At 38.7% G+C, this 144,179-nt stretch overlaps 3 protein-coding genes, 2 non-coding genes and 1 pseudogene across 6 annotated transcripts; all 6 read right to left on the bottom strand.

The window, feature by feature from the left end:
- Positions 1-4,943: 4,943 nt before the first annotated feature.
- TAAR2 (trace amine associated receptor 2) lies at positions 4,944-5,924 on the bottom strand. Its single transcript, XM_004740216.1, has one exon. The coding sequence runs from the start codon at positions 5,862-5,864 to the stop codon at positions 4,944-4,946; it is 921 nt and encodes a 306-aa protein (XP_004740273.1). The 5' UTR covers positions 5,865-5,924.
- Positions 5,925-26,495: 20,571 nt separating this feature from the next.
- On the bottom strand, positions 26,496-29,171 carry TAAR1 (trace amine associated receptor 1). Its single transcript, XM_013061465.2, has one exon. The coding sequence runs from the start codon at positions 29,060-29,062 to the stop codon at positions 28,046-28,048; it is 1,017 nt and encodes a 338-aa protein (XP_012916919.1). The 5' UTR covers positions 29,063-29,171; the 3' UTR covers positions 26,496-28,045.
- A 27,157-nt stretch (positions 29,172-56,328) lies between these two features.
- Positions 56,329-107,772, bottom strand: LOC101672747 (pantetheinase). Of its 2 annotated transcripts, XM_013063814.2 has the most exons (10): positions 107,241-107,772; positions 100,423-100,598; positions 87,094-87,237; positions 76,035-76,284; positions 74,610-74,740; positions 67,482-67,674; positions 66,365-66,656; positions 65,581-65,939; positions 57,597-57,767; positions 56,329-56,619 (listed from the first exon to the last, which is right to left on the bottom strand). In XM_013063814.2, exons 4-10 carry the CDS (start codon positions 76,245-76,247, stop codon positions 56,437-56,439), a joined length of 1,542 nt encoding a protein of 513 aa, XP_012919268.1. In that variant the 5' UTR covers positions 76,248-76,284; positions 87,094-87,237; positions 100,423-100,598; positions 107,241-107,772; the 3' UTR covers positions 56,329-56,436. The 2 variants fall into 2 exon arrangements, with proteins under 2 accessions (XP_012919268.1, XP_004740274.1); XM_004740217.3 differs by lacking the exon at positions 100,423-100,598.
- Positions 66,819-66,958, bottom strand: LOC123387866. Its single transcript, XR_006602365.1, has one exon. It is a non-coding gene; the product is annotated as a U4 spliceosomal RNA (small nuclear RNA).
- LOC123387875 lies at positions 72,023-72,127 on the bottom strand. The gene has a single exon (XR_006602373.1). It is a non-coding gene; the product is annotated as a U6 spliceosomal RNA (small nuclear RNA).
- A 6,125-nt stretch (positions 107,773-113,897) lies between the features above and the next one.
- Positions 113,898-120,198, bottom strand: LOC101689652 (annotated as a pseudogene).
- Positions 120,199-144,179: the final 23,981 nt, after the last annotated feature.

Raw genomic sequence — 144,179 nt, 5'->3', positions numbered from 1 at the left:
GGTCTCATTTCTGTCCTTAGAGAATCTATGTTGTGATTAATGGTTTTCTCCATCCTAGCTATTTTCTGCATAACTGTTACCCTGAGGTCTATTTTCAACATCTTGTTTATATCTTTATCTATTAGTTCTGTAGTGGAGATCATAGTCTGTGAATTTTTCCTGTATTTGGGGTTCCTCCTCTTAGTCATTCTGTTGAGGGGTGGTTGAGGGAATATATAGAGTCCAGATTATTGACCACAACTGAAACAAGATTCACTTGTTTTATAGGAAACTTTGAGTTGTTGGCCTCTTGATCTTCCAGTCTGTCTTCTGGGGGAGGGGTCTGTCCTGCTGTTACTCAGGCAACCCAGTTTGAGCAGAGTTGCCCAGCCTCCTATGGTGGGGATGGGCTTTGTAAAAACAGTTTTGGGGGGGGGGGGTTATTCTCTGGGTGCTTTCTCTGATGACTTCTGCTTCTCTTCTAAGAGGCAGAGCAGAAGTGACCATATGCAAACCTGTCTCAGAACAGAGAGATTGCAGTCTGATTTCCAGAGAGTCCTCCACGGCACACTGACTCCATTTTTGTCTGTGCTGCCAGAAACCGCAGCATCCTGGGTTGTGTGCCCCACAGCTGCACTCCCAGTTCTTGCTGGCTCCACAGCTCCACAGTCCTACAGCTCCAGCTTTCAGTCTGGAGAGGTTCCCTAAAGTCCTTTCCCTGCCACTACCAGTCTGCAAGTGGGTGCCCAGTTCAGCACAGGAGACTTTTACACTCCAGTGGCCAAGGATCCCAGAGACTCCCTCCTCCTTCCATTATCTTGCAATATCTGCCTGCAGAATCATGGCTCTCTGCTTCATACCTCAAAACTAACCACTGAGGATATTCTGTTTGTAGAGATCCAGACATATCTTCTTTCATCTCAGGCTAATTTCATGGGTGTGCAGACTGGCCTGGTAGATATCCAGCTCAATTCAGGGGACTGGATGAAATAGGGTTCCTTACTCCCCACCATCTTTGTCCCCTATTCTGTGTGTTTTTAATGTCCCAAGTAGTTTTCAGTTTTTCTTTTTCTTTTTCTTTTTTTTTTCCAAATTAAAGACAATTTTATATCCATTGTATGGGGATTCTTGCTTCATTCTGGGAAGATAAGTTACCAAAGATAAGGAAGGTATCTTTCTGTATATTAAGAATATACAGGGGCACCTGGGTGGCTCAGTGGGTTAAATCCTCTGCCTTCGGCTCAGGTCATGATCCCAGGGTTCTGGGATCCAGCCCCGCATCGGACTCTCTGCTCAGCAGGGAGCCTGCTTCCTCCTTTCTCTCTCTGCCTGCTTCTCTACCTACTTGTGATCTTTGTCTGTCAAATAAATAAATAAATCTTTAAAAAAGAAAAAGAATATACAGATATGTGTAGGCTAAATTAAACATTGGCTGATATCCAAAGGAGGGACAATTGTCTGATCCAGAAAAGATGACTGTGTACACTTTGACTCCTGAATGTAATAAGATATTAGAGTAAGAGGGAAGTATTTATTTTTGCCTTAGAGATTTATACTAGTTTGACTAAAATACTTAGTAAGAGCAGTCAATTAAAGTGTCACAAACCAGGGTGCCTGGGTAGCTCAGTCACTTAAGTGGTTGCCTTTGGCTCAAGTCATGATCCCAGGGTCCTGGGATCGAATTCCCCATCTGGCTCCTTGCTCAGCAGGGAGTCTGCTTCTCCCTCTTCCTCTGCCTGCTGCTTTGCATGCTTGTGCTCTCTATTTCTTTCTCTGTCTCTCTGTCAAAAAAATACATAAAGTGGGGTGCCTGTGTGTCTCAGTTGGTTAAGTGACTGCCTTCTGCTCAGGTCATGATCCCAGGGTCGTGGGATCAAGTCTTGCATTGGACTCCCTGCTCATCAGGGGCTCTGTTTCTCCCTCTCCCTCTGCCTGCTGCGCTGCCTGCTTGTGCTCTCTATCAAATAAATAAGTATAATTTTACATAAATAAATAAATAAAATGTCAAAAATCTTGAAAAAATCTGTTCAGTAAACAACACTGAATAAGAAGTCTAGAGAACCAGGTTCTATTTCTGCTTTTATAATTAGCTATATATTCTAGGGCAAATCATTTAATATCTCTGGGTTCTGTTTTCTCATTTGCAACTTCCTACAAAACTGTGGGTGCAGAGGGGAAACTATTAACTGTGGGACACTGATGAAAGGCAGACACTGCATAGGAGGCTGGATCACTTTCTTCACCAGTAAATAAGTCGGGATGACTACATTCTGAAACCAAAAAGTGTCATGAAAACCTACAGAAAAAATTATCTGTTTCAGTGAAAGTGGACTTAATGAGCAGAACTTTACAAAGGGGCTATTTAATGTTTTTAAATATGAATAGGATCTAGGAGAAAAAGAAAGAAGCATTATAAGAAACTTTACAGTGCACACAGGGCTGTCAAATTTTTCTTGCATCTCTAAGCATCAGCATAAATAGTAACAACCATCACAAACAGTATCTTTCTGTTAAAAGAAGAAAAAGAAAAAAAGAAAGAAAGAAAGGAATGTCTCAAGCTTTCCAACAAATGTCAATAGACAAACTTACACCAAGATATTTACTTTGATTTTTTAAAACCATATTTTAAAGAATTGGGAGAAAATTTAATAAATATTAATTCAAAATTTTTCTACTTTACAGTTAAACTAAAATCTACTTTACTCATTTTTTAAAATAAAGGAAAAAATAAAATAAAATAAATAAAGACAGGAACATCTGTGTGCATATGTATGTGCTCAAATGCCAAAACACACAAACATCAGTATTTCATTAAAAAGAATTACCAAATAGACTCAATAGCATCCAACACACCATATTAGCTCTCCTAATTGCACCTGGATTTAATTACTCTCTTTTTGGAAAATTATTGTTTCTATTTATTCTGTACTTGCAATCTCTTTCACCATCTCAAAGCATCTCCACCATCTCTCCTCTACTCTAAGGCTATAAGGAGGGACCAAACTATCAGCAGTCTGGCAAGGAAAAAAGGTCTAGACCACATGTGGCTGGGCCATCTTTGGGCAGGTATGCAAAATTAATATTTCAGCTGACCACTGAATGGTCACTGTTTAATTGTGATTTGTGCAATTAGCTAAGATCAAAACAAATTTATGGGCAGTTACGCAAACTTTTCCACAAAGAGAAAAAATTGCTAATTTTTTCATTACTATAATGTAAATAATGAAATTAACAAAAAAATTTTAGCAAAATGCAGTTCATACACACACACACAACTAAAATTAAAACATTATAAGGCAATATTTATCCTTAATACAATTGATATATTCTGAGATGATCTATCTTCTCCTGTTATATTTTGTTTTTCATGAAAAATGTTTGCAGTCAGTGGTTTGGTGGCACCACTCAAATCCACTGACAAGAAGAGATTAATTTTTCAGGAATTCTGAGAGCCAGATGACATCACATTCATGGCGTATAAATCAGCAAAGGAAGATATGTATATATATGTGTGTGTGTGTGTGTGTGTGTGTGTGTGTAGAATCATTTTCATGGAATACCATAAAAGGCAATCTATATCTATATATATCTATTTATCTCAAGGAAATAGTCAAATTCCACAAATAGTGGCTCTTTCCTTCTTTCTTTTCTTTCCTCCCTCCTTCCTTCCTTCCATTCTTTTCAGAGCCAGTTGTTAAATACTTAACAGCACACCACAGTCTGCAGATGACTAGCTTCTTTTCAGGAGTTATTTATGGGTCTCAGCTTACAGTTAAAAGGACACTGAATATCAAAAATATGGTTTCCAGTACTAGCTGAGACCCATAAGTGAGAGGAGGAAGCTGAGAAAACCAGTACCCGTAAATACTGGTTTTCTTAGCTTCCTCCTCTCACCACTCTATGATTCAAACATGTATGTATAAATATATTAAACAAACCAAAAATCACAAGTTTTTGGTATATATTTACATTTATTAAAAATCAGAACATAGGGATGCCTGGGTGGTTCAGTCCATTTAGTGGCTGACTCTTGGTTTCAGCTCAAGTCATAATCTCAGGGCAGTGAAGTCCCGCTACCAGTAAAGTTCTGCACTGGGCATGGGGTCTGCCTAAGATTCTCTCGCTCTCCCTCTGCTCCTACCCCTACTTGTGCACACACTGTCTCTCTCAAAATAAAAAGAAATAAGAACACCAACTAGCAATACAAAATGTGAATGAGTCTCAGGAAGGAAGGAAACACTGAGCAGAGTTCTGCAAATAAACAGAAACTTGTCAGTGGCTGTGATTAAGGTGATACATGAGTGAAAATATGAATGAAATCTGTTGCCTCTGATGTGCAGTTGCCCTTTTCTTTTAAGAAATGTTTAGCCTCACCACAGTAAAATCTAGTAAAGTGTAACTTCCTGCAAACCAAGGACTGGTTCCTGACAGAATATGTATTTTTGAAATTATTGCTATATTTATTTATCTATAATTATTAGTTGTTGATGTTTCAAAATACATTTGTTTGGATGCTGAGGAACAAAAAGTGAATGGAAATACCACACAAAATATTGGTGGTGGTAAGAGGGAGCAGCACCCTCAAGGTCTATTTGTGCCCTGATCCCTTCCAAATGGGGTAAAAGTCCTATGTGTTCTCCTCACACCATTCCTGACTTTTCCTCTTCCCCTCTGTTTGTTTGTTTCTTTGTTTGTTTGTTTGTTTGTTTCTCTTTCCCTTCTTCTTCTTCTTCTTCTTCTTCTTCTTCCTACCTACCTACCTAGAAGTAGTGGATATATCAAGTATTCTGAAAAAGATTCCTTTTTTTTCCCCCTCAAGTCTTGGAAATGAAAAGCTTGCCATGATAGTCAAAAGTGTGCACACATTTGTGCACATGGCCATGCCCCCCCACACACACATTTTAAGTGACTTTATTCTTCTAAGTTCCAGTCCTTTTGCTTCAATTCACTCCTACAGGAGAAATCTATTCAGTTTCTTTTTGAGTAAACAAATTAGTATTATGGAAATGTGAGCTGCAAATCTTCCCTAGTAAAATATACTTCAGTGCTCTGCGAAACCAGGGATAGAAGAAACCATATATTAAGGGATTACACGTGGAGTTAAAATAGCCAAACCATGTCAAAGCATCAAACAAAACCACAGGAGTAGAGAAATCCAAAAAGGGATCCAATAAAATTGTGAAGAAGCAGGGAAACCAACATAATAAGAAAACACCCATCACTATTCCTAAAGTTTTGGCAGCTTTTTTGTCTTTCCTCATTTGGTTATTTTGGTTTTCTGGCAAATTATTGATTGCACGAGCATGTTTTCTTGACACTGCAAAAATCTTGCCATAAATCCCCACCATCACAGACCCTGGAGTGAAGAAACCCGCCATAAACAAGGTGGTCCCCCATAGCTTATTGAACATCACTGGACAGGAACTGGAACAAGCCACCAAGATGTCATAGCCTTCTATCCCATCAGCATAGGCCTCAGAGAAGACCACCCCAAAAGCAAATGCTCCAGGGACAGACCAACAGAGAAGTAGCAACCGCTTAATGAGGGGAATCGTTATTTTTGTGGAATAACGTAAAGGGTAACAGATAGCATAAAATCTATCAATGGCCACTGAGCAAAGATGGAAAATGGACGTTATGCTAAGCATTAGGTCAAAACTATAATGAATCTTGCAAAATGTAAGCCCAAAATACCAGCAAGTCTCCACTGATCTGACCATACTGTAAGGCATGATGGTGAGCCCCAGGAGGAAATCAGTGACTGCCATGGAGAGGATGAGGAAGTTGGTTGGTGTGTGAAGCTGCTTGAAGTAGGAAATGGAAATGATCATGGCAAGGTTGCCAAACACCGTGATGAATATGGCTCCTGCCATAAATGAATACATAGCTGCTCGGACACCCAGTGATCTTTGATTTTCTGGGCAAGATCCATTTCCATATCCAGAGCAATCCAATATTTCCTTCAGAAAAATCAAGAACACATGAAATTTTGTCAGCAATACATAAAACATCCTATAATTTAGTTAAGTTTTCATAGAACAACTCAAGAAAAATATTGAAGACTCAAGGAAGATACTTAATTTATGCTGAAGTATTAGTTATGATCTTTCTCATTTATTTATCCTAACCTTTATTTGGAAATTCATAGAGTTTTTAACCTGAGCTTAAATGATCATTATTTACTTTATACATTCCCAACATTTAGTAAGCTCTTACTTTATGCCAGGGCCAGAAATTTTAAAAAAAGAAAAAGAAGAGGAAGAGAAAGAGAAGACTGGAAGGAGATGAAGGGGAAGAGAAGAAGCAACAAGTTCATTATCTAATTCATTACAACCGATGTTCTTCTTGTTCATAGAAAGATTAGATATGTATCAGACAATACATTCACTTCTTCCTCAAATAAGTCTTGAACAAATAATTAGATTTTATTTGATTCAGGTCTACTGTCTTGTGTGACCAGGAGTTTATTATTATTTGAAAATTGTTTTATTCATGTGTTGTTATTTTCATGGTGTTTTTTTTTAAAGATTTTATTTTATTTATTTGTCATAGAGAGAGAAGCAAGAGCATGCACAGGCAGACAGAGTGGCAGGCAGAGGCAGAGGGAGAAGCAGGCTCCCTGCCAAGCAAGGAGCCCGATGTGGGACTCGATCCCAGAACGCTGGGATCATGACCTGAGCCCAAGGCAGCCGCTCAGCCAACTGAGCCACCCAGGCGTCCCTTCATGGTGTTTTGATTTTGTTCATGCCAAGGTTGCTTGGAAGGGAAAGAGTCTTTTAAAGATATCTAATGATCTAGTAGAACATCTTCAGCCAGGCATGGAGACTTGGCAAGCATCTCACCAGCCAGAGGAGCTCAATCATATATGGAAAGAGACCAAAGTTGGACAACCTTCAGTTCTTTATGAAGAGAAAGCACTTCTCCATGGTGCTTCCCCTCAGAGCCTTGGTCAATGCATAGCAGGCAAAAATAAAAGCCCAGTGTTTCAGTGTGTGGGTCATGTACAGAGCTAGGAGCAGATGATAAGTGAACATTAGGACCACAAACCATCTCCACTCCCTTCTTGTGATGGTCTAGTATCTTCATTCTGCATATAAAAATCTGCATGATGCAATTTTACATGTATATTTGAAAGGAAACGTGTCCAACAATTAGGATCGCTTTACTTTCTTAAAGTACATTGAGGGAAAAAACACTACCTAATACAAAGGATTAGCTATTAATACTGTAGAATCTTTGGCTATCAAGGACTTCATAAATATCAAACATGACTACTTATTAACAGACGCACCAGTAGATTCTCAGCCCCTGTGAGCACCATCACACACTGATCAATACCTGTTTATTGAGTGCCCACAACACACAAGACACAATGAAAGAATAGGAAAGCATTAGATCACTATCCCTGGCTTCAGAGAGTCTACATAACAGGTGATGAGCAAAACACATCAACACTTAAATGATTCTGCACTATAGATTTAAAAAAAAAAAAAAACCAACAACTATTGAGATTAACTGACCTAAGAGGGGTTGAGGCAAAATGTGCAAAGATAAAAAGTGGACAAGAGATGATCCAGTGATGGTGAGACTTTCCATCTGGTTCTCAACAGGTGAGTGGGATTTAAAACAGAAGAGAGAAAGCCTGTTCCAAGCAGAAGGAAACGTGAAAAAGAGACATGAGGTTGTTCAGAGACCTTCATTCTAAGAGTCTCTGAAACAACACAGAGAACATAGGGGGTTGAGGAGAGGATAGAGTGGGAGGAGGGTGGGTTTCTAGTTTCACTGTTGCCCCTCAAGCCAGTGATCTTAGCCATCATGTACCCAAGGAACTTTCCCATTTTGTTGTCAAATTTAAGTAGTGATTTAAAAGAGAGAAAAACAAATAAAGCTTTTAAGATAGCTGCAGGAGAATGAGTGCAGACTTGAAATTAAAAGCTTTCTCCAACTGATTCTTCTTTTTGTTCAATAATTGGTATTCAAGATTGTATTCATTTCAGGTGTTCAACATAGTGATTTGATATTTATATGCATTACAAAATGGTCACTACAATAAATCTAGTTATCTGTCACTAAGCAAAGTTGTTGACTTTATATAATAGTCAATATTGTTGACGATATTTCCTATGCTTTCCATTATTATATACCCACGTCTTATTTTTTGACAGGAAGATGGTACTTCTTAATTCTATTCACCTATTTTGTCCATCCCCACCCTTCTGCCTTCTGGTAATCATAGGGTTATTCTCTGCATCTATGAGTCTATTTCTGTTTTGTTCATATGTTCTGTTTTGTTTTGGGTTTTTTATTCATTTGTTTTGTTTTTTACATTCCACATATAAATTAAACCATATGGTACTTGTCTTGCTCTGTCTGACTCATTTCACTTAGCATAATACCTTCAGGGTCTAGCCATTTGTTGCAAATGGCAAGATTCACTTTTTTTATGGATGAATAATATTTCAATTTAGATATATATATATATATATATATATATATATATACACCACATCTTCTTTATCCATTCATCTATCGATGGACATTTAGGTTGCTTTCACCTCTTAGCAATTGTAAATAATGTTGCAATGAACATAGGAACTCATAGGTCTTTACAAATTAGAAAATGCAGTACAGTTGACCCTTTAAATTATATGTGGACTTAACTGCAAACTTCTTTGTGATCCTGGCTTAGTGACTTTGATATAATAATCATCCTACAGTCCATGTTTGGAAAGTCATACTCAATCTTCCAAGTTTCAAATCATAGAGCACAGAACTGACCTCCCTTCCGTGTAGCAAACTTAATTAGCCAATCAACTCTAAGAACTATAATAAAATTCTTTGAAACACATAGCATGATGCATACATTAGAATATGTCTGCCTCGAACCCCTGCCATAGAGCAGGAAGGGACACAGAAGATGACTATTTGGTGACTTCACCAAACAAGACTTTTAAGTAAGCTCCCTGTAAGCATCATTGTCCTCTCTTGGGTAACGTGACATCCATCATCAATTTAAACCTCTAGATGGCCATATCTTTCACATCTTCCACAGTGGTTATCTGTGAATGCTAAGACATAAAACAATACTTTCAAAGCCATATTTTTCTAGTGACACTAAAAATTGTTTTTTAAACTACTAATATAAGCACATATAGATACATGGATGGCAAGAGAATTAAAGTCTGGTCTTTTCTCCATTATTGCTGTATCTATAAGAAGCACAAAATTTAACAATCCAGAACATAAAGAATTGCTTGCCCATTCATGAATAATAAATAAATACCATATCTAAACTTTATTCTACTAAATTGTTAAAAATAAAAATATTTTCTACATTCCCTGGGAAAGTGATTAAATTGCAGGGCCATGACCACAATAATAAGGAATTTTCTGATTTTTCTAATGCAATTTCATTTCTCTCTTTTTCTTTTTAAAGATTTTGTTTATTTATTCATGAGAGACCCAGAGAGAGAGGCAGAGGGAAAGTGGACTCCCTGAGGAGCAGGGAACCCTATGCAGGATTCAATCTCAGGACCCTGTGATCATGACCTGAGCCAAAGGCAGATGCTTAACTGACTGATCCACCCAAGCACCCTCAATCTCATTTGTCTGTACCTTATTAAATTTGGTAAATACAGTAAATAGTAAAAATCCCTTTGCTTTAGCAACCATTTTTTAAACTTTCAACAGAATACAAAGTTCTTTTTCCTGCTAATCATTCTTTATACCTTTCTGGAATTATTCTGTCCTTACCCAAGCTTTTAGTTTCCTTCAGTTTTTCAATTTCTCTCAAATATTCCATGTTAATGAATCATAACATATTAAATAACACATATGAACAGCCTTAGCACAATGCCTGATATGCAAAGAATACTATCAATGTGATTTTCTTCTCATCTTTCTTCCTTGTTGGGATGAACACCACTCAAGAATACATTTGACTAGAAAATACTGTTCCTAAGAAAGTAAAGGAATGGGATTATGTGTAAAATCCTAGCTCTGTCTTAACTCTCTCTACACTTAGGTGAACACCAGTGATAATTTACTCAGCCACTTGTGAAGAGGTAACCCTTTCTAGGATTCCAATTTTCTTTCCAAGAAACTTGTTGCCCTTCCAAAAGGCAACACATTACCCTATTCACATAATAGACTGACTCAGCCTTTTATTACAAATTCGTATTAAATCCTGCACCCACCATCTTTAACATTCCTATACATACTCTTTGCACATGACAAAAATGCAAAACAGAAGAATCAAGTCATGCGTAATGCTATAACATAATTAGAGTGACAATTACTTCTTAACAAAACCTCAAGAAAGAGAAAACCCAGGTCCATCCTTAATCCCTTTTCCACATACCTGTTGTACAGCAGAAGATGCCATTGTTAATGAAATTCCTTCCAGAAGGAATTTTATTGCCTTGTTTCTTTTATATGGAACTAGAAGACCTGAACTATGTGACTTGTGCTCTTATAGAACTTTCAATTAGTCTTGAGGGAACTGGGGCTGAACATTTTAAGGTGGGGAGGGGAAGCAAAAAACAAACCCTTGCTGCTCTAAAGTTGAATGGTTTAATAAGCTTAAAGCACTCTCCCATCCTCTCAGGAGTGTCTGCTTACCTACGTTGTCATCACCTGACCTTAGGTCTCGAAGTCTGCTATCCCATAATGACTGTAAAAGCAAATCTGAACTGTTGTGTCCATTACAAGTGGCGTCAAGGAATCTGATCCCAACTGCACAGGGATGGGACCAGTGTCTCCAGTAGAAAAAGGACATGTGTCTTGCATTTCTTTAGGAAAATCCGAGATTATCAGAGTCCACATTTGTCTCACATTCCAGTCACTGAGAAAGGGCTATACCATCCATTGTCTTCTTTTTCTTTCTTTTTTTTTTTTCCACATAAAAGTAACTAAAAGTGACCAAATCTCATCAACCCTCAGATCTGGAAGAATGGGGCAACTTGCTGAATTCTCTTATTTGAATAATTTCCTTGTAGATTCTTTTGGATTTTCTATGTGGTTAATCATACTATATATAAATAATTATAGTTTTATTTCCTCCTTTTTGATACTTTAGGCTTTTAATTTCTTATTCTTAATGTATTGTGCTAAGACCTCTAGAACAATGTTGATTAAGCTACCATTAGAAAATGATGAAGCTGGTTTTAAAACAAAATTCACATGTCTTATGACACTGAAAAAGTCTTATGGAGATGATATGACTCAAAACACTTTAGGAACTCCTTTCTTCTAGTATTTAATTCAGACACAAAACACTAGACATTTTAGGACAGTACCTGTTCCCTTCTAGAAAATAAATACCACAGTTTATTACCCAATCAAATCACTGAGACTATGCTTAAAGTGTTTTTTACTGTTCTAAAAATGTAATTCACATTAAAGATTTTTTAAAAAAATATATCTTAGCTCTTTTAATCTGCAAAAAAATAGAATTATGTTTACTTTAGTCTGATAATGACATCTCTGGATTTCTAAAGCACTCACTTATCGTGGCAACTTTCCTTGTCACTCAAATACTTTGTATTGAGATTTTCAGTTCATCCTATGCTACTATATTCTGTTTCCACTTTATCTTTACCTTTATCCTTTCCCACCACAAATACATACTAACAGAGAAGATTTTAAGCAAAGAAATTTTGTACTACAAAAAAAGAGAAGGAAGGAAGGAAACCAGCAAAGAAAGAAGGAATGGAGGAAGGGAAGTGGGGGAAAGAAATGAGAAAGGCATGAAAGGAGAAATGTGTGATATGATCATGCTCACTTCTCTCCAGTGGCTTCCCTTCTTGAAATAACATTCAAAGCTCTAATGTTAGCCATTCCAGCTACCTAATTGATCTTGTCTTCTATAACTCTCCTTCTTAAAAGGGAGTGCCAGATTTGATAGAAAAAAGCTCAACTATAAGCTGTTTTAAAGAGAAGAATCAAAAACCAGGATGCAGACATTTGAAAATAAAAAAATTCCAAACAAATATAATCAAAAGAAAACTTGTATAGTCATGTTAATATCAGATAATATATATGTTAAGGCAAAAAGCATTACTAGTGAAAAGGATACAAAATTAAAAAGGTTCAATTTGCCAAGATGATGTAATGTGTCTAGACTTAATAATAGTCTACTATATAAAATCTATAAAGAGAAAAACTGACCAAACTACATGGAAAATTAGACAAAGTCCACAACACTTGTGGCAGATTTTAACACATATCTATCAATAATTGAAAGAATAAGTACCAAATATCAGTAAGAATTTTAGATAAGCTAGACCTAATGAAAATAGGTAAGGCACAACAAAACAACTGTAGAACATACAGTCTTCTAGGGTATACACAAAACATTTACAAAAACAGATAAAATATTGGGATATAAAGTAAAGTCAACTAATTTCAAGCGACTGACATGATGTACATCAGGGTTGTCTAAGCACAGAGCAGTTAAGCTAGAAGTAAATAAAAAGGTAACTAGAAAAAAATTCCTTACCTTGGGATATTAAAAACACACTTTGAAATCACTCATTGACTAAAAAAAAAGGAATTACACATTAAAATTGGAACTTACTTTGAACTAGGCAATTAAAAAATGTATTAACGCTTGAAAGAGTCATCTAAAAATAAAACTGAAAAGGATAATCTTTTCCTTAAATGCTTATATTAGAAAAGAAGAAAGACTGAAAATTAGCTAAATAATCATCCAAACTAAGAAGTTAGAAAAAGAGCAATGGAATACCCAAAGAAAAAGAAGGAAAAAATAATAAAATAAGAGCAATAATTGACCCGGGAAACCAACATAAAATAGAAAGGTTAAATAAAGCCTAGATATTTTAGAGAAAAAGAGAGAGGAAAAAATAAACAATATTAGAAATTTAAAAGCATATGAATATGTGTAACTACATACTCAGCAAATATTAAAAACGTAATAAGACACTATGAACAACTTTATACCAAAACAATGGAAAACCCTAGAAATTCCTAGAAAAATATAGTTCATAGAAACTGACTCAATTGGGGCGCCTGGGTGGCTCAGTGGGTTAAGCCGCTGCCTTCGACTCAGGTCATGATCTCAGTTGGGATCAAGTCCCACATCGGGCTCTCTGCTCGGCAGGGAGCCTGCTTCCTTCTCTCTCTCTCTGCCTGCCTCTCAGTGTGCTTGTAATTTCTCTCTGTCAAATAAATAAATAAAATCTTTAAAAAAAAAAAAAAAAGAAAGAAACTGACTCAAGGAGAAATGGGAGACAGTCTGTTGGACAGTGTGTGCTTCCATACTATAAATCAGCTCATCTCCAATTGATCCATAGTAGGATGATGTCAGTATAATTCAGAATTATATGCTGATTCTCCTATGATCTTTCCCAACACATTAATGTTTTGAAGTAATTATGACAGGCTTCCTTACAATTGAAAAAAGAACCCTAGCAGTAGATATATATATATATAGAGAGAGAGAGAGAGAGAATATACATATATCCTCTCTCTCTTAGGTCTTAGGTCTTAAGGACCTTGCTGAAGCAGAAGTAGTAGCTTCTTTGGTGGTTTTGAAAATGGTGGCATCAGGAATCTCTGGGGAAGTCAAGAGTACATATGAAAAGACGGTAGACGTGTTTCCTCCAATGCTATTTTTTTGTTTGTTTTTTGTTTTTGTGGGTTTTTAAATTAATGATCAATGGCATGCATTTTCAGAGGTTAGATTTTTAATATTTATTTTGTCATTAAACTATTCTCTGTTGGAAGCAAATGCATTCACACATCCAGAATTCACAGGCACAAGTAGAAGCCCATCAAAGAAATTCACTGAGAAGCTGAGTGCAAATTCCAGTGGAAATTTACTCTCCTCATGTTTTTGTTAGGATTATTATTGCTTTTTAGGTCCCAGGTACAATGCTACATGGGGCTTGGGTGGTCTGCCAGTAATCCCATTTCCTCCATTAGCTCTATTATTCATTCATAGAGCACTGTTTTAATAACCTGCGTTTCTCTGGTACCCACACATTACATTAAAGCAGAAACATCTGTGCTTAGTCTGGGGACATTAAAATGAATAATTTGAAACGTACTCATAAAGAAAACTTCATGTCCAGATGGTTTTAATAGCAAGCCCTACTGAGCATTCCAGAACCAAATAATTCCTGTCTTACACAAACCTCTAGAATACAGAAAATGGCCAGTCTGCCAGTAGATTTTTGTGAGGTTAGCATAAACTTCATATGAGCTTATGAAATCCTCACAAGGATATATAGTATAGGAAAATTAAAGTTTGTTCTTACTCATAAACATAAAGGTAACAGTCTATAGACTACTGATTTATTTTTTTAAAAGAAAAGATAAATTCTGCCTACATTTTTACCCAGGTATATAAGCACAGTTTGACATTTTGACATTAGGACATGACTTGTAGTTATTCACAGTGTTGGAATAAGAGCAGGTAATCATTCAATTATCTCAACTGACACATGATAAAATTCAAATCCATTTATGATTTTAAAAAATAACTTGTGGCAAACTAGGGGGGGAATTATTTCTATAACCCAATTAAGAGTATCTCTGCAAAAACGGAAAAGTTTTCAATGGACAGCTTATCTTAATGATGAAACATTCCCTTGAGGATGATGAAAACCCTCTGAAACCCTCTAAAACCACTTCATTTCCTTCTTTTGATGAAGGCTTTGGCCAGTAAAGAAAAACTTATAAGGATTAGAAATGGGAAAAATTATTATTGACAAATGATACAAACATCTATATAAAATATTCAAAATATATGTTACATTTTTAGAATTAATAAGAGAGATTAACAAGGTTGTTATAAAAAATCAGTGTACAGAAATATATCACTTATAACAATAAAAGATTAGAAATCATAACTTTTTAAAAGTCTATCTTTACAACATAATCAAAAAATATATAAAATACCTTTAAAAATAGATGTGAACATTCTTTATGGAAAAGGTTTAGAATTTTATTTAAAGATGTAAGTGAAGCCCTAAATAAATGAAGAAATATACCATATTCTGGGATTGGAAGAATCATTTTGGTAAAGGTGCTAATTTTCCTCAAAATGATCTATATCTTTAATATAGCCTCTATCAAAATTTCAGAGGGTATGAGTGTGCATATGTATGTGCATGTATGTGTGTATTATTTGACAAGTCATCTCAATAATTTATAAGGAATTACAAAGGGCGATAAACCTAAATTCTCCAAATGAAGAAAAAGATAAAGGAAGAAGAGGAGGAGGATGAAAATGGGATGAAGGGAATTTTCTTTTACCTCATTTAAAGACAATATAAATTTATAGTAGTTAAGACATTGTGGTGTTGATACAAGTAAGGGAAGCTTCAAAGAGCCTAAAATTACATATTTTCCTTTATACATATGGAAATATGATTTATGATATTGCTCACAACAGATTAATGGAGAATGGTTAAGGGGGTTAGGACAATTATATACAAAAGATAAATGAATCAGGCCCTATCTCACACCACATGCACCAATCAATTCCAGAATTAAGGTGAATTAAAAACCTAGGTATGAAAAGCCAAGCTATAAAACTCAAAGAAGACATTTGGGAAAATTTCTTTATGATCTCATCATAGTAAAGGATTACTGCTGTCACAAAAGGAACAAAAAATAAAGCTTGATAAATTTGACTACATGAGAATAAAGAATTTATGTTTAACAGTAGTTACCATAAGAAACTTAAAAATTAAACTACTAATTGGGGGAAAGTATTTGTCACACATGTAACTGACAAAAGGTTAGCATAAGGAATATGTAATGAACTACAAATTAGTAAAAAAATTTTTAAATAATGTTATTTTTTCTAATCTGAGTATAGGCTGCATGGGTGTTCGTAGTAGTAGTTTTTTGCCTAACATTTGTACCTTACATATAGTATGTTAAATATTCTATTCAATATTTGTTAAAAAGTTCATCACGCTGCACTGAATTATGTGCAGTAATAGAACTATGCCTGAGTTGCCTCTGGAGATCAGAGAAGCAAGTACCATCAGGGGCAAAGTGGTTCTCTAGCAGGCAAGCTTTGGGAAAGAGGCCATGGCAAGGCTTTGAGAATGAAGATGTAAACAATTTGATAAAAGAAATTAGTTTTTCTTTTAAAGATTCATTTATTTGTTTGAGAGAAAGAGAGAGAGAATGGGTAGGGGCAGAGGGACAAGGAGTGAGAGAATCAAGCACTGATATGCAAAGAATACTATCAATGGTGAGATTTAGTAAGCTGAGCATAGATCCTGAGGCAGAGAGGAGTTTAATCCCAGGACCCTGCAATCATGACCTAAGCCAAAACCAAGAGTTGACCACTCAGCTGACTGAATCACCCACTCACCATGATGAAGGACATTCTGAACAGCAGAAATAGAGTGCTGAAAGTCCATATTTTGAAAAACCTGGTTCTGAAAAGATAGAATTCTCAGGAAATTTAGGTAACTTGATGTGGCTGAAATATAATATGCTTGTAGGAAATGGGTTGAACATACAGATAGAAAAGTAGGCAGGACAGACCACAGTCCTTTACATTAGCCAGGGATTTGGGACATTGTGATGTAAGTAATACAAAAAGTACTACAAAAGACATAAAGATGTTCAACAGCAAAAAGATACTTGGACAAGGGGCCAAATACGGGTTTTACATGAATCAATGGTTACTGTCTGGAGACTGGACTAGAATGGTTAAGAGTTGAGGAATGAAACCTGTATTAGGATTTACCCAGAGTTCATGGAGGAAAGTTTGGGTCCTGAATTAGGATACATACCCCATATTTGACAGGATGTGAGGAGTAAGGAAGAGGAGGAACCAAGAACTCCTCCCAGACTCAGCTTAAGCAATTGCAAGAATAGTGGTGTCTTTGAACATTGAATATGGGTGGAGAAGGTGGGATAATGGGATAAATCAGTTTAATTAGTACATACAGAATTTTGATTCCTGCTGAAATGGAGCTGTCTAATAGGCAGACAAAGACACCCATGTGTTTTATGTAAGTTGGCCAAAAATAATAGAAACAGAGTAGGAGACAGTGACTGTACCATCATAGCAATGACCTTGAGGATTTGACATATCAGCTAAGCAGAAAGAGATCTGAGCTCAAGATGGATATCAGGGATATATCTTTAAATTCTCTCTGCTCCTGGAATAGCTCAATTGGTTAAGCATCTGCCTTTAGCTCAGGTCATTAGGCTCTGCTTCTGGCTCCCTGGTCAGTGGGGAGTCTGCCTCTCCCTCTTCCTCTGCCAGGTGCTCCGTCCTGCTTGTGTGTTTGTACATTCTCTGTCTCTCTGTCAAATAAATCAAATCTTTAAAAAAAAATTCTCTGTGGTATGGACTAAGTCGGCAATACCTAAATGAATTGTAAATCATAATCATAACCATAGCTAATTTGTTGACCATGTGCTATGAACTTTGTACTGTACATCATGCAAACATATGATAAACTATAATCTCATTTCATTTCCAAAAGCTTAGTTTTCTTTCCATGAAAATTTCAGAGGGACCAGGAACATGTTGGTCTCATTCCTGTCTGTACCTTTAGCATGTAGCTCACACAATGGGCTATAACAGGTGCTCAATAAATACTTGCTATATGAATGAATAAGTGATTTAATGAAAGAATAAATCTTCAAAACACACTAGAAGTTATGTATTATCCACTTTACAAGTGAGAAAACTGAAATTTAAAGAGGTTTAAAAGATTACTTTCTGCTACTGAACATGGCTAAAGAGCTAATAATCACCAGTGTTTGAATGTAAACTCAGGGAAGTATGCTTCTAGTGTACATCACAAGCAATGATTCTGGTCTCTTTTGGTTGTGGTTTTATTTGGTGGCAACAGGAGTTGTGAGGAAGAGTTTAGATGATGCACCCAGGAAATGACCATGTTTTTCACTTCCTTTTTTTATACAGAACTAACCTGTCACCTAGTTGTACATAATCAAATTTAGCTTGGTAGTAATTCCACATCTAGTCTACTGCATGATAGAAAACAGGTGCTATTGCAGTGTTTGTTCTCTTGAGTTTTATTTTATTGTTCCTTGTAATTTGAACCATGGAAGGAAAACCAATGGTTGGATCTATATGGTTTTCCTTATTCTTCAAACTTTTAAAATTTTCCATGCTTAGGACAATATACAGATAAGATGAAAATCCTAAGCCATTTAAAAATAAAGCTAAAATATTTCAAGCATATGATATCACTGTTTTCAAACTCTTGTTTGTTCAAAGTCTTGTGAGAATTGCTAATAACAGTAATTAAATGTGTTGATTGGATATTTGCCAATGCCCACCGCAATTCATTTACAGTTTGACACTCTGAAGAGGCAATTTGAGTCCACATCCAAAGAGACAAGTATAAGCAGCATCTCTTTTGCTTTGCTCTCATTTGCCAAACTTCCAAGTAAATAGAGACCAGAGGGCATTATTAACACATCGGCTGTTTGTCTTGGTCATGATGGGAAATAATTTCACACTCTAAGTCATTAGGGAAGCAATTGTGCTTAGTAGAGATAGGAAAACATTTATCACAGAACTTTATTTGAGGAATCAAATGTTTGGGGGATTCTCAGACTACTAAGCAAAGACAAAGTGGAAATCTGAGGACAAAAACTTCAGCTGATGCAAGAGAAGCAAAATAGTGACTTCTACCTTAGTTTACTTTTCCCATCTGATGTAAATATGTTTACAGAGTTGGCATCATGAGCAACAAAACAAAGAACCAGCTATCTGGAAAATTTCAGAAGTCTCAGCAAAACCATTCAAATAGTATCACACCTTAGCCCTGGTTGCTGAAACAAAAGAACTCTTAACTAGATACTTATTTTCTTTGTCCCTTAATGGGTAATTTTAGATTTTAAATTTATCAGTGAGCTAGACAGGTGAAATAAATTAAGATCCTGTGGTGAAAGGAGGAACAAAAAAAAGAAAGGCTAATTTTGTTTTTGTAGCAAGAATTATTCTGCGTTTGGTTGTTGCCTTTGTCATCTGGTACTACTGACTGTGATCGTGGATTGTTAGCAGTCCTTATGACATTAATTTCTTCAGTGATTGGAGCTGACCAGTTGCCCTCCTAATATGTTTCAGGCCTACCATAAGATCTTGTTGCCCAAAACACGTTTCTTGCCATTGGGATTAGTTAGTAATAGGGTGGAACAGTGGATATTTCACAAATAAAAATTTTAAAAACATGGGTGGTAAATGTAGGTTTGTCAAATAGTCATTTAAAAAACCTTCCAGGGGTGTCTGGGTGGCTCAGTGGGTGAAAGCCTCTGCCTTCAGCTCAGGTCATGATCCCAGGCTCCTGGGATGGAGCCCCGCATTGGGCTCTCTGCTCAGCAGGGAGCCTGCTTCCCTTCCTCTCTCTCTCTGCCTGCCTCTCTGCCTACTTGTGTTCTCTGTCAGATAAATAAAATCTTTAAAAAAAATTAAAAATTAAAAAAATTAAAAACCTTCCATCTATTATCACCATATTTTCATAAAAGAAAAGAACATCTTAATCCTGAACATTTAGCAAGGTCATGACCTTAAATAAAAGAAAATTTATTAGGGGCACCTGAGTGTCTCACTTGATTGATTGAGTGTCCAACTCTTGATCTCAGCTCAGGTCTTGATCTCAGGACACTGAGTTCAAGCTCCGTGTTGGGTTCCATGCTGGACATGGAGCCTACTTAGTGAAAGAAAGAAAGAAAGAAAGAAAGGGAGGGAGGAAGAATGAGAGAGAAAGGAAGGAAAGAAAGAAAGAAAGAAAGAAAGAAAGAAAGAAAGAAAGAAAGAAAGAAAAAAGAAAGAAAGAAAGAAAGAAAGAAAGGAAGAAAGAAAGAAACAGTGAGGGAGGGAGGGAGGAAGAATGAGAGAGAAAGGAAAGAAAGAGAGAGAGAGAAAGAAAGAAAGGTAATCAATTAAGTTAGGTAAGTATTCCAAAATGAAAAACTCACTACCTTGTTTTTTTTTTAAGTATAATTTTTTATTTTTTATAAACATATATTTTTATCCCCAGGGGTACAGGTCTGTGAATCACCAGGTTTACACACTTCACAGCACTCACCAAAGCACATACCCTCCCCAATGTCCATAATCCCATCCTCTTCTCCCAAACCCCTTTTATTTTCGTATTTCACAATGATCTGTAAAATGTTTGTCACATCCAGCTCTAATCCACAGGCTGAGAGGGTTTGAGAAACCCTGAGTTGGACTGTCAAGGCACCCTTAATTTGAGAAAATGACATTAAAATGCCTAAATTTCAGGAGATAACTTGAGAAATAATCTTTTTCTTGCTGCTTTAAAAACATCACATTCTAATCACTTATCTTTCCTCTCTGCCTTCCTTGGACACACATTCCTGGAGCAACTACCCTGTGCTAGAGCCTGTGGCAGGTGCTGGAGATTCATGTGTCAGGACTTCTGAACTCCTTTCTACATGTGCTTACGTATTTAGTATCTTCCTACGTTTTCACCGTACTATACAAACTGAAAAATTTTAAATTCTGTTTTCTTAAGAGGCTAAGTCAGTGGTTGTCAGAAGAGATGTAACCCAAAGAACCTACATTATGGGTTGAAATTGAAGACTTCTGAGTCTCAGTCCAAATATCCCCTCAAAATTCCAAGGCAGGGCTTCAAACATCAGCTTAGGCAGTACACTGTAAGCTAAATCTAGATGTGTTTTAATAACTTAACTCTTGGGGCATCTGGGTGGCTCAGTTGTTTAAATGTCTGCTTTGGGCTCAGGTCATGATCTTAGGGTCCTGGGATAGAACGCCATGTGGGGGCTCCCTGCTGAGTGGGGAGTCTGCTTCTCCCCCTCCTTTTGCCCCTCCCCCCACTCATGCTTGCTCTCTCTCTCTCTCTCCCAAATACATACAATTCTAAAAAATAACTCTTAAAATAATTTCTATTCATATCAAGTACACATTTACTGCCAAAATTAAACCCATCTAGGCACATCTGCTCTTATACTTGGCTGGGGATCAAAGTATGAAATCCTAGAGTTTCTCCATTGTTGGCCCCACTTCTTCTTTTTTTTTTTTTTCAGCATAACAGTATTCATTATTTTTGCACCACCCAGTGCTCCATGCAATCTGTGCCCTCTATAATACCCACCACCTGGTACCCCGACCTCTCACCCACCCCCTGCCGCTTCAAAACACTCAGATTGTTTTTCAAAGTCCATAGTCTCTCATGGTTCACCTCCCCTTCCAATTTCCCCCAACTCCCTTCTCCTAACTCCCCATATCCTCCATGCCATTTGTTGTGCTCCACAAATAAGTGAAACCATATGATAATTGACTCTCTCTGCTTGACTTATTTCACTCAGCATAATCTCTCCCAGTCCTGTCCATGTTGCTACAAAAGTTGGGTATTTGTCCTTTCTGATAGAGGCATAATACTCCATAGTGTATACGGACCGCATCTCCCTTATCCATTCGTCCGTTGAAGGGCATCTTGGTTCTTTCCACAGTTAGGCGACCATGGCCATTGCTGCTATAAACATTGGGGTACAGATGGCCCTTCTTTTCACTATATCTGTATCTTTGGGGTAAATACCCAGGAGTGCAATTGCAGGGTCATAGGGAAGTTTTATTTTTAATTTATTGAGGAATCTCCACACTGTTCTCCAAAGAGGCTGCACCAGCTTGCATTCCCACCAACAGTGGAAGAGGGTTCCCCTTTCTCCACATCCCCTCCAACACATGTTGTTTCCTGTCTTGCTAATTTTGGCCATTCTAACTGGTGTAAGGTGATATCTCAATGTGGTTTTAATTTGAATCTCCCTGAGGCCTAGTGATGATGAACATTTTTTCATGTGTCTGATAGCCATTTGTATGTCTTCATTGGAGAAGTGTCTGTTCATATCTTCTGCCCATTTTTTGATATGATTGTTTTGTGTGTGTTGAGTTTGAGGAGTTCTTTATAGATCCTGGATATCAACCTTTTGTCTGTACTGTCATTTGCAAATATCTTCTCCCATTCCGTGGGTTGCGTCTTTGTTTTGTTGACTGTTTCCTTTGCTGTGCAGAAGCTTTTGATTTTGATGAAGTCCCAAAAGTTCATTTTCGCTTTTGTTTCCTTTGCCTTTGGAGACATAACTTGAAAGAAGTTGCTGTGGCTGATATCAAAGAGATTACTGCCTATGTTCTCCTCTAGGATTCTGATGGATTCCTGTCACACGTTGAGGTCTTTTATCCATTTTGAGTTTATCTTTGTGTACGATGTAAGAGAATGGTTGAGTTTCATTCCTCTACATATAGCTGTCCAGTTTTCCCAGCACCATTTATTGAAGAGACTGTCTTTTTTCCACTGTATATTTTTTCCTGTTTTGTCGAAGATTATTTGCCCATAGAGTTGAGGGTCCATATCTGGGCTCTCTACTCTATTCCACTGGTCTATGTGTCTGTTTTTATGCCAGTACCATGCTGTCTTGGTGATCACAGCTTTGTAGTAAAGCTTGAAATCAGGTAGCATAATGCTCCCAGTTTTATTTTTGCTTTTCAACATTTCCTTAGTGATTTGGGGTCTCTTCTGATTCCATACAAAAATAGATTTGCTGGAGGGTGGAGATTGTAGTCAAAGAGACTGGGACTCACATCTGTCTCTAACATTTATTTATTTATTTATTTATCTCTAACTTTTATTAGCGTGATCCCCTTGGATACCTTATTATAATCCCTTATTCATTTATTCCCTCTTAAAAACAAGCATAAAGTGTCTTGTCTGTGTCTGGCATTGTGCTAAGCACAAGTTATACAACAATGAATAAAACACACACCCTAACTTCAGCAATTCACAGTTCAGTGGGGGCAGAGGACATCTTAGCACAATGAGTAAGGGCACCAACAAGGAAGTACATTGGATATTCTGGGAGTTCAGAGAAAAATGTCTACCTGATCCATGGAAATTATAGACAGCTCCTGGAGGACTCAAGATGAGTCCTTTAAAATGAGTAAATGTCAGCCGGTTAAGGGAGGTGGAGTTAGGGAGGAGGCATTTCAGCATTTCAGGCTTAGGGGGCTACAAGAGCAAAGGCACAAAGGAGAGAAAGCATAGGAACTAGGAACAGAACTGGAATTTGAACTCAGGATTTCCTGCTTCCAAAGCCTGAGGATGTCCTTGAGGGCGTGCCGCAGGCTTCTGCTCTATTCTGCTGTACTTCCGGGCTTACATAAAGTATCTATTCAAACTCATCAGATAGGTAGGTAATAGTTACTTTGCAAATGGATGTCAGTATTATACGTGTGTTTTTAAGTATATATTATATATATATAATATACACATTTATATACATTATTTTTTAAAGAAATAAAAATTCCCATAGCCTCTCAAACATACTACATGCAGAACACTGACACATCACAGAACAGTGATGTGAAAATGTGGCCCCAGGTTCAATATCCTTCTGTGTAGACCTTGCCTTAAATCTTCTGCTATTCTTTTGCATAATTGTAACTTTGAAATTCATTAGGAAAGAGGATGATATAATTCTGCACCACCTTAAAAGTAAAAACAATCCAGTAGGTAATGTTTGCCTATGTCAACTTCTCTGCCTGAGCATATTCTGAGTGAGTACCACCATAGCATATGCCAATAAAATGACAAGGAGTAATACTAATATTGTATATTTGCTAAGTGTTTTTTTTCTTTTATGTGCAAGTTTCCATGCTAGATGGTTTCTCTCATCTAATAAATAACAGTCCAGTGAGATGGGTAATATTGTTCTCATTTGTAAGTGAGTGAGCTAAGGCTTAGAGTTTTTAAGTAACTTTGTCCAAACATTATTAGATAAATATGGTGCCAGAATTCAAACCCATGGTGTCTGGCAGCTAAGCTTTCCCTCTTCACACAGATCATTTTCTTGGCATAGGACCTGAGTATCCACATAATTTATATTTATATTATTGCTCCCCAGCAGCAGCCAGGGTTGAGAGACACTACTTTCTAACATAACACATTGTGAAAACACTGACCAATAAACAGATCTTAGAGTTTATCCTCTATCTCAGTTATTATTTATCTGACTTGTATATTTATGGGGAGGAAGGTTTGCCATTGATAAACCATTGTGAGTGGCTTCACTTTAAGTTTCTAAGTCACTTAAGTTGATAAATATGCTAAAAACTTTCAATTTGTATGAGCCAAAGATTTCTCTCTTCCAGGAAAAGTCAAAGAGAGAAACAAATTAGATGCTGATGATGATATGACTTCACAGGAGAACCAGCCTCAACCAAGTTAAAATGTTGGAGTAGTGTAAATTTACTGGGAGCTTAAAGACTTGGGAAAGGGGTTTTAGGAAGAGGAGGAATGTGGAAAAGAAGGTCAGGACTTGTCAAAGATAAATTTATTTTCTTTGAATACTTTTTACTGCTGGCCATATACTCAATAACTTGTATTGAAACACTTTGGAAGATGCATATATACCTTATCTGAAAAAATACTTCAATCTGATTCTTACATCATCTAGATTATTTCAATGCAGCATTCAAAATATCTCTCTGGAGAGTTGTTTTGTTAGTACATTTCATAGTCTGTTAGACTTAAAAACAAATCATTCTTCATATATCTACACATTGAAGTTAAAGTACAAGCTCTTGTTGACAATGTACAACTAAACAGAAACTGTGACTCACCAGAATCTACAATGGATTAGAGTTCATTTGGTTTGCCTTATGCTTTTGACTAGAATCTATGACTCTTTAAAGACTGGATTATTGAGTTCAAGAGTGCAGTTAAAAATGGGGATGGACCTTCCAGTTTACTGATGTCTTAAGATGGCTTTATAATTATTATTAACAAGTCAGTTCCAACAAACTTCTTTGCTAATGCATCTATTTTTATCACTTCCTGAGTGGTATTTTATACAAATCTGTCCTTTGAGAGAGAGTAAGTGGAACATGAGACTGTTTTGATTGGAAGTTGTCTGGATTTGGTAAAGAATGTCATGTCACTGCAATCACTTTCTTGGCATTTACCATAATACAGTGTATCAAGTTAAGGTCCTTTCCATGGGTTCAACTAAAAATTATTCTCAAAGAGAATTTATTAGAATACTATCTAGGATTCATGGAATACCTGAGAGACTGGAGAACTTAGCTTGGAAACGGAAAGACCATGAAGCAGCCCTGGAGTCTGGTAAGCATGAACCCCAATAACACCAAGAGCAGTCTGGTTATGACCTTACCACATGGATGGAATGGAACTCCACATGTCTTCATTGTTTCTTGCTAATGATTCTGCTAAAGATCACTGTCTTTCCCCTCTGCTAAAGATTCAAATTCTAAAGAAAGACTTTCTGGAAATGTTAGCATGGCTTACCCACTTGTCTATTTAGTTAAGGGGAAAAGCAGGGGTCTATCTTCTCGCTACAGTTCCAATAGGCAGAGTGGAAAATTTCTCAAAGGCTAATTGGATGCCAGTTGGAAAGTGAACTCTGGACAACCAAAAGGGAAAAATACTTTCTGCATGAGGGGATGGAAGTTAGAGCGAAGCTGGGAATATAGAAAGACAAAGTGAGCCTGTCTTTTTATTGTGCTAAGAAAGTGGGTTATGGGTTATCTCTTATTGTGAGTATTAAAAACAGAAGTTACCAAAAGAAATAGGCTATAGGGCTACAGTATTGAGTAAAAAAAGGTAAAATTATCTGAGTCATGAACTTGTCCCAAGAAAAATGTGGAATCAATAGTAAAACCTGAATAGTAATTTAAAATAGATGTAAGACAAGGATGACTCTTATCACCACTATCAATATTGTTCTAGAAATTCTGACTAATACAGTACAGCAGAAAATATAAATAAGAATCAATTATTGGGGGGCGCCTGGGTGGCGCAGTGGGTTAAGCTGCTGCCTTCGGCTCAGGTCATGATCTCAGGGTCCTGGGATCGAGTCCCGCATTGGGCTCTCTGCTCAGCAGGGAGCCTGCTTCCTTCTCTCTCTCTCTGCCTGCCTCTCAGTGTACTTGTAATTTCTCTCTGTCAAATAAATAAATAAAATCTTTAAAAAAAAAAAAGAATCAATTATTGGAAAGAAGATAAAACTTAGCATTGTTTGAGGAAAATATAACTACATGGAATAAAAGTCCAAACAAATCAACTGGAGAGTTAAAATAAATTTTATTGTATGTATGCCAGCAATAATGGTTACATAGAAAATATATTGTTTTTTAAAAGATTTACTCACAATACGTAAAACACACGTACACAAAAAACAGAATGTCTGCGAATAATTTTGAGAGGAACATGTGGAAGCAAATGAAGAACACCACAGAAACTTGCTGTAAGGTACAGAAAGCTGTCTAAATACTTATGCTCCTTTTTTAAAAAAAAAAATTTATTGATTTATTTGAGAGAGTGAGCAAACAAGAGAGCATGAACAGGAGGAGGAGCAGAGGGAGAGGGAGAAGCAGCCTCCCAGCTGAGCAGGGAGCCCAACATGGGGGTCTCAATCCCAGGACTCTGGGATCATGACTAGAGCTTAAGTCAAATGCTTAACCGACTGGGCCACGCAGGCACCCCTTTTGTTCATTTTTAAAAATCTGACGAAGTGATCTCATGCGTGAAAAAAAAGTCAAGGTAGTTTTTGACACTAAGAGTAAAAAAAAGTAAATGTCCCAGAACAAAAATCTAGTCCGATAGTTAAAACATTATACACAGTCCTGAAACAGACCGTGAGCAATGGAAGGATTTAACATATCCTCAGAGAGCATCCAGCCTGTGAACAGAAACTTGGATGCAGGAAGTTGCTCTGTAATTTCATTTAAAATTAGCTACCTTAACTTAATCTACTCATGAACCTAAGTCATTGTTATTAAATAAATAAATCCAAATCACTGGGGCTACTCAACATGCAACAGACTGCATGAAGTCTGTATGAGAAGCAGTACAACTGGAAATCAATGCTTATAATCGGGAATCTTACTTGAAAGCACCATTTGTTCCTCTTTGTCTTTTTGTATATGCCATCTTCATAGGTATGGCATGTCTATTCTGATTATACCTCGTGTTCATCCCTGATGGCTGCTTCTCTTTTGGTGCAGCCTGGAGTCCAACAAGTGATTCTGTTTTACTTCATAGAGCTTGTATTTTGAGTCCTATCATACCAGGCACAACCTTGAACTATGGTAAAATCCTTCCAGACACTTTTAAAACCTTCAATAGCAAGTAACAGACAGAAATTTGGTTTAATTTCTATCATTAAAAAAAAAGAAATTGAAATCTAAGTGGTCAACAATAGGGAAATGGTTTTAAAAAAAAATCTTTGGGGGTACCTGGTTGGCTCAGTCAGTTAAATATCTAACTCTTGATTTTAGGTCCAGACTTGATCTCAGGGCCATGAGTTCAAGCCCCACATTTTGGGGGGAAAAAAAATCTTTGTAGATTCATACAATGTAACATTATACAGTCACCAAAATATTATGTTTTTAAGAATTTTAAATGATATAGTTCTTTCAGGAGATAAGCTATGAGTGATATCTTTATTTTCATTTCATTTCTGTATGATTTTTTATTTTATTTTTTCTTTATTTTCTGATTTTTTGCAACTTTTCTGAAATCAAGAAAACCTATTATAAAAAGAGGAGAATTAAGATATTTAAAAATTGGAATACATATTAATAAGGATTCATGAAAAATGGCAAATCATGTATAAACAATTATTCAATAACATTTAATGTGTACTTTCTTTGATTTTACAAAAAGGCATTTATAGTCAAGAAAATGAATGACAAAGCCATACTAATTTGCATTCCCAAATGCATTCCCTGAACAGATGAGTAAGGTATTTCTGGCAATTTCATGGCAGTTCATGCAAGGCCTGGAAAATTCTTTCATGTAGAGCCTCTAATTCTGGACTCACAAAGCTTCAGTGTGGATAGTAAGAATGGCAAAGATTACATCTATTGCATCTCAAACAGGAAGCGAAATGTAAGAATTCTATCTTATTATATGTTCTTTGGTTCAAATAATTCATAAAAACCCTGCAATTGGTCCATGTGGTTGATTATGTTGTGGTCATAAATATGATCGCCACTTGTTTTGCAAAACAGTAAGCAGTAAATATAATAATTCTATGGATGTGATTCTAAAAATAGTTTATACCTACACGAATCTTTTTGAAAAATTTTACCAAATAGAATCAACTTCAGTGCTTTTCTGAACCAAGGATAGAAAAAAGCATAAACCATTGGATTGAACATAGAGTTCAAGTATCCAAACCAAATCAATGCATCATTCAATGTGGATGGAATGCTATAGTCCAGGAAAGGATCCGTGACCATGCAGACAAAGAAAGGACACCAGCATATTAGGAAAACTCCCATCACAATCCCTAAAGTCTTTGCAGCTTTCCTTTCTTTGCTTTGTAACATTCCATTTTTTTCTTCCAATCCAATTTGAAACTTCTGATTTGCATCATGAATTGATTTTGCCTGTCTCTGAGCTATGAAATATATTCTGGAATAGACACACAACATAATAGATCCAGGTATATAGAAAGAAGTCATAAAGGCCAGTACCCCAGATGTTTTGCTAAAGAAGACCGAGCAACCCCCTATGCAGTGAATGTATTTATAATACATCTCTTCAGCTCCTTTGAAGTTTAGCTCCAGAAAAATCATTCCAAATGCAAAAAGAGCAGGAACACTCCAACTGATGAAGATCATTGCAAAGATAACCAAGATATTGATTTTGGCTTTGTATCTCAATGGATCACACACAGCATAGTAGCGGTCAATGGAAATGAAGGACAAGTGGAAAATGGAGGCTGAGCTCAGCATAATGTCAGTGCTGGTGTGAATTTTACAGAAGACTTCTCCAAAGTACCAGCCATGCTCAACAGATCTGACCATGCTATAGGGCATGACCAGGCACCCCAGCAGAAAGTCCACGGTGGCCATGGAATGAATGAGCCAATTAGTTGGGGTATGAAGTTGCTTGAAGTGTGATATGGAAATAATGACTATCAGATTGCCAATGAGTGTGGTAAGAATTATGAGCACCATTAAACTATACAGGGAAGCACGGACATCATTCGACCTGCTGCTTTTCACACAGGAAATATTAATTATATTGTGGCAAAAAGACATTGTTCCTGAGGGTTTTCTACCAGTTTATTTCTTCCTTTGTGTATTGAGGAATCTTTTTTTTAAATCCATAATCAGGTTTGGGTTCCTTCTTTTACTTCCATATACCTATTCCAGAAATCCGGGAGGAAAAAAAAGAGAAGAGAGAATCATTGAAAATTTGATTCTTTTCACTTCTAGCATACTCCCTATTACTTCTGGCTGAAAATCGTTAATTTAGAAAGAGCTTTTATTCCTAAGTTTAGTTCCATAGGTCAGTTCAATAACTTTTTTAACATCTCCTCGTTGGATAATGGTGCTAGAAATGAAAAGTTGAATTATTAGATTGAAATACATGAAACTGACACTTTTTTGGTTAGAGAAGGCCAAATGATGGATTTTTCATATGCTTCAATCTATGGAAATTTCAAGCAAATCAAATATTTGTTTGAACAAATAGTATTTGTTCAAAAGAATGTCTTGTGGGGAAAGTTTATATTCCAAAGGGTACATATAAATTGCCAGAGATTTTAGAATTCAAATATGTTCAAGAGGAAAAGTGAAATATTTTAAATGTATCTCTTGTACACAATAATATCTGCTAGTGCATGCTTTTGTACTTGATAACATATAAGATATTTCTTATTTTCTAATTAACTGTAATGGAAAGAAGCTTACATACATTTACTTCTAGTTTGCAAAGCACTTATACATATATTCCAAGCATTACTTCATTTAACATTTTTGCATCTACAATGTAAACATTATTGCTTATAAGAAAGATACGTCATGTTTTGTTAGTGTAATTATACTGGCAAGAATTTGAGCTTTCATTCATGAAACCACTGAAAGTAGAATATGACCTGAGGTCTCAATTACTAGTATAGTTTCTTTTTTGTTAATGCACATTTTCTTTCCGCGGCAGAGAGGATCAATTCTTCTTTCCATTCTTTTTTTATTAATCCACATTTTTTTCCCACAGCAGAAAGGATCAATTCAGATAAATTATTTTCATTAAACTTTGAACTTTCATATAAGAACAAAAGATCTCTTGAAAAGTGATATCTATTAATAAAGTGTGATATTGTGGTCTCAGTTATTAAGGCTTTTAAATACACAGACCAAAGTCTGTGGTAAAGACATGATGTGGCACAGGGAAAAGATGGCTGAGTATGGGCTGTGGGCATGGCACTGAAGCTCTTTTTTTTTTTTTTTAAAGCTCTGAAGCCCATTAATTTTTCTTTTTTTCATTCATTCCCAATTTTAAAACCAAAGTAAAATCTGGTTAAAACAGAGATGGCACCTTGTTCCTCCTCATGCCCATTAAAGAACCCAAGGCTCCATGAGAGCTCATTTAAAAATATCCCCTTTGGGGGTGCCTGTCAGCACCTGTCAACCTACATAGTCAGTTAAGCATGACCTTCTTGATTTAGGCTCAGGTCAGGATCTCAGGATCATGAGTTTGAGACCCTTCCCCCTAACCCAAGTCTGTTTCTCTCCTCCCTCTTCCTCTGTCCCTCCCTCCCCTGGAGTGTACACTCTCTTTCTTTGTCTCTTTAAAAATAAATAAATAAGTCTTTTTAAAAAATCCCCTCTGATTCTATATGATTCTGTAATTCTCAACTAAATTCTGGAATTTTCAATATATTTTGAAATATGTATATGTGTATATATATGGTATGTATAAATATATATGTATGTGTAAGTGTATATGAAGAGGAGAGAGAATGTGGAAGAAGAATGGGAATTTCTGGCACTCAGTAAACAACCTGCACTGTGTTGAGATGCTAGAAAAGAGCAACAAGTCTTAGAATATTCTCAGTCTGCCTTCCTTTTCATTTCCTCCCACTGCCTCTGAGCTAACAGTTTAGATCAAGACTACATAAAAATTTAAATGTACCCATAACTGGAACTGGAGGAATAAAAATAAATTAAATATCTAGCTATGAAAATGTATATTTTAATAAATTTAAAACACTTCTTCTCCAATTCCTTCAAATATGTAGTACTCTTCCATAAAAACAATAAATTCCTCAAAAAGAATTACTTTTAATTTCCCATCTTCAGAAGATCCCCTTTTACTTCCACTTTATGAGAAAGGAAAACAAAACAAAACCTCTTCGAAAGAGTCATTTACACTCTGTCTTTCATTCATTTACTAGCCTTTTGAATAAGCTCTAGCTGTAACGGACTTTTGTCAACACTCTACCAAAACAGTTTTGGGTTTTTTTTTTTTTCAGCTAAGACAGTAAAAGAGATAGTTTATTGTACATGTGTTGCATTCAGGCACAAATGAAAAGAGAATTAGTCCAGAAAGTCACAGGTCCAGGGCAAAGGACCAAAAGGGACTGTTCTGGTATGAATGTATGAATGACATGCGTCTCTCAAAGGTGGTCATTGTGATCAGAAGGCAATAGATGTTCTGAATCCACTGACTCAAGTTCTAGACAATAGGCGTGCAGTCCACAAATTGGTACCAGTGTCGCTGGCTTCTGGCTTTCTTTATTTCTGCTCCTGTGGCTTCCATGGGTGTACAAGCCAGAGCTTTACTTGGTCCTCTGCTCCATCTTCTTTTACCCTTAACCTGTGCTTGTGCTGCTTCCTCTGCTTGGCTTTCATGGTGCAGAGGTTTCCAAGAAGATGGCACTAAGGCCAAGAGCCCCAAACCGTTTTTTAATCTTGTTGTCCTAGGTTACTAACTCCAGGGCTTCTTCTCGCTTGACCCCCAAGATGCTTCTTGAAACAATCCCTTCCTTTGCAGCTCTGAATTCAATGGCTACTCTTTTCAGTTTCCATTGCCAGTTCTTCAACTCACTTGCCCTGAGGCTAGTCCTTGGTTCTCTTCTCTACTGAGGTCTGCTCCCTAGGTGATTTCTTACAGTTTTCTGGCCTTAAACTAATCTATACGCTGAGGAGTTTCATATGAATAACTCCAGCCATGACCTTCCCCAATCCCACACTCTGGACAAACATTTCCTGCTGTCTAGAGAATATCACCCTTTACTATATATAAAGCCTCCAGTCTTCTCCACAACATTTGTCCAGCTCCTTTTCCTTTCCACACATCTCAGAAAGTGGCAACTCCGTTCTTACAAATCCTCAGTCCTAAACCTTGAAGTAATTATTGACTACTCTCTCTCACACTCAATAATATAGCTAATCCATCAGTAAGTATCTTGACACTTCATTGAAAATATATCCATAATCGGACCAGTTCTCATGGTCCCAGCCACTAACCACTTTCAAATTAGTAGCCTCCCGACTGGTTTCCCTGATTCTTTTCTTTTTTCCCTGCCTTCCTAGTTTAATTCTAGAGTCTTGACTTGAGCACCTAGCTTCAAAGCCAAGGAGAGGATTGGTTCCCTCCTCACCATTCTTTCAGAAAAGGTAAAGAATATGAATCCATTCTGTGGATGGTGTGGAAAGTGTTTCACAGACGATGTTAAGCAGAGGAGAAACTCATTTCGTTTGCTATCAGCTGTAATAATCAGTTATAAAGTCAAGGAAGGGGACCCATAGGGCTCCTTGAAAAAGTAATCATGGAGCACAGAGGAGAAAGTCATAGGATTTGGTTTTGTTTTGTTTTTTTTAAATTGTTTTCTATTGATACATCATTTTGAGATTACTGATACAAACTGGTCAGAGAATAATTATGTATTTTGCCCAACATCAAACTGCAAAAAGTTTCCAAACACAGATGCATTTCATGTTCAAGTTCCAAAAATAAATAAAGGCTTTCTATCTGAAAACATTTCTAGCTCTCTAAGGTAAACATTAAGAAACAAGTACAAAAAATGACCTCCCGGCTTCTGAAGAGTCCACTTAGTTACATGAAGTATTCTCTTTCACAGCACTTTTTTCAGATTCAAAAGATATTTACTTCCTAAGAACTTGAGGATCTTCATTTCAAACCCTTCAGTCCGTTTCCATGGCAACAGTGCAGGGTTCCTTGGTTCCCAGAAGTCGCATTAGTAGACTGTGGAATTTCTCAATCTTTTGTAGGACTTGGGCTTGGCCTGTTCTTTGCACCAAACAAACTAAATCACCTGTTAACTTTAACACACGAACTCCCCCATCAGAATGCCAGTTTTTGAGAACCACACACACCTTCGTAGGGCCGGTGAGGTAGTTTCTTAGCGCTGCTGAACGCCTCCCAGGCCTGGTATTTTGGCATCCAGCACCTACAGTGGAGCTCCAGAGAAGGCGAGGTTGGGGACTTGGGGTGCCACCGGGCCCACCTCCAAAGTCATAACTTTTAAAACAGCAATCATGGCTGTCCACGTGAACAGAACCAGGGAGAGGCAGAAGCCACACAAGCCTAGATGAGGAATTTCTCAGCATGTCACAACCCTACAGGAGAAAGTCATCTGAGCTTCAAAGTACATTTAGGGAGACATCAAGAACTTCCACCCCTTAACCCAAGGAAACTGGCAGTTATTCAAGGTAAACATCAGTAGAATGTCCTGGAGCTGCAATAGTTTAGAACCTTCTGGTGTGTCCTTACCCAAACACACAAAGCCAAATAGAAATGCAAAAGCAGTTTCCTAGCAGGAAACAGAGCAGTTAAATTCCTGGGGAATTCAAGCCCAAGACCACTTTGTACCTTAAAGGAAACTAAGAATAAACAACTGTCCTTGATCCAGATAGAAGCCAGAATGTCAATGCCTTGTTGGCTTGTTCAGATTTTTTCACTAACTTTGTGTTTCCTCTAGGTGGTGACTTTGTAATTAGCACATAATATAAAATGAGGGATAGAGAAATGAAACATTATAACTCAGGATTTCATTTTTTGTTCTAGAAATTTCCATGTATATTCTGTACTTGCTTTTTATAAGAAAATCTCTGAAGTGTATAATACCCTGACTGATTTGAGGGAGGGAATTTAAAAGTAATATGGACCTAAAATTGCAACTAAACTTTGTTTTAACCCAAATAGATTGTTGTCTTATGATTATTCTACTGCTCTTAGATAATGTTATAAAAAATTGTATGGTTGTACATAAACTATTGTACTCAAACTTTTGGTAAACTTAAGTTTCAGATGATTCTTGCTTGACCAGTATGTGACCTTTGAGTGTCATAAAAATACACTGTCACCCAATGCGACCACTTGAGCTAATGAGTCTATGATGCTCAAAAGAGATAATGGATTTAAAGTATGCTAGGAAAAAGCCATACAATCTGTGTGAATCCAGTAAATAGTCCTCAAGTCTGTTTAGAGACCATAATTGCCCTCTCCAAATAGATGGGACCGAAAACTTGCTGATCCTGCATTTGGTTCCAGAACCAAGAAAGCAGGATGTTATTAACCAGCCCTAAAATGGAAAAACAATGCTTAGAATGAAATCTTCCGAAAGTGTTTTCAAGGCCCCATTAAAAGAGTTTAGGTGTAGCACGCCTAAACTTTCTAATCTAGCAAGACCCCACTCTGCATGAGATTGTGGCCAGAGGCTGTGTGTCCCTATCAGAGTTTCTGGAGAAAATAAGATGGCTGATATTTGCCGGGTTAGCTCATTTTCTTCTCTATTTAAAGTTACCTGGTAAGTAATACTTTTATTCACCATCAATACAGTTGAAAATTTAGCTTGAGAATACAGTAAATATAATTTGTTTTCTTCCTACAAATCCAAAACCCCAAAATAATGTACCTTCACAGGAACAAAAAATAAGGCTGACCTCAAGTATACAGAGAGCTATGAGGAGAAAAATTTGAAACAAGAGAATTTTATACACAGGAAATGTACTTATGGACTGTGAAAGATGGTTTACTATATTCCAGTGTTCATAAAACATTCTACCCATGTATTCTTTTTGAAAAAAAAAATATATATATATATATATTTGCTGGGAAACATCAGTTGCTTTTGGAAGTCATGAGAATTAGGATCTCAAGAATTTGGAAATGAAGCCGTAAAAAGACTAAAAATTAGCTTTTGCAAATCAGAGGACCGAGTTTAAAATAATTCTGGCAGGGGCACCTGGGTGGCTCAGTCAGTTAAGCATCTGACTCTGGGATTAAACCCCATGACCATGTTGGGGAGAGGAGTCCTTTCTCAGAGGGAGTCTGCTTCTCTCTCTCCCTCTACAGCTCCCCCTGCTTGTGCTCTCTCTGACTCTCTTTCAAATAAATATATAAAATCTTTTCAAATATATAATACAATAAAATAGTTCTTCCTTTAAAATTGAAATGCAATTGATGAAGAGGCACATTTTTTAAAAGCGAGTTTGAGGAAAAATACCTCTAAAATACCATTTACAAACTGGAAGCAAGTATTTTAAACAGCCTTGCCAGTGAAAGAAAAGCTTCCACCCAAGAGACTTTGACAGCCTGGCCTGGCAACTATGTGTACACCCCTGATAAGACCTCTCAGAGTTCACAATTCATTTAAGAAAATAGCAGTAGCAGCACCGAGAGGAGTCAAGTCAATTAGAAAAGGTGGGCGGCAGAAAAGTGAGAACTTTAAAAAAAAAATGTACTAAAAACACACAAGAACATCAAATTAGCAGACAGAAAAGGTTTTACAACCAAAAGAAATGATATCTGGTATCCATAAAGAATTTATAAAAGAGAATAATCACAGCTAAAGACTAAATCACTGACCCTGGGATTCAAATGGAAGAGTATCACACATGCTAAGCTACAATACAAAAAAAGAGAAATTCACTCATTCTTTTTCACAAATATGGAGTGAATGACTTCACTCCATCAGACACAAGGTCCTGGGGTGAACAGACATAACTAAACTTCTTGCCCCTTGAGGAACCTATATTCCAGTGTGCATGGGGGACACAGATAATAAACATGAACAATAAATAAGAAGTTAAATTGTAGTGTTTGCTAAGGGAAAAAAATAAATCAGAGAAGAGACAGTTGCAATGTTTGGGGAGAGGACCAAACCTCAGGATTAGGGAGCCATGGAAAACTTAAATAAGAAGCTGACTGAATGAAATACCTGAAGGAACTGAGGAACTAACCACATGGATATGTAGGGGAAGAGCAGTCTGGAGAGAGGAGACAGCCAGCTCAAAGGCCCTGAGATGTGTCTGCAAAATTACAACATGTCAATGTGGTTGGAGCAGAGCCAGCAAAGCAGAGATACCAGAAGACAGTGGAATGAGTTTAGAAACTCTTCAGGAAATAGCAACTCAGCAGTCCTATATTCAGCCAAAATGGTAGTCATAGGAAGGCAAAAGAAAGATAACAAATATGCATTTATAACTACCTTCTGAGAAACTCTAGGAAATACTCTAACAGTATAAAAACTAAACCAAACCAAAAATTTCTAATTAACAAGAGATGAAGAATAAAAGCAACAACTGTGAGTAATATTATCTAAATTAAGATTTATTTTAAATCAAAAAGAATTATGATTATAGGACACAAATAATGCTGGTTATATAAGGATTTTTGAAATGAAAAATATGTATTTCAAAAAAACACTTAATGTTAATCTGTAACTTAAATTCTCAACTATCTCAATGTCTTCCAGTTTTTATCAGGTTGGTTAGGGGCTAGCAAGTTAAACATCTTGACAAGATGACAAAATGTACAGCTAATCTTTTATTTTGGCAAGTTTCTCTAGCAGTATTTTGTAAAGTTTAAAATGCCTATGTTGTTCAACCCAGCAGTAGTTTTTGTAACAGCAACAGAAGTAAAAACTAAAATAGTCTGAACTTCCATCAGATACACACATCAGTAGACATGATGTATGTTCAATAAAATGTTAAATTAGGGCACCTGGGTGGCTCAGTTGGTTAAGCATCAGCCTTTGGCTAAGGTCATGATCCCAGGGTCCAGGGATCAAGCCCCACAGTGGGGTCCCTGCTCGACAGGGAGTCTGCTTGTTCCTCTGCCCCTTCCCCCACTCATTCTCTCTCTCTCTCTCTCCCTCTCAAATAAATAAATAAATAAATAATGAATCTTAAGAAAATAAGATGTTAATTAAATGAGTTGGGTTGTTTAATGTACAGGTATAGAAAGATGTCAATGATATCTTGTCAAGTAAGAAAAAAAAGAATTTGCAAAATGTTTTAAAATACCATGTACAGAGACACACATACTGACACACACACATATTTGTATAAGCATGGAAAATACATATGAAATGGTACACTCCAAATGCTTAGTATCCTTAATTCAGAGATGGTAAGATTAAAATTAAAAAAAATTAAAATTAAACAACAACATAAAAGAGAAATAATATCAAATTGTAGCAAAACTTTTCCTGGGTGGCAAAATAACAGGTGAGTTTTGCTTTCTTCTCACTAATACATATTAACTTGCTAGCCCCTAACCAACCTGATAAAAACTGGAAGACATTGAGATAGTTGAGAATTTAAGTTACAGATTAACATTAAGTGTTTTTTTGAAATACATATCCCAAATTTTCTACTATGAGAATGCTTCACTTTCATAACTAGAAAAAAAATTTATTAAAATTAAATGGATTGTCTATAAATTGCTCTAAACGAAAGTTTAATAAAACAAAAAAACTATTGGTGAATAACAAGTAACAAATTATATAATTTGTGCTTTTTGTGCTTGTATAATTTTCTATATGAGTTACTGATCCATTTTAACTTTATATTAAAATTAAATTTCTGCTGAATTTCTGAGCTGAACCCATATCCTGTTTTTGTTCTATATAAATTTAGAAATTTAATTAGAAATAAAGTTGATAACAATTTTATTCTAAAAGTATGTTTGCAGCTCCGTAATTTACCCAATATTTCTTAATAAAATACTAAAATATTTTTGAAAAATACTTATTTTATTTTTTTGAGATTTTATTTATTTATTTGCGATAGAGCAAGAGCCAACAAAAGAGCACAAGCAGGGGAGCAGCAGAGGAAGAGAGAGAAGCAGGCTCTCCACTGAGTAGGGAGTCCAGTGCCACTGAGCCATCCAGACACCCTGGAAAATACTTATTTTATCTTATTTTTAAAAGATTTTATTTATTTATTTATTAATAAAACAAGAGAGAGACAGACAGCGAGAGAGGGAATACAAGCAGGGGAAGTGGGGGAGGGAGAAACAGGCTTCAGACTGGGCAGGGAGCCCAATGAGGGGCTCGATCCCAGGATCCTGGGATCTTGATCTGAGCTGAAGGCAGTTGCTTAACAACTAAGCCAGCTAACAACTAAGGCAGTTGCTTAGTTGTTAAGCCACACAGGCACCCCCAAAATACTTATTTTAAAGGCGAGAAAGAGTCAAGGGGCAAAAGAAATAATGTTAATGTTATTTAATGTTAATGTTATTTAAGGCATGAGTCTTGATGGGGAACATCATTGGAAGCAATCTGTTTCCATCTTGAAGAAACAGGAAGCATGCAAATTCCATGTTTGCTTACCCATCAACATGGCCCGACAGATAAGAGAAAAAACCATTTCCAGCAAATTATGAATAGGTAAATAGAATATACCTGGAAGTTTTTCTGCTATGTAGACCTGCATAAGATAATATGTATCAGATTTAAGTCATCATACTAAAAGATTCTTAAACTAGTCAATCTAATATATGGCATGTAGACACAAAAAGACACACACACATAATACACTAAAGAGTGAAGTCATTCAACAATGGGCCAGGATTTTTCCCACCAAATAATATTTGTGCAAATAAGATTTTAGTTCTGTAGTTTAGTATACAATAACAATAACAAATAATTTAATTTTAAAACCTGCACAAATCTCTGTGAAGTTCCTTTCATAATGTTAAAACTAGCCAACATACACAGAAGGAATGCCATTCTTTATTTACAAGAAGAGGAGATAAAAAATCATGTTTCAACTTTAAGTCTCCTAGGCTTCCATAGGTGAAATTTTTATAAACGTGAAACATTTTAAAAGCACATATAAAGCAAGCTATTTAAAGATATATAATTAGTTTTTTAGCTTCTCTTACTAACACAGGTTTTTAAGTAACTACGTTACAGAAACCTTGTTAACTTTTCTATTAAATAATCATGAATTTTAATGTATGAGTCAGTACCAAACCACGGATAACTTTTATGGTCTTCAGCATTCTCTCAATAAAAGATCCCCTAGACCCCCAGGCTAGTCCCTGCTTTTTGCTGTGGCTTTTGAGTGCATTGAGACCTACCTTCTCCGGCAAGAGTCAACAAGCGTGGATGAACTGGGAGAAGAAACAGCCTTTGGGAGGAGACCCACTGCATCTGTCCCCAGCACGGCTGCTGCTGGCTAGAGCCACTGCTGTGCTCCAATAGGCCACATTTCACATGGGCAAGTGACGCAAATATTAAAATCTGGAAAAGATAAGCTGATAATAAATCTTTCTGAAACAAGGTAACAATATAATATTAATACATGGAACTGGGAGGTGCTTTTATTCTAAACCAGCATCAGGAAGCTAGCAGTGAACAAGCTAAACAGAGAAAGTAAATATTACCGTTACTTTAAAAAAAATCTCAAACATGGGCCACCAGTAACCACAGTCATGGGTGTTAACAGCATATATATAAAAATACATGTCCATTAAAACTGCCTTAATTGTGGATGGATTTGAAAGAAAAGTACTCTTGCATTAGACATCTTTACAAAGGAAATAACTAGCACTAAAAAAGCAGTTTAGTTTCAAAACAGGTAACTTAACCTGCCAAAGGACTAGTTTGGAAAATTAATATGTATTTAAGCTCAATAACATCCTGTTGATAGAAAATAAATTAAAACAACGGTTCTCCCAAACTTTGTTTTAATCACAATAGGAAGAAAAATATTTTACATCATGACTCAATATACATGTAGGTAAGCATCCATAACAGAAGCAAATGTTTTCATTAAAACGTGTGTTTATTTGTGCTTATTAAATGTTTTCATTAAAAATATGCTTCATTCGGGGCCTCTGGGTGGCTCAGTGGGTTAAGCCACTGCCTTCGGCTCAGGTCATGATCTCAGGGTCCTGGGATCGAGTCCCACATCGGGCTCTCTGCTCAGCAGGGAGCCTGCTTTTCCCTCTCTGTCTGCCTCTCTGCCTGCTTGTGATCTCTCTGTCAAATAAATAAAATCTTTAAAATATATATATATATGCTTCATTCAACCCGTTCTGATATTTTTCACTTTCTTTTTTTAATAATTGGGATTTATATCCCAATAATTTTACTAATCACAAATATAGAAACACTGTTTTAGAGGTGAGATGTCATCAATTTTTTAATTCCTCTAAACAAAACTTCTAAAATGACCCTCTCACACATGGAGCCAGATCCTTCAAAATAGCCAAATAACTAGCTTCACAAGTGCAGTTTCTCATCTATGTCTATTTGTTATTCTGCCACAGGAAATCATAGGATTATTATGATAGACTATTACTGTTTCCGATTCTTCACTCTCCTAGCGTCTACACATAGGTCTTTTCTTCATTGAGAATGGATGTTTCTTCCCTGTCCTTCAAACTTCAGCTTTGCCGCTTTACTTTTTTGGCTAAAAGAATATAGACAGAAATAGAAGTGTGCCAGTTCTAAGCCTTGTCTTGAGGAGGACTCCCATATTTACGAATGTCTTCGGTGCCCCTCCCATGATGAGACCAGGCCCCAGGGAAGCCGGCTGGTCCAAAAGGATGAGAGTCATGTGGAACAGATTGGGTCATAGGGATAGGAAACATATGGCAGAGCCACCCTAGCTGACCCCACAGATTCATGAACATAAGTTGCTATTATTTTAAGCTACTGAGTTTTGGGGTGGTTGGTTATACAGCATGTTCATGGCAACAGATTATTGGGTTAATTGGTTTCTGAAAGAAGCCACCGAGATCCATCTTGCAGAAACACTGACACGACACGATGGGTCACCTATGGTCTAAATAGCCATTAACAAAAGCTGCCACAGCAAAAACAAAGAAACATAAAATGAAAATTACCCTTTACTAAGTTGAAGCTGACATTTTACCAGGTGAATATAACTCCTGTTTCAGAAACTTCCAGATACTAAACTTGGTTCAAGAAATAACATACAAGTTCACTTCCTATAACAAAAAATAGAAAATATCACTCATCTTTCCAAGCATGAGTTCCAGGTTTGCCTGAATCAAACATACACATGTCATTTTGTGAGTTTTCTTTGCAAGCAAGCACAATGCCTCATGTAGCGGAGTTTAGTATGCTCTAGAAAACCAGAGGTCTCGTCTGCTTTGTTCATTCTGTCTCATCACCTAAAATGGTGCCTGCGAATCATTTACTCCATAGATATTCGATGGCTGAATGATGATAAATTACTAATTAAGTTAATTATTCAGTTTTAAAGGTTTTTTTAATCCAAGTATTACATGAATATGGGATTCTCATCATTTCACTTGTGTTAATTACAAAACTGCTCCACAAGACTTCTTTTTTCTTTATGTCACATTCTTTCTTTTAACTTGAACATTTATTTAGCTGACAATCCCTGAATGGCAAGCCTGTGAGATAAAATATAATTATGATTCTTCCTTCTAGGGATATGTAGCTAATGGTGAGTTAGATGTGCAAACAGGTACAGTATCATAGAGAAAGTGCTGACTTGAACTAGAAAGGTTGAATTTGGGGAGCACCTAAGAGATCTAGAAACCTCATGCGGTAACCTGGAAAGATTACCAAAAAGGTGGTCACATATAGCTGAATCAGGAAAGATCTCAGAGAACTTCACAAACAGACTACATTTTAAAATAGGTAAATATACATGAGAACTTCATATTTAATTTTAATAAAACATTTTAATAGTGGACAATTAAATCATTTAATTAGAACAATTGTGTCTTACATGATTACATACAGATGACGACAGAGACCATATAGGCTTTGTTATTGCTGTGTTCCCAGGACCTGGCACATAATGTGTGCTCAATAATGACTGGTCAGTTGGCTGCCTGGGATTTCTAGCAGTTTAGCTGAATATTTATATGTATAGCACAAGATGAGTCAGAACCCACAGTATAATTCAGAAGGCATCATTTTTTTTTAAGATTTTATTTATTTATTTGAGAGAGAGAAAGCAAGAGCAAGAGAGCGAGCACAAGCAGGAGGAGGAGCAAAGGGAGTGGGAGAAGCAGGCTCCCTGCCGAGCAGACAGCCTGTGTGGAAAATACTTCTAGATATTGAGAAGAAAAATAAAACAATATAGCCAAGGGGAAGAAAAAGAATGTTTAAGATGGAGTTACAGTATAAAATACTACGTGACAACATAAGCACATGGACTGAGGATAAGACCACAGGGTAAAGAAAGTGTCATTAGTGATTTTGGAGCAATGTCAATGCGGTATTATGGGCCATGGGGAGGGGTCAGGGGGTCAGAGAAAAGCTAGATTCATGAGATTAGGAAGATAGTATGTAGTGAGAAAAGGGAGGAGGCCAGATTAAATTAACTTTTTGAGACATGTGACAGTGAAAGAAAGATGAAAAATAGAATATTAGTTTGAAGGAATGGGAGGTTCAGAGAAGGACAAATATAAATTTTAAATCAGATGCTTAATTTTCCTTGTTGAATATAAGAGACTCTGCCTCCCCCGATGCTTGCTCCCTTTACTTAAAGCATTTACTTTAGAAGATATACAAGTTTCCCTCTCCTTGAAATGTATATAAATATTTTTAAAATCTTCATAATCCTCTTGCCAACTTTGTGACCCAGGGCTGTCTTGCTCAAGGACCTGAGAACCGACTCTTTGAAATGTAAACATTAAGGAAGATAATATCCTTATCTCCCAGTTTCTGTGGGATGAGCCTAACCTCAGTGGACACCTTACTCCCAATGTGCAAGACCACCTCTTGTCGTAAAGAGTTTAATTTTCCTTTGGTTGAAGTCACTTAGCTCACATGATGGTCACCCCAAAGACCAAGTGAATTTAGGATGAACTATGTGGGCCAAACAATGATGTCCGTGCTTTTCCTTGAGGACTAGTGATTGTTTATCTTGAGAGCATCTATGTATTAGTCATCATTCTCCAGAGAAGCAAAACCAATAGGTTACACACACACACACACACACAGACACACACATATATATACAAAGAGACTTATTATAGGAAGTTGGGTCATGCAGTTATGAAGGCTGACCAGGCTCAGGATCTGCAGGGGGTGGGGATTCAGCCTGTTGGAGACCCAGGGTTTCAATCAAAAGGATAGCAGGCTCAAGAACCAGAAAGAACCAACATTTCCATCTGAATCCAAGGCAGAAAAAAGCCAACGTCCTGATTCAAAGGCATCAGGCAGAAAGAATCTTCTCTTCCTCAGGGAGGGTCAGCCTTTTTGTTTTGTTCAGTCCCTCAGCAGATTGGTTGGGGCCCATCCACATTAGGCAAGACAATCTGCTTTACTCAGTCTGTCAATTTCAGTGTTAATCGCATCCAAAAATGTATCCACAGAAACACTCAGAATAATGTTTTACCAAATATCTGGGCACCTCATGGCCCAGTCAAGTTGACACATAAAATTGGCCATCACAGTGGGCTGCGGTATCTGCTGGGCTACACAGAAGAGTGAGAGTTTGTTCTGTCTTCGCGGTTTATTAGCAGATTGCCCGTGGTGTGTGTCACATTCTGGTTCAATGCTTATTCAGTAACAAAATTGTTTTCTTTCTCTTCTAGCTTTGTGGGGTGATTTTCTGGATTGAGAGATGGTTTTGGTTTTATTTCCCCCAGCAGAAGCATTGATACATCAGTTGGATTAGAATAAGCATGAAAGGATTTGTCAGCCACCAGGACAGACCAAAGGGGAGGAATTGGATGGGACACAGGCTGAGGTCAGAAATACAAGCAGCGATGAGCATTAAAAACAAGAGGAATTCTCCCATCTTGCTCTTCCTCTTCTTCCCAGTGAATTAGTTTGCTACAACTGCCATAACAAATGTCACAGGCCGAGCTCCGTGAACAGACTCTAAGAACAGACATTTGTGCTTTCATCATTTTGGAAGTGGAAGTCCAAGATTACAGTGAAGCCGATGGGGTGAGCCCCAGCGCGATCTAACTAGTGTCTTTATAAGAAGAGGAATTTGGACACACAGAGACACCAGCGATGTGCAAGGCCTTGTGAGGACACAGAAAGAAGGCCGTCTACTGCAAGCCAGGGAGACAGGCCATAGGAGACAACCATACCTGCTACATGACAGACACAGATCTCAGGGTGTGTAATACAATGAGTAAGACTGAGTTCCTATCCTCAAGGTAAAAGAATTACATTCTAATTCTGAGCTGCCATGAAACCCATTGGTTTGCCTGGCTACTCTTGTTTCTCAGCTTCTACATCTATGGCTTACTTCGCAAAAATCATGTTTCAAGGAGTCTTTCCTAACTATCTTTCTCCTATTGTAAATGTGGTCAGTACTTTTTAGTTTTCAAGCTAGCTAGTCTACAGTCCTCTGGCCTCTATACATCCCATGAATACACATCACATGAATACTAAGCAATTAGATAGAATGATGAGATATAATTAGAATGCCCCAGAAACCAAATACACCTGCCTTGAGCCATCCTTCCCAGCAACGAGCAAGGGAATCTGAAATCACCTCTTTACAATAGCTTCTTTGGATTAAGTTGTTCTCTCTGGAAATCTTCTTTTGAAATGCAAATATCATATCTTCTGTTGTATTTTCTTATAATAATTGATTGGAACCGTATCTTTTATCTCACATTTCCTACGGTGACGTTAATGTAAACAATGAATGAAGTAAAGTTCTCAGAAAATTATACCCACTAACATGAATAGACCTTTAACACAAGTGAGCTTATGAGAACAGAGTTTCTGGGTAATAGAGGTGGGAAGAAGATTTCGGGTTAGATTTGAAGATAGTTCTCATAGAGAGAATCAAGGCATCAAAGCAGATAACTTTAAATGCTCCGAACTATTAAAAATGTACCGAAAGCCCAAACCATAAGTGACTCTTAATCTCACAAAACAAACTGAGGGTTGCTGGGGGGAGGGGGTTTGGGAGAAGGGGGTGGGATTATGGACATTGGGGAGGGTATGTGCTTTGGTGAGTGCTGTGAAGTGTGTAAACCTGGTGATTCACAGACCTGTACCCCTGGGGATAAAAATATATGTTTATAAAAATAAAAAATTAAATACGTGAAAAAAAAAATGTACCGAAAGCAGATGTATCGAGGTAGAATGTAGTTGGCACAAGATCTCCTTTCCAATATAATGGGAAAAGATGAGTACTTTAACCAGCTAGCACCACAAATGAATCAAATTCATAGAAAAGGTCATAAGTCATGAAATGCATAAGCAGGGAGTAAAATACCCACTTTTAGATTCATAGAGGTTTTCCTTACCATATAAGTGAGGAGTCAAAAAATTGTTTCGGTGAAGAGCTAGATACTAAATACCTTAAGCTTTGAGGGCCATAGGGTTGTGGCAACTATTCAGTTCTGTCACTGTAACATTAAAGTACTCAGACGATACATAAATGAGTGGGTGTGGCTCTGTCTGATAAAACTTTATCTGCAAGAAAGAGCTTACTGATCCCTGATAGAAATTATAGAAGAGAAGGGACACCTGGGTGGCTCAGTGGATTAAAGCCTCTGACTTCAGCTCTCGTCATGATCCCGGGGTCTTGGGATCGAGCCCCGCTTTGGGCTCTCTGCTTAGCAGGGAGCCTGCTTCCTCCTCTCTCTCTCTCTGCCTGCATCTTTGCCTTCTTGTGACCTCTGTCTGTCAAATAAATAAAATCTTTTAAAGAAAAGATTATAGAAGAGATACTATAGGGTTTCATATCATCAATCAAAGCAAAATGATGGGGACTCAAAACCATTTTACTGGTAAGATCCTTCTTTCCATTCTGCTACACCTACATGTTTCTACTATGGTAGAAATAGCACTTGCAGTGGGGGAAAAATCAGTTGATTAAGGCAAAAATAAGGAAAAGGAAATCTTTACAATTCCATTTGAATTTTATATTTGGGGCTATTGCCTACTGACATAAAGAGGAAACAATGTCATCATAGCAAGAAATCATTTATATAAACATCTTTGTAGGCATAACTTGTCATTACTTGGAAACTATCCCAGAAACGTCTTAGACTTATGGAATATTCTCGGATGTGGGGGGCCTTCTCACTTCCTAAGCATCCCTCAGTTTTTTAAAGTAAATGTAGCAAACATACTTATCTGAAGCCTTTCCACCTTTTGTTATTTTCAGATGCCCTCCCATTTCCTTCCATTCATCTTTTCATCTTTTCAGTGAATTCATCTTTTCAGTGAATGATGGTCAATGATGGCAAGTTTTCAACAGCAAAGCAAATACAACCATGCCCAAAGATACTTGCCATTGAAAGGACTTAAGCAAACCAGGTCTTCAATGCATAAAAGAATGTCTCAACTTAAGGAATTTGGGGCAGTTGGGACAAAGATCTTGGTTTAAGCAATGTGACTTCAAGCCCCTGAAATCATAGCAGAGCCCTGGCATTGTCTAGGACATAGCCATGACCTAGACATGTCCTGACATGGGCCATGCCTATGGTCAGTTGGGCAGCACCATTTCTATTGCACAGAAAACCAATTCAGCAAACTATCACGGCCTCCTGAAAAGTATTCCACAATATTTTTCCATTCCACTTCAGAAAGTATTCCAATGATTTACTATCATTTTTTAAAGATTTATTTTATTCATTTCAGAGAGAGAGAGAGCATGTGTGTAGGCATGTGGGAGACAGGCAGAAGGCTAGAATCCCCAAGCAGGCTCCCCACTGAACGTGGACCCCAAAGCAAGACTCCATCCCACAGCACACGAGATCTGACCTTAGTAGAAAACCAGGAGTCGGTCGCTCAACCAACTGAGCTACTCAGGCACCTGTACTACCATTTTAAAATGATTTTAAGCAAGCATATCTATATGTATTATAAGAATCTACTGTCATGTCATCTGTATGTAACTTTTGACTCTCCAGAAAAACTTAACTTCTAATAGCCTACTGTATGACTGGAAGTCTTACCGAGAACATAGTCGATTAACCCCCACTTTGCACGTTACATGTGTTATCTATTGTGTTCTTACAATAAAAGAAGCTGGAAAGAAGAAAATGTTATTATGAAAACCATAATGAAATACAATTATAAATGAAAATACAATTATAGTTCTGTAGTGTATTTATCCAAAAGAAAAAAAAAGACTATAAGCAGACCTACACATTTCAACCCCATGTCATTCAGAGGTCAAGTGTATTCAGGTTTCCCAATCAGGTTTTGATTCGTGAAAGATGCTGTATTCTGATATGAGTATCCAACTGGCTTAGTAATAAGCACTCAATCCCTTACGGAATGCCTCCTGTATGCCAGACACTATGCTATCATGTCACCTTTAAAAAAGACTGATTCTCAAGGTGGCTAAGAATTTTGGTCTCAGAACAGCAAGGGGCAAAGCCAGGAATCAAAGGCAGGTCCCAATCTGAAGTTCCATTTTTCTCCTCTACTCTTTTACTTCTCTCATTATGCAGATACCTAGAAACAGTCTGATTTATAAATTGTCTTAAGTGAGTTCCGTTAAAGTGATTCAGTTTCCCACACCCTGTTCACTTCCAGTGGCCTTGCCGTTTAGAGATCCAGACAGGAAATAGAACACTTCCCCCTTCAAAAAAATTCATCGGTTTCTTAACTGTATTAGCAGACAGTGTTTAGTTACAGGATATGACAACAATGACTTTTACTAGCCTAGAAAAAGACATGCAGCCATCCTTGGGCATGGAATCTAGTTGGGAGTCATGTGACTATAGAACTAATCTTCATGCAGATCTCTACATTACTGCTGAATATTGTATCTGGGGCCACTTATATCTAAGTGTCTCAGCATATCTGAAACATTTATATCCTAAGGCCCTAGCATATCCCCTGGAATTTCTAAACTGGTAAATATTAGTTATGGAAACTAATAATAGTATAGAAGCTAAAAAGCAAAGTGATACTTCAAAAATTGTGTTTAAGGGACGCCTGAGTGGCTCAGTTGGTTAAGCTGCTGCCTTTGGCTCAGGTCATTATCCCAGGGTCCTGAGATCAAGTCCAACATTGGACTCCTTGCTCGGCAGGGAGCCTACTTCTCTCTCCATCTCTGCCACTCTGCCTGCTTGTGTGCTCTCGCTCTCTCTCTTTCTCTCTCTGACAAATAGATAAATAAATAATATCTTTTTTTTTTAAATTGTGCTCAGTTCAAAGCCCTGAGAACAGACCAAGTGCTAGCTGGTCTTGTAAAATCTCTGAAAACTTCTTTCAGAAAAGAGGTTGACTATCAACTATAAGCATATTGATGTCAACAACCCTGAATATTTATATGACTATTACAGGAAGAAGACTTAGAGGATTGTCTGTATATCTATTCTCTTGGCACCACAAATAGAAGAATGGAATACAGGGGGAATTTAGCTTATACATTTCAGGAAGGATATTCTCTCTTTTTGAACCTCTCCTAAGACACTCACTTTGAATGTTAATTTCTTATTGAACTTGAAGCTCTGACCCAGATATTATAGCCACTTGTACCTATAGAAGGCAACATTTGGATTTTTATACTGGATCTCTACTCCCCAGGGCCCCAGAACGAAGTACGACCCAGTATGAAGTAACTTCAACTCTCTTGTCCTTTTTGTTTTCCCCGTGGGGCAGAGAAGAGGGATTAAACTAGGACAACAGTTTACAATAGTGAATTTCCCACCGTGTGCTGCTGGGAAACTGCTTTCACATTTTGGGAACTCTTGAAGGTAGAACCTGAACATCTCAAGTGGGCAGCCTAAGCTTGGTTAATGTCAGTAGTAATAAAAAGAAATAAGGAGGAAATGGAGGGGAAAGAGCAGTGGTAAAGGAGGAAAAGAAAGAAAAGGAGGAGAAAAAAAAGAGGAGCGAAGAAAGAAAGGGGAGGCAGAATAACTTCCTGAACCTGGGCCCATCACTGTGCTAAAGGCGTTACACGAAGTCTCTAGTTTATTCCCAATACCCTCCAAATAGCTGGAGAGGGAAAAACTGAAATAATTACTACATTAATGAAAATTTCACCTAACATCCATCTATGGATAGGTGGAGAAGGGAATCTTACTAATTATAAGCTAAGCAAGATGACATTATAACATACTAAATAGTAATTTCAGAACATTTTCAAAAGGTGGGGGGGAGAGGCACCGGGATGGCTCAGTTGGCTAAGCATCTACCTTCAGCTGAGATCATGATCCCAGGGACCCAGGATCGAGTTCCTCATCAGGCTCCCTGCTTCTCCCTCTGCCCCTCCCCACTGCTCGGTGCTCACTCTCTCTCTCTCTCTCCTCAAATAAATAAAATATTTTTTAAAAAGAACATTTTTCAAAATAGTATTTGTAATTGTCTTAATCAGTAACATCATTACAGTGTACTGTTATCAACAATCTCTGAAGACAACTTTCACATCTTTATTTCAGTTAAAATTAAATTATATATGTACTTAAGGAAAAATTGCAGGCTATCAGATTTTATTTTCTTGCTATAATGCTTTTATAATCCATCTCTACAACAACTACTTTCCTAGAGCTAACTACACACAATGGCATGTTTTTCAATCAATTTTTACTCATATTGCAATAGTAAATAAACTCTCGGTAATTGTCTTTTATAGAGCAAGATGAAATTTTATCATAGATGGAAAGAAAAAAGTCAACTGGTTCACAATGAATTTCAGTTAAATCAACATCATAATCTGTTAAAAGACTATTTGGGGATACTAATATTTTCATAACTCAATTCAAAGTTTATCCAGTCAACATGTCTACAAAGCACATTGTCCAAACATTAACTTTTTATTAGGTAATCTACCACCATACTGACAGGTGGACCTTATTTGCCTTGGCCGGAGTTCAAAGTTTCTAGAAGGTATTGGTAACTAAATAGCTCTTAACACTGCTAAGAGCTCTTGCTGTAATTCTATGGCTAGACCACCACATGGAACCGATTTCAAATAGAAAGAGTAAAAGAGCTCACCCTTCTGTTTGCATATTCATTGATACTTCTAAACTTACCTCCCAAGACTGAAAAGTTCCCACTCTTTATGTTCACAGTCTTCTCTCAGTTTCTCAAGGCAAATTTTTATTCTCCATGCCACTTCAACAGGTATGACCGACTGAGTTCAATCTTTGTTCTGGGATATATATATATCTACTTTAATATTAATCATATACTTTCACCTTAGCCCTTCTTGCATTTTAATTGCATAAGGATGCAATTAAAAACTGCTTTAATAATCAGAGTACATAATCAGTGTCCAGCATTTCAACTGACAAGATTAACCCTGAGTCTCCCAGAAAGCTACAATCTAGTGTGGTTGTGTGAGAAACCACTTGTAACCTAAAATACTAGTGAAAGCACTGGACATGAAACTAAAAGATTCTGGTTTGAGGATCTTATACACATTAACTTAGGAAATTAGGAAACAGTACTTTGTTCTCTGAGGTAAAAAATGGGGAAAAATACACCAACTTTGTGAAATAAAAGAAATGTACGTTAAAACATCTTGTAAACTATAAAACACTATGCGTAAGATATTAATGATGTCTTTACTACTCTGGGTAAGGAGATAAAATTTCCTTCAGAATAATGGCAAAGGCAAGAAAGGTTTAAAGAAACTGGTGGTATCAGCTTGCAACTGGCAGGTCAGAGGGCTGACAACAAAAAAATGGGGTAGGAGGCAAGGGGTATAATATCACTATAGGTTGGAGAAGAAAGGAGTGATAAATAGCAGCCCTGGTGACTCATGGCAGACAATCATTTACTGAGTGATTTCTATATGTCAAAGTGGAAGAAGAATGTAAGATACATGCCTTTAAGGAATTTACATTCAGTGATAATCATTACTAGTACTAGCCAACATTTATCAATCTCTTCCCTTTCCTGGACACACAGGGAAATTATACTTCCTATGCAGCTAAATTTGGCATCCACTTGCTTTGGCCAATAAATACAAGTGGATGAAACCATTTAAAAGGCAGTGTGCAATTGCTCCATTTTCTTTTATCATGCTCCAGCAATGATGGGAGCATTGGTTGATAAGGAAACAATACATAATGAAAAAATCTGAGGTTCTGAGCTTTGGCAAGGAGGCTTCCCTAGAGTAGACTTTAAATAAACAAGAGCAACTTTGAATAAGCAACTTTTGTCTTATTAAGTCAGCAGAATTTTTGGTTTTATTTGCTACTGCACAGTAAGCTAACCTATTCTGACTAATACCCATAGTAAAGAGGAAGCTCAGTGCAGAGAAAGAAATTTGGTTTTACACTGTCTGTACTTAAGATAGTAAACCTATTATACATGAGAACATGCTACCTATGTATTGCTAGTGGATATGAAATATTTTCCACATTTAGGACTCTGTTCAAAAGCTAAAATTAAGGTGATGCATTTAGAGTATGCCCAAGACATCTAGAATAAAGAATCAGAATAATGTGAGGAATGTGGTGTTAATTTTCAGTATAAGAGCCAAGTGATAGGTTTCAGAATGGCTCTTGACACTGATGACTTTCTGATTGATTTGTTACCATATCCTTCTTGATATTCAGAACGCTTTAACTATCTAAGTCAACTTTTTCCACTTTAATATATTCCTTTTTATAGATTATTGGAAAAAAATCCTTTCTGATTATAAAAAAGGAAATATGCTCATGTTCTTAAGACCTTTTTCTTAGTAGTGTCATTTCATGAATTAATGATTCTGGAATTTATGCTGTTTGTTCTATTTTACTTTTTAATGTATACTCTTCTAAAGTAGAATTCTGAGACGTGAATGTAAAAGTGACAGATGTATATCAGGAGAAGATGGTGTTGCCACAAATGAGTTAACCAGGCAATTTGAATTTTATTACAGACCAAAAGCTGAACTCACCAAATTTAATCTTTATTATAGAAAGTAACTGTAGAAAAATTTCTTTGGCACAATACCTTTTTTTTTTTTTTTTTAAAGATTTTATTTATTTATTTGACAGAGAGAGATCACAAGCAGGCAGAGAGAGAGGAGGAAGCAGGCTCCCTGCTGAGCAGAGAGCCCGATGCGGGCCTTGATCCCAGGACCCTGAGATCATGACCTGAGCCGAAGGCAGCGGCTTAACCCACTGAGCCACCCAGGCGCCCGGCACAATACCTTTTAGATATAAATACTAAGAGTCCATTTTGAAGCATCTATTACATATACAGCAAAAAGAAAAGGAAAAATCCTGTTTTAAAATTATGTAGCAAATACATATATATGTGTGTATATGTTTGTATTTTATATATAGATATATAAAATATATTATATATACTAACTGTAATGCCCAGCATCCCAGCTGACCTGCAAGGATCTTTGTCTCTTGATAGTCTCAACTTTGGGTAATTCTCTCCCACAATGTACCACTGTCGGTCTGGGTGGCTAATAGCAAATGGCAGAACTGTTGCCACTTCCATAATTAAGATAGAAAAGACTGAACCTTCCGTCCTTCCATCTCTGTTTCTCTCTCTCTACCTCTATTCTACCTATCTATCCCATCACTCACTGTAGGAGATGCCAGTTGCCTTTTTGTGAAGACTTTCAGGCAGCCCATGCATAAGGAACAAAGGCCTCAGAAAACTTTCAGCAAGGGACTGGGGCCCATTAACAGCCATGTGAGTGAGCTTAGAAGCAGAGTCTTCAGCTCCAGCAGAACTTGAGATGACTGAACCCCTGAGCAGGTTCACTACAACTTTGAGACCTTAAGCTAGAAGACCCATTTAAACCATTTCCAGATCCTGATTCCTGGAAACTGTGTATAGATAATATATTGTTTTAAGCTGTTATATTGACAGTAATTTGTTATGCTACAATGGATATATAATGTATTTGTGAAAATTGAACAGAAAAAAAAGCATATAGAGTTTATTGAAGCCTTTAATATTTTAAACTTATCACTGTTGAAATTCTCTTCTTTAAAATTGTATGATGGAATTGAGGCTTGCTTCCTAAATACACATGGGTTTATTTTCTAATGGGTCTTTTTTTTTTTGAAGACAGTTAAGTCCACCCCAAATTTTACTCCAATATTACTCAAGTATTTATTGGATGATATAGTATTTTTTAAGAAAAGCATCTGCCAAGAATTTTTTTTTTTATTTCAAAATGCTGTATTGCTGATAGGGATCACTGCTCTCCTTTGCAGAAGGGTGTATTTTGCACAGCGTGGGGCTGATTTCAGGGTTCTGTGGATAGTGGATAGTCTACCAGTTGAGAGATATTTTGACTTAAAAGATGTTCTTCATTTCACTAAATTGTATTATGTCAACAGAAAAATAACATTTAAGGTCAGATTAATTACACGATTTCATCAACATGACTTTCTGATTTCCAAACTCCAGAGGATCTTCAGTCATCTGATGGTTTCACTATCAGTTCATCAGGAATGCTTCTCTAAGAGGATCTGGCTGAGTCTTGGGGAAGCAGGCTAGCTGGATACTCTTAACTGGACAACCATTTTAAGCTTCAACTTATGGCGGAAATGGAGGAGGGGGTTGGAACCTGTATTAGTTTGCTAGGATTGCCATAATAAGGTACCACGGATTAGCTTCAACAATAAAAATTTATTTACAAGATTCCGGAGGCTAGAAATACAAATCAAGTATCAGCAGGGTTGATTTTTTCTGAGGCTCTCTCCTTGGTTTGTAGATGGCCATCTTGCTTTGTGTCTTCACATAGTTTCCACTTGGTGCATGTCTATGTTCTAATCCCCTCTTCTGACAAGACCAGTCATACTAGCTTAGGGTCCACCCTAATGCCATCATTTTACCTCCTTAGACCGTATTTCCAAATACAATCACATTCCCAGGTATAAAGTTGAGACTTCAATATACGAATTTGAGAGGGGACACAATTCGGTCTATGAGACCTGAAATATACTGTTTAGATAAAAAACTAAAAGAACAAATAAGTAAAATCTTTAGAACACTTAAGCAGAGCTGAGTAACAGATATGTGTTACAGTAAAAGTGGCAATGGATTCAGATTTATTATAAGTGACAAAGCTCAGGAACTACATAAGAAAATAAGAATCACAGGTGCCTGGTGGCTCAGGCAGTTAAGCATCAGACTTGATTTCAGTTCAGGTCATGATCTCAGGGTCATGAGATTGAGCCCTGTGTTGGGTTCTGCACTAGGCATGGAGCCTTTAAGATTCTCTCTCCCCCTCAGCTCCTTCTCCTTCTCCACTAATGTGCTCACTATCTATAATCTCTCTTTCTTAGGAAAAAAAAAAAAAGAATACAAGAATCAATAGCAACAAAACAATCAGGGAGAATTTCTCTCCATGGAGCCTGGAGGTGAGGATCACTGGGGACCATCTTGGAAGAGAGCTACTACAGTAAGACACTGTGTGTGTGTGTGTGTGTGTGTGTGTGTGTGTGTGTGTGTGTGTCTGGGTGTGTGTGTATTACATCAGCAGGAGATTGATAATAAGTTATATCTTTAAATGAAGGAGTATCAAAAATTGCTCTTTAGACCACTCAAATTCATCAAGGTACAAAGAGATTAAGGAAAACATATTTGAACATTGATCTTTTTTGGAACTGGGTTGTTTGTATTAAAAGAGCCACCACAAATGTTTTATGCAGAGCAAATAAAAATCACAGTTAGGAAGCGTATCAAAGCTATCATAAAATACATACGTCTTAAAGAAATCTAGTATCAGAGCTGGGCATGGACATAGTGAACATTTTTAAAAGGTAAACTCACTATGTGTAATGTTTAACTTTTAAAAAAATCATGCTAAGGCAAGCTAGTAAGTTTGTCACAGGGGAAAATATCAGATAGTATGTTCAGATGAGTAGTTCTTAGTTGATTTCCAGGAAAAAGTTGAAAATAAAAACTAACATGCTTTCTTTCAGGAATTTTAGAACATACCAAATGCAAAAAAAAAAACAAAACAAAAAAACTTTGCAGTGTGTATCCTTTAGTGAATAAATAATAATGTTCATAAAAATTACTTACTTATTCAAGGTATTAGTTTACTTAGCACATCTGGTTGTAAGTTAATCAGTGTAGTCTTATGTGTGTGTGATGGCATATCATACAAAACAAATAAAGATATTTTATTTTTCCTTTTGTGAAAGAATTACAAGAAAGACACTTAAAGACAATTTCCCCCCTGAGTTGTTTTAAAGGTTTTCAATACTATAATCCACTGTTATTTTATACTTCAGGTCAGGAGTCAACAAACTTTTTCGGTAAAGGGCAAGGCAATGGCAGCTTTTCTGGCCATAGGGCCTGTGTCACAACTACCCAACTTCGCTACCATAGCATAAAAACAACCATAAGACATGGGGAGTTAGAGAGGAGAAGGGAGTTGGGGTAAATTGGAAGGGGAGGTGAATCATGAAAGACTATGGACTATGAAAAACAATCTGAGGGTTTTGAAGGGGCGGGGGGTGGGATGTCGGGGTACCAGATGGTGGGTATTATAGAGGGCATGGATTGCATGGAGCACTGAGTGTGGTGCAAAAATAATGAATACTGTTATGCTGAAAATAAGTAAAAAATAAATTAAAAAAAAAAAACATAAGCAGCACTTAAATAAACATGGCTGTACTCAATATAACTTTTAGGTAGGAGACTAAAATTTGAATTTCAGATCATTTTCACATATCACACAATATTATTCTTCTTTTGATTCTTCTTTGTTTTTCAACCTTTTAGAAACATAAAAACCTAAGGTCATGCAAAAATTTATCACAGTACAGATTTGGTAAAATGTTTGCTTTAGAACCACCCTATCAAAAAAAAAAAAAAAAAAAAAAAAAAAAAAAAAGAACCACCCTATTGATATGCTTATAGGCTAACAAGATAGGTAAAACACTAAAGAGGCACTGAAAAACACTCAAAAAAGTGAAGGCCTTCTAACAGGTTGTTAGAGCTGTATGTCCAGCTGCCTTCCAGAATACGTCATTGCTACGTATCAAGCCTAAACCAATTATCTGATGTTGAGTTCACTGATTTTCTAATTGAAATATGGAGGGTGGCTAAGCCTGTGGAAGATCTTTAACAATTTAGACAATCAGAGGTGATGTAATTTTAGCAATAAAAATATCACACATGGTTTTACTGTGATAATTGTACAGTTGTGAATAGCTAGCACATATCCAGTACTTTCCATGATCCAGAAACTTGTCTAAGGACTTTAAATGCATTCAATTATTTAAATTTTTTTTAAAAAACCCTAAAATTGTGAGTAAAACTGTTACCCTCATTTTATAGATTTTAACCTTTCAAAGTGATGTCACTGTTTATCTGGCTTCTATTATCTAGGGGTGGTGTGTGTGTGTGTGTGTGTATATGTGTGTGTGTACAAAATCCGTGAACTATATATGTATATGTATTTGTAATTACTTGTATAAGAGACCATGTTATGATCTTCATCCTTCTTTTCTCAGCCATCATTTTTTTAATTACACAAAATAAAAGAGAGCAAAGGGAAATATTCTACCAACTTAATGAGCACACAATTGGTATTATGACTAAGAGCATTATTTCTAGTGTTTGTGCCCGGAGGTCTGATGAAGCATTTAATGTCTGGTCCTTCTCGTACACTCTCCCAAACAGAGTCACGGTCAAGAGAGGTCCAGATGGCGGCTTCACACTGAACAAGCGTCCATCACTTGACACCTAATTAAAACACAGAGTAGTTGGCTGGGTCGTCCCGTTAAGTTATATGACTGCACAACAACTTCTAAAAATCAGCACAACTGGATGACGAAATAAAAAATAATGGCTAACTTCTCTTCTAAAAGAAATTTTGAAATGGTACAGAGTATAAGAAAAATTGCAGCTGTGGAATTGGCACTGATTTATGATTATTGAAATGGCTATCATCAATATCTTATCATTTACTTATTTGAGGAGGTATTCCAAGAATCAGCATACAGCAATGGGTTTGGGAGTGTCATAGAGAAATCTAGTCCTCTCAGACATAATAGGCTCCTCCAAGTGGACAGAAGGGAGTGACTGAGGGCTTTTGAGCGGAACCTCTGTCATCCCTGTCACTCACTCACCACAGCCTCCCAACCTGTTTGTCCCTAGTACTCCCACAGTAGCTATTCCTACAAGGAAGGCGGAATAAGAGCAAAACCCACAGGTAAGTCAGGGAAACAATATGACTGGGCAGAGTTTATGAGGTAAGAAGTACTTCTGGACTTTAAAAAAAAGTGTTTGCTTTCTTGCCTATTTCGGCCACTGGGTCTTTACCCACACAGTGAGAGGAATTCCCTTTAACTTTGCAAGGCTATCACTGCCCATGATGTGAAGGGGTTTCCTCTGGTGGGACCAGTCCTGAAACCCTCTCAAGAGTCTTTTTCCTACTCAACAGACCCAAAACAGCCCAGCCTCTTCCCAATACTCTCCACAATAATATATTTATGTATTCTCTAGGATACACTAATCATTATACTACAAATTTCCAGATAAGAAATTCAACCTGCTCAGTTTCCTTCATGATTCCCCAAGAACAATATTATGCTTTCCAAATGGAGAGGAGAGCTGTATGATATTTGTAAATATTTATATTTGGTATTTGTAGGTCTTGTACTCAAAAAGCACTTCCTCTTACATGAAATGAATTATCAATATTAAGCAAAGGTTCTTACCTGAAATTCTCCAGGGGCAAGCTGATTTTCACTTAGCAACACCTCAGGGAAGACATACTGGGTTCCAAAAGTGCCACTGAGGGAAAACATTTCAAACCAGGTAGAGGCAGTTTCAACTGCACCACCACAACTGTTTAAGTCTGCTGTTTTACACTTCAGCAGAGTACAAATCTACGAAAGTCAATGCAAACCAGTAAGTCCTGAGAAAGCCAATTAATATATCCTCCCGACCTAGAAATAATGCCTATGCAATGCCTTTTCCCCTTTGTTTGGTAAAATGTTTTTTTAATTAGATTAATCTAGCTCATTGATACACAGCTAATTCAACTAGTCATAAAAATAAAGGACTTCAGTCCCTAGTGCTTTCTCCAATTCAGCCAAACAGATTAAATCGCTTAAAGAAACAATCAGACCTTTGGTTGATAGCCATGAACTATACCCTCATTGTTCAAGCTAGCAATGCTTTTAATAATCAAGTGTTCTATTTTTTTAAAAAAAGGTTAAATTTAGGCCGGAGTTTAATCTCTCTGTTTTCGTCTATTTTGCACAACAAAAGAACTTTAAAACTGTGATGAACCCTGGAGTTGATCTAGAGGCAATCCCTATGAATTGGAAAAGTTACATACTTTCTATCTGAGCAAGAACTGAAAAAGTTCTTACTATACTACACAGTTAAACTATACTACTACGTAATTTGAATCTAAAATCTAAGTATATGAGTCATCTATGAGTCATCTCACTATGTTGATACAAAGTCCACAAAAGGAAGATCTGTATTTATTGAATTCTATCTGTACTGCATCTCCCAAGCCTCATTTCAAGCCACCTTTACCACCTGCCTGATTAAAGCAATAGCCTCTAACTGGTCTCCCTGCTTCTACTTTTGAAGTTGGAGAGTACACGCTTTAGAGCAAGTGTGTTAAAATGGGATACAATTTGCTTTCAGGTAAAGGTAGCACGAACACATCCTATTTTATTCCCTTAACCTCTTACTGAAACCAACATTTGTTTTTTTAAGACATAAACCCGCATGGATAGAAGGGGTGGACAGACCATGGTATAATGGTGGAAGCTGGGGTGATGATGCAAGAGCAGCCAATGATTTAGGAGACCTGAAGAAAGCCAAGTCCTAAACTGACAATGGGAGAACCAAGAATTAACGCTATCCACATCACAGAATGCCCAGAAGATTCCATCACTGGGAGCATGAGGTACCTCAGGGGCTGGTAAAGTAGTGGCTAACATAAGAAAAATTGGTGGGAAGTTGTTAAGGATGCCTCAGATACTGAGTTCCCCACATGGATGGGCAACTGTCCTTCCGCTATTTCCATAAAAGATGGGGCATCGGGACGCCTGGGTGGCTCAGTTGGTTGGACGACTGCCTTCGGCTCAGGTCATGATCCCGGAGTCCCAGGATCGAATCCCACATCTGGCTCCCAGCTCCATGGGGAGTCTGCTTCTCCCTCTGACCTTCTCCTCGCTCATGCTCTCTCTCACTGTCTCTCTCTCTTTCAAATAAATAAATAAAATCTTAAAAAAAAAAAAAAAAAAAAAAAAGATGGGGCATCTATTTCCAGAGAGGGTAAAGCAGATGTTGAGTGGAGCTTTTGAAAAACCTAGTTGAAGGGGATTACAAGAATGAAACCTACTAAATGTTGCAACTATCTCCAACACCACGACCACATCCAACAAGGTCACTGCTCCCACCTGGCTCTCTAAATCCTGCCAGCAAATAATTAATACTTCAGAAATAAAACTGCCAGATAAACACAGAAAAGGAGTCCTGTTAAATTTGAAGTTTAGATAAACTAAAAGTACTAAAAATGGTTTTTAGTATAAGTGTGTCCCAAACATTGCATGGGACATACTTACATTTTTTTAAAATATTTGTTGTTGCTTTTGGAGACTCTGACGCTGGAAAAGCAAGGTTCTACCTGGGCTGGGGACATCAGATCTCCCTGTCCTCCTCCCCTTCGACCTTTCCCCAAAGCCCCTCAACAAAATGGTTTTTTTTTGTTTTTGGGGGGGTTTTGGGGGGATCAAAACAACTTTTGTTGTTTATCCAAACTTTGCATTTACTATGGCATCCTGTACTTTTATTTCCTAAATTAGGCAATACTATTCAGGAAGGGAATTAGAAGAATTTTAAAACCTGAGAAACCTGACCCATCCTAAGAGGAAGTTTCCAAATATACAAATATGCTTAACTCAGAGATTCCTCTGACAAAAGGCCTGCCTAGATTACCCTACTGTGAAGCTTAAAATTGGCAAGTATCACTCCTATGCCAAAGCTTAAAATTGGCAAGTATCAGTCAGTTTTTGGTAATGTTAAAGGGTTACCATATGAGGACAGCTTCTAACACAAGAGAGCAAAACAAGTAGATACAGGAAACTTGAGTAAAAAATAGAGTATTTAAACAGAAGAAGCTTCAAGAAAAAAAAAAAATTTCCTTAATAGCCACAGAGAGATAAAAAACTGTATCCACAACACAGTATCAGTAAAGGGAAAAAAAAAACACCTTATAAAGAAAATAATAGTTCTTGAAAAATAAAAACATGGGGGCACCTGGGTGGTTCAGTCAGTTATGTATCTGCCTTCAGCTCCAGTCATGATCCCAGAGTCCTGGGATCCAGTCCTGCAGTGGGCTCCCTGCTTTCTGGGGAGCCTGCTTCTCCCTCCCCTTCCTGCTCATGCTCTCTCTCACTATCTCTGCCTCTCTCTCAAATAAATAAATATAATCTTTTAAAAAATAAAAATTAAAAAAAAAACATGTCAGTGAAAATTAAAGACTTAACACAAGCCTTTAAAGATCAAGGAGAAAAATTATCAGAAAGTAAATGGAAAAAAATGAAAAGAAATAGCAAAGAAAAGATTAAACAATTAGAAGACCAATCCAAAAGACACATGATCCCAATAATAGGAGTTCCAGAAAAAGAAATGGAGGGGAGGAAATTCTAAATGGTTTCTAAGAGACCCAGAGGAAGAGAGACACACATACAAAAGATCAGGAATCAAAATAACTCAAGAATTCACAGTAGCAATACAGTGACCTCAAATTCCATACCTAGAAAAATACTCCATCAGATATGAAAGGAAAGACATTTTCAGTCTTGTAAGTTGAAAACATTTTATCACCCATTCAGTTTTATCACCCATTCAGAAAGTTCTCTTTCTGGAACGTACAACAACAAAGGAAGTGTGTGGTATTGCGATTTATAGTAATAAATACATATTTGGTCTTTATCCAGTTCCTGACATAGAAGGCCCAAAAGTCCTTGGAATTTCCTTAGTGATAAGAGGGGAAATGTGAAAGGAGGGGATTTTGTTACTCATAATGGAGCCTCTTTCAACCACACCTGAGTACATGTTAATGATGAGATTTTTGGAAAGCCTCAAATAACCACAGGATGGAAACAGAGTTGGAACTTTAAGTCTCACCATCCCTACCTCTGTCTCTGCAGAGGAAAGGAGCTAGAGGTTAAATTAATCACCAGTGGTGAATGATTCAATCAATCATGTCCATGAAATGAAGCCCCCATAAAAATCCTTAAAGTATGGGGTTCAGAGAGATTTCAGGTTGGCAAACAAAAATGCCTTATCTACAAGCCAGGAAGGTGGAACACACCAAACTCCATGGAGACAGAAACCCCTATGCTTGGGATACTTTCAGATTTTGCCCTATGTATCTCTTCCTCTGGTTGTCCATTTATATTCCTTAAAATATCTTCTGCAATAAATTCTTAGCAATACATAAAGCACTTTCCTGGGTTCTAAGAACCATTCCAGAAAATTAACAAATCCAAGGCAAGGGTGATGGGAACACCTGATTTATAGTCAGTCAGGTCAGAAGCACAGGTGACAACCTAGACTTGCAATTGGAGCCTCAAGTGGGTAAGGGACCAGTCTTGTGGGACCGAGCCCTTAATCTGTGGATTTTGCATTAGCTCCAGGTAGATGGTGTCAGATGAGTAAATTTAAGAAGAAACAGCTAAAAGATTCAAAAATTTTTGCCTTCAGAGAGAGGACTGGATGGATTATGGAAGGCACTAGTGTTTTACAAGCCTTCATTGCTATTTGTCTTCTTAGTTATGTTCATGCATTATTTTGATTAAAATGAAGAAAGAAGTGATAGGACCAATCCAGGTAGTGGGAAGGGATAGGACATTGAGACTATGAGAAGGACTAAAGAAATACAAGAGTTGAATCAGGAGCTGCTTGCAATGAAGTCAGTGTTTATGTAAATAAAACCTGATGGTATAGGTCTGATAATTATCTTATGTTACTTTTATTAACAATAATAATAATAATTAACATTTACCGAGGACTTTCTAGGTGCTAGGCATAGTGCTAAACCCTTTACATTTATGAAATCAAACATGCCAAAAACTCTAAAGAATTCTATTATTAATTATCCAATTCCCCTCTTAGGACTAGGTTACATCTTCCAGTTATATGCTTTAATTGCCCATAGTAGTTTCCTTTTGTGGCATTGGTCACCAACTAAAATTAACTAGTGATTTTCTTAGGTTTCTGCTCAATCCTGTTTTCCCACTAGTGTTAAGTTCTATGAAGACGGTGACTATATCTGTCTTCCTCCATCTTAATATCTTCAGTCTCTATCAAATGCTTGAACACAGAAAGCATTACATAAAAATTTGGTGAATGAAGATAATCTATGTATTATGACGAACTGGAGGTTTAGGCTGGCTCAAGGCCACGTAACCATTTCCCAGAACTTCTGACTCCAGAATCTATGTTCTCACCCTGTTGTGTTGAGCCCCTGAACTTAATCTTTGGTTTTTAGTAGAGTTGTTATCCCTAGTTTCTTACCCTGTTGGGAAATAGCTTTATATTCTAGAAGAGTGATAGGCCAGTGATTTGGATGACTCTGACCTTGGTGGGAGGAAATGGAGAGGCAAAGGGTAGAGAAAGCAATCTGAAGAAGAAAGTTTCCTAAGTATAATGGGTAAAGGCAATGAACTTCTTTCATTTAGTTTATTCCTTCTTTATTCATTGGTTACCCAATGATTCTTTAAAATATGTAGACTGCTCATTCTCCCACTCTTCTATAACAACTACTATAAATCTGTACCCAACCTTTTGCCATTTTCTACTCTAGAAAATGCTACAAGCACCTTCTTTCCCCACATCCTTAAAATTTACTCTAGAACACTCGGGAAATCTCTGTGGCAAGATGCAGAGTTTTTGTACCCTTATCTCCTTTTCTTTCTCTTCTCTCATTAGTTAAGAAATAGATTTTGGTGTTACAGAGATTTTTCTAGCATTAAATATCATCACAGACTTTGGGAGATTATGAATGTAATACAACACCAAACTCCCTCATCCTCAATTCTAAGACCAAGCTTCTCTAAATTAAATAAAGGATGTGTAGCACATTTGACACTGAGACCTAACTTGAACCAACATAAAGCTATGTTGTTGTTGTTGTTTTTTTTAAGCTATTTAGGATGAGTAGTCCCATGTTTTCCAGCAGACATTAACATATTTGATTTGGGGTGTTGCCCCAGGCTCTGCTGGTGCTATCAAGTACTGTGGCTCAAGCTGAATGTCCCATAAATACCTCAAAACCAGAACATCCAAAGTGAACTGAGCATTTCCCCACTGCCATCCAATCTGCTCCCCCTCTAGCATCCTGACCTGTCAGAGAATTACATTCACCCAGCTAGCTGCTTTTGCCAGAAACCTAATCCCCTCATTCTGCTTTCCTGTTCTATTTTTTAATATTTTATTTATTTATTTGGTGTCAGAGAGAGTAAGAAAGAGCACCAAAAGGGTGAAAGGCAGAGGGAGAAACAGGGAGCAGGAGCCTAACGTGGGACTCGACCCCAGGACTCCAGGATCATGACCTGAGCCAGAAGCCGACGCTTAACAGACTAAGCCATCCAGGTGCCCATGCTTTCCTGCTCTGTACCAAATTGGCTACAAGTCAAGTTTTCTATTTCTTGCTTGACTCCATACCCTGCACTTCTATTAACACTACTCTTGGTAGAGACTATCTAGGACTATTTTAATAATCTAACTTGTCTTTTGCCTAGTTTCATCAGCCACAGTGCTGCCCTAGTGATCTACTCAATGACATATCTGATCACATCATGCCCTTGCTGAACACTTTCCAGTAGAAGACTATTACCCAGAAAGAAAAGTCCAAACTTTAGGAATGACAGGTAAGAAGCTGTCAGATGTGAGCCTGCTTCTGGGCTCATCTTCCATTAATTCTTGCTTCTCACAATACACCTTAGTATCACTGACCCGCATACTTTACTTCTTGAGCATCCACACCCTTGCTCATACTCCACTCCACCTAGAATTTTTTCCTGCTATTTTCATCTGGATAATGGCATAAGCTCATACATCATGTCTCCAGAAACTTCCCTGAATCCCCAGATTAGGATAGGTACTGCTTCTTAGTATTCCTACAACAAAATGTGCTTTCTACGTTCTCTCCATGCCAACCTACCCTGACATCATTTGTTCATTATGTCTTTCCTCGCTACTAAATGCTTCAAGAAGAGGGCCTTTACTTATTCATCTTTGTATCATTAGCACCAAATATATATCTACTATGTAGTAGGCAGTCAATAAGTGCGTCATTTACCAAATCAGCAAGCATTCGTAAAGTCTCATCATGCAGCAGCAAACAGAATACTGCACAGTGGGCACAGTTCTAGCACTCAAAGGTTCAGTCTCAGACAACCTGTGCAAAATTTCACATAATATGCCCTTGACAAAACAGAGCATAGGATGTCTGAAGCACTTAGCCCCAGAGGTGGGAGCCATGCTAAAGAAAGTGTTAGGCCAGCCTTCTTGGTGAAGACAACATCTGAAAAGCACTGTGAATGATGAGTAGGTGGGGCCATCACAGATAAAGGAAACAACACATCCCGAGGGTCTGCAGTTGCCCACACATTGGGGATGAGGAAATGTCTCAGTAAGAGAGAACCCCAGGGCACATGTGAGTAGAAATGACAGAAGAGAACAGACATTAGGAAAAGGCACACTTTAAGAATTTGAATTGTATGTCTTGTTAAGAAATTTGAAACTAGAAACCAACTAGAAACCTGCAGGAATTTTAAGCAAGAGAATGAAATAATGAGAAATGACTTTTAGTAATTTTTTTAAAGATTTTTATTTATTTATTTGACAGAGAGAGTTCACAAGTAGACAGAGAGGCAGGCAGAGAGAGAGGGGGAAGCAGGCTCCCCGCTGAGCAGAGAGCCCGATGCAGGGAATCGATCCCAGGACCCTGAGATCATGACCTGAGCTGAAGGCAGCGGCTTAACCCACTGAGCCACCCAGGCGCCTGGATTTTAGTAATTTTTATAATTAGAGTGTAGGAAATAGATTGGATGGAGCTGAAATTGTAAGCAAGAAGCCCTGAAATCAGTTGGGAGATAGATCAGGAAGAGGCAAGTAGAATGAGAAGAAGATGAAAGTTGTTCTTAGGAGTGACACCTCACTGGGCTATAAATAGTTCCTCCTCTAGTGTTGGGGGCTGTGAGATACCCAAAGCTTTGCAGTAATAAACTATTCTACCACATATCCCAGAGGTCAACCCTATACGTTTCCAAGACATACTTAGTTAATGAAACGAGCTAAGTTTCAGTGAACATATAAAGAAAATGGATAAATTTCTTCAGGCAGGAAATACCAGAGGCTAATCATCCATTAAAATCATCTGTAATTTGATTATCATTTTAAATACAGGTACCGTAAATAAATTTTCTGCCTTTTTTCCAGCCGATTTAAAATGGACTGACATCTAGGATTTCAAGTTTTAGCAAACATTCAGGAGGCCCAACTAAATTTGAATGTCAAACAAAACAAAACTTTTAGTGTACAGGTATCCTCAAAAGTGAGACATACTTATAATAAAAATAATCCATTGTTTATGTGAAATTAAAATTCAACTAGGTGTCCTGTATTTTATCTGGTTAATTCCCCTGCTACCAAAACGATCATTACCTGCAAATAATATGTCCCTTCGACAATATGTAGTCCATCAAATGCCCCTAGGGCATAAACTTCATCTGTTCTCTTCTCAGACATCTTGTAGCTTAGATGACAGCAGAGTTTTTTCTGACAAACTGTGTAATTTCCCGTGACTCTTGTGAGCTCCAGGAACGTGAATTCATCAAAAAAGGCAGTACCTTTAAATTCCTGATTTCCTGTTGAAAACCCTTTTATACTACTGGCATAAGAAGTCCAATTCACTACAGGGCGGTGTGGGTAAGAATCCAGTTTTGAGAGAAGGAGTTTTCCCTTCTTTGTCTTCATATCATAATGAAATTCTTGGGGAGAATCAGGTGCGTAGATGCCACTTCCTGAAAGGGATATTTGAAATGGAAGTGAAAAAAGGACTATTGTTTGTTTTATTTTATTGTTACCATTTACTCTCTCTCTCTAAGCTATCTATGTCATTAATTTCAGTAAAATATAGTGAGAAGGACAATAAGTGAGAGGAAATCCAACAGAGTATGGTACCAAAAAGCCAGTAAGAGAAACTTCCATGTAGGAAGTGGTGAACTTTAGAGGAAAAAAGAAGAAATGTGCATGTAAGTTGAATAAAACTAAATAAATCTACAAAACAATTTAGACTGAGATGGATTCTACAGTATGTCACCAGCTAGACATGCAAAAATTAAGAGTTGGAAAACATTAAAGAGTACATGTTAGCTAGAAAAAAATTACTTTTTCTTTTACTTTTTTGATTACTTAAAGTTTATAAATCTTGGAGTTTACGCATTACCTGTCATTCTGTTTGAGGGGTGATGTATATTGGATGCAAGGAAGTTGACCCCCATGCCCATTGCCCAAGCTGAGTGGAACTGAATTGCTGACAAATGTGGCAAAACATTCATCCATGCTGTTGGGAAGACTATGGTATCCACATGGAAATCTTTCACCAGAGTAACAGCAGGATCATAGAAGAGTATATCAAAGCACGTGAAAATGCCAAATCTTCCAAAGACAGTGTCAAAAGTCACAACCTCGGGCTTCTTGGGTACATTGAATTGATTTTCATTCATGAAAAGGTTGTGCTGTAATAAACAGAAGATGAAGGGAGTAAAATTCTCCTTTCAGAAGCCAGCCTGTGTGTTACTGGGTCTGAAAAAGTGCAAGCCAATATCTCTTAGTTCCAATTTAATCCATGAGCACTGTCTTCACAGGGAAAAAGTGTAAGAGAATCAGAGATTACTATGGCTGATAAGAGCATTTGACTCAACCTCCACATTTTATAGATATGTCGATGGGAATCCCTATTTATTAAGACCCTCTTGATTAGCAGTAATCACGTCTCGAACAAACCTCATTGGCTATGATACTGCCACTGCGCAAAGCTTTAAGACCCTCTTGAATACTACAAGACATAGAAATGAAATAGGTAACTTCTATTTGCCAAGAACACTTAACTATTTTCTGTGGACAAACAACTTTCTTTGCTCCTTTCTCTTCAAAATCAAGTGTCTGGTGGGTAGTTTCTCCTTCTTGGCTTGACCCATTTGCCAGGGTATGTCTTCAAAAGGACAAGGTCTAAAAGGCAACATTGTATTTCTATACAGGTACCTCCTGCTGATTCTCATACACTTCCAGACACATTTCTGTTTGTAAATGCACAGAAAACCCTTCGATCCTCTTTTAGGAGCTTACCATACCTAATCATTACTTTCTATGTATTGTCTCTATTCTGCTTCTAAAGTATGCTTATTATCAACACTAATGATTTTTCCTTCTTGTCCACTTTATTTTGTTAAATATTCAGTAACTGAACTGAATTATTTTGTTATAAATAAAAATTATACAAAATTATAATTATACAAAAATTATTGTTATAAATTTTGTTATAAAATTATAAATAATTTTACCTTATGGTAGCGTGCCACCAGTTTTCCTTGGGAATCAAAGACCACATCAGTATTGTATTGGTAATGACCATCAGGGGGACACTGAGAGTCACTGGCATTGCATGGCTTCTTGTCTCCAATATTTGCCACAAGGTAGATAGAGTTGTCCTTGGCCAGACAGCTGAGTCTTTCTTGCACTGGGGTATAGCCAAACCTGATACAGGTTCATTAGAAAAGGAAAGCAAAAATGAAGCTTATCCTTTAATAAAATTCAGAATTATATTGCCTGAACCTATTATGTGATATACACAAAAATAATTCTAAATAACATCATAGAAGAGAAGGATTAAAACAAGAATAGATTTGGGACGCCTGGGTGGCTCAGTTGGTTGAGCAGCTGCCTTCGGCTCGGGTCATGATCCCGGCATCCTGGGATGGAGTCCCACATCGGGCTCCTTGATCAGCGGGAAGCCTGCTTCTCCCTCTGCCTCTGTCTGCCATTCTGTCTGCCTGTGCTCGCTCTCTCCCTCTCTCTCTCTGATAAATAAATAAAATCTTTATAAAAAAAAAAAACAAGAATAAATTTCAGAGAAAGTATATGCTTGTGGAAATTTGGCTGTAGGAAAACTATTCTAGGATAAGATTCTAAGCCATGTATTTTTTTTCATAATAGCATTTAACATCATTTATAATAATGTATTCACTATGTGTTTATCTTATGTGTGGCACATCTCAGATATTTGGGGGCAATGATACACATCTTCTGTTCACTAACCCTGGCAAAAAAGAGGAATTAAAGAAAAAAATATTTCAAGTGAAAGAGTAACAGGTTGGAATTAGAATTCTGGGAAGATGGCAGAGTAGGAAGCACCAGAAATACATCCCTCCACGCAGACAGTATTTGTACTGGCAGAATCTGATGGATAACTATTTTGAAATCTGGGAGTCTATTTCAAGGCTTCTAAGTTCCAAGGGAAAGCTGGGATGGCAAAACACAGTCAATTTCAGTCAATTTTAGCTATTAGCTCAACAGTGGCTACCCATGCTTTACCCCACACCCAGGCCCATGCAGACAGCCATGTTGGAGCACCATGCAGGCAGCTTACAAAACCAGGTTGGACTCCAAATATCTGTTCTCTGAATATCAGAGATCTGCGTTCTCATCACTGATAACTGCTTCTGATCATGGAGAGCAAACACGGGGGCAGGCAGCCATTGTTACACTCCAGCACCATCACCACTATATAGTTGCAAGTCCTTCCCCTACTGGCTGAAGTAATTTCTAGAGGAATTAAAGAGCCAGAGGTGCTTCTCTCCTTCTTCCTTAATTTTTCCTTTTCTTTTTCTGAAGTCAGATATTTAAGGACTAAGACATACAAAAGCAATCGTATATATAAGAGAATTTAAAGGTCATCACATGTTCTCAGGGAGACACAGTCTAAGACAATGCTTCAAAAGATCTTAAGTTTACACATCAAGCTTATGCCTAGCACAGAAACAGTATACAGGAATCAAAACAAACAAGCAAGCAAAAGGCAGTAAGCCCTGGGGGTATAATTTGACTTTCAGAGTGATCACATTTTCAGATTCAAATATGAACTTATCAACAAAAATAGCATAATATATACAAATAAACAGGAAAGGATAGCCCACTCTAAGGGGGGAAAATAATAAAAAAAAATTAAAAAAGAAAAAACCTGCAGAAACCATCCTAGAGAAAGACCAGATGACAAACCTGGACTAAAGACTAGACTAACGATTAAAACAACTATCCTAAAGATGCTCAAAGAACTAAAAGCAAATGTGGAAAAAGTCAAGAAGATAATATATGAACAAAATGGAAATATCAATAAGGAGGTGGAAAAACCTAAGAGAAAGCAAAAAGAAATTCTGGAGCTGAAAATTAAAAATGATTAAAATGAAAAATTTGCTAGTGGGATTCAAAGATGGATTTGAGCTGAAAGAATCAATAAATTTAAAGTTAAGCCAGTTGAAGTGATCAAGTCAAAAGAAAAGAACAAGAAAAAGATTGAAGTGAACAAGGCCTAAGGGGCCTGTGTGACATCATCAAGTGGAATAATATACAGATTAGAGGAGTCCAAAAAGAGTGAAATAAAGGGTCAGAGAGATTATATGAAGAAATCGTGTCTAAAAATTTTCCAAATTTGAAGACACAAATATATAAAGATTTAAGAAGTTCAATGATCTCCAAGAAAGATGAACTCAAAGACACCCATACCAAGATACATTGCTATCAAACTGTCAAAAGCCAAAGACAAAATAAAAATGTTGAAAGCCACGAGAGGTAAGTGATTCCCCAATAAGATTATCAGCAGTTTTTAATCAGACACTAGAGACCAGAAAGCAGGGGCCAATATATTTGAAGCACTGAAAGAAAAAAGACCTGTCAACTAAGAATATGGTATCCAGCAACACTGTTCAAATATGAGGGAGAAATTAAGATACTCTATGCTAATATCTGACAAAACAGACTTTAAATTAAGAAAAAAGATTATAAGATTTGGGGAAAGACATTATACATTAATAATTCAAAATACAAGAGAACTCTTAAAATTCAACAATAAAAACAATCTGATTTTAAAATGGGCAAAAGACTTGAATAGACTTTTCTCCAAAAAGATAGCCACACAAAGGGCTGATAAGCATATGAAAAGATGCTCAAACTCACTAATCACTAGGGAAATGTAAATCAAAACCACAATGAAATATCACCTCATACCCATTAGAATGTCTATTAAAAAAAAACAAAATAGAAAATAGCAAGTGTTGAGGATGTGAAGAAACTGGAACACAAAGGCACTATTGTTGGATATATAAAAATGATATGGTCAGGAAAAGAACTGCCAGGAAACCAGTTTGGTAGTTCCTCAAAAAATTAAAAATAGAACCATTACATAATTCAGCAATTACACTTCTGGGTAGATTTCAAAAACCTGAAAGCAGTGTCTTGAAGATGTTTGTACACTCATGTTCACAGCAGCTTTATTCACAATAGCTAAAATGTGGAAGCAACTCAAGTTTCCATCAATGGATGAAAGATAGCAAATTGTGGCATATATACACAGTAGAATATTATTCAACTTAAAAAGGAAGGAAATTCTGACCCATGCCACAACATGAATGAGCTTTGAAGATATTATGCTAAGTGAAATAAATCAATTACAAAAAGTTAAAAAAAAAACATACAATTCCACTTATAAGGTAACTAGAGTAGTTATAGTCATCAAATTCATAGATATACAAGGTAATATGATGGCTGCCTGGGGCTGCAGAGATGAGGAAATTGGGAGTTATTGTGTTCTTTCCCCAGCTTTACTGAAATAAAACACTATAACACTGTGTAAGTTCAAAATGTAAAATGTGATGATCTGATACATGTATATTTTAATAATGTTTACCACAATTAGGTTAGCACATTTTTAATTAGTATAAGTACCATTTTATTGTTCTTATTGTGAGAACATTTAAAATGTACTCCCATTCCAACTTTCAGGTAAACAATACAATATTGTTAAGTCATCATGCTATACATTAGACCTCTAAAATTTATTCCTCTTACTTAGAACTTTATACCCTTTGCCCAACTGTGCCTCATTTCCCCCACTACCAGCCCCTGTCAACTACTATTCTCTCTGCTTCTGTAAGCTCAGCATTTTTAGATTCTACATATAAGTGAGATCATACAGTTTTTGTCTTTCTCTGCCTGGATTATTTCACTTAGTTTAATGTTCTCAATGTTCATCTATGTTGTTGCAAATGTCAGTATTTCTTTCTTTCTCACGGCTGAATAAGTTCCATTGAATATATGTATATATCACTTTTTTTTAATCCATTCATCTGTTGGTCATACAGGTTATTTCCATGTCTTGGCTAGTTTAAGTAATGCTACAATAAACATAAGGGTGCAGATATATTTTTTTCCCCTTTTTAAAAAGATTTTATTTATTTCTTTTTCTCCTTTTTTCCATTTTATTTCTTTTAGTCTTCCAAAATTGTTTATGCACCACATTCAGTGCTCCATGCAATACATGCCCTCCATAATACCCACCATCAGGTTCACCTATTCTCCCCACCCTCCAAAACCCTCAGTTTGTTTCTCAGAGTCCACCGTCTCTCCGTTGGTCTCCCCCTCTGATTTCCCCCAACTCACTTCTCCTCTCCATCTTCCAATGTCCTCTGTGTTATTCCTTATGCTCCACAAGTAAGTGAAACCATATGATACCTGACTCTCTCTGCTTGACTTATCTGACTCAGCATAATCTCTTCCAGTCCCATCCATGTTGATATAAAAGTTGGGTATTCATCCTTTCTGATGGAGACATAATACTCCATTGGGGTGCGGATATCTTTTTGAGATAGTATGGCTATGTTCAGACTTTCTATTTCTTCATGATTTGGTCTTGGTAGGTTGCCTGTGTCTAGAAATCCATGGATTTATTTTAAATTGTCCAATTTGTTGTCATATAATTATCCAAAGTAGTCTCTTATGATTTTTTTGTATTTCTGTGGTATCACTTGTAATGTCTCCTCTTTTCATTTCTAGGAATATGGAATGCTTCAGGAATTTGCAAGTCATCATTGTGCAAGAGACATGCTAATCATCTGTATTGCTCCAATTTTAGTATATGTGCTGCCAAAATTAGCACAGGTAGAGTTATTGTTTAATGGGCATAGAGTTTGAGTTTTGTCAGACAGACAGTGTTCTGAAGTGAGGGATGGTGATGGCTGAATTAGCAATACAAATTTAATACCACTAACTATACATTTAAAAATGGTTAAGGTAGTAAACTTATATTATGTGTATTTCACCACAATAAAAAAAAATTAGGAAAAAATACCCTTGGATGTTAAGAAAAGGGAAACCTTGTTCAGGGAACTAGTCAATCTGGTTGGAGCAGAGGCATTGGTAGGTAGAAAAAGCAAAAAGGGAATTTTAAAAGATGCATGTGGGGTCATAAAAGGTAGAGCTCAGCACAAGAAGTTTAAAAAACTTCTTTCAAATTTAAGAGAAAAAGATTTTGAGGAGAGAAGTAACATAATCTGAATTTTCTTTAAGATAATAGGCCATTAGGGTATAGAATGTACTAGAATGATTAAGAGACTAAATGTAGGAAATCATTAAGAAGTTGTTGCATTGGCTCAGATTAAAGGCAACAAGAATTGGGCTAGGGCAGTGCCAGACAGTATGGGAAAATGGAAATACTGGAACACTTGTTAATTGATTTCTTAAATTCGTTTTTTTAAGATTTTATTTATTCATTTGAGAGACAGAGAAAGATGGAGAAAGAGAACACTACATGAGCAGGGGGAATAGGCTGAGAGAGGGAGAAGCAGGGACACCAATCTGAGGCTCAACCACAGGACCTGACTCCAAGATCATGACCTGTGCCAAAGGCAGATGCTTAAGAAATCTGAGCCATCCAGGTGCCTCTGATTTCTTTATTCTTTATCATGTTGACTGTAGTTGTCCCAATAAAGCAATTAAAATGCAATCCTCAAAACTGAAACCCACTACATGTAACATTATAGCCATATTTAATAAACTCTATTGGCACAACCTTTAAGTAATAAATGGTTAATAGCAGATAGGTTATTGAATAGCTGAGAAGGGTAAAGTTACTGTTGAATGTATGGAGATTTAGTGCCATCTGCTGGCAATAGTAGTAAAAGCTTTGAGTATCAAATCTACTAATTGGTACAATTAATATAAGCAAAACCATAGCAATTATCTACAAAAACATATCCTTGAAAAAGACCAAGAAGGATGAGAAACTACAAAGAATTATTCTAATGCATTACATAAAAAAATGACTATGATAGTTCCTCTCTCTCATTTGCTTCAATTAATGTCTGAAAGACAGATGTAAACACAACACATCAAACCTTGAAACATATTTAGCCGAAGTCTTTTCAGATCACCACAACTGGCAGAATATATTGGTACATGAAGTATATATTTGGTATTGATATTTCTTAAACATTGATTACATACTTCCCTCCTGTCTCTATTAATCCTAGAAGTGCATCATATATTTAAATATATATATTTAAACTACATTTTTCAGACTGTTTGTTATATCCAGGAAAGATTACAAAAACCTTTGTTAGACCCTGTATGACCTGCTCCTTCATTTCTTCCAAGTCTTTGCTTAGATGTCACCATAAAGACAACTGATGACCAAAAATGAAGGCCCCACGCTGGCTGCCATATCCGCCTATCCTCCTTTTCTCCACAGCATTAACCTTTACTACCTATCATAGATATGTAGATAGATTAATAGATAACTAAACAGATATTATCTTTTTTCTTTATTATCTCCCCACACTAAAATATAATCTCCCAGAAGATAGATTTTTAATGTATTTTGTCCACCTACTGTCCAGAATAGTATCTGTACATAATATGTACACACACACACACACACACACACACACAATTATGCCTGAGTTTTCGCATCCGAGAGACCACCAAGGAGCCAAGCACCGATGCAATCACACAAGGGTTTATTTGACAAGCTTAAGCTTCGGCCCAAGTATACCCAGCACAGCGGAGTAGGGACTTGGACCCCGAACCAGATGACAGTCAGTTTTTAAAGGCAGAGTAGGAGTGGACTCAGCGGTGGGTAAGGACAAAGGGGATGAGGGATGATGTAAGTCCCTAAGGAAGCAAGGTCTCCAGGATCTTGAGGGGCTAGCTATTGTTCCCTCTCTCTCTGCCTGCCTCTCTGTCTACTGTGATCTCTCTCTGTCAAATAAATAAGTAAAATCTTAAAAAAAAAAAAAAAGAAGAAGTCAGAAGACTAGAGTTTGATTCTGGTTCTCCTGCTAACCAACTACCCCTGTAACCCTAAGCAAGTTATGCTATTGTCTCTCCAGATTCCTTCCCTCAATGGAAATATATTCACATAGAATTTGATGATTTCTATGTTACCGTCCAGCACTGATTTCTGTGATTTCACAATTCCTATCACTTTCCTAATAAATGTATCCACAGAAGAGGAAAAATAGAACTATCTTGAACTTAGAGTTGATAGTGGATCTTAAGCGGTGATCTACTAAAAAGTCCTCCCAGGTAAAGTAAGTGCATGTTCATGATTGGATTGTCTACTACCTGTTTGGGATTAATACCTTCTGGGATTAATACAAGGGATCCAGTTGACTTCAGGGTCTGGGATATCCTCCAGGTATGGGTAGATAGTTTCCCTGTTAAAGTTCCAGCCATATATACCATCTTCTGGAGTCACAATAATATCTGCACCCTGTTAAAAATGTAGCTTAATTAAAATATTTCTCGGAGAAGCAAAGAATCCAAGACAGGGTCTGTAAGGGGCCCTGAGGAACTGGGTGGATGAGCAACTGCCATCAGGCCTTTTTTTTTTCTTTTCCTTTCAATCTTAATCTTTTGTTTTCTATATTTTTAAAATTTATTTTCTTTGCACAATTGCATTGTCTAATTCCACATCACCATTTCTATATAATGTTTCCATTATTTCATAAACATCAAGAGGTTATGGTTATTCACAGGGTTGCTATCCACTGCCGTTGTGAAGCATAAACCCAACTCTTCTTAAAATTGGCCCCCTCCCTGGACTTTGGGTAGATTTTGTACCCGGGTGACATGGAATCGATTTATACTCAAAGTCTCTGTTCTACTTCCTGCTCCACTCCAACCCTCCCTGCTCTGTACCCTGCAAAAGTGACTCTGGTTTCTCAGGAGGAGGGCACTCAGACACTGATTCCCCTTAAAGGTGCCAAGCCCAGAGGTACACCCCAGATGCACCTGGGCACCTTCATATGGGAGAGTCACCCTGAAAGCTGCAGCCTTTAAGAAAATAGTCCTACTAAGGATAAAAAAGAACCTCAGAATTCTTATTAATCTTTAAAATGTTTGTATTGTCTAAGAATATGTATTGGTAGATATCAGTGATATGTATGTAGTCATGACTCATCCCACTTCGCAAAGTCCTCCTCTACACCTGATCTACAAATACCTTGTTTCAATCATATCCATTCAAACCACCCACTTATACCTAACCCTTCATTCAACTCAGGACTTATATGCATTAATATACAGTTAATCTATAATTAGAATGAAGTATGAAGTACATAATACATCTTGTTAAGTAGTTTGCAACTTAACTTTATTTTGATGTTATGAATTAATCCAAAAACCTGCACAAGCTTAGGAGCACAAAAGTGTATCAAGGCTACTGATACTCTGAGCAGAGCATCCGGTCTTGACTCATTTGTCCTCCACTCTCCATGTGTAGTAAAATAGAGCAACTAAGTCATTGAATGTATAGCAAGTTCCTCAACGGTCTGCTGCCTCCTTCATGACGATGAAGCCATTCTTTTCTTAACTTGGTCTCATTATTTGGGAGCCCCAGCTATAATAATTTTGAGAAGGAGATAGGAGTCTGATTGTACAACAAAGTTGTTGGCTACCCTGACACATATGTCTTCCAAAAGTATTAAGCAAACCTGATAGGGATCCTGCTTCCTAAGACCCTACCCCTTCTCCTGGTGGAATCCAGCATGCCTGAGAGATGGTACCTGATTTGCTGCTGAAGTGACCGCTGCCTCCAAAAGATCCAGATTTTGGTTCATTAATGTTAATGCCACTTCATGGGACACTGGTATCAGGGTGGCATTAGGTAATATCACTGCGTGTTCATAAACAGCTGCAATAAATGTATCCCGGGAGCTGACTCTGAAGACACAGAGAACTGAAACTGCCACATAAGCCAGCAACTTAGAGGTGATCATGCTGAAGTCTGATGACCACTGATGAGCAGAGCAAGTCCTGACATGTACAGAGAGAAAACACAATTAATCATGTGATTTCCTGGACTGTTACTTTATAAATACATTACAAAATCTATTCTAAGCAAGCCTTATGGTATTGCATTGTAGACACAGATGTAAACAAATCTTACATAACAAAGGACTCTTACTGCAAGGATCTGTGAGGATCTAATAAGGATAGGTATGTTTTAGTTTTCTAGGGTTGTTATCACAAAGTGCCCAAAACTGGGCAGTTTGAACAACAAAAATTTATTATCTCATGGTTCTAGAGACAAGAAGTTTCAGATCAAAGTGTCTGTGGAGTTGGTTCTCCCAGAGGACGGCAAGGGAAGGATCTGTTCAAGACCTCTCTCTCTCTCTCTCTCTCTCTCTCTCTCTGCATAAATGGCTGCCTTTTCCCTGTGTCTGCACATGGCACTCTAATTGTATGCATGTCTGAATCCCAATTTCCCCTTCTTAAAAGGACAAGAGTCATATGGTTTAGTGCCCACCTTATTCCAGAATGACCTCATCTTAACTTCTATCTGAAACAATCTTGTTTCCAAATGAGGTCACTTTCTAAGATATAGGTGGTTGGGGCCAGAACTGGTATGACCACATTAACTGCCACTGACTAATTGCCAGACACTCTGTGTGGACAAGCTTAAGAGTAAAAAACTTAGGGAGGTCCCAGTATCAGAGAGGCCATCACACTTTTGTGAGCTTTACCTCTAAGAACCCTACAGATCCCCTGGGAGAACAGTGGAGACAAATCCTCTGCATCATGCTTCCTAGAGGGGGAGGGGGAAAATATGCCCAATGTTCTCCTAACAAAAGGAGAGCATTTTGTTCTCCTTAACAAAAGGCTGCCTCCAGGGAAACTATTTACTAGAGCCTAATTAACTTGGGGAAAGGGAAGTTTCAAACTGAAACTGCAGCCCTCCTAGCCTTCTTGTCTCAAGTGAGGGAGAACTTGAGAAGCACTAGTGGAGGTCGCAGCCCAGAAGCTCAGGCTCAAGACATGACAGAAATTTAATCACTGGACTAAATAACCCTTCCCCTGTCCTCATGTGTTACCACCTAGTCAATCTATCATTTGTGGCCTATGTAGCATATATTACATCAAGAGAAGGTCTTCAGATGAGTAACCAGTTCTTGGAGTAGAACACTATTGGCTGAAACAGTAACTGGTTGGGGACCATCAGTCCCTACTGTGGTACCTGAGCTGTGTCCCCTGATCAGTACTGTCACTGTGTCAGCTTTGCTAAGCCACCTACCAAGAGCCAAACTCCTGAAAGGTAGCCTTTCTGCTCTTACAGAGGAGAGAGCTTGGGGAAATTGTCCTGGTGGGGAAGAAACAATTTCCTTCTACCCTTCAGGATCTTCCAGCTGGTCTAGAGATTAAATTGACATAAGACATATCTACAGGAGAAAACGTAATATTTTATGGAGTGTGCATGGAGGCCCTCAAATGAAGTTGAGACCTAAAGAAATAACCAAAGTGGGCAGTTTTCATACTTTTTAGACAAACAGACAATAGATCTGTGAAGAATCGACAAGTCAAAGAAAACTTAACTTGAGGAGCTTCATTTAGTAAGGAATTCTAAGCAGAGTTTGGGCTGGGGTAATAAATTAATAAAAGTAACAGGGGTTGTTTATATGGCCTTTTTGGCTCTAAATTTTCTGTCTCTGGGGATAAGGATCTCTTTACCTCTCAATATGGACAGGCTACCTTGCACAGGGAGATTTATTTCATGTTTTCGGGAAACAACATTGGCGGATGGGGTGTCAGAATATTCTTTTTGCATAGGTTGTTTCTTAAGTAACTTTTATTTAAAATAATCAATATGCTAAAGTGTCACATTTTGGGGTGGCCTGCTCTTGGTCCCTATGATTCCCTCCTCTGAAACTTCCAAAGGAAGTTGAGCTGGCAGACTGTTTTATCTCACTTCAGTGGTCTTTTATTTCTGACAATAGGTTAGTTTAATAAAACTCAAGTCAGAAGGCTGTGATGCTTATGTATTTTCAAAGTTAAACCTAGGATTGCATTAATTATATAATAAATAAGAGGCATTTTTATGAAAGCAGAAGAAAAGCAATGGTTAAGATTAGATAAATTATAAAACTGGTTTCTGATTTCTGAGTAGTCAGTGGAGATTTCTAGATGTCAGGCTAAATGCATCTTCAAACTGGGTGAGGGCAGGCAGTGGTAATCTGGAAGACTTTCAGTTTGTACATCAAATGTCTCTGGTGACCCTTCTGCTCCCACAGAACAACAGGCATGAAGATGGTCTATAAATGAGCTGTTATGATTTCACTCAAGTTTACATGAAGTTGTTTGTATTAGTTTGCAAGGCTTCCAGAAAAGGGGAAGTTTATTTATGAATTGATTCCAGTCAAAATTATGGGAAAAAATTGGAGATGATAACTAGGATTTGTGGCCAGACACTGAAGGCACCTAGAAAAAATTAGTTTTGTTTATAAGGAACTGTTTTAGAACCCAATATCCATAAAGGTGTGTTATGAAAACATAATTTTCCTCTTTATAATCACTATCATTCTACCAAAGATAGCCAAATTAAGACTGATTTGTTTATAAAATAAGCCAAGGTTGGGGGGAACCAATGTTGGCCTGATTATATATGTAAGTTCAGCAAGAATAGCAACTGATCATATATACTCTTTTAAATCTGCTTTGCTGGAACTTTTTACAGAGAATCTCTACATTGAACTTTTAACAGCCTCTCAAGGTCAGAAGCCAAGCCAAATACTTGCCATCAGACTTTGGCTATAATACCTTTAGATTCGGGTTAATTCCTCTCTGTTGAGATCTGCAAAATAGCCTGAGGTTCCTGCACCTTCCAAGAAGTGATGTCCTTTACCTATAAGGTTGCTAGCAACCCCATAAGCAAGGTATTAGGCTGTTTTTTCAAGGGGCCTTATTGGCTCCATATAACCAACATTATTTCCTTAATGCTGTCTGGTCATACCTAAGTTTTTGCAGGTTTCCCTCAAATATGACATGCCAATCAAAGCCTCAGTAATATAATCAATGTTTCCAATTATGTGCTGATACAAGGAGAACAGATTCTTGTTGAATTTATGCAAATGAAAACATTGCCATGAAAATATAAGAATATTCACTGAAAATTCTGGAGGGATAAGACAGAAAGAAAAAGTATTTGTTGAAAAGTTCTTATTTTATCATATTATTGCAGGTCACAATTAGCTTAAGAGGACGTTTGTTTAAATCTGGAAAAATAAAACGTTAAAAGATCAACAATGTTTCAAACAAGAAAGTCATAAAAATTATAATCATCCTAGGGTGCCTCAGTCAGTTAAGCATCTGCCTTGGGCTCAGGTCATGACCTCAGGGTCCTGGGATCGAGCCCTGCAATGGGCTCCTTACTCAGTGGAGAGCCTGCTTCTCCCTCTGCTCCTCCCCTACTCCACTCTCTCTCCCTCTCTCTCTCTCTCAAACAAATAAATAAATCTTTTAAAAAATTATAATTGTCCTCAGTTCATTTAGTCTCATGTTATTAATCTTTTTTCTGCTTGAATCTGGTTTTTCTACTAGTTCCAGAAATTCTTAACAAATTTAGTCTTATGATCTTAAGGTTTCAGAAACCTATACTCAAGGTTCTTTCTCATTGAGGAAGAAACACAGTTGCAGGAAGCTTTTGTAAAAGCATCTGAGTAAAAGGGTAACTGTCTACGAATGACAAAGGACTTTAAAAATGCCCATGATTAAAAATCTGATTAAAATTCATTACAATGTAATTGACAAGGAAATTTGGTTATTTTTGTGACACTTAACATTTTAAGATAACAACATACGAGGACATATCAAATTTCTAGAAGTTTCATACAATTTCCATATATCTACACAAATATAAGACAGTTTAGTAATATTTGTTTGACAATACTTCCCATGTAATTTCACATACCAAACAAGCCTAATTTCTCTCTTTAACAATGAGAAAAAAAATCACTGAAATGTTCCAAGGGCCCTGTGGAACATTTCAGTTAGATTGCAGGCAAAAGACTTTATTTTTTTTTTTTTTTTTTAAAAGATTTTATTTATTTATTTGACAGAGAGAAATCACATGTAGATGGAGAGGCAGGCAGAGAGAGAGAGAGGGAAGCAGGCTCTCCGCTGAGCAGAGAGCCCGATGCGGGACTCGATCCCAGGACCCTGAGATCATGACCTGAGCCGAAGGCAGCGGCTTAACCCACTGAGCCACCCAGGCGCCCCAAAAAGACTTTATTTTAGAATTTGATTTTGGGAGGCACCTGGCTGGCTCAATTGGAAGAATATGTGACTCTTGACTTTGGGGTGATGAGTTCAAGTCCCATGTTGGGTGTAGAGATTACTTAAATATAAGACCATTAAGAAAATTCAATTATGGGAAATATGTCAAAAACATCAAAAGTTTCAAGCATTAATTAAAGAAGGATCACATGGGGCACCTGGGTGGTTCAGTGGGTTAAGCCTCTGCCTTTGGCTTGGGTCATGATCTCAGGATCCTTGGATTGAGCCCCACATCAGGCTTCTGCTCAGCGGGAAGCCTGCTTCCCCCCCAACATGACACTCTGCCTTCTACTCTGCCTACTTGTGATCTCTTTCTCTCTGTCAAATAAATAAATAAAATCTTAAAAAAAAAAAGAAGGATCATAGATTATAAAACTATTAAATGATTTAACCAAAGTGACAATGAGAGACAAATACAGAAGTTTTCATAGTTGTAAATAAGTCTTAGCTATTTTAATATTAAGAAGACTGTCTTCTTGAATGATCAAAGATTTGATAAAAAACAAAACATAGAATCATTTTCTAGGTAGATTACATAAAAGGTAACGAAAATTTTGTTTGTAATTTCTCATAAAAACCAAACCAATCATCTAAGAAAGTATTTCTTTTAACAGAGAGATAAAACAAATTCTAATTTTCCATCAGTGTTCCTTTGATATTAAAACTCACTTTTTTAAAAAATTTCTTTTCAGCGTAACAGTATTCATTGTTTTTGCAACACACTCAGTGCTCCATGCAATATGTGCCCTCCCTAATACCCACCACCTTCTTCCCCCAACCTCCCATCCCCTGCCCCTTCAAGACCCTCAGGTTGTTTTTCAGAGTCCATAGTCTCTCATGGTTCACCTCCCCTTCCAAATTACCCCAACTCCCTTCTCCTCTCTAACACCTCTTGTCCTCCATGTTATTTGTTATGCTCCACAAATAAGTGAAACCATATGATAATTGACTCTCTCTGCTTGACTTACTTCACTCAGCATAATTCTTCCAGTCCCATCCATGTTGCTACAAAAGTTGGGTATTCATCCTTTCTGATAGAGGTATAATACTCCATAGTGTATATGGACCATATCTCCCTTATCCATTCATCTGTTGAAGGGCATCTTGGTTCTTTCCACAGTTTGGCGACCGTGGCCATTGCTGCTATAAACATTGGGGTACAGATGGCCCTTCTTTTCACTACATCTGTATCTTTGGGGTAAATACCCAGTAGTGCAATTGCAGGGTCATAGGGAAGCTCTATTTTTAATTTCTTGAGGAATCTCCACACTGTTCTCCAAAACCCTCTTTTAAATATACTTATTCTAATCTTAGCTATATATAAAATTATTTTTCAAAGGACCTCAGATTTTAAGTTTTCCCTTTTTAAATCACTAATCTCACTTTAGGAAAACTTATTTTTGCCCTCAACAAAAATGTATTGCCTTTCCTCATACTTTTTCCTACCAGAAACATGCATCAGACAGAGTTATTTCCCTTATAATTTTTAGCAGCTTTAGTCATATGTTAATCACAACTCTTAATCCTTAGAAACTTTAATTTCTAGTGAAGTAGTAGTAAACAACTGTAAGTTGTCTGTTTCTCCAGCATTTTTTAGATTGGCAAATTTAAGGAGATATTTCATAATTTCTAGAAACATATGTTTCTTTTTTTTTTAAGATTTTATTTATTCATTTGACAGAGATCACAAGTAGGCAGAGAGGCAGGCAGAGAGAGAGAGGAGGAAGCAGGCTCCCTGCTGAGCAGGGAGCCCGATGTGGGGCTCGATCCCAGGACCCCGGGATCATGACCTGAGCCGAAAGCAGAGGCTTTAACCCACTGAGCCACCCAGGCACCCCAACATATGTTTCTTCATAGTACAAAAGTTTAATAAAGAACAGAACATGTTTACTAGGAGACTCAAATCCTTAGTTTTGTTAAAGTAATAAGGAAACCACAAGTAGATAAACCTATATTCAGTATTTAATGCTTATTATTTTGTCTATTTAGAAATGACCCAGATACTCAGTGGATTCAACCTAACTCACCACTTAGCAAGACTTCAAGGTTTCAAGTTGCCAAAAAGATGAGGGAAACTATTTTAAAAGTTTACCTAAAAAAACTTTTAAAATTTATATCTAATTTACTTGTTCTTAACAATTATACTTAGATTACCCATAAAAAACTCTGAGATATCAAAGTCAGTTATCCCTCCAAGTCAATTATTTTTTAAAAACAGAGATAGTAGCAGCCTATTTGACTCTAAGTAAGCTGAGACAGAATAAAAGTTTTAGTTTTAAGATTGTAATTTTAGAGACATGTCTATTTTAACTACACTGACAGCCTTAAATTAGCTTTAACAACGAATATTCTCCGAAATCATGTGTTCTTGAAAATAAGCTCTTGCCTTCAAACTGACTAAACAGGGCTCTTTTATGAACTAATTTTAGTACTACCATCCACATGTAGGCAAATCTCACACTTACAACTTATCTATTGTTAAAAAGAAAACCACAGGCCCAATATGGCGTCGCTTAGTTTTAAGGCTCCAAGTCAGTAAACCAAGACTTAATACCTAAATAAACTGCAGTTTCAACTTCCCAGGAATGTAACCTTTAACCAGGCAACATGGCATTTCCTGGTCAGCACAAGAAGTTTATTGACAGACCCCTTCCATTTCCCTTAGGAGGGCAAATTGCCTACAACAATGGATTCTTTGCTAATAACTGTCTTTTTCCGCTCCATCTCTACCTCTATAAAAGCAGTTCCTTTTCTGTAGCACTTTGGAGTTACTTTCTAATTGTTGGATGGGATGCTGCCCAATTCATGAACTGATTGATAAGCCAATTCAATCTTTAACATTTACTTTGATGGATTTCTCTTATTTAACAATATGGACATACTTACAGATGTAAACAAAGATCCTATAGTTTTTGTTTTGTGGAGAGAACATTATAGGCCTGGTTTTTATATACCTTTTCTTGCTCTTTTTTTTTTTCCTTCTGGTGAGAAACTTTTTTTTTTTTTTTTTGGAAGTTTATATTTCAAAGAATGGCTCTTAGGTCCTAGAAAAGGTGGTAGAAAATTTTTACCACAAAGGCACAAAGTACCCAAGTTTTCTCCAAGGTGGACTTTTTGGAACACATTATCCATTAGAGATGCTAGAGTCTGGGCATAGCCCTTTTAGCAATTTGTATTTTTATTCTTTAAGTAAGCTCCACACCCAGCATAAAGCTCATCACTGAGCGTGAACTCATGACCCTGAGATCCATACCTGGGGTGAGATCAGGAGTCTGAAGTGACTGAGCCACCCAGTTGCCCCCTTAGCACTCTGTATTTTTAAAAAGCCCTCTTCTTCCAAAGATACAGATGTAGTGAAAAGAAGGGCCACCTGTTCCCCAATGTTTATAGCAGCAATGTCCACGGTCGCCAAACTGTGGAAAGAACCAAGATGCCCTTCAACAGACGAATGGATAAGGAAGATGTGGTCCATATACACTATGGAGTATTATGCCTCCATCAGAAAGGATGAATACCCAACTTTTGTAGCAACATGGATGGGACTGGAAGAGATTATGCTGAGTGAAGTAAGTCAAGCAGAGAGAGTCAAGTATCATACGGTTTCACTTATTTGTAGAGCATAACAAATAGCATGGAGGACAAGGGGAGATGGAGAGGAGAAGGGAATTGGGGTAAATTGGAAGGGGAGGTGAACCATGAGAGACTATGGACTCTGAAAAACCATCTGAGGGTTTTGAAGGGGCTGGGGGGGGGTGGGAGGTCGGGGTACCAGGTGGTGGGTATTAGAGAGGGATGGATTACATGGAGCACTGGGTGTGGTACAAAAACAATGAATACTGTTATGCTGAAAATAAAAAATAAATTTTAAAAATGACATAAAAAAAAAAAAAAGCCCTCTTCCCTTCCCTGCCTTTTTTCTTCAGTTTCAAACAATTGTGGACTGTGTTTTCATTTCAAAGACATGTTGAAATTGTAACTCTAAGGGACAGAGAAAGAATGCAAGTTGTTTTGTTTGCAAATTTAAAGAAATTTGAGATAATTGCTATTTAAAAAACTGTTTCTTTTCTTAGGTACAGGACAGTTCTGTTCCAATATTCGATCTTTTGTAATAGCTATAAAGCATTTAAAGAGGAATAGGCAAGGTTTTGCCTAAGGTAAAAATAGGTGGGCTTTGACTTGTTTTTAGAGTTTATTTCTAGTTTTGTTTTTTGGGATTTGTAAGACAAAGACAGTTGCCTTTAATTCCCCCAAAGATCATGGATTGCAGCCTGAATATCAAGGGATGGATTTGCCTAACTAAACTTTATATATGTATATATACCAGGGATATTTTTAACTAAAACAGGAATCAAGAGCTTTATGCCTTGATAAACTCTGTATAAAGTGTTTTAATAAAAGCTTTTTTTCTAAGTACGTAATTTAACCTTGGACTTTTTTGATATTAGGTCCTTAGATAAGTCTTCCACTGATTAATTGCAGGAGGGCCTAGGAGAAATTCTGGTCATCAGCTTCCTCTGTGAAGTGGGGCTGTGTCCTGGGGCCCTTCTGTCTTGCCTCATACCCATAGCATAATCAGAAGCTGAAAGAACCTTCCCTTAGCTGCCAGTCAAGTTCTCTTTCAGTGAGCTTGTGAATAGCCATCAACCTTTCTAATTCCTCTAAATTTGGTAGGCATCTTTTGAAAGTGGAGGAAAAGGGGCTTTATAATTTACAAGATCTGCTGCTGTTCAAGGGACATGAATTTTCTGTGAGTTGGGGGCAGGCTGGGGGAGTGCACAGTTCTAAACTACATCTGCCAAGGTCATTGCATAGAAATGCCTAAGGTTGGCAAAACCTGATTACAGCAAAGCAAACCCCACTGTCTGTCCCAGGTTCTTATGCTAAATTCACTTTTTGGCCTCTAGCATTTATAAGAGTAGTTTGTATACTTTGAACTTGAGATTAAGCCGGAGTACTGTACAAAAAATCTTGTAGGGAAAGAGAAGTTAAAACCAAGAGATGGGGGACACCTGGGTGGCTCAGTTGGTTAAGCGGCTGCCTTCAGCTCAGGTCATGATCCCAGCGTCCTGGGATCGAGTCCCACATCGGGCTCCTTGCTGGGCAGGGAGCCTGCTTCTCCCTCTGCTTCTGCCTGCCTCTTTGTCTGCCTGTGCTCGCTCGTTCTCTCTCCCTCTGTCTCTGACAAATAAATAAATAAAATCTTTAAAAAAAAAAAAAAAAAAAACGAGAGATGGGGTCAGATTTGAGGAAGAGAAATCTACAATGGATGTAGATATTAATTTTTGTCTTGAGTCTGAGTCTGTTCTTTTATCTTGTCAAGGATAGCCTTATACTAATAAGACAATTAGCCAATTTTAATTTTTTTTTAAAGATTTCATTTGTCAGAGAGAGAGAGAGAGAGAGAGAGAGAGAGTGCACAAGCAGGGGGAGTAGCAGGCAGAGAGAAGCAGGCAAGCTCCCGGCTGAGCAAGAAGCCTGATGCAGGACTCCATCCCAAGACACCAGGATCATGACCTGAGACAAAGGCATACACTTAACCAACTGAGCCAAAGGCAGACACTTAACCGACTCAGCCACCTAGGCAATCCTTAATTTAGCTAATTTCAAGGATCCATCCTCTGGCCATGATGAATAGGATTTTGTTATTAATGTCAATTCACAACCACTCAAACCAATAAGCCTTTTTATGGTTTGACCAAAGATACAAGAGATGTCCCTAGAGAGGGCACAGTTGATGAAGCCCCCATGATCTAACAGTCTACTTCCAAGAATAGTCTAAGGAAGCAAAGACCGTCAGGGACAGGTGGGAGGAATGACGTGGTATTATTAGGTTGTCTCCAGTCTCCCACAAAGGTACGAAGCTTCCAGTTGCAGACTCACCAATCTGTGACAGGAGGCAGGTGCAACTGGAATGGGATTTTTCTAGCACTCACAAGCAATGAAGATTGAGAGACCAAGGCCCTTACAGTCTAGGACTTCTTAGGACAAACCCCCCTGAGAGCCGGCTCACCTGGGCAAAGAGAAGGCTGCTTGTAAATGGGCGTCTCCAATCCCCAGTCTATTCAACTTGCCACCAAAGAGCACCCCAGTAAATGCACCTTCCAGATGGCTGAGACCAGAGGAAATGTTCTCACTGGTCACAAAGCCAAGCTCTTAGGACAGAGAACACGATAAAAGGAAAAACCTCATCTAGTCTTTACACAGGGGACCCACAGCGAAGTGTGAAGTATGTCTGATGTGAGCCATGAACGCTACGCTTTATGGATTTACTCCCCTTTTGTGACAAAAGACACAGACAAAGGAAAACAAAGACCATCTCTGGAAGGAAACGGATCACTTAGCAAACCGTGCTCTACCAAACTTTTTTCTGAGAGTCGCTAAACCAAAGGAACTAGTTCCACAAATATTTTCTCCTGCTAATTTAACTTGAGAGAAAGAGTAAAGGACTGTCATCATTCTCACTCCACCAGACCTCACAGACAGATTCAGGGAGGCCGACATGGTAAGAAATCTTACCTTCTGCCAGCCGTATGTCAGTTCTCCCAAGATCTTGAAACTATGGAAACTTCAGAGCAAATATCCAGCGGAAGTTGATCCCACTGGTCACGCCAACTGGAGGGGAGGAACCAACTCCTGTGTTCCCAAGGATTTCCAGCTGGTCTAGGAATTAAATGGACATGAGACAGAGTAACAGGAGGGGGAAAAAAAAGTTTTATTACTTGCACACAGAGACAGGGTAATGACACTGAGACCTAAAAAAATGACCAATGGAGGAAGTTGTTACACTTTTTAGACAAAGAAGCAATAAATCTGTGAGGAATTGACAGGACAAAGAAAACTTAACTTGGGAAGCTTCAGTTAGTAAGGAATTGTAAACAGAATGTGGGCTGCAGTAGTAAATTTAAAAAGGTAGCAAGGGTTGTTTATATAGCCTTTTTGACTCTAAACTTCCTATGCCTCGTAATAAGAATCTCTTTATCTCCTGGTACAGATTGGCCACTTTTTATACAAGAGATTTATTTATTTTTTTCTGAAGATAAAGAAGTCAGTGTTTTGGTTTTTTTTTTTTTAAGACTTTTAAAAAAGATTTTATTTATTTGAGATAGAGTGAGAGTGTGAGAGAGAGAGAGAAAGAGAGCACAAGCAGGGGGAGTGGCAGGCAGAGGGAGAAGTAGGCTCTCCACTGAGCAGGGAGCCTGATCCAAGACTTGTTATTTTTGCATTGGCTGTTTCTTTCTTTCTTTCTTTCTTTTTTTTTTAAAGATATTATTTATTTGACAGAGGCACAGGGAGAGAGGGAACACAAGCAGGGGGAGTGGGAGAGGGAGAGGCAGAGCAGGGAGCCCAATGAAGGACTTGACCCCGGGATCCTGGGATCATGACCTGAGCCAAAGGCAGACACTTAACCAACTGAGCCACCCAGGCGCCCTACATCATCTATATCTTAAGTCATTTTAGTTTAAAATAATCAATATGCCAAAGTGGCACATTTTGGAATGGCCCTTGACCAAAACAAATCTTTTATGTGGAGAGAAGCCTTGATTAATACCACCAAATTCTGCAAGGATGGAGGGATTGCCTCTGTAGAGGGAAAGTACGACATCCCACTACCTGGAGTTGGAAGGAGACCTACAGCAGCAGGACCATTCGCTACCAGCACCCAGGTAGCAGGCCCCAAAAGGAAATCATACCTCATCCAAGTGGAAAGAACCAAAAACAAGGGAAAGGAGGGAGAGCAAAGACTGAATGGGGTCGGCATTGCCTCTCATACTTCTCTATGTCCCCAGTGCCTACCACAGTGCCTGGTACACAAAAAGCCTAATGCATCCTTTAATGAATTGCCCCAGAACTGCCACTAGCTTGCCATAGCACTTTGGATACTTCCCTGATCTCCTCAGTGATTCCAGCTAATGCAGGTGATCCAGCTGATGCCCCTGATCCAAGTGAGGTCGGTGTAGGAGAACCAGTCATGGGATTGGAGAGTTGGAATTTTCAATCCCACCCCGACTTCAGGGGAGGGGACTCAACCTGGAAGTTGAATTAGTAGCCATGGCCAATGATTTAATCAAGTGTGCCTATATAATAAAGGGGTCTGGAGAGCTTCCGGTTGGGCAAACACGTGGAGATGTGGGGAGAGTGGCATGCTTGGAGAGGGCATGGGGCTCTGGGTCCCTTCCCTTTCCCTATGCATCCCTTCCATCTGGCTGTTCATGAGTTATATCCTTTTTAATTAAACTGATGTTAAAAAGAAAACCACAGGCCTGTAACTGCATCAGGGCCCCTAGTCAGTAAACCAAGAACTAATACCTAACCTATCTGTCATTGCAACACCAGGAAAATGTAACCTTTTACCAATCAACACAGAATTTCCTGGTCAATTCTAGAAATTTACTGGTAAGCCCCTATCACTACCCTTAGGAAGGCAACCTTGCCTAAACAACGTGTCTCTTGCTAATAAATTCCTTTCTTTTTTTTTTTTTTTAAGATTTTAATTATTTGACAGAGAGATCACAAGTAGGAAGAGATAGGCAAAGAGAGAGGGGGAAGCAGGTTCCCCGCTGAGCAGAGCGCCCGATGCGGGGCTTGATCCCAGGACCCTGAGATCATGACCTGAGCTGAAGGCAGAGGGTTAACCCACTGAGCCACTCAGGTGCAACCCCCCCTTTTTTTTTAAGATTTTATTTCTTTGAGAAAGAGAGAGAGCACAGAGAGGGAGAGGGAGAAGCAGACTCCCCGTTGAGCAAAGAGCCCGACATGGGGCTCGATCCCAGAACCCTGGAATCATGACTTGAGGCAAAGGCTGACACTTAACAGACCCAGGTGCCCTTTTTTTCTCTATTAATGCCTTCCCTCTGTCTTAAAAAACCATCACCAGCTACACCCCAAGACCTGACCTTTACTGCTCACTTGCTTATACTCACCAACTTCTGGCCCACATTGTTCCTTAAGCTCTTTTTTTTTTTTTTTTATGATTTCATTTATTTATTTGACAGAGAAAGCACAAACAGAGAAAGCAGTAGATAGAGAGACAAACTCCCTGCCTAGCAGGGAACCTGATACCGACCTTGATCCCATGATCCTGGGATCCTGACCTGAGCCAAAGGCAGCCTCAAGTTAGCCACCCAGGTGTCCCCTTAAGCTCTTCTTTCCAGTTTATGTCTTAACGCAGGTAAATAGAAACCAAAACCACCCTTCCGGCACTAGTGACTGCCCTGACAAGACTTCCAGCCAGCCCAGACAAACAAGACCAGTTTGACCTTAATTCCCGATTCACAGCTGCAGACAGACCAAGAACTGACTACCTTCACTTCATTCTATTACTAAAATCTCTGCCCAAGGAAGAGCTCTCGAGCCTCATCTACATACGTGTAATGTATGTATAGGCATGCTTCCTTAAGGCACAAGTGCAACCTTATGCCCACCTTTTCACAAGATGATGAGGCCTCCTAATCTAAATATTCATCTTAACCCTAAATAAAGAGAATCCATTCACCTTTGCTCAGAGTCATGGCTTTGGAAGCCATCCCCCACTCCTCCACCCCCGTGATCTCCTTATTTGCTGCAAATAAACCTTTCTTTCTTTTTTAAAAAAGATTTATTTATTTGACAGTGAGAGAGACAGCTAGAGATGGAACACAAGCAGGAGAGTGGAAGAGGGAGAAGCAGGCTTCCCGATACGGGGCTGATCCCAGAACCCTGGGACCATGACCTGAGCCAAAGGCATGCACTTAACCAACCGAGCCACCCAGGTGCCCCCAAATAAACCTTTCTTTGTGCGACGACTTAACCTTGTGTAGTTTCTGACCCACCCAAGAGCAAACTCGCATTGGTTCAGTTATAAAATCTGTCTCTTGCTCAGCTCAGGGGAGCTCCCCCTATGTGCTGCCCAAGTCATGAGTCATTTAATAAAGCCAACCAGATCCTCAGATTTACTTGGTTGCCTTATTTTTTAAACAGATTTGGTGGCAGCATCAGGATCTGAAGCAAAATTCTGACTGGGTTTGAAAACAATGGGAAACACAGGGGTGGTGGTCTGTGAACACTTTCGAGTTCCTTTCTCGCTGATTCTGAGGGCCACGGGCAAATCTCGCTCAGTTGAGCTGCGCTCTTTTTGCATTCCAGCTCCTGACCTAATTGGCTTTCTCGTCCAGGGTTAACAGGTCAGTCTAGATAGAATAGTCGAATGGAGTGCCAGTCCTCAGCCCTTGGCTCAGTCCACAGTTCCACGCTGGAATTCCTTCTTGATTTCCCACCTGCAGTCCCCATGGACTGTGGTGTGCTGGTTTAGTCCTTTCCCCAGTTCCAGTCTGCAGTCTCCATAATCGATGTCACTGGCTTAGTCCATGCTGGGAATTGCAGGTGGTGGACACAGCCTTTTCCTGGCCAGTCCACAATGATGATTTTTGGTTATTGCCTTTGCATTTGGGAACCCATGTTTGCTTGTTTTGTGTAAACAAAAGCTTAGTTAATGGGATCCTTAAAATCGTAAGAGTCAAGCATGCTACCTTCTGGCACTTGCTTACTTTATGTCTACAAACAAAACTATGGTGCCAGGAGCTGTGATTATCTACAGAAATGGTAAAATTTTACTAAAAACAAGACAGAATTATCAGGGCCCTGATAGAACATTTCAGTTAAATACGGTCATCTAAGGAATGCACTTGAAAGCAAGGGCTCCCAAGGTAAACAGAATGGGCTACCTGTTTTAACTGGCAAGAAGAAGCCTCCAGAAAGTTTCAAAATTCCAACAGCTTCATTGAAAGATCCATTGCAAAAGGCTAATGAAAATTTTAATATATAAGAAGTACCTGTAGGGGCTAAGCGCAGGCTGCCCCAAGAGAGACCACTTTGGCATGAATATTACTTTGAGTTAAAAGCCATCAAAACCCAGCAGATTCAGGAAAACTCTTTATCTTCCCCCTTAACTGCCTCCCTGTACTAGGAAAACAGGTATTAATGGAGATTTCTCTTTACCTAATAAATCCATCTGCATAAAAGGACAAGTTTTGTTTTCCAAACATCTCAACTTCCTGCTGATGGTTTTCTCACCTCTCTATCCTCAGGCCCCTACCCCTCTTCTTAACTCATATAAGTTTCATGTAAGTCTATGGAATTTCATGCCTCTGTGGACCCATGTATGTATGAAGTTAAATTTGATTTTTGTCTGTTTGTCTGTCTCATGTCAATTTGATTCTTAGTCCAGCTAGAAGGACCTTGGATAGCAGAAGAAATTCTTTTTCCTCGACACACCTTCATAAATGTTAGGTTTTAATACTCCTCCTTATAAACTGGACTAGATCCTGATTTCTTCTAGTGTCCTCCGACGCCTAGCTACCAGTCTCCAAACTAACAAGTTTTAATTTTTCTCTCATATTTATGACTTGGAATCATTTAAAAACTAAAATGGCTCTTTTTCCCAAAGGTCTACAAATGGAATATAAACAACTTGATATAAATTTCAGAGAAATCACCACAATAGCTCATTTATAAATAATCTTCATGCCTCTTTCTCTGGGGGTCACTCAGAAACATAGCCTGACATCTTCTTGACCAGCTACCATTAAAACTCAGAAATTGGTTTATAACAGGATCTAACCATTAACCATTGTTTTTCTTTTGTTTCTATAAAAATGCCTCTTATTTAATACCTAATTTATTGAGCCGTAGGCCTAACTTTGAGAACACACCTGCATCACCGCCTCTTGAAAGGAGTTTAGCTAAACTGGACTTCTTGCCTGGACAGACACTGGCTCAACAGGATCAAAGAATCTACCAACTCAACTTTTAATATGTGAAACTTCAGGTAAGTTTCAGAGGAAGGAAGTATAGGGGCAAAAGGCCGGCAGCCCCAACATGGGCCACTTTTGCATGAAAATTAGTTTGAGTTTAAAAAGTAATCAAAAGGGGCAGTTGGGTGATTCAGTTGTTAAGCATCTGCCTTCGGCTCAGGTCATGGTCTTGGGGTTCTGGGATGGAGCCCATCAGGCTCCCTGCTACAGGAGTCGGCTTCTCTCTCTCCCACTTCCCCTGGTTATGTTCCCTCTCAAGCCATCTCTCTCTTTATCAAATAAATAAAATCTTACCCAAAAAGTCATCAAAAGCCAGCAGATTCAGGAACAGCCCTTTACCTCCCCCACAACTGCATAACAAGAATTTAGATAATCTGCTCCAGCAAGAGTGAGATCACCATAGATAACTGCAGGTCCTAACAAGAACTAGGTGTGGCAGACAGGGAGGAAACTTGTAGGACTATCGGGTCAAAGTTCCCCAGGTCTCCTTTTTTCTGAGTGGTCCAGCAAACATGTTTACCAGCCATTTGCTCTTTTTCATATTCCTGTGAACTACATTCCTTTGCTTTGAAGTCCCAGAACCCCCCCTTCCTGCAGAATGACATACATACCTCATTCTGCCTGATTCTTTGGAAACTTCACATGCGTGTGGATTCCCCATATATCCGAAATGAAATCTGATTTTCTACTGTTAATTTTCGTATCAGTTTAATTCCCAATATACTAGATGAGCCTTGAAAGGGACAGGAAAGTCTTGCTCCCTGACATACAGACAACAAAAGAACTCCTAAGGTTCACCTCTATCTGCCTTTGAGTACTCATTCTACTAGTCGTCTGTCTGAGTTGTTTTTCCACTCTGGAAAGAGACATAATTCTAAGCAAAAGTCTGCCAGTTAATGGTTTTACAGATACTCCCACATCTACCTTCAAAGAAGGGCTCCCATTGAGGTCCCCCTCCCAGAGTGGAAGAAACTGAGGACTTTTCTGGTAAGTTGCTATATTATTTCCTTAAACAGCTAAGAGAAAACTCTGGTGGGTAACAGAGCTTACAGACAGGATCCTGGATAAACTGTCAAAAGCCAGTGAAGTATGAAAACTCTTACCAGAATCTATTCTTTTGAATCTCTGTCTGCCGTGCCCAGTCTGGAGAGGAAAAGAAAATCTCACTGTTGTCCCTACATTTTCATATTCAAGCCCACTGTGGATCGTTCTCCTCTCTCCCAGAGAGAGCAATGGCCTTCCTGCTTGTCCCGTTTTGCATAACTAGGCTTGACTTTCTCCTTGCCTGGTACTGGCAAGTTCTTTCTTTCTTTTGGTTGCCTTTGGGAGTCACTCTGGATTTGTGCAACATGGTATCCTTTGCATCCTCTTTGGGGATCTGACAGACACTGGCGGAGTGTTTCTCAATCCTCTCAGAAATATTTAAAAGTGAAACTATGTACTCAGCAGCACCATTTACAATAGCCACATTATGGAAGCAGCCCTAGTCCGTGGATGAATGAATTGTGAAAGAAGTGGTGTGTATACACAGGCACAAGTGTTACTTAGCCATAAAAAAGAATGAAATCTTGCCATTGGCAACAACATGGATGAATCCAGAAGGTATAATGCTAAGTGGAATGAGGCAGGTCAAGAAAAACAAACAGTATGTGATTTCATTCATGTGGAAATTTGATAAACAGAACAAATGAATAAAGAAAAAAAGAGACCAAAAAAAAAAAAAAAACCCACTCTTAAATATAGAAAACAAACTGATGGTAGAGGGGTGGGTTAAACTGGTGAAAGTATTTTTAACATAATGAGCACTGAGCAATGTACAAAATTGTTGAATCATTGTATTACACACCTAAAACTAATAACACTGTATGCTAATTATACTAGAATTAAAAACCAACAAAACTACATACACAGAGGGAAAGCAACAAATTGAAGATAATGTAGTAGGATAGGTGAATGGACAGAAGATGTCATTTAAATTATAACCCAATTTTTGAGGAACCGAAAACATCATCCTTATTTTACGAAACAAAAATCAGCATACAGGCAATTCAAGATTCACCTATTCTTTGACCAATCCCCAAACTTCCCTTGTTTATCTGAAACACACTATAAATTACTGGCCTTAGAAAACCAAAGTTCTTCTTGGAAGAACTTATTTTTCTCTTGGCCTTAAAGTTATGTAAACATCCTAAAAGCAATGTAAATACAGCCCACTATCACCTGAGACTGAAGGGGGAGGGAGAAAAAAGAGAGAGAGAGGTCTTTTTAAAAATAAATTGCTAGGGACGCTGGGTGGCTCAGTGGGTTAAGGGTCCCCTTTCACTCAGGTCATGATCCCAGGGTTCTTCCATCAAGTCCCACATGGGGCTCTTTCCTCAGCGGGGAGCCTGCTTCCTCCTCTGCCAGCCCCTCCCCCTGCTGTGCCAGCGAGAGCTCTCTCTTTCTGACAAATAAATTAAAAATTCTTTAAAAATAAACAAAAAATAAAATAAACTGCTAAAGTCTCTTGTGCCCAGATTCTAGCACAGCTTTAAGATGAATTCCAGGGACAAGTACAAATCTTAAAAATATTCCCCAACATTTGTACCGATAATGTTCTTGCATTCATGTGTTTGTGGGTTTGTTATAAATATGAGATATTGGGATGCCTGGGTGGCTCAGTTGGTTAAGCCACTGCCTTCAGCTCAGGTCATGATCCCAGGGTCCTGGGATAGAGTCCTGCATTAAGCTCCTTGCTTGGCAGAGAACCTGCTTCTCTCACTGCCTCTGCCTTTCTCTCTGCCTGCTTGTGTGTATTCTCTCGTTCTCTCTCGCAAATAAATAAAAATCTTTTAAAAAATGAAAAAAAAAATAAAATAAACAAATGTGAGATATTCTTCTACCTCTGGATGGTATTGCTAATTTTCAAAAGAGCTCTGTTAGTTGAAGACAAGTGCTAATAAGGATTGACCATTCTAAACCTATCAAAAAGAAACTAACCCAAATGGTTTTTTTAAGTTCATATGATCTGGAAAAAGATTCAATTTTAAAGTTTGTTTAAGATTATTGGTTTAATTAAAATAGACATGTCTTTAGAGTTATCAGCAATAAAACAAACTTTTATTCTACCTGCATTTACTTAAAAGTCATAAGTCAATGTTATCTCTTTTACAGACTATTCAAAAGAAAAATAGCTTGGAAGAATGACTGAATAGTTTTTGAGTAATCTAAGCATAATTGTTAATAGCAAGTTAATTTAATAGACATAAGTAAGAAAATTTTAGGTAACCCTTTAAATTGTTTTCTCAAATCCTACTGGTAACCTAAAACCTTAAAATCTTGCATAGTTAGGTTAAATGATGAGTTAAGTTAAATATCTAGATCACTTCCAAGTAAAACTGATGAAGGAGAACAGGCAGGAACAAATGGCCCCTGCCCTAAGAGGAAACCACCCTTGAAAGGATTTTATACCCTGTAGGGAGACCTCCACCCTTTCCACGTGACAAAAACCTGACTGGATGACAGATACAGGGAGGGTTAATCAGATTAAAACAGTCTGACAACAAGCCCATAAAAACCCCTAGAAGCAGAAACTCCCGTCTGGGTGGCTCAGTCTGGGTGGCTCAGTTGTTATGCATCTGCTATCAGATCATGGTCCCAGTTCTGGGATCGAGCCCCACAGTGGGGTTCCCTACCTAGTAGGAAGCCTGTTTCTCCCTCCCACACTCTCTGTGCTTATGTTCCTCTCTCACTGTTTCACTCTCAAATAAATAAAAAAAATTAAAAACAAGCAAAAAAAAAAAAAAAGAAACTCTGGTGGCAACTCTCTCAGGTCTCTTCTCTCCTCAGGAGCCTTGTGCTACCACTTTGCTACAGCTCAATAAATCTTGCTTTGCTGCCCACCACTCTGTCTAGTCTACCTCTTCATTCAGCGAAGTGGTGTGACCAAGAACCAGGGGCACCAACAGAAAAAAATCCTGTTACAAAATACTAAAACATTGATTACTAAACTTAGTCTTATCTATTTTTGGCTTCTAATTACAGAGAAACTAAAAGATATCTGGAACTGTTTGCACTATACTGGAAGATTTAAAAAGGCATATGCTTCTAAATATTATGAGATATATTCATAAATTTGCAAATCTAAAGAATTGTGGTTAAAGGGACAGTTCATTTACTACTTAATTTTTACTAGAAATTGAGATTTCTAAGACTTAAAAATTCTAGTAAATGTAATAATTTATTAGACCACTGGAAATAATAAGGGAAAGTAAGTTTATATGCAAAGAAAGTAAGATGCATTTTTTAAGAAAAAAATTATGATGAATAGAGATAGCATTTTTGTTAAGGAAAAACAAAGTACTTTTGTCCTAAAGTGAGCCTGGCTATTTAAAGAGGGAAAACTTAGGACAAAATCAGAGTGTAAAAAAAATTGTAGAAATTTTGTGAAAAAGGAATCTTTGGAACTCTGAATATGTGATCAGCTGACTTCCATTGAAATGCAGCAGCAACAGAATCTATAATGATTGTAATACACCCAGATGAGGTCCATTCTGCTTCTACAAAAATGGCTCCTCGCTGCCAGGCTTTTGCCAACCTGATCTCCTTATACGTGGCAATAGTCTGCTCCTTAATTGGAGAAAATGAGATGGGTAAACAATGACTGTAAATTAAATGAATAGACGGGGCTATGGGAAACCCAAGGTGGCTGCTTGCTTTTTCCCAGCTCCTTGAAAACCCTCTTTTCTGATTTTTGCATTCCTTTATCCACGGTAAGGCATTTAAGATGATGACTTGAGTTATAGCCATTCGTGGAGAAATGTCTATAAAACTGAAAACAAAACAAAACAACCAGTCTGCCAGTAACATTTGTCAGATCCATAATCCGGAAAAACTGATTTTTGTCTCCAGTGTCCTCAAACCTCCTCGCTGTAGACCCTTTGAACACCTACCTGCAGCTAGACCTCATTCAATTGTCACTAAGTATGGGTTATCAGTATGTCCTTGTTACTGTATGCATGTTTTTCCAGATGGGTTGAAGCCTTTTTCTACCACAAGACCAATGCTCTCACAATGGGAGGGGACCTACTAAAAAATGTGATTCCCACTTAATGTATCTCCTATAATCTCCAGTGATCAAGGCACCCATTTCACTGGGTCAATCATATGGGCCTTAATGAAAACCTTGCCGACCTGGAATTCTATCAAATATAACCTCCTGCTGATCCCTTGTCTCATGCTAGATGACCACTACTGTAAGTCTCTAATGCCTTATGCTCAAGCCTGTCATCAATGGGTTGGAGAAGCCTTCCCAGGTGCCATTTCAAAGGATCTTGTTTATCACAATTTAGGGCTTGGTGACCAAGTATTCTGAACACATCATAAGAGGAAGACCTCAAGCCCCTCTGGAAAGAACCTTACTAAGTGTTCCTGACCACTAACACTGCTGCAAAACTAGAATGTATTCAGCCTTGGGTACATGTCGCACAGGTAAAAAAAGACTCCACCTGACACCTGGTCCTGTGCAGACACTGGAGACCTCCGAATCAAACTGACAAGGAAGAAAAGTAGCTGACACTGAGGTATACTGCTCTGGCCAAGAAGCCAGATCAAGACTTCCTACTTAAACCAAACACTGGAACCCCTTCTTTTCCCTTCCTTCACTCTGGCATTGGCCTGGAAAGGTTACATCCTCATCTTTATCCCCTAGGCCATTGCTAAGATGAGTAACTGTTATGCCCCAATAATGGGTCCGTGATTAAAGGAGTGAGACTGATACAAAGCTAAGGTCAAGCAAAGCTTTATTTCGCGCCAAGCATCAAGAATCTAACCCAACGTTCGGGGCCGCACCTCTTACAAGAGAAGGTGACCCTTCTCTGTTTCACAGACAGCTTTTAAGGGCAAAGGCCATGCAGTCAGGCCTGGCCACGCACAGGTGGCCAATGAGATTGTAACACACACAGGAAACTCCACAGTGATGCTAGGTGACCAACTGAGTTACAATTTACCCTAGAAGACATTTGAACCAGCCTATTACACCTTGATTGGGATTGGTGCCCAAAAGGCTCCCAAAGGGCAGGGCCCATACTCCTTGGTAACCAGGGAGACAGTATGCATCCCCCCACTGATCAGAGGTCTCCACCTGGCCTGACCCACCTTTGTATCTGGGCTTTGTTACCTGAAGCTGGTTTCCAGGACTTGTCTCCAAGTAAATCCCCTGTGGGGAAGGGGAGTAGGGACAGTTTCTAAATAGGTCCTTACATTCCTCCTTTTCTTTGGAGACTAGTCAAATCTTTGACTTTTTAGCTAGTTCTATACCCTCCTTTTAACGGCTGCTAGAAACAGTAAGTTAAGGCCCCCCTTTTTTATTCGCAATTGCTTATACCTCCCACCTATATCTTAACAACAGGGCCAACAATGAATTTAACGAACTCATTGTGTTTTTTTTGAGTCTTAGTTTTAGTCCATGATTGGCAGGGTCCATTGGCAGCAGCATCCACCTCTGGGGGGCGTTCTCGTCCTCGGCTCATTTGACGTGGCCCACATGAATCCAGGTCCTGACGCCGTCTACTTTTATTGCCATGGGGGTGGTCAGAATGACAGTAAACGGTCCCTTCCAGCGAGGTTCCAAGCCTCCCACTTGGCAGCAGCGCATCCAAACTAAGTCCCTGGGTTGGCGAGGATGTGGGTCCACCTCCGATTCTGTCCCAGTGTGGGCAGTCCAGATCCCTCTATGGGCTCTTTTAAGACAGACTTAATGCCTGCAGTGACTGGAGTACAGACTGAGCAGTCCTTTCTGCTATAGCAACCTCTTTCTCTTTTCCCTCTTCCCATTCTAGTTCTTTCCGCATTTACCGCCTGACATTGAACACATCAACCATATCTTGAGCCATACGCCCTAATTTAGAAACCTAGAATTGCTTGCCCATAAGCTCTTTAAACTTGCATGTCCCCAAATGAGTGCCCTGATGTATCTGGCTTACTAATTTTCTTCTAGTCTTAGTCCAATCTCCTTTATAGTCTAATTTAGTCCACTCTACCATAGTGAGTCCTCCCTTAGTCAGTTCATAGAGGTCACACCATCTCCACCAACCACGGTATCCACAGCCTGCGGTAGTAGCCCAACGTCTCAAGAAACTCCCTCATGGAGACCAAAGCCTAAGTAAGTGGTGTGGCTCTTACAAAGCTGTGTTTTCATTGCTGACATCCAATACCTTTTTCCTGCAAAGTCTGTAAGAAAGCTCTCATCCCCTGCAAGCAAGACCCCTAGTCCTCAGCGGCTATTTCTACTATTCCCACTAACTCAAGTCAGATTCTTCCTTTTAAATTCCTCAATTTTCTGGGGGGGCCTGGGTGGCTCAGTGGGTTAAGCCGCTGCCTTCAGCTCAGGTCATGATCTCAGGGTCCTGGGATCGAGTCCTGCATCGGGCTCTCTGCTCAGCAGGGAGCCTGCTTCCCTCTCTCTCTCTGCCTGCCTCTCCATCTACTTGTGATTTCTCTCTGTCAAATAAATACATAAAATCTTTTTAAAAAATAATAAATAAATAAATTCCTCAATTTTCTGAAGTTTCTCCCTTATATCCGGAGCTGACTGACTGGCAAGGCAAGATCGCCTACACAAGTTATCATCCAATTTCTCTGTGAAGTTTACCTTAAGTTGTCTAGCTTAGGTAAACAAACATTTAATAACAATCTAATCTAGAATTTAACACCCATAAAGTCATGTTATTAAAACATAATTTTTCTCTCTAAAATAACCCTTATTTCCAGAGATAGCCAAATCAGGACTAACTTGTTTGAAAAACAAGTCCAGTTTTAACAAACTTGGCCTAATTGTTTACATAAGCTCACCAAGAACAGTAAGTGTGATCATATAGATCTTTTAGAATCTGCTTTGCTGGAACTTTTTATAAGGAATCTCTAGGTTGAACTTTTAGTAGCCTGTCCAGGCCAGAAGCCAAGCCACGTACTTGCCATCAGACATGCCTGCAATACCTGTTGATTTGGGCAAATTCCTGAGGTGCCCAATGTAATCTGAGTCTACTCCTCCTACCAGGGAGTGACATTCTTTACTCACCTGGTGAGGCTGCTGGGAACTCTGTAAGCAAGGTAAGAGGCCAACAGTTCCAAAGGGCTTTACAGCTCCAGGTTTTACAAAGTCAACCTTAGTTCCTCTAAGCTGGCCATATCTGAGTCTTTAAATATGACGTTCCAGTCAAAGCCTTGGTAAAATAACCAGTGTCCAATGCTGTCCTGTTACAAAAAGAACAGATTCTTATTGAACTTATGTAAATGACTAATTGCCAAGGAAGAACTTATTGAGCCCTTTGGTTTCAGAGGGTTCAGATAGAGAGAAAAAGCTGAATACCTCGATTCATTTAAAAAGTTTCCCTAGTTTAGAGGAGCAAACATTACAGAACTAGTAATGTTTCTAAAACATGAAGAGACACAACATTACAACCTTTCAGTTTATCTAGTCCCATATGACTAATTCTGGTTTAGTCTGAATGTAGCCCTTACTTCCATAAATCTTTACCCATTTCAGTTCCCAGGATTTTAACATATTAAAGACCTGTGTTTGTCCTGAATGTCTTCCCATATAAATTTCCTTTAAGGCGGAACTCATCTTACAAGAGAAATAAAACAATTACAAATGAAAAAACTCAGAACAGATATAGTTAAATATCAAATGATGACCCTTATCAAGACATTAAAATTTTAGGAAATGTATAGAACCTCTAGAATAATTACAGCATTTACCCAAATGCAACCCAAGATTTATCAGTGACTTAGATCAAGGAAGCCTTTGGAGCCAAAGAGATCTCATTTACAACTCTGGGCAGGCAAAGAGAAACTATTTACATTTCAATTAACCGAGGAAGACTTTGCCCTTTTAAACAGAGAAAACCAGCTTTTCTATACCCGTGTCTTTCCTTTTTTTATTTTTAAGTGTGCATCCTTAAGATATATGAGTTTTCTGGGTTTCCCTCCCAACGTGAATGATGTCGCAGAAAAAGGGAGGGGGATCTTTCAGATGCTGTCCTGCTCGCATCCCTCTCGGGAACTTAGGAGCGTCTTAGCTAAGGTCTGTCCATATAAACCCCGGACCAGGCTACTCCGTGGAGTAGATGACCGTTATGCCATATGACGCCCCGCGAGACTCAGGGTGCAGCCCGCTCAGACTTCATAGCCGAAGCGGTCGAGCCACACAGACACATTCACAGTCAGGCACTCTTCAGATTCAAACAGGTTGGACACCTCCCCCCACCAGGTCTTCCCTTCCATTCCGTAGGAATGGATGTAGCTCCAACAGTGGCCCCAGGCCAGTTTTTCTTTCTTATTCAAACAGGATCAGGCATCTGGTATTTTTCTCTCCTTTTTACCGATTTCCTACTTTTCTACAGAATTGTTTCCCTTATTTCCATCAGTCTTAATTACACTTAGCAGAATTTTGTACTCTTAGAAATACCTTAACCTCTACTGAAGATTAAATATAAACCACTTGTGAACTGTTACAACAGAATTCTTTAGATGGCAAATTTATCAATTAGTTAAGAATAAAACATGTTTACCAACAGATTTCAAAAGCACAAACCTAGTTCCAGCAACCAGCGCTCTAGCATTTTATTCCATTTGGTTGAAGTTTCAGGTTAGCAAAGACTTTGAAAGCTACTTTAACAATTACCCATTGAAACTCGGAGACAGACAACCATAGTTTAGTCATGTCTTTGCTAACAAATTTCAATACAGCTTTTAAAGATTTTTTTTTTTTACCTTAAGTAAAAACTCTTTTAAGTTTCACATTTACTATCGTTAACTCAAAAGACGTGTTTATCCTAGTTAACCCAACAAGCTTAACTTAGTTCCAATACTGATTTACGTTCCACCTGGGCCCACTCCACTTCAAATGTTTACCTGATTCCCGGGTGGGAAGATCCGGAGTGGGGGGTGTTAGGTCCAGGAGCGCTCTTCTTGTTTCCCGTCAGTGAAGAACAGAAAAAAGTGCCACCAGAAGGCAGAGAAAGGGTTCCCAGTCCTAGGGCTCCTCAGCTCCAAGAGAGGAGCACACACCATGCTTTCCTGCCAGCCAAGGGAAGGGGCTGGGCAGTCTCCGTCGGGCCAGAGAGGGCTAGGAATGTCCCCGAAACAAAGTTGTTTCGGCAGCTGCTTGGGAATATTCCTTAAAGTCTCTGTCTCGAGTTTGACTAACCCCAGGTGGCTCCAGCTATAGCCATTTGAAAGTCAGAGTTCCCTTACTCTGTTTGCCCCATTCCTTCAAACACAACAAACAGCACAACAGACAACAAAAAGACAAGACAAAGACAACTGCAGGCCCAGCAGATCTTACCCAGAACCTGCCACCGGTGGGGACTTTATAATCTTCTGGCCGTCCAGGGGGACTCGAACACCCTGGCTGCCTAGGGGGATAGAACCCCTGGTGACCACCTGGGGGACTCGAACCCCCTGACAGCCTAGATGACTGCCTATGAGGACTCAAATCCCCCTGACTGTCTAGGGGCACTCAAACCCCCTGGCGATCTACCAGTGGAGGGAAGGGGCATCCCCGTGATGAAGTTCTAGAACCTAGGTGAGGTTTGGTGGGCTGAGGTCCGGAGCCAATGACCAAGAAAGAATTCTTGAGACATCTTTGGTGCAAAATGGTGGTTTATTAAAGCACGGGGACAGGACCCATGGGCAGGAAGAGCTGCTGCCCCGGGTGGTGAGGGATGGCAGGTTATATACCTTGCGGTGGGGGGAAGAAGAAGGGAAGGGAGGTTGGAGTTTTCATATGTTAAAGAGGGCCTACAAGGTGCCGGGAGGGAGTCTTGCCCTTGTGGCTTCATCAATGTCGTCTTTAGGTCAGCCATTAACATCAAGATAGTTGGGAGATTCTTGGTGGGGTGTTATGATCCTGCTATCGTTTACATTCCCTTGACCTCAGCCTCCTCCAGTTTATGGTGGGGAGGGAGACATTAGGGCTTCAGGAACTGAGAGTTATTTGCCTCTGGAAATTTGTGCTATTGATAAGGTAACCTCCCTGTTTGTAGATCTCTAGGACATCTGTAGAGCAAGGGAGATTCCTGTCCTGCAGGATTGTGATCCCTGCAAGTTAACTATTTATCATTTTATGGCAGTCAGGGGTGCCTGAGGAATGTTACACATATTACGGAGGGGAGCGGGTGGAGAGGGGGGTGCAAGGCGCCAGCTTTTGTTCTGTCCTCAGCCAGCCTCCTGCTCCCTTATCACCTGCATCCTCTCCAGCCCGGGGGAGCATGGCCACGTCCGGCTTCACCCCGGTGGGCTATACCTGGAGCTCCACCCAGACAGACCAACCGTTCTCACAGAGCACCTGGAAATTGGCGGTTCCCACAGAGTAAAATCTGTGAGATCTTACCTCGAGGCTTTGCCCAGAAATTCTAATGCTGGCTCAGTTCTCGTCATTTAATCCCGGACAGAGCCCCCATATGTTTTGCCCCAATAATGGGTCCGTGATTAAAGGAGCGAGACTGATACAAAGCGAAGGTCAAGCAAAGCTTTATTTTACGCCAAGCATCAAGAATCTAACTGAACGTTCGGGGCCGCATCTCTCACAAGAGAGGGCGACCCTTCTCTGTTTCACAGACTAGCTTTTAAGGACAAAGGCCATGCAGTCAGGCCTGGTCTCACACAGGTGGCCAATGAGATTGTAACACACACAGGAAACTCCACACTGTGAGGAAACTCACAGTGAGTGACACAGTGAGTGATGCTAGGTGACCAACTGAGTTACAATTTACCCTAGCAGACATTTGAACCAGCCTGTTACACCTTGATTGGGATTGGTGCCCAAAAGGCTCCCAAAGGGCGGGGCCCATACTCCCTGGTAACCAGGAAGACAGCACGCATCCCCCCCCCACCACCACCACCACTGATAGGATGTCTCCACCTGGCCTGACCCACCTTTGTATCTGGGCTTTGTTACCTGAAGCTGGTTTCCGGGACTTGTCTCCAAGTAAATCCCCTGGGGGGAAGGGGAATAGGGACAGTTTCTAAATAGGTCCTTACAGTAACCTCTTGAATTTAGAGCAAACTATTTATTTCACACTAGGAACCTGAAATCTGAGCCACTCCACCTCATCTGTTGACTCCCCTGAATTCACATAATCAAGTTAGAAAAGATCTACCAGGAGGCTTTCAGGATTCACTCCTTTGGGCAGGTTCCTACTTCCTGGGCAAGGGTATAAATATAAACAAGGCTGTGATGGGGAACTTCTCCTTAATTCTTGAAACCACTGCGAAGCAACAGCTGCCCAACTAGGATCCTTAGGCACTCTGGCCAAAGTTGTTCTTGATAATAGAATAGCCCTCAGTTATCTGTTGGATACAACTTTAGTCCAGATTAACACTTCTAGGGAAGTTAAAACTCAATCAATCATATACAATTCACAAAGCAAGCTGTTTGGCTTAACAAAGTGACTCCCTCCATGGGGTCTCCCTTTTTAACTTGATTTTTGATTGGATTGGCTCTTAGGGACCAAGGAGGAGAACAAAGGTAGGGGAAATGTAAATAAAATTAAATTTCCCTATCACTTGAGCCCATTGATAAATACCTGGGCTTGCAGAGTGTGACATTCCTCAAGGAACTCACAGCTGCCTTAATATTAACGCTTTGCCCGCTTTGCCATTTTGCCCGAGACTAAAAGCATCCTTAGCTTGACAACAACCAGACTTCCGGGATCCTTTAAGTCTTCTTTAACATCAGAAATCCCTTCAGAGACTTGTTACCTCTACTGCCTCCCAACTCCAAAATATATAATCAAAATCACATGTCACAATCACAAGTGCATCTCTTTCTGCCCATGGGTTCTGTTGCCATGCTTAATAAAAGCACCTTTTTGTAGTAAAAATGTCCCAAGAATTCTTAGAATTCTTGTTTTGCATTAGGGACCACGGCTTCAAAGCCCACTCCAAACAATGAGAATTATCTCACTTGTAGTAATCAGAATAATCTTCCTGGCACATTATATTCTTTCAAAAGCTTTAAATGCAGCACATCAGAAAAGGAACCAAGGATAACTGATTTAAAAAATATAAACCTGAATTCATAACCTCTAAATATCCCAGAGACAAAGGTCATGATCTGTGAAAGCCACACAAGGGATCAGCAGAAGTTTCAAGAACCTCTCAGAGCAGTAGCTATGAGTGGCATTCATGCCTTAAATTTTGATCTTGTCTCTCAGTTAAACTGAAAGTCTGATCAAAAGGAGGGGATTGTTGGAAAGAAAACCACCAGCCCAAAATGGCATTACTTAGGTAAAAGCTCCAAGTCAATAAACCAAGACTAAACATTTAACCTAAATGCAATTGTAATACCCCCACGAATGTAACCTTTCACCAGTCAACAATGAATTTCCTGGTCAATTCTAGAGCATTTTCTGATAGGTCCCTCTTATTCCCCCTTAAGGGGGCAACCTTGCCTAAACAATGAATTCCTTGCTAATACATTCTTTATTTTTATACCCCTTCCCTGCCTTTAAAAACCTGTCTCTTGGGACACCTGGGTGGCTCAGTCGGTTAAGCAGCTGACTTTGGCTCAGATCATGATCCCAGCATCCTGGGATCAAGTCCCACATCAGGCTGCTTGCTTGGCAGGGAGCCTGCCTCTCCCCTCTGCCTCTGCTTGTGCTCTCTCTCTCTCTCTCTGACAAATAAATAAATGAAATCTTAAAAAAAAATATTTTTAAAAATTATATTAAAATAATAATAATAATTTTAAAAAACCTGTCTCTTGTTGAGCTCAGGGGAGCTCCCCTCTGCTTGCTAGATGGGATGCTGCCTGCCTGATTCCTGGATCATTTAAAAAGACAAATTAGATCTTCAAAGTTACCAGGTCGATTTTTGTTTTTTAACACTGGTAATCCAGTCAGTAAAATGTGTGAGTTCTGTGAGCCCCTACAGCAAATTAACCAAACTGAAAGAGGGGGGTCCTTGGACCCTCCATTCCATAGCCAGGCAGTCAGATGCACAGGTGACACAATCTGGGCTCACAACTGGGATCTAAAGTAGGGAGAGGGCAGTTTTGTGGGACTGAGGGACTGACCCTTCACCTGTTTGACCTGACACGCTCTCCAGGCACACATTGTCAGAATAGAGCTGAATTATAGGATCCCCCCCCCCAACAGCCAGTGTCGGACAATTAATGGTGTGGGAAACACATAGGGATTGTGTTGTCAGAACTGAGTGAGAGTCACTGTGTGTTCTGTATGGTAAAAGATGAGAAATGTGCCTCTGGGTTGCTATAAATATATATGCCTAGATATTAAATTGTTAAAAACACAACAGGCCCAAAATGGAGTTGTTTATTCTAAATCAACAAGATTTAATGTCTAACCTCACTGCAGCTTCAGCTTCTCCCAGAAAAATGTGGACTTTTTAACCAGCCAACCTAGAATTTCCCCGGGTGCCCACTCCAGGAATTAATCTTTAAGCTCTCCTTAGGAGAGCCACCTTGCCTAAAATAATGCATTGTTTTGATAATAATTTCTTTTTTCACTCCCTCTCTGCCTTCAAAAACCTTCCCTTTTCGAAAACTCAACGGAACTTTTTAAGAGGCGAAATGCTGTCAGATTCAAGAATCATCAAACGAAGTCAACATGATGTTTAAATTGACTCAGCTGACTTCTTGGTACTTAGTAATATTTAATGACTAGCACACTTGCGGCTTCCTTATGGACATTAATCCAACTGATACAGTCAGGTACAGTGTAAGAAAAATACCTATGTGTGTATCTATAGATTTGCCATAGGACCTAATAAAACTTTCTAATTTTTTTTAACATTATCCCTAACCATTATTCTCTGGCTTGAACTGGCTCCCATAAAGAGAAAAGAAATTTAAAAATTATTTTTGCTCACCTGTGAATTATACTCTGCTGCCTCAGAAATACTAGTTGAAGCCAGAATAACTTGTCTCTCCAAAGAAAGAATGTAGGAAGACACTGCTCTGGGGATTGTGGTGTGTCAGAGGTCTTCATATATAAGTCCCGGTAAATAAAATGAGAGGGGTAGGCGAGAGGGGCGGAGATAAGATAGCTAGAAGTAATAAAAAAGCTTGCGGTGTGAAAAGATAAGGATCCAAATAAGTTGCAGAGAGGCAGCTTGGTTGTTTAGTCATGGTGATTAAGCTGGGAAACCATCCGGATCAGGTGATTCTGCAGTTTCCGGGGCTAGAGAGAGGAAGTAGCAGTGCCTGGGGGTGCCGACGGGTGATGAGGAGGCTGGGACCGTCATGTACCAATGTAGCCACCAGACAACAGTCTAGAAGACAGAGGAAAGAAGCCTAGAACCAGCACGGGGCTTTTAGGATCTGAGTATCATAGCCCCTGGATAGAGAATCCTGACTTGATGGGAGCAGAGATAAGGGCTATATCTGCTGACCAGAATATCTCTAGCCTACCAGAACTGTGAAGAATTAAATGGAATGGAAATAAACATCTGGGAAAAGTCTAGGAGAGCAATCGTCCTATCCTTTGTGAGAAAAAGGTGTCTCCACCTCCAAGGGAACCTCAACCACTCCCACATGAACCCGAGAGCTCCCCAGCTGTCCTGTTTATCTCTTCCCAGAGTTAATCAGTGACCAATGGAGAGAAAAAGAGCTGAGGACCCTGGGACTGAGGCACCAACAGTGACTAGGGGAAAGGTGAGAGGGTGGCCCTTGATATGGAGGCTCCCTGGCTAGCTCAGACTGCCACAAATCTGAGTATCCAGGGTGAGGCTTTCTTTTACAATAGAACAATGTCAGAAGGGAACAGGGTGTGGTCTGAAGGAGGTCATTTATTTTTTTTTATTTCCATTCTAAGTAACTAATTTCCATACAAGTACAACTTAAGAGTGGAATAAAGAGATAATGCCACACTTTTAACTAGTTTAAAAAGTTATTCATAACTTTTTAAAAAGTTATTCATAATTACAAGAGGACCTTGTTTTTCAACTTTCTGTGTCTTAGTCAGCTAGGATCAATTACCCTCTGCATATTTGGTGTTCACCCTGGTGTGCTGACAAATGATAGAAAGACATTTGCATTCATTAGAATAGTTAATACATAAGTTTTCTAAGGCACCCCTCTATTTAAATACATATTCCATTTAAATACATATACACACCCACGCTTACGCAGACTTACGTCACCTCTCCAAGGAGGATAAAGGCACCTCCCACAAATGAGTCTGTGCTAAATCAAATATGTAAAATGTCAAACACGTGAGACAGATCCACTGCTTTTTAAATTTTAAGTTTGTTGTTTTGGCCAATTTGTGACAGCTCTTCTAAACAGACATGAAGCGGGTTTTTTGTTTTGTTTTGTTTTGTTTTTTCTCCTTTTCTTTGCCAGTGCAATCCTGAAAGTGTGCCGGGGGGAGGGGCTCATGATCATCTCCCAGGTCCTTGCCCTAAGTGCGGAGGCTCCTTCTCAAACACTCTCCCATACAGGACCCGAACTCAGACGAGCACAGAAGCTCTGCTCTGGCTCCTGGTGATGAGGGAGCAGGAGGCTGGCTGAGGACAAAGCAAGAGCTGGCGCCTTGCACCCCCCCTTCCATCCGCTCCCCTCCATAGGTGTGGCATTCCTCAGGCACCCCTGACTGCCATAAAATAAATAGTTAACTTGCTGAGATCACAATCCTACAAGACAGGAGTCTCCCTTGGTTTGCAAATGTCCTTGAGATTACAACAAAGAAGTTACCTTATCAATAACCCAATTTCCAAAGACACAGAACTCAGTTCCTCAAGCCTAATGTTACCCTCCCCTCCATAAAAACCGAAGGAGGTGGAGGTAGAAGGAAAAGTAAATAAAGTTAAATTTCTTCTAAACCTAAATCTCATTAACAAGGATGCTTGATAGCAGGAATGTAACATTCCACCAGACTCCCAATTGTCTTTAAACCTAAATCTCATTAACAGGGATGCTTGATAGCAGGAATGTAACATTCCACCAGGAGACTCTCAATTGTCTTTACTTGATAGTAACTAAGCCTTCAATATTCTGATAGTATTCTTTGCCCCAACAGCCCTTCTGAACACCCCTTTGTCCTCACCTACCCAACTCCTGTGTATATAACCAACCACTCCTAACAACCTGGGGCAGCCGCATCTCCGCCTGCCCACGGGCCCTGTCCCCGTGCTCTAATAAATCACCTTTTGCACCAACGACGTCTTAAGAATTCTTTCTTTAATCATCAGCTCCGAACCTCCTCACCCCACAGAACCTGACTTAGGTTCTGGGACTTCATCACTGGGACATCCATCTCCTGAAACCTGATCAAAGAAATCAAAGGATTAACTCCAATGCAGAGCTTTGGTTTCCAGCCCAGAGGCTCTTCTCCAACAACCTCACTAAAATAGTAACACACACACAGGATTCGGTGTCAGAAGACCCACGTGCCAGATTTAAAGGTCGAATAAGAGAGCGAGCTGGGTGAAAGTGCATCAAGTAAACTATGGCAGAGGTGGTTTAAAAAAATGTATTAAAAAATTCTTTTAACTCATGAAATAGTATCATTATTGCTCCTATTATAACAACTTCATAAAATAACATATCCATGAAGCAAGCTATAGGTGCATTTAACTTGGGCCTTCTACACCACACAAATAAAGAGAACATTAGTTGCCATTATCCACAAGTAATTTCTTTTTATAATTCTCCATATCCCTACTATTGCCTTGGATCTCAACCCCACATTTATGTAGAAAAATGAACCCCAAATTTTCCATCACAGCCTAAAGACATCTAGAACTGGGATGCCTGGGTGGCTCAGTCTGTTAAACAGCTGCTTCAGCTCGGGTCATGATCCCAGCATCCTGAGATCAAGTCCCACATCTGCCTCCTTGTCCAGCATGGAGCCTGCTTCTCCCTCTGCCTCTGCCTGCCTGTGCCCTCTCTCTCTGACAAATAAATAAAATCTTAAAAAAAAAAAAAAGACATCTAGAACCACAACTTTGCTTCCATATTATAGGTCCCCCTTGCCTTTAAAGTTTTGCCATATAATGTGAGTCACAGCACTGCAAAACTGCTTCATAATTTCAAAGATTTTCATGATGCCAAGTCTACCCGATCTGCTCAAAGAAATTTATCATCCTGAATTCCTCCTACTTCATCATGTCTCTCAGGAACAAGTTGACTTCCACTGAGAATGATCTGTGGAAAACATAATATGTGGCAAATGTGCCACTAAGGGAGAATTCTTCAAACATGGTGAAAGCTGACCCCACAGACTCCCCACAAGTTCTCAGGTCAGCGGTTTGACACTTCATTAATGTGCATATCTATGTTAGCAAAGGAGAGTTAGAAGAGGTCAGAAATCTTGGAAATATTTTCTCCAGAAGAGACACAATCTCAAGGAATAGAGGAAAATTTGTTAAGTTGCATCTGTCAGGGAGGAAGACTTTCATGTCCCCTTTATGGTCCTTCTAGTCAGAGTAAGAACTGAGTTGACATGAGACAGATTAACAGGAGAAAGTCTAATTGAATTTTGTACTTATGGGGAATCCACACAGACGTGGAAATTCCAAAGGCAGTCAGGTGAAATGAGGTACACATGTCATTCTGAAGTAAGGAGAAGGGCATAGGGGTCTAGGACTTCAAAGAGATGGAATGCAATTCAGAGGAAGAAAAAAAAAGAATAACCATTTGGTAAACAAATGTTTGCAGGGCCACTCAGAAACAAGGGACAGAGATAATTTGTTCAAATAGGCCTTGTGAGGGGTTTGGTTCCTCCCTATCTGTCACTCTTCATTCATGTTACAACACAGTCAGAGTTATCTACAGTGATAGATCTTCTCCCAGAGGAGATCTTCTATCTGAATTCTTCTTAGGCAGTTGTGGGGGAGATAAAGAGCTTTTTCTGAGTCTGCGGACTTTTGATTTCTTTTTATCTCACAATAATCTTCATGCTAAAATGGCTCATCTTGGTGTGGTCAGCCTTTGTTTCCTACACCTCCGAAGCAGTCTTTTCAAACTGCAGGTCATAGCCATTAGTGAATCCTAAAATCAATTCAGTGGGTCAAGATTAACTCTTTTTTAATAAAGTGTAAAACAATAAACTAGATTTTAAAAATTCAGAGCACCATTGCTCATAATTAGAGATACTTTTTTTTATTTTATTTTTTGAAAGATTATGTTTATTTGTCAGAGAAAGAGAGCACAAAGCAGGGGAGCAACACACAGAGAGGGAGAAAGAGACTCCCCACTGAGCAGGAGCCCCTTATGGGGCTTGATGCCAGGACTCTGGGATCACGATCTGAGCGGAACTTATAGCTTAACCAACTGAGCCACCCATGCCTCCCACCCACGCCTCCTGAGAGAGAGTTCTGATGAAGGATAGTTGGAAGGCAAGCTGGGAGAAGGGCCCCACCCTAAAAGGAAACCACCCTTGAAAGGATTTTACACCACCCTGGAAAGAGCCCTCCACCCTTTCCCCTGTGACAAAAAATCTGATTGGATGACAGGTGCAGGGAGGGTTAATAAGATGAAAACAGCCTGCCAACAAGTTCATAAAAACCCCTACACTTAGAAACACCAGTGGCAACCCACCCTCTCAGGTCCCTTGATTCTTTGGGAGCTTTGTACTATCACTTTGCTCTCATTCAGTAAACCTTGCTTTGCTGCTCATCACTCCATCTGGTCTACCTCCTCCTTGTTCAAAGCAGCATGACCGAGATCCCAGGGCACCGATGGGGAAAAAATCCTGTAAGATTTCTAATTCTAATTTGAAATTATTAATAAGATATTTGTTTAAAACCAATCTATTATAAATCATTCACACATCTTGACTGCACTGCCTTGTGATGGGAAATGAAGTTCCTATTCTGGACTCGTGATGGGAAATGGCCTTGTGGTGAGAAATGAAGTTCCTATTCTGGACTCCAGTTGAAGACCATTTGGAACACAACTGCTCTAAAGCCACCTGACACAAAACAAGAAAGCAGAGAAGTTGCAGCCTTTTAAACTTCCTGAGTCTGGATGGCCAAGAATGGATCAATCTGCTTTGTGTTTTCTTTTGCAGCCAAGCTAAACAAATAAGGCATTCTGGGGGGAAAACTTCAGTAATCAATGTTAGCATTATACCAACTAATTGAATCCAGCACAATTTTTAAAGAAATGCAGTGATGGTCTAGTTAAAAAAAAAAAAAAAGAAAAAGAAAAAACTAATACATAAAAATATCTATTCTAATACACTGAAGCATTTTTTCCCTCAAGTAATATTGATCTTCATGTGCAGTCCATCAACAGCCCCTAATACATACATCTCATGTGTTCACTTCTCAGACATCTTGTAAGTTAAGTGACAACACAGGACTTTCTGACAAACTGTGTAATGTCCCTTGTTTCTCTTAAGCTCAGTGAAGGTGAGCTCACCAAAATAAGTCATTCCCGGAAAATCTGACTGCTGGGACAAGAAAGGCTTGAAGCTTCTGGCATAAGCACTCCAGTCCACAGCCTCTGGGTAGGTGGGTTCATTTGGAAGCTGGACTTCAATACTGAAGTCAGCAGGCCAACTCTCTGTTCCCTTGGACCACTTCCCATGAGCAGATTCCACTCCCTACAGAAGTGAACGTAAAGTCACACAAATACTGGTTCCAAATTTTGCATGGTCTCAAACAAATGGAATCATTTTCATTAGAAAATAGGTACAACTATATCAAGCCGTAAGCACTTTCAGGATAATCAAGGAGATAGCTTGTTACACTGGCATAGTTCCAATTTGACTCTGCACCCCCCATAATGATCTGAAATTATCAACTGACTTGGGTGGCTTGTCTTTTTTATGTAAACTACCCCCTTTTCAGCCAACTTAACAATTAGAAAACTCCCCAAATACAAAGAATAATTTTAGCTCCCCACCGACCTGTCTTAATTTGTGGTTAAGTTTCTTCCACTGAATCAACAAGTAACCAAGCAGTCAAGAGAGGAGCCTGCCTTACCTCGAACGCAGACGCTATGAAGGATAAATTCTAAAGATCTGCTTAAGTTTAAATAAATTTTATCACCTCAATAAGATATATTTCAATATGACTAATGGATGCTTGTTGCAAAGTTCTTTAAATCTGGCCTTGGTTTTTTGTGTTGTTTTGTTTCCTTTTGTTTATGTCACTTGACTTTTCTTTTTTTTTTAATATTTTATTTATTTATTTATGACAGACAGAGAGAGAGAGAGGCTGAGGCACCGGGAGAAGCAGGCTCCCAGGGAGCCCGATACGGGGCTCCATCCAGGGACCCTGGGATCATGACCTGAGCCAAAACACAGATGCCTTATCATCTGAGCCACCCAGGCACCCCTTGACTTCTCTTTAATTCCAATTTTCCCTCATATGAAATTGAGATAATAACATCCACCTCCTTCTGTACTCAGGGATAATGTTCTTTAAATAATGTCAGTACAGAAATCCACGCTATTATTAATTTTGTGACATTAAAGCTCATAAAAGCATTATTAAAGAAAAATGTGGATTGAAAATCAGTGAAGATTTCCTGAGACTGTAATGGCCAGCGGGTTCGGGATGGGTGTGAACTACCTGTCACGTGCACAATGGTGTTATGGGTATTCGCAGCAATCTCATGGCTCTGGCCCATGCAGAGTGGAAGGGAACAGCTGAGAGAAGGCGCAGCATGTTGTACCATGCCACAGGGTAGAGAATGCTGTCAACGTAAAGATCAACCACCACTACACCAGGTCATGGGGAAAAGGTCAAAGCTGATGAAAATGTCAGACTTCCCAAAGGGAGGGTCAAAAGTCACAAATTCTGGATCCTTGGAGAAATCAAATTGAATTTCAGGTGCAAAAAGATTGTACTGTTAACAAAAAGCAAAGAAGGGGAAAATTAGTAAGAAAACTGCCAAATAGAGGTGCTCTGTATCCATAAAGTTTTTCCCCTTCATGCTGATGTACATATTTAAAACAATTACACAAAAGATTTGTATGCATCACACCCAGCCACCACTGTGAGTTTTATTACCATGATATTGATCAAAAACCAGTTTCCCTCAACTAACGAATGAAATCATATCTACAAATGATATTCAAAAAGTGAGTATTTCTGTCTTAACATCACAGGTTGAAATTTTGAACCTTACAAATTTCAGATTTTTTATTGGTATATTCTTTAAATACCAACAGCACTGGCAGTGTGAAGTCTAATTCTTGTTAGTAAGATTAACTTTGCCATATCTCCCTATGATACTGCTAAGTTTATATAAATGAAGTACATTTAAATTTAAACTGAATTTAGACAATGTCATAGTGAAACCTTGCTAAGCAGTAAGCCATTTGTGATTTTCCCAGCTTGATTATGGTTCCCAAATTCCACTTTGCCTGGGCTCAGGAGTATTTGCTCAGGTCTTGATTAGGCTCAATGTGTACTTACACATATTCTGGCAACATGTCCTCCCCTTCAGAGAGGATAGCTGACTCCTCCCTGCTCCGTCTGGGTGGTAGATGATCCTCCCTCCTGCAGTGATCAGCTCAAGGACGGCAGAAAACCTAACTGGACTCATGGTGTGATGAGCCTTTCGCCAGTGTTCTAAGAGTAAGAAATGCGCTCTTCCTCTCAATTTTGCTGCTACAGAATGTAAGCTCTGTGTTGGGCACTATGTGGCCTCTAAAAGACAGCCTGAGTAAGAGCTGGAGGACAGGCTGAGAGAGCTAGAGGAACGGTTGACATCTTTAAAGCCTCTGAGGGATAGACTACATCTGAAACTAGAGCCACCCTTCGTATGTTTTACAGTTTTTCAGATAACATAAGGAAATTACATGGAGTGTTTTTAAGTAAATTTGTTTAGAGTTTTCTATTGTTGCAATAAAAACTGTCCTAATGGGGGTACCTGGCTGGCTCAGTTGGTAGAGCATATGGCTCTTGATCTCTAGGTCATGAGTTCAAGCCCCACTCTGGGCATAGAACTTACTTGAATTTTAAAAAGAGAGAGAAGAAAAGACAAGCCCTAATGGAATGAATGACTGACTACAGCTTAGTAAAATATTAACAAACTGAGCCAGAAAACTAACCTTGGTATTAAATCATGGATGAAACTACATTTCGCCTTCTTTCTCAGAGACTATTAAAATTCTTGTGAGAATATTATCCCATTGTTTCAATATTCTGCCATATTCTGTTTAATAATTAATTCAAACTCAGAACCCTTATATGAGACCAAGGCAAATAAAAACCCCTGTTCAACTAAAACATAATAATTAAGAAATTCATTCACTATAGTTGTTTCACCCACATTCAACAGAAGAGTATATATACATACCATATACCACAGATAAGCAAATGAAGAAATTCTCACCTTACGATAGCGTGCCACCAGCCCACCCTCAGAATCAAACACCACATCAGTGTTGTATTGGTAACAACCACCATGAGGACACTGAGGGTCACTGGCACTGTATGACTTCTTGCCCCAGTATTTGCTACAATGTAGATAGAGTTGCCCTTGGCCAGACAGTTGAGACTTTGTTGCACCGGGGTGTAGCCAAACCTAACTTATACATATTGCCTCAAGCTTACTATATTTTAGTGATTTCTAATCTTCCAAAATGGCACTTTATTTGCCTGTTAGTTAGAACACAAGCTCTAGGTTAAGAACCTAATCAGAAAAGATCTAACATTTCACAAGCAACATAATCTTCATCTTTATGAAAACTGATCTCTTTTATTTTGTTTATTTTTTGAAGTATAATTGACACACAATATTACATTGGTTTTACGTGTAGAAAATAATGATGGGACAACTCTATACACTATGCTGTGTTCACCACCAGTGCAGCTGCATTGGGCACCATACACCACTATCACCATACCACTGACTACATCCCCTATGCTGTGCCTTTATTCCATGACTTATTCACTCCATAGCTGGAAGCCTGTACCTCTCACTCCTTCACCTGATTTGCCCAGGCCCCCTAAAAGCTAATCTATTTTAGTGTACCAGACTCTCAACTGCCATGTGAGACTGAAGCACAGGAAAGAAGGTGGATGAAGAGGATAAAGAAGAGAAGCAATGCTTTCTCTCATAAAGTGCTTCCAGACGGTTAAATGAAGGAGTTGAAATAGAACACACTCTCCTCCTCCTCCTCCTCCTCCTCCTCCTCTTCCTCCTCCTTCAAGATTTTACTTATTTATTTGAGAGAGAGAGAGAGAGCAAGGGGAGGGGCAGAGGGAGACGAGAGAGAAAATCTTAAGCAGACTCCCTGCTGAGCACAGAACCCAACTCAGGGCTTGATCCCATGACCACAAGATGATGACCTGAGTGGAAACCAAGAGTCAGATGCTCAATGGACTGAGCCACCCAGGCACCCAACATACTCTTCTAATGAGGAGGATCTTTTTTATAATTCAAGTCATAGTTTTACTAGGAAGCAATAAATATTATGTCAATTATATTCCATAGAGAGCAAACGCAGCATGATGTACTCAAAATATTTCAGGAAGGAAGGGAGGTAGAAAGGAAGGAAGGGAGGGAGGAAAAGAGAAAGAAAAGGGCTTCATTATGCTGGCTCAGTTTCCTCTTCTGTCAGTACAACATAAAAGCTTCCTTCCTGCCCTAGAGGGTGCTCATGAGAAGCCCCAAGATAAATACATACTATGAAATTGCTTCTCAAAGTAGTGTCAAATCCATCCACACTGGGGGCATTATCGGAGAAATAAGGGAGTGAGGTGATGAAATGGGTGGAATGATAGGTGGTTTCCAATATCTGAAAGGCTCTAATCTGAAGGACTGAGTCATATGTATGAACATAAAATAAAGGCAGAAGAAAGATAAAAGTTATAGAGACGGATATGCAGAAAAAATTAAAAAATTTAGCATCCAGAGCATTCTGTCAAAGGAGTGGATTCACTGGTCACTGGTAATTTCAATTATAATATGGCACATCCAGGCACTCAGAGTCTATTAAGTTACAGGACTCAAATGGAAATTACCTGTGCTTGAATTTCTGCCACGCTAATTATAAATATGAGACCTTAAGCCTCCTTTCTTCCCCTGATATGTAAAAGGGAAATAGTGGGTGCCTGGGTGGCTCAGTGGGTTAAGCCGCTGCCTTCGGCTCGGGTCATGATCTCAGGGTGCTGGGATCGAGTCCCGCATCCAGCTCTCTGCTCAGCAGGGAGCCTGCTTCCTCCTCTCTCTCTCTGCCTGCCTCTCTGCCTACTTGTGATCTCTCTCTGTCAAATAAGTAAATAAAAATCTTAAAAAAAATAAAAGGGAAATAGTTACACCTGCCACATATATTGAATGGGATAATATGTATAGTGTACCAGGTACAGTTCCTGGAACCAAGTAGGTACTCAATAAAAAAATAATGGCCAATATGGATTCTGTAACTACAAGAAGACAACCCAGGAAACTGATGGGTTCACTGCCTTTAGAAGCCATTGGGTTCTCTCCATCATCTCTCAGCTCCTCTACAGTTCATGTTGAGCTAATCTTTAAATTTATCTTTACATAAATTTATCTTTACATAAATTTACATAAATTTATCTTTACATAAATCTTTACAGATTTATGACTATTGCTTCAGACCATTTCTTTTCTTTCCCGCCCTTAGGAAAAACAGGGCAATACTGTTAATGCTGACATTCACTAAGACCTTCAATAAAACTACCACATGTCTTTCTTTCTTTTTTTCTGATAAATAATTAAGGTATTTCTCCTGTTAGTTTCTCAAGGGTAAAGCTCAAGGATGTATAGGACATGTCAATATTCTAAATGATAGTATTTAAATACACAGGGATGGGCATGTGGCCCTCTAATATCTCCCTTAGAGATAAATATTAGTAGGGAAGAAATGGTGGCTTTTTTTAACCAATATTACAATTATATTAAATATTGGATTTCTTCTTTTATAACTCAGAGTTGAAAGCTTACCATTTGAATAAATGTCTGCAAGACGCTAATAAGTTAAAATTTCATTGGTCACCTACCTTCCCAACTTAAAATAATTCATCTGAGATTAATTACTAGGCTTCGGGACATCTTTGCCCTAGGAAAGTCAGTTTTATTAGCCCAGGAAAATAGACTGAATTTTAGTATCAGCTTCTTGAATTATTGCAAATAATGAGTCCTTCCTGCTCTGGAAAAAAACTTATAACCAAATAAACATTGGATTATAGTTTCCTGGTTCCTGTAAACACAGACCTTACAACACTCAGAGAATATTTTTCCAAAGATGAAAATCCTGGGGCGAGACTGACTCACACAGTAGAGCTCCCATGTTGCAGCACTGGACTTGACTGCCCAGTCAATTTCAAATGTCAAAATTATTAAAGACGTTCCTTTTGTGTGTGTGTGCTCAACAGATATAGTTCTGAGCAGATGTGTATAGGTTTGCTAATTTAATCTGCAAATTAAATTACTTTATAATGCATAGATTTTGCCTGTTGAAGGAATTACATATGAACTATTTAACAAAGTAAATACACCTACAGTAACTTCTTCGATCCTTTTTAAGTTTTATACAGATTTTTCCTAAGAAAGTCATGCTGAAACTACAGCTATTAATAATTACTTACATCTCTCAGACAAGAAAACAAAGATGTGCAGATCCAGTTCTTTTTGTTAAAAAGAGATAACAGTGACAGCTGATGTTGGTGACAGCACAACAGTGTTTAGATTCTATGTGTATTACTTCACTTGACAGTCTTGTCTACTATCTCCATTTTATGGATAAAGAAACCAAGAGGTCAAGTGCATAGGTATCTGCCAAACATCACTCAACTAGGAGGTGGTGGGTTGTGGTCTCACAATTCCCACTCACTCTACTGATCACATTGCACATGATAGTGATAGAGCTTTGAAGCTCTTTGGAAACATAAGCTCATTTATCTTTTTTACCATTCCTGCAAAGGAGGCAAGTGTTTATGGGTGAACTTCCTTTATCTGGGATCAGAGGTCCCAGATATTACAACTTTTTCATTTTATTGAAACCCAATTAAGCACATTATAAAAACTCTATATGCACCTACTGTTCATTAAGAAGACTATAATAAATAACCAACCAAGCATCATCGTCTCACGTCATGCCAGATGGTACATATTATGAGGCATTAGAGGCTTGTAAGTCCAGAGCCATAGATTGATTACCAGCAAGAAAACTAGTCAAGCTTAATGGATTTGTTATATGTATTTTACAGTATCACAAGTTTGGGTTCAAAAATCAAAGGGTAATGACATTACATCTGGGGAATTGCTACATGGAATCCAGTTCACGTCAGGGTCTGGGATATCTTCCAGATAGGGGTAAATGGTCTCTCTTGTGAAGACCTAGGCATAAATTCCATCTTCTGGAGTAACAGTGATCTATGCACCCTGTTCAAAACAAGTGACAGCAAAAAAGTTTCTTCATAAATCCGAAATACCCACACTTTTTCCAAGTTTTAAGTTTCCTTTACAGTACCCCAACGACCATAAGCAAGGGCATAATATCTGTCTGGTGGCCAGTTTATTATTATTTTTTTTGAGATTTTATTTATTTGAGAAAATGAGAGACAGAAAGCATGAGAGGGGAGAGGGTCAGAGAGAGAAGCAAAATTCCTGCTGAGCCCAATGTGGGACTTGATCCTGGCACTCCAGGATCATGACCTGAGCTGAAGGCAGTCGCTTAACCAACTGAGCCACACAGACACCCTAACTACTTTCTCCAAAACATCTATGTTCTTGTTCATCAGGAGCGAAGCTTCTTCTTTTGGAGCTGGTGTTGCTGTTCTGTTTGGTAATATAACAGCACGTTCATAGACTGCAGCTGTAAAAGTGTCCAGCGCACCCACACTCAGGATAGAGGGCAAATATTGCCACGTATGTTGGAAAATATGACATAATCATAGTTAAAATTTAGAGACCTTCCATAAGCTCAGATCCTCATATGTGGTATCACCGAAGAAACTTTCAGGGTAAAGCCCTCTTGCTACCAGCTATTCGTATTTTCTCACAAATACATTACACAACACATTAAGAAAGAACGTTGCACAAGAAAACGGACAGCTGAAAGTACATATTTGGATTGACCCAGGTATGCAGTGCTATTGCTGACACTGATTCAGAGGTTCATTCTGCTCTCAAAGTACAACTCATAATGAGCTGATCAGATGAGTCCACCCCAATCCAAAAAACTCTTGGACTCTTTTTTTTTTTTTTTAATAAAACATTTTCCTGGCAATTCAACATTTCCATTAGTAGAGCCAATACTCAACTCTTCTAGAAGGTAGCCATCACAACAACCATTTGTTGAGAACTTATGTATGTGGCTGGAGCAGACAGAGACAGACTCTAGGCAAGCTCCAGTTTTAACAGAGCTCACAAGACACCAAGGGAAAATAGAAATACGTGCTTGTGATTCTGTTCATTTGTTCATGATCAGTGACTCTCAACTTTTGCATTATAAAAGGATTTCAGCAGGAGCCACAGTTGCTAGTTTCCCTTAGAAAGACCATCAAATAGTCTGAAATGTAGATTGCATTTGTCCGTTTTGTAAAACACAGATTATAAAATGTTTAATAACGATGAGCATCCACTGAGTTGAGTGTCTGGGTCTCTCCAGAACCTGGCTAACGTTGTAGTGTTCGTGTGCTGAAAATCAAGAAGCTAGGCTTTGGGTCATACAATTTCTTCATCTTTATAGAACGTGCCCATTTTTAAGTGAAGTCCACATCCCTAAACACTTGTACTAACATCACCCAAAATCTCATTTTCAGGAGATGGTTTCCTTGTGCCTCTAGAAAGCTAAAAGTGTTTTAGATATTAGATATAGTTGTCATTTATTTAACCCAAGTTTCTGACATTATCTTCTCCCTTTGCTCCCACATCTCATCATAAAATTTCCTTTAAACATCTCTTCATGTTCTGATTTATTATGCCAAGCCATATTCTGCTTTAAATTTGTCTCCCTATGTGCCACAATGGCCAAAGTTGTTCATTCCACCATAGCCACCAAATGAATTTTCTCTAAAGTCCAGCTCCTGTTACGTCATTTAGACTCCAAAAGAGTCAGCGATCTTCTATTGTTTAAAACATTAATTCTAATTTTAAAAAATTTTTTTAATTTTAAAAAAGCGGCATCTGGGTGGCTCAGTGTGTTAAAGCCTCTGCCTTTGGCTCAGGTCATGATCCCAGGGTCCTGGGATTGAGACCACATCAGGCTCTCTGCTCAGCAGGGAGCCTGCTTCCTCCTCTCTCTCTGCCTGTCTCTCTGCCTACTTGTGATCTCTGTCAAATAAATTAAAAAAAAAATTTTTTTTAATTTTTTTAAATATAGTGGCATCCCACTTCATTCAGAGTAAAAAGCCAAGTTCTTGCAATGCCAACAAGCCTCACTATGATCCAGCCTCCTGCTCCTTCTAACATCAACTCCTAGTAATTTCCACCACGTTCATGTGGCTCCAGTTGTGTTGGTTTCCTTGTTGTTCCTCTCATAGATTGTAGAGTTTAGGATGAGGCAACATGAAAAATGTCCATTTTTTATTATTTTTTTAAAAATAAAAAAATAAAACATTAATTCTACAAATGTGGTCCATGCTTCATGAGGGGTAAGCAAGTTGATTTTGAAAGATATACAGATAAATACTTTCAATAGTTACAGATTTGGACAGCTGGGTAGCTCGATCAGTTAAGCAACCAGCTCTTGATTTTGACCCAGGTCTTGATCTCTTTGTCATGAGATGGAGCCTAAGTCGGGCTCGTGCTCAAAATGGAGTCTGCTTTTCCCTCTTCCTCCGCTCCTCCCCCTGCTTGTTCTGTCTCTCTATCTCATTCTCCCTCTCCTAAAATAAATAAATAAAATAAAATATTTTTTAAAAGTTATAAATACCATGCTTATTAGAAAATTTATGACTCATAAATAAAATCTTTTAAGGGTGGGGGGAGGTGCCTGAGTGGCTCAGTCAGTTAAATTTCTGCCTTTGGTTCAGGTCATGATCCTGGGGTCTTGGGATCAAGTCCCACATTAAGCTCCCTGCTCAGTGAAGAGTCTGCTTCTCCCTCTGCCCAACCCCTCCTCCTGCTTGAGCTTACTCTCTCTCTCTCTCAAAAATAAATAAATAAAACCTTTTGGGGAATAAAGAAAATTTATGATTCATAAACTCATAGATTGTAGAGTTTAGGATGAGGCAACATGAAAAATGTCCATCAATCTCAATACCAAGTAAGTAATAAATAGTGTATGGTTAATGCAAAAATCATGGAGACCATGACATAATGACATGATTAACTGAAATTTCGGAAAAGCTGACATTGTTCAAGTTCTTCTACAATCTGGATTTCAGATCTCAGTTAATGGCTTTTAGTCCTCTAGATTTTCAGCCCAAGCCCTTGGAGTTATACTTATTTCTCTCTTTGTCTCTCTTTTCATTTCTGCTCAGTCAGGAGACCTTTTGCTACTGCAGTCCTGGTCCAAGCCACCATCATCTCTGTCCTGGATTACTCCAGTGCCCTCCTGCCTGGTTTTGGTACCACTACTTCCACTTTTGCTCAACAGCAATCAGAATGGTCCTATTAAAATATGAAACTGTGTGACTCCTCTGCCCAAAATCTTTCAATGGCATCCCACTTCATTCAGAGTAAAAACCCAAGTTCTTGCAATGCCAACAAGCCTCACTATGATCCAACCTCCTGCTCCTTCTAACATCAACTCCTAGTAATTTCCACCACGTTCATGTGGCTCCAGTTGTATTGGTTTCCTTGTTGTTCCTCAAGCATGTCCCCAAGAGCTGTTCTGCCACCACTATCCTGAGGAAAACTGTCTCCTCTATGGTCACATCGCATTTAGAATTTCCCTTTCTACTTCCATCTACTCTATCCTCCAAACCACAATCAAAGTTATTTTTTAAAACTCTTTAATTTGTCATAGTATTATAGTCTAAAATCCTTCAACGTGTCTTTTTGTTAGTTTCAGAACTTCCTTTGTGTGTCATCAGTGATCTGGCCTTGCCTCTTATTTTTTTTTTTTAAGATTTTTTTTTTTAAAGATTTTATTTATTTATTTGAGAGAGAGACAGTGAAAGAGAGCATGAGCAAGGAGAAAGTCAGAGGGAGAAGCAGGCTCCCCATGGAGCTGGGAGCCCGATGCGGGACTCGATCCCCGGACTCCGGGATCATGACCTGAGCCGAAGGCAGTTGTCCAACCAACTGAGCCATCCAGGGGTCCCCCTTGCCTCTTATTTTTATTGTTTCTCCTTCCCCTTCCTCCTTTACTCCTCTACTCCTCTCCTCCCCATCCCCTCCTCAATATACTGGACTCTTTTATAGGATGCTGTACTTCCACATCTTTGTACGCATGACTAAGTCTACCTAGAAGGCCCTGACTGATTTACCCAGCTGGCCCCTGGGATCCTTGTTGTTTTCCAGTGTAAAATGGACCCATTCCTGGCCCTTATATTGATCATAGCATTATCATTCTATGACTTTTTTTTAAAAGGTGATTTTTAAAAATATTTTATTTATTTATTTATTTGCGAGAAAGAGAATGAGAGAGAGAGAGAGAGCATGAGAATGGGAGGGTCAGAGGGAGAAGCAGACTCCCCACTGAGCAGAGAGCCTGATGCAGGACTCAATCCCAGGACTCCAGGATCATGACCTGAGCCAAAGGCAGTCACTTCACCAACTGAGCCACCCAGGCACCCACATTCTATGACTTTTAATACAGTGTTAAATGAGATGTTTGAAAATACTTAGCACAATGTGAGGCATTTTCTAAGTATTCAAATTTGGTTACCATGGTAATGAATGATGTTGATAACAATGCTCTGTGTCCTCTTCTAGACTGTGATCCTTAAGAAACTGAAATTTCATGCTATTCATTATCACCATCCAGCTCAAGTCTTGCCTGACATATAGTAGACATCCAAAAAGTTCTTTGACTTAAGTTTAAAGAAACATATGCAAGGATGTTCAAAGAAATGTCATTTATAATAGGAATTAATAGTAATCATAACTATAATAAATAAATAACCCCAAATTAGAAAACCTAAGCATCTGTTAAACAGCCTAGACCACAGAAAAAGGTCCAGGGACAAAGTCCATCAAAAATGATAACTCAGAGTCAGCTAATGCTGCTTCTTGGTTCAGCTTGTTACTAAGAAATCATACAAATACCTGCTTCCATGTGGCCACAAAGCCTGTGTTCTCACAGATGTGCCTCCCAAGTTCATGGTTCCCACAGTCCTTGTGAAGTGAATATGGCAGGTCAGAGGAAGTTAGATGATGGGCCTTTCGCTTTTTTACTGTTGGCTGGGGATCCTGGAACCACCACTGCCCTCCTCTCCACATTGTTTGTTCCTACCTCATGGAGTTTACCCGAGATCTCACGGCAGCCATCCTAGCCATGCTCACCATATTCATCAACAACAGAAAGGACCCATGAATATTGTTCTCACCAATGTACCAGACAAGATGCCACAGGAAAGCAGAATCCACACCAATAAATTAAGAGAATTTAACATAGGAATTTGGTTAAAGAAGTACTTGATGAATGAAGGACATGAAAGCAACCCTTGGGTAACAAAGAGAACAACTGCAGAAAGCCGATACCACTCCCAGTGTCGGTGAACAGAGGGAACAGAGGCTGTTAGGGGTTAGGAGCTTCCAGAGGAGCCCCTGGAGCTGGGGCTCCACCCCGAGGTGGGTGTGCTCTCCAGCTGGAGCTGAGAGCCAGATCCCCAGAAGAGGATCCCCAGTGACCTAGGACTCTAATCTGTGGAGGAGGCAATAGCTGACGAAGGCAGTGACACTGGTTCTGTCTGAATGGGAACAAAGTGAAAATTAGGAGCATCCACTACGGGAACAAACTATAACCACCGGGTGGATGGGCTAATTCTGATAGTGAGCAAACCAGAAGTTCCTGTCACCTCTCTTCCAACCTTTGGTATTCTTCTAGTGGCCCCTATCGGCATAGTCTAATAGGGAGCCAGGTTGCAAAGGAGAAACAGGTTTGCCTAGTCCTAGCGCACCATCAGAAGAATGCAGAAGTGTGGGTTTGGAGCTGAGTGACAACAGCTTAATAACTAGCACATTGATAACTAGCACATTAACTGCACACTGTACATCAGTGAAAATGCATGAAATTAAAGTGATGCTTATTTACGTAGATTAACCTCACAATTTCTTATATAGAAATAAGAAATGTTATTTCTGTGCAATAAATATGCATATATACAAAATTTAAAAAGATGCAAAATAGTGCTAAGTAGGAATATGTATATATGTAATAAACTACCAGGAAATCATGAGAATGATCTAGAAAAATCTTATGATAGTGATTTCATCCAGAGAAGGGACCAAGGAAAGGAGGAGAATGATTGGAAGAGAAGACAAGGGGGAGCCTGCTTCATTGCATAAACTGGGCAGTGGGTACACAGGTGATTGTTATGCAATCCTTTATAATTTCTGTGTGTCTGAAACATTTTCATAAATTTTTTTGAGGGAAAGAGAAAGAATGAGTGATCTGGCTATAGTCAACAGCAGGAACTCTATAGGAAGTGCATGAATCTGGTGACTGGAAGTAGATTTCCAAGGAAAACCTGGACAAATGCAGTTTCTCTCTTTCTGTCTTTGTTTCTGTCTATCCCCCATTAATCCCCCACTCCTCTGTGTGTGTGTGTGTGTGTGTGTCTGTCTGTCTGTCTTTATCCCTACTCTTTCCACCCAATTAGGAGCCAAATACATTCACGTAAATTCCCAAAACTATGAGCTCCTTGAAAGCTGAGGAAGCATTTTTGTTTCTAGGTATCAGGGATTCAAAGAATAGTGCATGTTATTCTGCATATTAAGTATCTGCTAACCAGATGAGGAATGCCACCTCCATTTTTACCACGTTCCATCCAAAATAATTTTAGAGACCCCTACTCAGCTTTCAAAGTTGCTGTTGAAAAGGAATGTTTTATCCAATTCACCTTGATTCCTTGCAGGTAAACGTGAAAAACTTAGTCTAACATAATAATCAGGGTCAAGAGTTTAATAAAGTGGTCTGCAAAGTAGGAAATGCCCAAGCTTGGGAATGAGACTATTAAAATTTCTCTCTACATTTATTTTCTACATAAAAATTTTTAAAAGAAATTGAAATTTACTAGCATTTTAAGAATTGATTGACAAAGATACAATGTTTCTGAAAAGATTTTATTTAGGGGCACCTAGGTGGCTCAGTTGGTTAAGTGACTGCCTTCTGCTCAGGTCATGATCCTGGAGTCCCAGGATCAAGTCCTGTACTAGGCTCCTTGCTCTGCAAGGAGCCTGCTTCTCCTTCTGACCCTCCCCCCTCTCATGCTCTCTCTCTTTCTCATTCTCTCTCTTAGATAAATAAATAAAATCTTTTTTAAAAAGATTTTTTTAAAGATTTTATTTATTTATTTGACAGACAGAGACCACAAGTAGGCAGAGAGGCAGGCAGAGAGAGAGAGAGAGAAGGAAGCAGGCTCCCCACTGAGCAGAGAGCCCGATGTCAAGCTCGATCCCAGGACGCTGAAGGCAGAGGCTTAACCCACTGAGCCACCCAGGCTCCCCTTAAAAAGATTTTTTTTTAAAGATTTTTTAGAAAAATCTTTTTTAAAAATCTCTTTAAACAGAAGATTTTATTTATTTATTTATTTGACAGAGAGAGAGAGAACACAAGCAGGTGGAGCAGTAGGCAGAGGGAGAGGGAGAAGCAGGCTCCCTGTTGAGCAGAGAGCCCAACATGGGGTTCAGTCCCAGAACTCTGGGATCATGACCTGAGCCGAAAGCAGACACTTAACCAACTGAGCCACCTAGCCAAATGAAATTTTAATTAAGGCATTTCAGTAAGTTAGAGACTGAAAAATACTGTATGATATCACTTATATGTGGAATCTAGAAAAGCACTGAACTCCTAAAAGAAAGGAATAGAATAGTGATTACCAGGGACTCAGGGGAAGGAGGAATTGGGGATACTGTTTAAAGGTACAAAGTTGCAACTAACAAATAAATATGTCCTGGAGATCTGATGCATAGCATAGTGATTATAGTTAAGGATACCATATCATGAACTTCAAAGTTTCTAAGAGACTAGATCTTAATTATTCTCACCCCCAAAAAGAAATAATAATTATGTGAAGTGACAGCAGTGTTAGCTAACACTGTGGTGGTAAACATATTACAATATATAGTATCAAATCAACATGATGTACGCTTTGAACTTATTCAATGTTATATGTCAATTACATCTCAATTGTTAAGAAGACATTTTAACCTAAAAAAATATTTTATTCACGTCATTCAGAAACAAACAATAGCAAGAACCTAACAGTAAGTCAATTTACAAGTCAATATAAAAACAAGTCATGAAAAAGAACATAATTAAAAGCCACAAATTAAACTTGATGAATTTTTTCCACATCGTAACCATTGCTCTGGCAATTCCTTATTTCACTCCCCCACATCATTGGTGGTCTCCTCTCCACTGGAGCATTCCATCGACATGCAAATATGCTCTAGTACTTCTCATCTTTAAAAAAAATAAAAACCTCTCTTGAACCCACATGCCCCTCTAAATATTTTCTCAGCTCCCTCTTACAGAAAAACTCCTGGAAGGGGTTGTCCATCTTGCTGTTTCCAGCTCGTCCTCTCTCATTCTCTCCTGAAGCAATCAAATCAGCTTCCCACCTGACAGCTCTTACTCATGCCAGTGATGATCTCCACATCTGACTTGATCTTATCCTACATATCGGCAGCATGTGATACAGTTAATTACGCCCTCTTCCTGGAAACACTTCACCTTGCTTATCGGACCCCACTCTCTCTTCCCCTTTTCACTGGCGGCTCTTCTCATGCTCCTTTGCTGGTTTTTCCTCACCTCTCCTGAATCTAAACATTGGAATTTCCTATATCTCAAACCTTAGATCTCTTCTGTTCTGTAATTTACTCCATTGGTCAACCATCACTGGGCTTAAAAAATCATCTATGTGCTCAGACTCTTGGTTTTCCATCTCCAGTCCTGACTTTGTCCTTTCATACCAGACTTGCATATGCAATCGCCAGGTTGAAACCTTCACCTGGATGTCTAAAGGGAAGCTCTCACTTAAGATGTGCAATGTTGGTTTCCTAATTTGTATCCCAGACTCTCTCTATCTCTAAATGGCAATTCCATGTCTCTGGTTGCTCAAGTCGAAAATGGGAGTCACGGGCACCTGGATGGCTCAGTTGGTTAGGGAACTGCCTTCAGCTCAGGTCATGATCCTGGAGTCCTGAGATCGAGTTGCGCATCAGGTTCCCAGCTCCATGGGGAGTCTGTATCTCCCTCTGACCTTCTCCCCTCTCATGCTTTCTCTCACACATAAATAAATAAAATCTTTTTTAAAAAGTGGGAGTCACTCCTGATGCTTGTCTTTTTCTCATCCTCCCACAGTCTGGCAACAAATCCTGTCATCTTGAAATCTAAAACCTATCTATTAGGATCACCATACAACATTCTATATGATAAGTGCATTTATTTACCTCTATCTTCTCTCAACTAAATATTCATAAGCCATGGTGGAGGGGGCATAAACTTCATTTTATTAAGCACTACATCTCCTATTTCTGGAATAGTATTTGGCACATGATAGGTGCTCAATAAATAATGGCTGAATGAAAAGGTAAGGAATTAAATGTGGATTATCTTGGGTGATGACGTAAGTCCCATTTTCTGTCAAAATTCCTTCTTTCTATTGTGGGCTGTGACAGAGCTCTTTACTAACCATATGTAAAAACCTTTCCCCTAACCTTCACGAATTTCCATAGCTACTGTTATCTTTGACTAGTCCATAAATTTACAACATACATTATTTTTAACCAGAAATCCAGAACTCAATCCTACCATAAGTTAAAAAATAAAAGAGTTGCCCCAATTCTCAAAACTTCTATTCAGGAAGACCATCCAGATATTGACCTCTTTCAGGTACAAAAGAAAATTTACAAATCCATAGAGAGGATCAACTCAGGACAAGAAAAATGGGAAAATTATCTGTCTACTGTCACAACATCCAATATTTTCCTTTTTGTGTCTCTCTAGAGCTAAGAAGAGCTGTTTCCTAATAACCCTTATAGAAATGTCAGAATAACCAGGTATGTTTGAAAAAGTATGGTATTCATAATCTTCCATCAAAACAAGAAAAAATGGCAAAAGCATTCAAGTATGAGAGAGTAAGAGAGGGTGACAGGAGAGTATGTGCCAATATGCATTAAGTATTTATTATTAGAAAGTTTCTAGATTATTTTTCCTCAGGAAAACTAGATTTTTTTTTTTTTAAGATTTTATTTATTTATTTTCCAGAGGGAGAGCAAGAGCGAGCACAGGCGGACAGAGTGGAAGGCAGAGTCAGAGGGAAAAGCAGACTCCCCACGGAACAAGGAGCCCGATGTAAGACTCGATCCCAGGACGCTGGGATCATGACCTGAGCCGAAGGCAGCTGCTAAACCAACTGAGCCACCAAGGCCTCCCAGGAAAACTAGCTTTATAAGCAAAAGAAAACACAAAGTTTCAAAGCATAAGCTCTTACAATTCACAAGAATGGACATAGTGATGTCTTTGTTTCTAGGAAGTAGATTTTAGAATAGAAAGGCTCCATGAGATTGAAGTATGGTACTTTCACTGGAGACCTTGGAATATTTCCCAAACACAACTTACTGTCCACTTCAGAAATTAATTTACTACTTGACTTCATGAGATTCTCTTCCCCTTAGCTTCTAATCCTTGCCAAAAATATCTTGTTCACATATTTTCTCCAAGTTTAATAAAGCTATTAAATCATATTGTTAAGTGGTATCTAAGCACAATTTTTTTCTTTTGTTTTTTTTTAAACATTTTATTTATTCATTTGACAGACAAAGATCACAAGTAGGCAGAGAGGCAGGCAGAGAGAGAGGAGGGGAAGCAGGTTCCCTGCTGAGCAGAGAGCCCAATGCGGGGCTCGATCCCAGCACACTGAGATCATGACCTGAGCCAAAGGCAGAGGCTTTAACCAGGCACCCCTCTTTCGTTTTTTAACATATAATGTATTATCAGCCCCAGGAGTACAGGTCTGTGAGTCATCAGGCTTACACACTTCACAGCACTCACCATAGCACATACCCTCCCCAATGTCCATAACCCAACCACCTTCTCCATACCTCCCTTCCCCTGGCAACCCTCAGTTTGTTTTGTGAGATTAAGAGTCTCTTATGGCTTGTTTCCCTCCTGATCCCATCTTGTTTCATTTTTCCTTCCCTACCACCCAAACCCCCCACTTTGCCTCTCAAATTCCTCACATAAGGGAGATCATATGATAATTGTTTTTCTCTGATTGATGAAGAATTTTCATCAAGAAAGGGTGCTGTACTTTGTCAAACGCTTTTTCAGCATCTATTGAGAGTATCATATGGTTCTTGTTCTTTCTTTTATTAATGTATTGTATTACATTGATTGATTTGTGGATGTTGAACCAATCTTGCAGCTCAGGAATAAATCCCACTTGGTTATGGTGAATAATCCTTTTAATGTACTGTTGGATCCTATTGGCTAGTATTTTGGTGAGAATTTTCACATTTGTGTTCATCAAGGATATTGGTCTGTAGTTCTCTTTTTTGATGGGGTCTTGTCTGGTTTTGGGATCAAGGTAATGCTTACCTCATGAAATGAGTTTGGATGTTTTCCCTCCATTCCATTTTTTGGAAGAGTTTCAGGAGAATAGGAATTAATTCTTCTTTAAATGTTTGGTAGAATTCCCCTGGGAAGCTGTCTGGCCCTGGGATCTTGTTTTTTGGGAGATTTTTGATGCCTGCTTCAATCTCCTTACTGGTTATGGGTCTGTTCAGGTTTTCTATTTCTTCTTGGTTCAGTTTTGGTAGTTTATACGTCTCTAGGAATGCATCCATTTCTTCCAGATTGTCAAATTTGCTGGTGTGTAGTTCTCATAATATGTTCTTAAAATTGTTAGTATTTCTTTGATGTTGGTTGTGATCTCTCCCATTTTATTCATGCTTTTATTTATTTGGGTCCTTTCTCTTTTCTTTTTGATAAGTCTGGCAAGGGGTTTATCAATCTTATTAATTCTCTCAAAGAACCATAAGCACAATTTTTTTAAGCAAATGCCGAGATAAATATAACAATACCATATGCCACTTATGTCATAATTCAGGATTCATTATTTTGCTGTAGTGAACATGCACATTGTAGAGAATTACAGCATTTTTACACAAATGATGAGTATAGTTAAAATATCTGTGGGGGTCTTGACATGGAATGCAATTCATCCGGGGTCCCAGGATATCCTCCACATAAGAAAAAGCGGTTTCCCTGGTAAATTCCACCCATTACGTACATCTTTGGGAGTCACAATAATTTGAGCATTCTGTCCAAAACGAGTGAAATCAAAATTATTTCTTCATATGTAGCATAGACAATTCAACACTTCAATCTTTTACTAGCTCTTCTTTCCATCCCACAAATTCTGATTAGCAGAAATAAAAAGAATACCTACCCAGCTGCCTGATTAATCACTCCCTCTAGAAATCTATATTCTTATTCATTAGGAGCAGGTTGTTGTACTGAAACACAAGAGTTTCTGTGTTGTTTCAGATTTTATTTATTTACTTATTTATGGGGGAAGGGGTAGAGGGAGAGAGAGAATCTCAAGCAGACTCCCCACTGAGCACAGAGCCCAACACAGGGCTCACTCTCATGACCTAAGCTAAAATCAAGAGTCAGACATTTAACTGGCTGAGCCACCAGGCACCCCATGAATGTTTCTGTTTTATTTGGCAATATAACAGCATGTTCATATAGTATGGCTATAAAAGTATCCAGAGCACTCAAATGCAGAGTGATGAGGGGAAAAAATGGCACAAAGATTTGAAGAGAGAAAGTGATCATGGCCAAGATCTGGTGAGTTCTAAAAGAGAAAGTACCATTAACTTAGTATTTATAGTATTTTATATAACACAAAATTTATATAACATAAAACATTTATATAACATAAAAAGTCCACCAGCTAGTGGCTCTTATTTTATAATCTTATGAATATTATGCCTGACCATTTTTGTGGAAAAAATATTGCAGTTCAAAGAATACAGTCGGAAAGGATTACAAGGATTGTGCAACATGTACTATTGATAAGATTTGATATCAAGTTCCAAAAAAAAAAAAAAAACCTCAAAAAATAAAATTCTACCCTTTTATTGATAGGGGGGAAAAAACTAAATGAACTCTTGTGAGGAACATCACAGTACAATAAACATTTCATTTATGAAATTACAAAAACTAGGTAACAATTTTCTTTGTTCTATTACATGTTTTACATCATGTTTATTTTTATTTTTTTAAAGATTTTATTTATTCATTTGAGAGATATACAGAGACAGAGAGAGAGGAGAGTACAAGCAGGGGGAGAGGCAGAGGGAGAAGCAGACTACCCACTGAGCAGGGAGCCCTATGTGGGGCTCGATCCCAGGACCCTGGGATCATGACCTGAGCCTAAGGTAGATGCTTCACCATCTGAGCCACCCAGGTGCCCCAACCTCATGTTAGTTTTAGAAGAGGAGAATGATTTTAAAATATTTACTAGTAAAAAAATGCACTACAATATAATATCAGGAACAAAATTCACCCAAATTGACACTAACTTACCTATTAAAGACTAAGAATGTGTGCCCCATAAAAGCATGGTTTCATGCCTGGTTTATTCACTGCTGAATCCCTAGTGTCCAAAGCACTGATTGAGAGATGCTTCTCTCTGGTGTTAAGCTAGAGAAGAAATCAAGGCCATTGCGTAGCCAGCCCCAGTCCTCAGGGACCTGAGCTTATTTCCCTTCCCTCCCATTCCTTCTTCCCTTCCTTGCTCCCTTCTTTCTGCCCTCCCTTCCTTCCTTCATCACTCCTTCCTTCTGAAGTAGATACAAGGAAGAAGTATCTCAGGCTCGTGATCATAAAAATAATCTCTATTATAATCCAGATAAGGTATAACTTTCATTTTGTTAAAGACAAATGAATCACATAAAAGGGTTTTAAGAATACACATACATTGTGTGACCTCTGATGCCTTCCTAAGACATCCATATTCTCCCTTCCCTGATCCCAATCCTACCATGCAAGAGATTTTTCTAGTTGTTTTTGCTTTGTTTTTTGTTGTTGTTTGTTTGTTTGTTTTTAATTTGGACCTTTTAAATTTTTTTTAAAGATTTTATTTATTTATTTGACAGGCAGAGATCACAAGTAAGCAGAGGCAGGCAGAGGTTGGGGAGGGGAAGCAGGCTCCCTGCTAAGCAGAGAGCCCAACTCAGGCTCGATCCCAGAACCCTGGGACCATGACCTGAGCCAAAGGCAGAGGCCCTAACCCACTGAGCCACCCAGGCACTCTTAATTTGGACCCTTTAGTAAAAGTCATTCAAATATTTTTATTTTATTTTTTCATTTTATTTTATTTGATTTCTTTTCAGTGTTCCAGCACTCATCGTCTATGCACCACACCCAGTGCTCCATGCAACACATGCCCTCCATAATACCCACCACCAGGCTTACCCAACCCCCCATCCCCCTCCCCTGCAAAACCCTCAGTTTGTTTCTCAGAGTCCACAGTCTCCCATGGTTTGTCTCCCCCTCCAATTTCCCCAACTCACTTCTCCACTCCATCTCCCAGTGTCCTCCATGTTATTCCTTACGCTCCACAAGTAAGTAAAACCATATGATACTTGATTCTCTGTGCTTGACTTATTTGACTCAGCATAATCTCTTCCAGTCCTGTCCATGTTGATACAAAAGTTGGGTATTCATCCTTTCTGTTGGAGGCATAATACTCCATTGTATATACGGACCATATCCTCTTTATACATTTATCCATTGAAGGGCATCTTGGTTCTTTCCACAGTTTGGTGACTGTGGCCATTGCTGCTATGATCATGGGGGTACAGATGGCCCTTCTTTTCACTACATCTGTATCTTTGGGGTAAATACCCAGTAGTGCAATTGCAGGGTCATAGGGAAGCTCTATTTTTTTCTTTTTTTTTTTTTTTTTTAGATTTTATTTATTTATTTGACAGACAGAGATCACAAGTAGGCAGAGACACAGGCTGAGAGAAGGCAGAGAGGAGGAAGCAGGTGCCCTGCTGAGCAGAGAGCCCGATGTGGGGCTCGATCTCAGGACCCTGAGATCATGACCTGAGCCTAAGGCAGAGGATTAACCCACTGAGCCACCCAGGCGCCCCTATTCTTAATTTCTTAAGGAATCTCCACACTGTTTTCCAAAGTGGCTGCACCAACTTGCATTCCCACCAACAGTGTCAGAGGGTTCCCCTTTCTCCACATCCTCTTCAACACATGTTGTTAACTATCTTGTTACTTTTGGCTGTTCTACCTGGTGTAAGGTGGTATCTCAATGTGGTTTTGATTTGAATTTTCCTGATGGCAAATGATGATGAACATTTTTTCACGTGTATGTTAGCCATTCGTAAGTCTTCTTTGGAGAAGTATCTGTTCATGTCTTCTGCCCACTTTTTGATGTGATTATCTGTTTTGTGTGTGTTGAGTTTGAGGATTTCTTTATAGATCTTGGATATCAGCCCTTTGTATGTAGTGTAATTTGCGAATTATCTTTCATGTCATAAAACTAATCAAAGAGATTACCGCCTATGTTCTCCTCTAAGATTTTGATAGACTCCTGCCTCACATTGAGGTCTTTTATCCATTTTGAGTTTATATTTGTGTATGGTATAAGAGAATATCAAGTTTCATTCTTCTACTTGTAGCTGTCTAATTTTCCCAGCACCATTTATTGAAGAGACTGTATTTTTTCCACTGTATATTTTTTTCCTGCTTTGTCAAAGATTACTTGACCATAAAGTTGAGGGTCCATATCTGGGCTCTCTATTCTGTTCCACTGGTCTACATGTCTGTTTTTGTGCCAGTATCATGCTGTCTTGGTGATCATATCTTTGTAGTAAAGCTTGAAATCAGGCAATGTGATTGTTTTGTTTTGTTTTCCTTTTTCAACATTTCCTTAGCAATGCAGGGTCTCTTCTGGTTCCATACCAATTTTAGGATTGTCTGTTCAGCTTTTTGAAAAATGCCAGTGGAATTTTGATCGTGATGGCATTGAAAGTATAAATTGCTCCAGGCAGTGTAGACATTTTAACAATGTTTATTCTTCAGATCCATGAGCATGGAATGGTTTTCCATCTTTTAGTGTCTTCTTCAATTTCTTTCACAAATGTTTTGTAGTTCCTTGAGTACAGATCCTTTGCCTCTTTAGTTAGATTTATTCCCAGGTATCTTATGGTTCTTGGTGCTATAGTGGAACCAGATTTCATGTCCTAGAGGCAGAAAGACTCTTCCCAAGATCATATAATCTAGAAAGACCTCAAGATTCCTGATTATTAAACTGGTGAATCATAATTTTAGACAGGAGCTCTTGAGAGCAGCTAGGGGAAAGAGATTCCTTACCTACAGAGGAAAGTGCATCAGAATAACATTAGACCTATCCACAGAAACCTGGCAAGCCAGAAAGGGCTAGCAAGACATATTCAGGACACTAAATGAGAAGAACATGCAGTCAAAAATACTTTATCCAGCAAGGCTGACATTCAAAATGAATGGAGAGATAAAGAACTTTCAAGACGGGCAAGGTATAAGAGTATGTGACCACCAAGCTCACACTACAAGAAATACTAGGGGGGAGTACTATAAGAGAATAAAGAACCTAAGAGTGCCATAGAACAGAAATTTACAGAGACAATCTACAGAAACAAGGACTTCACAGGCAACATGAAGTCAATAAAAATGAATCTTTCCATAATGGCTCTCAATGTGAACAGCCTAAATGCTTCCATAAAATGGCACAGGGTTGCAGATTGGATAAAACAACAGGATCCATCCATATGTTGTCTACAAGAGACCTATTTGGAACTTAGGGTTACATCCAGATTGAAAGTGAAGGGATGGAGAAGATCTTTCATGCCAATGGGGTAGCAATTCTCATCTGATAAATTAGATTTTAAACTAAAGACTGTAGTCTGAGATAAAGAAGGACACTACATCATTCTTAAAAGGTCTATCCACCAAGAAGATTTAACAATTGTAAATATTTATGCCCCCAATATGGGAGCAGCCAACTACATAAGACAACTGTTAGTCAAGATAAAGAGTCATATTGATATGAATACATTAATAGTAGGGGATCTTAACATGCCACTCTTGGTAATAGACAGATCATCCAAGTAGAAAATCAATAAAGAAACAAGAGCAGTGAATGACACATTGGACCAGATGGACACCATAGATATATACAGAACATTCCACCCTAAAACAACAGAATACTCATTCTTCTCGAGTGCACATGGAACTTTCTCCAGAATAAACCACATACTGGGTCACAAATCAGGGTTCCACCAATACCAAAAGATTAAGATTATTCCCTGCATATTCTCAGACCATAATGCTTTGAAACTGGAGTTCAACCACAAGAAAAAGTTTGGAAGGAATTCAAACACTTGGAAGCTAAAGACCACCTTTCTTAAGAATGTTTGGATCAACCAGTAAATAAAAGAAGAACTTAAAGAATTCATGGAAACCAGTGAGAATGAAGACACTTTGGTCCAAAATCTATGGGATTCAGCAAAGGCGGTCCTAAGGGAGAAATACATAGCCATCCAAGCCTCCCTCAAAAAAATAGAAAAATCCAGAATATACCAGCTCTCTTTATACCTAAGAACTGGAGAATCAACAACAAATTAAGTCAACCCCATACACAAGAAGGGAAATAATCAAGATTAGAGCAGAGGCCAATGAGATAGAAACTAGAGATACAGCAGAACACATCAACGAAACTAGAAGCTGTTTTTTTGAAAGAATCAATAAGATCGATAAACCATAGGCCAAACTAATCCAAAAGAAAAGAGAGAGGACCCAAATTAATAAAATTATGGATGAAAAGGGAGAGGTCGTGACTAACACCAAGGAAATAGAAACAATCATCAGAAATTATTATCAGCAGTTATATGCCAATAAGTTAAGCAACCTAGATAAAATGGATGCATTCCTGGAAAACTATAAACTTATAAAACTGAATCAGGAAGAAATTGATACCCTGAATAGACCAATATCTAGTAACGAGATTGAAGCAGTGATCCAAAAACCTCCCAAAAATCAAGAGCCTAGGACCTGACTGATTCCCTGGAGAATTCTACCAAATATTCAAAGAAGAAATAATACCCATTCTCCTGAAGCTGTTTCAAAAAATAGAAACAGGGGTGGCCTGGGTGGCTCAGTGGGTTAAGCCTCTGCCTTCAGCTTAGGTCATGATCTCAAGGTCCTGGGATCGAGCCCTGCATTGGGCTCTCTGCTTGGTGGGGAGCCTGCTTTCCCCTCTCTGCCTGCCTCTCTGCCTACTTGTGATCTGTCAAATAAATAAAAAACCTTAAAAAAAATAGAAATAGAAGAAAAACCTCCAGACTCTTTATGAAACCAGTATTACCCTGATCCCCAACCAGGCAAAGACCCCACCAAAAAGGAGAATTTCAGACCAATATTCCTGATGAATACAGATGCCAAGATTCTCAACAAGATCTTAGCTAATAGGATCCAATAGCACATTAAAAAGATTATCCACCATGACCAGGTGGGATTTATCAATGGGATGCAGGGGTGGTTCAGCATTCACAAATTAATCAATGTGATAGAACAAATCAATAAGAGAAGAGAGAAGAACCACATGGTCCTCTCAATTGATGGCAGAAAAAGCATTTGACAAGAATCAGCATCCGTTCCTGATTAAAACGATTCAAAGTATAGGGATAGAGGGAACATTCCTCAACTTCATAAAATCTAACTATGAAAAACCCACAGTGAATATCATCCTCAATGGGGAAAAGCTGACAGCCTTCCCTTTGAAATCAGGAACATGACAAGGATGCCCACTCTCACCACTCTTGTTCAACATAGTACTAGAAGTCCTCGCAACAGCAATCAGACAACAAAAAGAAATAAAAGGTATTCAAATTGGCAATGAAGAAGTCAAACTCTCTCCCTTTACAGATGACATGATACTTTATATGTAAAACCCAAAAGACTGCACCCCCAAACTACTAGAACTCAGCAATTCAGTAATGTAGCAGGATACAAAATCAATGTACAGAAATCAGTTGATTTCCTATACACTAACAATGAAAATATAGAAATATGGAAAGGGAAATTGGGGAATAGATTCCATTTACTATAGCACCAAATAGTTTTAGACAGTACAGCAGAGTAGCAACAAGTAAATAAAATTATTCTGTGCTTTACCTCATACTGAGATATGACAGGACTCAATTGTCGTTCCTTTTTTGTTAATTATTGTGATCCCATCATAATCTTACAGAAGACCTTGATGTGTCTTTGCCTCTCAGAATAACTTTGTGAATATGTGTGGGGCACCTGGGTGTCTCAGTGGGTTAAAGCCTCTGCCTTCTGCTCAGGTCATGATCTCGGGGTCCTGGGATCGAGCCCTGCATCGGGCTTTTTGCTCAGTGGGGAGCCTGCTTCCCTTCCTCTCTCTCTGCTGCCTCTCTGCCTACTTGTGATCTCTGTCTGTCAAATAAATAAATAAAATCTTTTGAAAAAAGAACAAAAAACAAAACCAAAATGTGAATGTGTTAGAGCTGGCGTGATTACTAACAGAGGTTCAAAGAAGGGGAGACAGAACAGACAGAAACCATGTCTGTTCTTCCTTATTACCGGTGTAAAATCTCGGCCAGTTGAACACTGTTCTAAAAGACAATCAGACGCACAATTATAAATAAATTATTTGAGCTATGACAGTTTTTTATAGTGACTCTTTGACCAAATAATTTTGAATTAGTTGTCAGTTAGACAAAATGGTCAGTTAGAAAGTAAACACCGTTCATGATAAATTATGATTCATCAGTGTTCCCTGTGACAAGGCAATATTTTATAACTGAGCTAAACTAAAGAAGTTAAGCCTTACTGAATCGAGTTCTTGGTGAAGGAAAGTTCTAAAGGCTATAAACAGGTCTGCTCATATTTTCTGCTTTGAATATAATTTTCTATTTAAGAATAACTTCTTATGTATCATATAGAACCACAAAAATAATTTTTGAGAAAATAGTCCAGCCCTTTAGTGGAAAATGTGAGGAGATAGATATTTTTATGAAAGTTTTTAGCAGATTGTATAATCAAGTACTAGTATGTGATTATACTATATATATATATATATATATAGTTTGTACATACTATATATATAATATATATAGTTTTACATATTATATATATAAATATATATATAGTTTGTACATAGTTGTTATATTAATATAGGTCATTGGTATAATATAATCTATTCCTATAGATTGCTAGTACATTTAGAGGGCATATAAACAAATTGCTCACACTTTATAGGACAGAGATCTGAGGCACAGAGAAGCAGAGTAACTTAGAGAAAGGTTTGCAACTTCTCACTCCTGATTCCAGAATATTCCCCTTACATCCACAATATCTTGCATGTGTCTGTGCTCTGATTTAATGTCTGCATCCACGTATCTGAACATTGGAGCCTGTTTAAAGAACACAGTTTAGGGAGACTGGGTGGCTCAATCTGTTGGGTGTCTGTCTTTGGCTCAAGTCATGATCCCAAGGTCCTGGACCAAGCCCTACATGGGGCTTCCTGCTCAGCTGGGAGTCTGCTTCTCTCTCTCTGCCCCTCCCTCGTCTGGCTCGTGCTCACTCTCCTTGTAACATAAATAAAATCTTAAAAAAAAAAAAAAGAACCCAATTTAAAGTGACAACTTTGGAACACCTGGGTGGCTTCATCAGTTAAGCACTGAACTCTTGATTTCAGCCAGGTGACGATATGTGGGTCGTACGATGGAGCCCCGTCAGACTCCAGGTTCAGTGTGGAGTTTGCCTGAGATTCTTTCCCTTTCCGTTTGCCCCTCCTTCCCCTACACTAAAATAAATTAATTAATCTTTTAAAAAAATAAAGTAAAATGACCACCTTAAGGACACTCAAGCTCTTCATCTCTCCAAGAATTATTTAGATCATGACCTACTTTCATGTGATTTAACTCACCAATTAATAATACCTTATTATGTCTTTTGCTTGAAGCACTCAGGTAAGCTGGTGAAGATGAGCTACAGTCTTTTCTTTTAGAGGGTAGGAGCAGAAACAGCCAAATCTGTCAATCATGTCTTAGCATGCCCAAATTTCCTGGATGATTTTCTTCTCTTTGTGGCTATAAAAGAGAGAAATGGTATTAGATAGGGTTCCTAGCTGGAGGGAGAAAGGGGCAATGGCTTCTGATATGAAGTCAAGATGGTAACCAAGCTCCCTTTTTCTCTGCAGCATTTCGAAATTGTCTCATTGAAACTGAGATGTGAGTAACAGAAGTAAAGGCATGGAAAACAGTAATTTAAATATAGAAAGATCCTTAAGATAAAGAGGGGGATCATCTTTACAAACATTTGCTACAGAGGCCGTTAATACTGTTTTAATCCTTTAAAAGTAAAAGATTCAATTTGAGACATATAATTTCCAGGTGGCTCTTCCTGCCAAGGGTCCTGTCCCAGTGCATTAATAAAAACACCTTTTTGACTAAAACAAACGACAACAAAAACTTAGAACTTCCAGAGTTTAGATTTTCATGTCTATAAAAGTGATCGATTCAGTAAGGCTTAATTTCTTTAGTTTAGCTCAGTTATAAAATATTACCTTGTCACAGGGAACACTGATGAATCATAATTATCGTGAATAGTACCTACCTTCTAATTGACCGTTTTGTGATTAATGGAGTTAGTTACAAGGGTGAAAGTTACAACTGATTCAAAATTATTTGGTCAAAATTATTTGGTCATGACTATAAAAAACTATCATAGCTCAAATATTTGTTTCTAATTGTGCATCTGATTGTCTCTTAGAACAGTGTTCAACTGGCCAAGGTTTTACACTGGTAATAAGGAGGAACAGACATGGTTTCTGCTTCACATTCCCCTTCTTTGAACCTCTGTTGGTCACCTAAGAGTTGAGGTAATCATGCCAGCTCTAACACATTCACAAGGTTATTCTGAGAGGCAAAGACACATCAAAGTCCTCTGTAAGATTATGATGGGATCACAATAATTAACAAGATTGAGTCCTATAATGATCCTGACTGTTTACTATTATTGGTTAAGTTTGCAAAACTACTGTTGTTCAGTTAGACAAATGTCATCTACTTGGGGTACTGTGCTGGGAAACTGCTGGGGAGAGAACGGACTGGAGAAGACGCCCCACTCTGGACGGCAGGTGCACATTCGGGGGGTGGTGGCCACACAACAAAGGAGCCAGGGAGCTCAGCCATGGGAGGGCAGGAGCAGCTCCAGGCTCTGACACAAGCTACAGGACGTCTGGGTTGGGGCTCTCTCCCAGATATGAAATGATAATAAATGAGTTAAGAAATAAAGTGCTGGAAATAGCACATACAATTATTGACAGCATTTTCTCAAAGGCAGCAAGGATGGCCCATCAAACTAGAAAGCAAGAAACAGAAAAATCAGGGCTTTATTTTAAAACTATTTTCTCTTAATACTGTGTGCCCAAGAAGAAAAAGGAGATACTGTACCGCAAAAAAGAACATGGTGTTAAAGAACAATGTTTCTGTCCTGCCCCCGCCCTGGATTCTTGCACATATCCTTTGCAAGACTGTTTGAATCAGCCTCTGTGGAAATGAAGGAAATGTCAGCTTGAGCAGAGCCAGTCTGAATGTGAGCAGAGGCAGTCTGAAGTTTAGCCAGTGTTCCTCTGGCTCTGGACTTGTGTGGGTATTCACCTCTTCAGACAGATAATACAGCTGAAGCCAAGACAGGGTCAGATAATAATGATGCATGATAGTCCACGGCTCCTTGAATGCCTGCTGGACGGACAGAGCCATGTCACAGCAAGTTGCCACTAGTGAACTCTTTTTGACCTACAGCAACTGGCAATTTCGTGTGGTTCAACCTGCCCTGGGTCTTTCTGTTCTCAGAAGTTGAGGACTGTGCGATGCTGGGCTGCAGAGAGCAAGTGGCATGCTCCCATGCTGGAGGCCCCCATTTCCTCAGAAGAAAAGTAGTAAAGGCTCGCTTGTTGATTTCATTTGCAGAGTAACTCTCTTTCAAAAAAAAAAAAAAAAGATTTTATTTCTTTATCTGTCAGAGAAAGAGCACAAGCAGGAGAAGCAGAAGGCAGAGCAGAGGGGGAAGCAAGCTCCCCACTGTGCAAGGAGCCCCATATGGGGCTCGATCTCATCATGACCTGAGCCAAAGGCAGAGGCTTACCCCACTGAGCTACCCAGACATCCCTGGATTGTTAACTTTCATTCTGATCCAGCTCTGCCAAAAGTTCACTGCATTCACCAACAAGAACTTTAAAAAATTCTCTTGGTTGGTGTTATACACTGAATGTCTGTGCACACACCCCCCTCCCAATTCATACGTTGAATCTTGATCCCCAGTGTGATAATATTTGGGCAGAGCCTTTGGGAGGTGATTAAGTCATGAGGGTGAGAGCCTCACCAATGGGATGTCTGCTCTTATAAAAGACCCCAGGTATCTCCCCTGCCCCTTCTACCCTGTGAGGACCTACTGAGAACTTGGTAGTTTGCAGCCAGGAGTTGGTCCTCACCAGACATGGAAACTGCAGGGGCCTGGCTCTTGGGCTTCCCTGCCTCCAAAACTGTGAGAAATGAATTTCTGTGGCTTATAAGCCACCGGGTCCACGGCATCTTCTTACAGCAGCCTGAACTGACCAACACAACCAGACTCCAAGTCAGGGTGACTGCCCCCATTGAAACAAATCTAAGAGAAATGGATCAAAATCACTTGTTTCATTAATGAAGCTGTTGAAGAAACATGCATTTCAAAGGACATGATACAAAAATGAAACTGAAATGTCAGAAATTACAGAGGATAAAGACAGATAAAAATAGAAAAGTGACAAGCTATGGTACATTTATGGTTTTGCTAAGCAATATGAAGGTGCCACAAGAATTTACTATCATTCAGCTTGTTCATTTTCAGTGAGCAAGGTCATGAAAAAGCATTATCTGAGGCCTAAGGTAACTACTTATGGGTTCTGTCTAACAGAAGCCTTCCATCCCTCTGGGATCCAATCTGCTGGTTCCTTCCCCAAAGCATGAGGCTCTCCAATCACGCCCAACTTCCAGTTTTGTTTTACTTCCTGGGTGAGCAGCAGCTGGCCAGAGGATTCTGCTCCTTTAGTCAGGCACCAGGAAAAGGAGTCTTTGTTTTATCCTTGCCTGACAACTCTGATTTCTGGGGTTTTCTTTGAAGCAGTTATAGAAGCCAGGTTGACACTGAGGGGTGGGATTGCATGATTTCTACTGAAATCATGACCAAATGGCCAGGAGAAATAATGGAGCAATAGAAGGTGGGCATTTTCTATTTCTCAAGGCCTAAGTTGACTCTTCAAGTCATGTCCTATCCTCTTTAGCACATGGTTCCTTTATTGCACAGATCTACTCTTGAATTTCCTCAAGGTGGAGATAACTAAATTCTGTATGGTTCTACAACTAATTATTGTTAACTTGGGTAACAGGAGTTTTTTTTTTCACTATAGTTATGAGTCCTGATGGTTTCGGGTTACGGTTAAGGACATACACCCTACAGCCAGAAGGCTTGGGTCTGAACCACTTTCTAACTGTGTGGTTGTTAGCAGGTTATGTGCTGGTTTTCCTCATCTGTAAAATGGTGATAATGTGTACGAGGTCATTTTTGTGTTGTTATTATTGCTCAGACCCATATGACAGAGGCCCCATTATGAGGCCAATGCCCAGTGTGTCTCTGAACCACATCTTTAACTCTTGCTGGTTGGAGGCCCACCTGTTCCTAA

The sequence above is a fragment of the Mustela putorius genome, unplaced genomic scaffold (genome assembly GCF_011764305.1).
Source record: "Mustela putorius furo isolate JIRA1106 unplaced genomic scaffold, ASM1176430v1.1 tig00003863_pilon_pilon_pilon, whole genome shotgun sequence".
NCBI lineage: Eukaryota > Metazoa > Chordata > Mammalia > Carnivora > Mustelidae > Mustela > Mustela putorius.
This window is presented reverse-complemented; position numbering and strand designations above follow the sequence as displayed.

What these genes read in the sequence shown, in the direction of transcription:
- TAAR2 (XM_004740216.1), bottom strand. Translation starts at nt 5,864, where the DNA reads ATGTATTCATTTATGGCAGGAGCCATATTCATCACGGTGTTTGGCAAC.
- TAAR1 (XM_013061465.2), bottom strand. Translation starts at nt 29,062, where the DNA reads ATGTCTTTTTGCCACAATATAATTAATATTTCCTGTGTGAAAAGCAGC.
- LOC101672747 (XM_013063814.2), bottom strand. Translation starts at nt 76,247, where the DNA reads ATGATCACCTCTAAGTTGCTGGCTTATGTGGCAGTTTCAGTTCTCTGT. An exon ending in TCACTTCAGCAGCAAATCAG is followed by an intron (nt 74,741 to 76,034) that starts GTACCATCTCTC and finishes CATTTTTAACAG; the next exon opens with GGTGCAGATATTATTGTGAC. An exon ending in CCCCTCAAACAGAATGACAG is followed by an intron (nt 65,940 to 66,364) that starts GTAATGCGTAAA and finishes TATCCCTTTCAG; the next exon opens with GAAGTGGCATCTACGCACCT.